Genomic DNA, 109860 nt, shown 5'->3' with positions numbered 1-109860 from the left:
CCTTCTCCAAGCTCAGATGAACTTCCATCCCAGACCCTTGCTTCTCAAAGGTTGGGGGTCCAGGGAGACCCATCAGATCCCTAGGCAGAGACAGTCACACTGTATACCACACTCCCGCCTACTGTAAGGCACACACCTGGAACCACTATCTGAGAAACCTTTTGAATAATTAGAAGTGGATCCCACATGTGTCCTCAATCTTTGAGTTGCTCAAGGAAAATCCTTCCTCCAGGTGGGCCACCTCTTTGATGTGAAGTAATTCTTCCATAAAGGAGAGTCATTATGGAAGAGGGAAATTTTCCTCAAATAAAATACGTGTCAGGATTTATCTTGGTTTTGATCCAGACTTCTGAACTCAATCTTCCTGGTCATTTGTGTCTTTAGTTTTTTTCCAGGCCAGTTACTGGGACTTCCCTGGTAGCTCAGTGGTAAAGAATCTGCCTGCAAAGCAGGAGACACAAGAGACATGGGTTCCATCCCTGGGTCAGAATGATCCCCTGGAGAAGGACATGGCACCCCACTCCAGTATTCTTGCCTGGGAAATCCCATGGACAGCAGAGCCTTGAAGGCTACAGTCCACAGGGTTGCAGAGTCAGAAACAACTGAGCACAGCACATGCCAATTTTAAAATTTAGATTTTTCTCTTATTTGACTTGGGAATTTTTTTCTATGTTCTTCATGGAGAAATGCAATGAAGAAAATGAGGAAGTGACACTTTTCCCCACTCCTTGCCTGAAAGAGATTAAAAATTCCTAAAGTATCACAGATTATAGATATATACAGTCAGCTGATTAACCCAGAATAGAAAGGACCTGTAAGGATCCATAATCACAGCAAAGGCTACTTTCTTAATCCCTGTTGGCCGTTATCTCAAACATAAGCCTCCAGTCTCAGTGTAACTGAGCGGGACTCTATGGGGGACCCCATGTCCTCTGCTTTAGCTCCTCTCGGAAGTACCTAGATAACATTATCTGATGCACATTTCCCGAGTTGTTTTACAGATGCTAAAGTGAAAGTGTTAATTGCTAAATTGTGTCTGACTCTTTGTGACCCCACAGACTGTAGCCTGCCCTGGAATTCTCCTGGCAGGAATATTGGAGTGGGTTGCTTTCCCTTCTTTGGGGGATCTTTCCAAGCCAGGGAAAATATACCACCAAATGGAAGAAATTACTTGATATGCAGGAGCACAGAGGCTCCGACCTACTGGAGCCTGAGGATTAACGATGTTAACCCTGTGACTCCACCCTATTACCTCACCATCAGCCAATCAGAGAATTGTCCATGAGCTGATTCCATGTCCTGAGATGCAAAATGCCTTGCTGAAATCCACTGGGGAGTTCAAGCTTTTTGAGCACTGAAGTGAAGTGAAGGTTGCTCAGCCGTGTCCAACTCTTATTACCCCATGGACTGCACCCTGCCAGACTCCTTGGCCCATGGGATTCTCCAGGCAAGAATACTGGAGTGGGTTGCCATTCTCGTCTACAAGGGATCTTCTCAAACCAGGGATCGAACCCGGATCTCCTGCATTGCAGGCAGATTCTTTACCTCCTGAGCCACCAAAGAGGTTTTGAGCACTAGCTGTCCCGAACTCCCTACTTGGCACCCTGCAACCAATGTTGCACTTTCTTTCACTACAACCTGGTGTCTGGAGACTGGCTTTACTGCCACAGGCAAGCAGACCCAAGCTTGGTTTGGTAACAGCAGAGAAGAGATAATATTTGGAGGCCCCACAACTACTAATTAATCTCCATAAACAGAAAAACCCATGTGGTGTTTCAATAATGGCATCTTCATATAATAAGAGAAAGCCAAGATGAGAGGTAAGAATCTGATGATCTTTGCCTTGGGAGAGAAACTGAAGTCCATCTGGTTAGTGACCAGCTATGGTCATGAAGCTCATTGTACTTTATGCCTCTGAGCTTTTCAGGGCTTTTTGTGGGTAAAATACCCTCCTGATGGCCATTCAGGGTAGCCCCCAGTCCTACCCTTGCCCAACAATGTCCACCACGACTGCTTCCATTGCCTGGGAAACTCCTATTCATTCAATTTCTCTCTGAAATCTGCTCTGCCCAGACAGTGGTACACCCTCTGTCTTCCTATAACTTTTCATCATACCACTACTAGAGCACTTAAACATGATATACTATTAATGGCTGTCTCTTTGCATTTCTCTTGTCAACCCCTGCTTACTAGACTGAAGTTCCTAAGTTTAGGGACTGTCTTAAAACAGCCCTGTCTGAGGCCTCTGCATTTTTTCTTGGGGAAACTTCAAAATTGCAAAGTAACCCAAATGATGTTTTAGACAGAATATAACTAGGAATACATGAGTTAAGATATAACTGAACAAGGCATATCCTTTTAAGTATTTAATCTCAGAAACCTCACAATTCTAGTGAGGGAGAGGAGACACATATCTAAGAAAATTTTTATCATTATACTATAATGATCAAATAGTACAGGGATACGTGAAAGGACGAATGTTGTTGAAACATCTTTTTCTAAATGAGTACGTACACAGTCTTCTTCTGAAAGTTATGATATTTGTTTCATGGAAGTCACATGTATGTGTGCAGGCAAGTGTGTGGATGCCCACATGGACTTGTCCAAGCTGTGCCCATGAGAGACAGGAGAAGGTCCAGACTAAGGCAGGAGGTCAGGTGGACCTGACTTTCTCTTCTTCGGTGGTTATGCCATGAAAGAAAATGAGACAAGCCTTGACATAGCCCGGCAGCACCTGGATTGGGTCTGCTTGGCCCTTCTAAAGGGCTCCTTACATTAGGAGAATGTATTCTTGGTCTATGAGGATTTTCAAGTACTGGGTGGCATGCTGAAATGTTAATATTTTGGATATATATTTGATTAAATTAAAATTTTATTTAAATTAAAAAAAAAAACAGTACTGGGTGCTGTATTACTCAGGAAAAGTTTTGAATAGGGAAAAGTTTTGAAATGGGTCGGGCAATAAAGGGTCATCTGTTGGATCCTTTTTGAACTAAGGGTAATAAATCAGTTAAGTTACTTGATTCCACAGAAAGAGTCCTAGACCTATAAAACTTGTGATGAGGGGGAAATAAGTTCATCAAACTACCAGTGGAAGTTTGCATCTGTAATTCTTCTTATAGGAAGTTGAAATATATTAGCAATTAATGTTCCCCAGTGGCAATCTTGAGGGCAAATCTTTCCCTTAAATTTCATTTAACTGTCTTTCAGTTATGTGACTCCTCCTTCATGAATATTGCAGAATAGAAATACCAACCCACAGCCACTTTTCAAAAATAGGTGAATTGATCATTTCTTTACTGTAAATAAGAGTCTCTGAATCAGTTTACAGTTCAGACTCTCACTCCTGATAACATGCAAAGAGGATTACTTATTTTTACAATGAAACAGCTGACAGTGTGTGTGTGTGTATGTGTGTAGCAGTGTCTGACTCTTTTGCGACCCCATGGACTGTGTGTGTGTGTCTGTGTAGCAGTGTCTGACTCTTGTGACCCCATGGACTGTGTGTATGTGTCTGTGTGTGTCTGTGTAGCAGTGTCTGACTCTTTGCGACCCCATGGACTGTGTGTATGTGTCTGTGTGTGTCTGTGTAGCAGTGTCTGACTCTTTGCGACCCCATGGACTGTAGTCTGCCAGGCTCCTCTGTCCATAGGATTTCCAGGCAAGAATACTGGAGTGGTTTGCCATTTCCTCCCCCAGGGGATCTTCCTGACCCAGGGACCAAACCCGCGTGTCCTGCATTGCAAAGTGTATTCTTTATCATTGAGCCATCAGAGAAGCTGTCAGAGATAGCTCTAAACTGATCCATACTATAGTTTGAAAACAAAACAACACAACACAATACCACTCTAAAATGCCTAGGGTTCTTTATTTGCTCCAACTATACTTAGGCAAACAATGGCCAGGGATTTCCAGACAGCACTAGTGGTAAAGAACCCGCCTGTCAATGCAGGAGATGCAAGAGACACTAGTTTGAACCCTGGGTCCCCTGGAGGAGGAAATGGCAATCCACTCCAGTATTCTTGCCTGTAAATTCCAGGGACAGAACAGCCTGGTGGGCTACAGTCCATGGGGTCGCAAAGAGTCGGACATGACTGAGCAACGGAGCACACATAATTGGGAAAAACAATGGCCAGAGTTAGCCTGGGATAGACAATATGGCCCTATGATAAATTCTTCAGGTATTTCTGAGTGATTTGATAAACTTGGTCACTCTGGGATTCATAGAAGCATGCAGATCAAAACCCTAGTGAGGCTCGTGCGATTCATGTGAAGGGTGCTCTGGGGCTTTAGGGGGAGATCAGAGACTCTTGGGGGAGAAAAGAAGAGCCACAATTTCCGTTCTCTGCTGTGTTACTAGTTGTTATATTTAAGCTGAGCCTCTTTGATGTGAGACACATTAACATTTCACACTCCCTCAAATCAATATTCTTTTTCATGTGGGGATTTTGAGTCATTTTTATACTTACTCTTTAAAGTCCCATAAACCATAATAGATAAGAATTCTGATTGCCTGCTCCTGGGGAGAGCAGACCTTTCGTGACCAGTGATAAAAATACTGTTCATTTCTACTGAATGTTGCCTGGGTCTTAGAATTGGATTGTGCAAACTTCCTTACCCCTTAAAGTTAGGGTTGTGGTGGTCCATCCCGAATACATAATGATCACAAAATATTTTGCCTCATTGAATAAAATATCTCTTGAAAGAAAGACTCATCCTTTTTCTTTTTACTGAAGTATAGTTGATTTGCCGTGTTGTATTAGTTTCAGGTGTATAGTCCAGTTATACATATATTTCTTTTTCATACTCTTCTCATATTATGAAATAGTGAATATAACTCCCTTGCTATACAGTAGGTCCTTGTTTATTTTCTTTATAGCAGTGTGCATTTCTTAATCCCAGATTCACAGTTTATCCCTCTCTCTACTTCCCCTTTGGAAACCATAAGCTGGTTTTCCATGTCATGATTCTACTTATGTTTTCTATGGTTTACTTGTATCATTTTTCACATTTCACATTTAAGTGGTATCATATCACACAGTTTGTCTTTCTCTGTTTGACTTTCTTCACTTAGTCAGATAATCTCTAGGTCCATCCATATTGCTGCAAAAGGCATTACTTCATTCTCTTTTAAGGCTAAATAATATTATACATATATGTATGTATATACAAATATACATATATATATAGTTGTTCAGTCAGTCAGTCATGTCTGATTCTTTGTGACTTCATAGACTACAGCACTCTAGGCTTTCCTGTCCTGGACTATTTATTGGAGTTTGCTCAAACTAGTCCATTGAGTTGGTGATGCTATCCAGTCAACTCATTCTCTATTGTCCCCTTCTATTCCTGCCCTCCTGCCCTATCCTTCTCAGCATCAGGGTCTTTTCTGATAAGCTGACTCTTCACATCAGGTGGCCAAAGTATCAGAGATTCAACTTCACCATCAGTCCTTCCAATGAATATTCAGGGTTGATTTCCTTTAGGATTGACTGGTTGGATCTCCTTGCAGTCCAAGTGACTCTCAAGTCTTCCCTGACACCGCAATTTGACAGCATCATCTCTTTGGTGCTCAGCCTTCTTTTTGGTTCAATTCTCACATCCATGCATGACTACTGGAAAAAATCATAGCTTTGACTAGACAGAACTTTGTTGAGCAAAATGATGCCTTCCTTGGCTTTTTAATATGCTGTCTAAGTTTAATATGCTGGGCTGGAGGAAGCACAAGCTGGAATCAAGATTGCTGGGAGAAATATCAATAAACTCAGATATGCAGATGACACCACCTTTATGGCAGAAAGTGAAGAGGAACTAAAGAGCCTCTTGATGAAAGTGAAAGAGCAGAGTGAAAAAGTTGGCTTAAAGCTCAACATTCAGAAAATGAAGACCATGGCATCTGGTCCCATCATTTCATGGGAAATAGATGGGGAAACAGTGGAAACAGTGGCTGACTTTATTTTTCTGGGCTGTAAAATGACTGCAGATGGTGATTGTAGCCATGAAATTAAAAGATGCTTACTCCTTGGAAGAAAGTTATGACAAACCTAGACAGCATATTAAATGTTGAGTTTTAAACCAACTTTTTCACTCTCCTCTTTCACCCTCATTACAGTACTCTTTAGTTTCTCTTTGCTTTCTGCCATAAGGGTGGTGTTATCTGCATATCTGAGGTTGTTGATATTTCTCCTGGCAATCCTGATTCCAGCTTGCATTTCTCCAGCTCAGCCTTTCACATGATGTACTCTGCATGTAAGTTAAATAAACAGGGTGACAATACACAGCCTTGATGTACTCTTTTCCCAATTTTGAACTAGTCTGTTGTTCCATGCCTGATTCTAACTGTTGCTTCTTAATCTGCATAAAGGTTTCTCAGGAGACAGGTAAGGTGGTCCAGTATTCCCATCTCTTGAAGAGTTTCCCAGTTTGTTGTGATCCACACAGTCAAAGGCTTTAGAGTAGTCAATGAAGCAGTGTATGTTTTTCTGACATTCCTTTGCTTCCTCTATGATCCAACCAATGCTGACACTTTGATCTCTGGTTTCTCTGCTTTTCTAAACCCAGTTTGTACATCTATCTGGAAGTTATCAGTTCATGTACTTTTGAAGCCTAGATTGAAGGATTTAGAGCATTACCATGCTAGTATAGGAAATCAGAGTAATTTTATGGTAGTTTGAACATTCTTTGGCATTGCCCTTCTTTGGGATTGGAATGAAAACTGACCTTTTCCAGTCCTGTGGCCACTGTTGTTTTCCAAATTTGCTGACAGATAGGAGTACAGCTCTTTAACAGCATCATCCTTTAGGATTTTAAATAACAGATAGAACTGAATCACCTCCATTAGCTTTGTTCATAGTAATGCTTCTTAAGGCCCACTTGACTTCACACTCCAGGATGTCTGACTCTAGGTGAGTGACCACATCATTTTGGTTATCTGGGTCGTTGTTTTTTTGTAGCTGTGTATTCTTGCTGCTACTTCTTAATCTCTTCTGTTTCTGTGAGGCCCTTACTGTTTCTGTCCTTTATTGTGCACATCCTTGCATGAAATGTTCCTTTGATATCTCCAATTTTCTTGAAGAGATCTCTGGTCTTTCCTGTTCTATTGTTTTCCTCTATTTCTTTACATTGTTCACTTAGAAAGGCTTTCTCTCTCCTTGCTATTCCCTGGGACTTTGCATTCAAATGGGTATATCTTTCCCCTTGCCTTTCACTTCTTTTCTCAGCTATTTGTAAAGCCTCCTCAGACAAACACTTTGCCTTCTTGCATTTCTTTCTCTCTGGGATGGTTTTGGTCACCACATCCTATAAGTTAGAAACCTCCATTCATAGTTCTTCAGGCACTCTATTCACCACCCCCACTGTATAATAAAGGATTTGATTTAGGTCATACTTGAATGGCCCAGAATTTTCCCTAGTTTCTTCAGTTTAAGCCTGAATTTTGCAATAAGCAGCTCATGATCTGAGCCACAGTCTGCTCCACAGGTCTTGTTCTTGCTTTTTTGCAGAGTGTACAGAGCTTCTCCATATTCTGTTGTAAAGAATATAATCAATCTGGTGTTGACCATGTTGTTATCCATGTGTAGCCTCTTGTGTTGTTGAAAGAGGGTGTTTGCTATGACCAGTGTGTTCTCCTGGCAAAACTGTGAGCCTTTGCCTTGCGTCATTTTGTACTCCAAGGCCAAACTTGTTCGTGTCCAACTCTTTGTGGCCTGCCAGGCTTCTCTGTCCATGGGAATTCCCAGGGAAGAATACTGAGGTGGATTTCCATTTCTTTCTCCAGGGGATCTTTCTGACCCAGTAATCGAACCCACATCTCTAGCACTGGTGGGCAGATTACCACTGTGCTACCAGGGAAGCCCCTATATATACAGTTCTGGCTCCTACAGAGTCACTGCTTTGCCCTGGGTCCCCGTGTGTGTGAAATCGTGTGTGCCCTCCAGGAGTGGAGTCTCTGTTTCCCCCAGTCCTGTGGAGCTCCTGCACTCAAGCCCCACTGGCCTGCAAAGCCGAGGCTCTGGGGGCTCCTCCTCCTGATGCCAGGCCCTCAGGCTAGGGTTACTTATATGGGGCTCAGATCTCACTCCTGGGGAGAACCTCTGTGATAAAATTACTTTCTAGTCTGTGAGTTGGTCAACTGCCAGGTATGGGATTTGATTTACACAGTGAAAGGGCCCCTCCTACCATCACATGGAGACCTCATCTTTGGATGTGAAGTATCTTTTTTGGTAGGTTCCAGTCTTTTTACCAACGGTCTTTAAGCAGTTATTTGTGATTTTGGTGTTTTTATGACAGGAGGTAAGTTCAAGTCCTACTCCTGCCACCTTGTCTGGAATTGAAGGACTGTTTTTAGTTTGGATGCTTGCTGCCTTTTTTGGCAGTGTGTGCCGGCTGCTATCGCCTTGGTATCTGGTGTGCAAGCACAACGCACACTCCCATGCACACTCCCAGTAAGCAGGCACCATGATCAGGACCGCCTCCCAGGGGCAGCAGTGGTCCATGATGTCCCGGGACAGCAGGGCTAGCAGTTGGCACTTGCTCCTGTGTCTCTCAGTAGCCCGTGACAGCCTGCCTACTCCCAAGGAGAGCAACTGGTGCCTGCTCATGGGTCCCTAGTTATGGGAGTGACCTGTGCCCATCTCTGGAGCCCATAACGGTGACAGCAGCTTGCACCTACCCCCAGAGCTCATGTTAGGTGGTGTCTTGTTGCCCGAGAGCCCAGGTTCAGGAAACAAAGCTCCTATGGTGGTCTTGCCCCTCTTCTAACGTCCCCCCCCATACCCAACAATGGTGTCTTGCCTCTGGCAGGCCCCCGCCTCTTCTGAGTGCACGCTTAGTTGCCACTCTCCAGCCTCTTCAGGCTGTCTCTACACCGCCAATCCCTCTCTGGGTCTGACTCTGAAGGCTGAGCTTTGGCACCTAGCCTCACCACACCAAGAGATGAGCATGTCAGCCAGGGTACACAGGGCAGAGGTATGAACCATCTGTGCGGGTCCTTCCACTATAACCAGTTGTTGCACTCTTCCTCCAAGGCTCTGAAGCTCCCCCTCCATCTAGGTTGATCTCCCTGCAGGTGAGGGGACTTCCCAGGGTGGGGAAACCTTTCTTCCACATCTCCCTCCCTGGGGTGCAAGTCCTGTCTCGATTCCTTTCTCCAAATATTGTTTGGAGAGTGTTAGTTTTTCCCCTCCCCTACAGCAAAGAGAACTTTCCTTTTAGTGAAAGAAAAGTGATTCGGGAATGGGATAAGAAATATCAGGGTGTAAAGGGAGCTTAAGAAAGCCATCATTATTGTATCGTTTGGAGGCATGTCTCATGCTTCTGTTGCATAGTTTTGTTCTATAAAATGGAGAATTAAAACAATTCCAAATGGACATGTTGCTTATTATTCTACGATTTTAAATTTGTTTGACTAGGGTAACAAATATACATTTATATCTACTTTATATTCATGCTGACAAGTTGACATATTCAAATTAGGGGCACATCAAAAACTGGCAAGTAAGTAAGTAGCAAAATAAGCACAGTGACTGGCGATGTAGTGCTGAAAACAGCTGCTGCTAGGGAGAAAGAAATGCTTGGCAAAGGTCAGGGTGCAACATGGGAGTGTTGGGGGGTGTAGTGGCAGAGAACAGAGAACTGCCACCTTTCTGTGCAAGGCTTACCTAATAGAATGATTTCATTCCTCAAATTTTATAACTCTATCTGAAAAACATCCAATTAAAAGGACTTCTTTATTTTGTATTCTTGCTCTTACAGATCCCTTGGTGTCTTCTTACTGTTTTAAAACTTTTCTTAATATCAGAAGAAATAAAATGAAGCTGATTACCAAGGAACATTGAAAGCCTATTTTATAGACACACACACACATATAATTTGCTTCTCACCAGGCACAAATCTATTATTGGCAAGACTTTTTGCTTTTATCCCTCAGGTAAGTATAATCTCAGAGAGGAAAAACAAACCCCAAATTGTAAAAATGTGCTATATTTATATATGTAAAAAATTTAAAAATTATTAGTTTTAGAGATGGCACCTAGTAAAGAAAGGCACATTATGTGTAATCCACTGAATATTTAAAACTCTCTTTCAGTGTTTGAAATGGTGAAATTCTGACTGTATTGGGAACAAAACATTTATGTGAAAGTTCAATCAGTTTGTAGTTGGCTGAATGTAACCAAGTATTTAACAAGATGCTGCTGTACTTATTTTTAAAAATTCATTTAAATTCATGTTCAGAGTATTAAGTTTGTAAGTTCTCCTTCAAAGAACAGAAGAGCCAGTAATTAATAAAGACAAGTGTTCAGATTTATTTGGAAATTCACAGTTTCTAATGGCACTACAGCTCCGTAGTTACATTATTAAAAGTCTTCTTTCCACAACCCTGGATGCTGCACACAGACGGTGTAACTCCCCGCTCTACCTCTGCTCTCATCTGGACCTTTTTTCAATGGGTTTCTATACAATCAGGCCCTCTTGCTCTGAATGGCTAATTGTACAGATTGGAAAAAAATGTAAATCATCTAAAACATACTGTTAACGTAAAGCAGCAACTTAAACAAACAAAAGAGGCTTTAAATAAGTCACATTACGAACAATACCCACATAAGGTATTAGACAAGTTTAAAACAGTTATTACTAAAAGTGCTCAATAACTTATAACTTAAATCTTACAACACAGAACAGTGAATTCTCTCCCTTTCAAAAAGAAACTTTCCACTTTTACTCCATTGCTGTATAAACACATACTTAGAAATCATTTGATTCAAAGTCACTGCCAATTATTTTTAAAGAAAAGAGACAAAATGAATACAAACACATTGACAACACACATGTATATCTGCACATTTGTAGCCAATACAAAGCAAACACCAAGGAGTAATAATCCCTTTAGACTTGACCAATTAGACAAGGCTTGACAAACTCACTAGCTTGTTCTGTGCATATGTATATAGGCAGTGATTATGAGGCCTGGACTCACTGGACAAACTTTCAAATTTTCCATTTGTAAGAGAAAACAACGATCTCAAAGTCACGAGGATTAGTGCTTATTGTGATTGTTTAAAATGTAACATAGCTAAAGGAAACCCTTAAAAGTGGCTAAATGTGTTTAACATGTGAATTTATTAAAAAAAAAATTTGCAAATACCAATCATTTGAAGAAAAAAATTATGTAGTTGCTTTTTCCTCTCACTGAATTAGCAACCAAAGGAAACTAGTGTGAATAAGTTAACTGAAAATAATATTAAAAGTATCACCGCTTACCTAAAAGAATAGACCTAAAAATTCCATCAAGTGTCTGTTTCAGGTGAGTTTGCTAAACAAAAGTCTACCTGGCCAAGTCTTTAGGATCTTTACACTCTCTTTACTGATCTTTACTGAACGCCAGGCGCAGATCACTTTAAAGCCTTGTAGTGTTTGCAGCTTCAAAAACTAACAAAGTTATAAAAGAAATCAAATGACAGAAAAAGTTCTCCCTCCTCTTCCAGTGGCATTATAAATAGACAAAGGCACATAAATATGGGAAGGTGCAAGAAATAGGAACAAAGCTAACGGAAGAGGTTTAGGCTTTCATTCCTATCCCACCCAAGGAACTGGGCTTCCAAATTACTTTTGTCCCAGTAATTAATTAATCTGTGAAAAAACATCTTTATAAAATGTCTATCATTGTCCTTGCAGTCTTATAAAACTGCAGCTCATTAACCAAGATTGACATAATCCCACCTACTTTTTAAAAAGGCAGAAACCATAATTTCTGAATACTTTTCCCATTTATATGTTCTCCCTCCCCATACCCTTCAAATACCACAGACTGTTCTTCAAAGAACAACAAAATGTCTCCAATATGAAAAGTTCGATTAATTTTAGATATGTCCCGAGACTGCTGTAACACCAAATGTTCCCACGGTGATCTCTTTGTTTCCTTTGATTATGTCATGCAGGCTCGGCAGTGATCCTGACTTAGTCTGTATCAAAGTTTTTATCAATTTTCCTTGGTCTTGGACTTTAGATCGCCTTCGTTTCAAAGCCCTCTTCTCAGTTTTTGTCTTTTGGGACTGTCCATTGCACAGACTTGTGCAAGCTGAAATGCCACAAAAATAAGACTCTTCTGACTGTGATGAAGTTTCTGAGCTTCCTTCAGATGGAGGACCCTTATAAGAAGAGTGATAAACTTCTCCCATATTAGAAAAATCTCTCTGGTTTGTAAAAGGTTTTCTTCCTTTTATGTCTCCATTGGCTACAGGGTGCAATGGATCAGCTGGCTTTATGGTCTCAATTTTTTCAGTTTTGTACTTGCAGCGTTTCTTCTTTAACACAAGTAAAAGAAAGGGTAGGAATTAGACCACTGATAGTTACGTAATCAAACATTCAGACAGCTGAGCTGCTGGAATAAAGTGCCACCTCCTGGTGGAAAGTGAAAGTATTATAGACAGCAAAACACACTGTTATGTTCTATACAGGTACTACCATAACTACCTTTCCACTTTGTAATACTACTCAACCAAATTCTTCATTTATCTGTCACCTCTGAATATAGATTAGGCATCTGAATGCTTATTATATGCCATATATTCTTCCAGTTGCTTTCATGTATATCTTACTAACCCTGAAAGGTGAGCATTTTGTCCTTGACTACCAAATGAGAAAACCAAGGTTCATAAGTTTGATTCCCTGTCCAAGTTACATGGCAGTAAGTGGCCAAGTTAGGATTGAATCCTAGGCTATTTGGTTTTAATGGTCAAGTTCTTTAGCCTAGAGACAAACGTTGTTTGCTTAGTTGCTAAGTTGTGCCCGACTCTTTTGTGACATCATGGACTCCTCACTCCATGAGATTTTCCAGGCAAGAATACTGTAGTGGGTGGCCATTTCCTTCTCCAAGGAATCTTCCAGACCTAGGGATAGAACCTGCGTCTCCTGCATTGGAAGGCAGATTCTTTACCACTGAGCTACCTGGACCTCTAGTAAATACAACTTACTTTCAGAGGTAAAATGAGAAAAGCCCACACTTTGTAACCAAAAAAGTCTAAGTATATTTTGATTTTTGCCACCTCTTTAATGGGTCATTTAAAGAAGATACAAATTCTGAGTTTCAGTTTTCTCACTTAAAAAATGGGGAAAGTATCATTTTTAGGTTGATAAGAGGATTACAGGAATAGGTATACACACTGCCTGACATGCACTGATAATAGGAATGAGTATCAACAAGGGGTCAGCAAGTTTTTTCTGTAAAACCCAGACAATAAGTATTTTAGGCTTTTCAGGTCACATACTCTCTCTCCTACATATTCACTTTTATTTTATAACCCTTTAAAAATGGTTCCAGGATCATAATAAAACAGGCCATATATGGCCTATGGGCCACAGTTTGCAGACCCTGTAAACAAATCATTATCATTACTGAAAATAATAAGTTTAAGGACCAGTAAAGGTAATAGTAAAACTTTCACCTATTTCTTCATCTACATCCACATAACACACCAATACACTTGAAAGGAAACAAAGGATTACCTTTTTTTCTGGAGAAAACTTGAGGGGTTCTACAATGTACAAATCACTTGGATCTACTGTAAGAGAAAAAAAAGGCAGATATAAAATGTAAAGTAGATTATACTATGATTAAATACTATCTTATTCATATATGATTATTTTCATAACAGAACCAATGAATTTATATTTGTAACAGACTAAAACATATATTTATGCATTTGAAATTAGTAAGCCTAAAGCAATAAGGTAGAAGAGGGCACCATTCTTATCCTGGGCTTGACTGGTCATCATGGAATACCTTAAGTTTTTAACTAACAGCTGGCTATCAGCCAACATAGTAAAGATCCTTGTTTGGACCAGCTCTACCCTCTTGTTTAGTCGCTAAATCGTGTCCGACTTTTTTGCAACCCCATGGACTATAGCTCACCAGGTTTCTCTGTCCATTGGACTTCCCAGGCAAGAATACTAGAGTGGATCTTCTATCTTGGGGACAGAATCAGTGTTTCCTGCATTTGTGGGTGGATTCTTTACCACTGAGCCACCTGGGAAGCCTCTACCCTCTGAACTTGATAAGAAAAATAACATTACCAGATAAGCTAATACCAAACTTACAGATCATATGAATATTTTTCTAAAAGACTAAACTCCACACTGTGTTGCAGTTATGGGTTAATTATGTGCAACAAGCACATAGTATGAAATTCAGTTCAAGGAACATACACACAAAAGAAGTTTAACAAGTGTTTCCTAATAGTTTATTACTATGATTTACTGTGATCAAAACTATGATTTATTGTGATCAATACCAGGACACTCTGGCACGATAAGAAAATCAGAAATACTAAGTTTCTAATGTTTCATTACTTTAAGCACATTCAAGACAGCTTTACTGACAAGATAAATGTACATACAAAAGAGGGGCTATGAGATTTTAATCCTATTCAACCCACTAAAAGTAAATGATTTATGGTTTGATGCAGGTGAAGTCTGTAAGTAACAAATGTATAATAAACTTCATGTGCCAGAAATTTACTAACAACATGATTCAATGAATTATCATTTTTCACATTATGTCTTAGAAACTTGTTGAGAAAGTCATCAAATAAACAAAAATATCCAATGATTCCTTTAAACAGTCATTTCTACTAGATTACTAATCTCATTCAAATTGTTTTTTTAAAAAAACACGATGTCTACTTCTAGGAATGATTGCTAATGGTTTTCAGATCAAATTTTCCACTAAAAGCAATTAAATATGAGTGTTTTTTGTAAGTCACTAACAGCACTTCCCACTCCAGTACTCCTGCCTGGAAAATCCCATGGACAGAGGAGCCTGGTAGGCTGCAGTCCATGGGGTCATGAAGAGTTGGACATGACTGAGCGACTTCACTTTCACTTTTATGCATTGGAGAAGGAAATGGCAACCCACTCCAGTGTTCTTGCCTGGAGAATCCCAGGGACAGGGGAGCCTGGTGGGCTGCCATCTATGGGGTCACACAGAGTCGGACATGACGGAAGCAACTTAGCAGCAGCATCAACAGCACTTAATTAGGCTGTCAAGACTAAGTAAGTAAGTAATCCCAGGCCACAACTGAAGGAAAAGCAGTAATCCAGACCCGTCAAGTGAAACACAAGTCATTTTTGCCCAGAGACCTTGCCACCACTGTCTAGAAACATGGACTCATACTGCATATTATTAGCCAGGGAGACACCAACAACCGAAGTACAGTTTCTACTGAATGCACGTTGTTTTCACATGATCATAAAGTTGAAAAATTAAGTCAAATCATCATAAATTAGAGCTGACCTGTACATTATATTCCTCTTTCAACAGAAAATTACAAGGCATTTAAAAAAGGGTAAACACAGCTTGAAAAGACTAAACAAGCATCAGAACCAGAGTTAGATAGAAATGTTGACATTATTATTAGATCAGGAATTTTTAAAAAATACATGACATTAAGGATGTAAATTGAAAAAAAGCAGACAACATACAAGAACAGATAGATAATATAAGCAGAAAAATTCTAAAAAGGAGTTTAAAAAATGCTAGATAGAGATCAAACACAGGAACAAAAGTGAAGAATGCCTCTGGGTTCATTAATAGACTGAGTAAAGAATCACTAAACTTGAGAATATGACAATAGAAATTTCCAAATCTAAAATACAAAGAGAAAAAAGACTTAAAAAAAAAAAAAAAGAACAGACTATTCAAAAACCATGGGACGACTACAAAAGGTGTAGCATACAAGTACTGAGAATACAGGAGGATAAGGACAGGAGAAAGGAATAGATGCAATATTTTCAGTAATAATGACAGAATCTTCTCACATTGACATCAGACAGAAACCACAGCTCTAGGAAACTGAGAACAACAAGCAGGAAAAATGCCCAAAATACTACAACCAGGCATATCATATACAAATTTCAAAAAAATCAAAGATATAAGCTAAAACTGAGGACCTAAAATTGCCAACAGACCTGCTTTACAAGTAATGTTAAAAAGCAGTTCTTTAGAAAGGAGGAAAATAAGGTAGGTCAGAAACCCAGCTCTGCATAAAGAAAGGAAAAGCACCAGAGAAGGAATAAAAGAAGGGACGATAAAAACTTTCGCTTTTCTTATTCTTAATCCATAACATAACAATTTGTTCACAAAAATAATGGCAACAAAGTAATTGAGTATGCTTATGTAAATAGACAAGATTAGGTAAAAATAAAAAGAATGACAGCACTGATACAAGAGATGGAAGGGAGGAATCAGAAATATTCTGTTATTATAAAATATATGTATGTACTACCTCTAGAGTAATATAGTACTATTTGAAAGTGGACTTGTATTAGCTGTAAATGTATACTGTAATCTCTGGGACCCTAAAAAAAAGTCATAATTTTTTAACATACGCTATGAAAGGAAAAAAATGAAACCATAAAACATGCTCAGTTAAAACCACAAAAGACAGAAAAAACGTGGAAGACAATAACAGGAATAAAGAATGAGAGCAACAAAGAGAAAACAGTAACAAATATAGCAAATATAGTTGGATAAATATCCAATCATTTTAAACTTTAATGGCCTAAATTCACCAATTTATAAGACTGTAAAAGTGGTCCAAACAAGATTCAACCATATGTTGCTCATAAGAAGTCCACTTTAAATATAAAGATACATATAGATTAAAGGTACAGGGATGAAAAAAGATATACCATGCTAACACAAATCAAAAGAAAGCAGGAATAGCATATTAATTTCAGAGAGAGCAAACTTCAGAGCAAGGAAATCTATTCAGGATAAAAAGGGATATTTCATGATGATAAAAGGGTCCATTATCCAAAAAGCATAACAATCTTTAATGCGCATGCATCTCACAGAATGGCAGAATACATGAGGCAAAACTGGTAGAACTACAAGGAGAAACAGATGAACCTACTATTATAGCTGGAGACTTTAACACTCCTCTATCTTAAGATCCAGCAAGCAGAGAATCAAAGAATATGGCAGATGTCAATAGCACCAAAATCCACTGCGTTTCTACATACCAGCAATAAACACAAACACACACAAAACGCAATTTTCAACAGCATCAAAAAATATTCTAGAAATAAAACTTTCAAAAGTTTGACTTTTTGAAGTATACAGAGATGCTATGTTCTTCCCAAATTGGTATGTAGAGTCAATGTAATCAACCAAAAGCCTAATAATTTTTCAATGAAATACTTAATAAATGATTCTAAATTTACATGGAAACAAAGACCCAGTAATGGCCGAGCAACCTAAAACAACTGAATTTCATACATATTTTATAATCAATTCCCTACCTAAAAACCACATACAAAAAAAAAAAAAAATCAATTCCAGGTATCTTAGAATCTAAAAATAAAAACCAAACACTAAAACTATAAGAGAATATCATCCATAAACAGTAAAAAAAAAAAAAAAAAAAAAATCTGTTTAAACAACACTGAAGAAGCACTAACCACACCAGGAAAAAAATTCCATAAGTCTGATTAAATTAAAATTAAGAGCTTCTTTTTCTTATTTAAAAAGACTCCATGTAAAAGAAAATAAATAGCCTCAAGAGTGAAATAAGATTATCTGCAACATTAACGAACTAACAATTAGGATACAAATTTTAAAAATAACTGTAAGCCAACAGGAAAGAGATAAATAACCACATAAAAGAACAGGCAAAAATTTCAATGTCCAGGAAAGTCAAATGATTAAAAGGCCTAAGTTAGCATGCTCAACTTCAATAGTAATCAGGTAAATGCAAATTATAACTTAAATGAGCTTAACAAACACTTTAAAACTTGACATTCTGACTGTGCGCTGGCAAAAGTGTAGAAAATGGAAATTCTCATGGTACTGGTGGAAGGATAAACTGATATGACCACTTTGGAAAAGTATACCATTATCTTGTAACTTATAGATTAGCATACAATCCAGCAATTTTACATCTAGGTAATATTCCTAGAGGGGGCTTCCCAGGTGGCTCAGCGGTAAAGAATAAGCCTGCCAAGCAGGCAGCTTCAACTCCTGGGGCAGAAAGATTCCATCCCCCACTCCCTCCCACCCAAGATGGAAATGGTAACCCACTCCAGTACTCTTGTCTGGGAAGTCCCATGGGCAGAGGAGACTGGTAGGCTTGCAAGAATCCATGGGCTTGCAAAAGTATAGGAAATGACTTAGCAACACAACAACAAAAATATTCCTAGAGAAACTTATGCAACTCTCTGCCTATATACAAACAAAGGGAATGTTTACACCAGCATTATATGTAATAGCCCCAAACTGTAAATAACACAGCAGAATGGATAACTTACATTGTAATTTAGTCAGTTACTGAAATACTATACAATATTGAAAATGAAGTACAATTATGTACATGAACCTTACAAATAGAATGCTGAAGGAAAGAAGGCAAAAAGAGTATATATGGTATAATTTCATTTATCAAAAGCTCAAAACCAGACAAAAATCCAATTATATTGCTGAGGAACACAAACACTGATGGTAAAACTTATGAAAATGAAGATGACAACTAATTAAAAAAATCAAGATAGTTACTTCTACAAAAAGCAATACCAAAAGTGCTGGTCTTGCTCTATTTCTTGATCTGGGTGTTAGCTACACAGGTGTTCACTTTATAATTACTCTGCATGTTGTACATTTCAGTTTTATGCACGTTTTGGTATTTCACATATTTCACAACAAAAATGTATTACAAAAATCAAAACAGTTTAGGTCTACTTGGATGGTCAACAAAAGTCAGAGATGCAAATCTAAGTATAATCGTAAAACACTGATGGAAGAAATTAAAGAAGGTACAAACAAGCTGAACAATATCTCATGTTCATGACTGGAAGACTTCATATTATCAAGATGTCCATATACTACCAAAACGATCTACAGATTAAGCATAAGCCCTATCAAAATTCCAATAGCTTTCTTTTTTTAATGAAATGCATCTTAAAATTCATATCAAATCCCAAGTACCTTAAACAGGCAAAGCAATTGTGAAAAAGAAAAAGTTATAGGACTCACACTGCCTGATTTCAAACACAGTAGTCAAAACAGTACTGGTATAAAGACAGATATACAGAACAACGGGGGTGGGGAGGGGGGGCGGGAAACAGCCCAGAAATAAACCTTCACACAAATGGTCAAATAACCTTCAACAAGGGTGCCTAGACCATTCAACGGGGAATGAACAGTCTCTTCAACAAACAGTGCTAGAAAGCTGGATAGCCACATGTGAAAGAATGAAGTTGAACCCTTATCGTACATCATATACAAAAATTAACTCAAAATAGATGCGGTCCTCTTTGTTTTCGCTTTTGTTGCTTGTACTTTAAATGTCACATCCAAGGCCACAGTGTTACAAAGTTTCTTTTTCCAAAAAGTTATAAAAACTTTATAACACTTGGCAATGATTTCTTGGATGTGTTAGTTAAAGTATAAGCAACAAAAGCAAAAACAGACAAAGAGGACTACATCAAACTTAAAAAGTTTTTGTCCATCATAGGACAAAATCATCTGAGTGAAAATGCAACCTACAAAATGGAAGAATGTATCTGTGAATCATATACTTGATGCAGGATTAATATCCAGAATATACAGAACTCCTACAATTAGGCCAAAAATAACCTGGTTTAAAAATGAGCAAAGGATTTGAATAGCCATTTCCTCAAAGATGATTTACAAATGGCCAACAAGCATATGAAAAGATGATCAACATCACTAATCGTCAGAGAAACACAAATCAAAAGCAAAACGAGGTATCACCACACCCATCAGGATGGCTACTATCAAAACAGAAAACAAGTATTGGTGAGGATGTGAAGAAATCTGGAACCACTATGCACTGTTGGTGGAATTGTAAAATGGTGCAAGCACTATGGAAAACACTGTAAAGGTACCTCAAAAAACAGAACTACCTTAAGATTCAGCAATCACGCTTGAGTACACAGCTGACCCTCTAACAACATGGGTTTGAAGTCTACTTATACATGGATATGTGAGTCTATTTATATGTGGGGTTTTTTTCAACAGTAAATACCACAGTACTACATAATATGTGGTTGGCTGACTCCAGGGATGCAGATCCTCGAAAATGGAGGAACCATGGCTATGGAGAGCTAACTATAAATTATACATGTATTTTCAACTGTACAGATTCGGTGGCCCTAACTCCAGCACTGTTCAAGGGTCAACTACATATCCAGAACTGAAAGCAAGGACTTAAAGACATATTTGCACACTCATGTTCACAGCAGCATTATTTCACAATAGCCAAGAGACAGAAGCAACCCAAGTGCCCATCAACAGATGAATAAACAAAGTATAGTATCTATCTGTACAACATAATATTATTCAGTCTTTAAACAGAAATCCTGTCACATGTTACAACATAGATGAAACTTGAGGACATTATGCTAAGTGAAATAAGTCAGTCAGAGAAAGATGAATAACATATGATCTCACTTATATAAGGTATCTGAAGTATTCAAATTCACAAGAACAGAAAACACACTGATGGTGACCAGAGGCTGGGAGGAAGGGGAAAAAAGGTAGTTGTTTAATATATAGTGTTCCAGATTTACAAAATGAAAAACTTCTGGAGACTTGTTTCACATCACTGTGAACATACTAAACATTACTAAAGTATATAATATATATAGTAATTAAATTTCTAAGAGAAACTTAAATTTCAAGATGGTAAATTTTATGTTGTATGTTTTTTTTTACTACAATAAGAAAACAAAATAAGAAATGGACCCTTCTTATAGATTTTGGAATTAAAAATAAGGCAAGTACAAAGATGGCTAAAGTCAAAGTAGACAATAGTAAATGTCATAAGAAGATATTTAATTCAAATTAGGAGAAGAAATAAATGAATTAATGAATAGCAGAATCAGAATTAGTTTCCTGACTATTGTACTCAACTTTTTAAATTATAAAGATGAACCAAGATGATACAGTTGTTTAAAATATAAGTAATATTACTATCAGGTACAAAAGAAGAGAAACAGTCAGGCTTTCAACTAATTCAGAATGGGATTAGAAATGCTGAGAAGGAAAAACACCTCAACATATTGGTATTTCATAATCACACAAATACAGCTAAAAGATCAACAATACTAAATGTTAAATCTTAATATGGCTGTGGAACAAATGGAACTCTAAAAAACAGCTGAATGATCACACAACATTCTTGGCAAACTGTGTGGTAGTATTTACTAAAGTGGAATAGACAGAATCTTATGATCCAGCAATTCCATTTCTGCTATATACCCAACAGATGTGTGTATGCAGGAAAATAATCCAATGGAAACGAATAATGAATAGTATGTTTGCATAAGGCAACACTAACTACAACTATACTCAACGACATGGTGGCTCTCACAATAGCAAAATATGCAGTGACTCTACTGAGAGGAAATGGGTAATGACTAAGGAGCACAAGGAAGTTTCTGGGGTGCTAGATAATGCTGTACTTCTTAATCTGGGGGATGGTCACACAGTTATGTGTGGTTTGTGAAAATCCACCAAACTTTATAAACGATTAAGTATAAAATCCTGTACAAATTATACTTCATTAAAAAAACTCAATTACAAAAAGACATATCAGCCAAAAGAAAAAAAAAAAAAAGAAAAGAGCAGGAAGTAGGAAGAAATTTACTAGTTTTAAGTAAACACACATGTAATAGATTAAGTCCACAAAGTTTCATGGTAACAGTAAACCAGAGCAGCACAGGAATGACTGCCTGAATGATTTAATCAATCAAAACACACTGCTCAGCTACTAAATCCTAAAGAAAGAGAATCCAATGATTATTAAGAAAGCATTAGCTGAAATATACAATTAATTTAGTTATTTTAATACTGCTATGAAGATATGTCTCAGTAAGCACTAATTATAGTACTAATTATTAAAAAGTATTGATACATGAAAGCCACTCAGTACACATTCATTCATTTATTAAATTTAAGTATTCATCAAGTATTAGACTATAGAATACTATAATAGACCTTGGACTGTAAAAAAGAAAAAGATTTATTTTTCATAAAGTGCCTCACACTCCTAGAGACAAAAGGGGTCCTACCTGTATAGGAAGAGGAGGCAGATAAGCACAGGATACTATGGAAGCATTCAGGTTTTCCATATCTGCTGAACTTTCTCAAACACCCCTTTCTAAAAAGAAATACTTCTAAACAGGAGCATGTGCAAACAGGCTATCAATGGCTAATTAATGGCTAATTAAACTAAGCCCCCCTCCGCTCCACCCTCTGGGCTTTTAGGAACAAAGATAAAGTGTGGAAATGGTAGTGGCTTCGACACTGCACAAACAAAGGCCACTCACACCCACTGTTCGGTTGCGGACGGTCTCCAACACAACATTGACATTATACTTGTTCTAGAAGGAAGCTAGATTCACTTTTCTATATACATGTTACATATGCACAAAAATCTACCTTCTTTCCCAGTTAACTGCAGAGACTTGGATCTGATGAGTGGAAATGAAGTTCTCCTTTTCAAACTCATATCATCATAGGAAGAAAAACACCTAACATTAAGAAAAATCAACATTGGGAATGATGAGTAAAATACATATAATTTACTCTGTATTTGGGGTTAGGTGAATGCTAGAAAACTGTACATGCCATATAGGACTTATCTCTAAGGTAACACTCCAGTTATAGATAACACATGTAAAAAAAATTCACCAATTATTCTCTAAAAGGTGCTATATTAAAATACCTATTCTCCTCCTCCCCCTTTGAATTCCACACTGAAGTATCTTTCACAACCATTACATGGGTTTTTTATGTACTTAGTGTTTTCTCTATGAGAGTCTACAGAACCTTCTAGGCATAGGACCCTCTCACTAGTTCCAAGTTTTTAACATTTTGGTTTCAAGATAATCATATGGGGAAAGAAATTATCTCAGCATCTTTCACTTGCTCAAGTTTCTCAAATAAGAGGAAAATTGTGAAATAATGCTGACTTACCTTTTAGGGCTTGGATACTGATTACTTTTAGGAAGTTTTGAAATATAATCTCCATCAAATTGAGAATTGTTTCGACAACGCTGCATACAAAGCATCAGTCCCAAGATAACACAGAGAACCAAAGATATGACAAGATAGCTCTGTCGATCTGAAACCTGAGATGAGAAGAGAGCTTAATAATAATTTGAAAATCTTATTAGGGAAAAACACAGAAATCTAAAGTTCAAAGGACAAACCATTTAAACATTTTTTTCAAAGTTCTTCAAAATCATAAATGCAAGGCAAGTCCTTTGAAAATGTACTACAAAGGCAACGTTTTCCTTTTTCTTCTTTCCCCCTCTCATTCTTTAAAAATTTTCAAACCCATGAAAGTTTTAAAAATAGTACGATGAACACACGTATGCCTTTCACCTATGTTCTCCAATCTTACATTCTGCCACATATATTTCATTTTTTATCATTTGTACTATCCTTTTGAGTGAGGAAAAAAAATGCTCCCACCTGTCTTTCTCATACAAAACTAAACCACCCATTACCCAGTGATTTAAGCCTAAGGATCACCCTTAATTCCTTATGACCTACATCCAAATTCCCAACAAGCTTGTCCTTCTCTCTCTTAAATATATTCTAAGTTTAGCAACTCCACACTATTCCCCACTCCTAAAATCCTAAACCAAGCCAACATCACCTCATTCAGGTTATTTCAATCACTTCCTTAATTGGTCTCCTCCCTACTTGTGGTCTAGATGGTCTCTAAGAAGCAATTTTCCACAGAACAACAAGCAGGGATTTCCCAAAGTGTTGTTGATGAAATGATCCATGTTACTTCTTTACTTAATACTTTCCAAAGACTTGCAATGATGAGAATAAAATTCAAACTCTAAGCTGCCTACAAAGGGCTACATGATCAGGTCTCTGCCAATTTCCTGAACTCATTTCTTACCCTCACCTCTCACATTAACTCTGGTCCAGCTACACCAGCTTTATTCTTCCTTTTTTTTTTTTGGTGAATTAAGATCTTGGTTGCAAAATTAATTATCAAGCAAAACATTAGAAACTATGCACTTGGCTACACGGGCTAAGTGCATAAACCCACAAGAATGCTAGGCCACAGTGCAAATTACAGAATCCGGGGATGAGGTAGCTCTCCATGAATGAACGTGGAATGGTGTCTGTCATGTATTGCACACCAGCCTTCTTTCCGACCCCAAAAACATCACACTGTTTTTAAGCACAGGCCCTTTGTCCTACTTCTGCTACTAACAGGCTTGTTCTGACCCCAAGCTCTGTGTGGATGCTAACTTCTCTTGAGCACTCAGTTCTAACACCACTTCCTCAGGCAAGCCTTCCAACACCACTTGAGCTAAAGCAGCAACTTAGAGTGCCACCAGTCCACACATAAACGTGTCATTCTCTACCAGGGGCTACTGACTGCTGTATGCCTAAACCAAGGGTTGGACAGTTCATGCCTGACACACACTTGTGTTGCAATAAATGCTTCCTAAATCAATGAAAAGTTTGTTTCATTAAGCAGCTTAATAGGGCTTCCCAGGTGGCTCAGTGGTAAATAAAAGAATCCACCTGCCAATGCAGGAAACGCAAGACACAGGTTCAATCCCTGGGTTGGGAAGATCCCCTGGAGGAGGATACGGCAACTCACTCCAGTCTAGTCTAGAAAATCCCATGGACAGAGGAGCCTAGTGGGCTCTAGTTCATGGAGTCGCAGAGCTGGACACAACTGAGCAGCAGCAAGCAATGTAATAATAAGCCTTTCTGAACTGAAAATGAAGTATATATTACAACTACCAATGGTTTTCAAAAGGCCTAATAGAATTGCTTTATAACTGTATTGTAGCTAAGACCTAAGCTATGAAAGCCATGTTTTCCAAAGTATTATAATAATTAATGTATTTCCATAACTTTAAACTACCATATTCTGGTTTTCTGAAAAAGTTCTCTACAAATGAGTTCTTAGCTATGAAGCCAACCTTTATGACCCTGTTTCCTACAGTACCATCAATAACAATTACCTCATGCTTTATTTTTTTTTTTTTTTTTTTACCTCATGCTTTAATTCTGCTACTGTTGTCGATAAATTTGAAACAAGCTGTGTCATGTTGGTCAGCTGTGCTTGCAGCAACTGGATGGCTTCAGTTTGCCGCTGATCCTGTAATAAAGGAAGAAATAAATATTTTCCTTTTTGTTTCATGTATACATTAGCTTCATTATAAATTCAAATAAAATAACCTAGAAAAACTGTAAATTCCTCAAGGCAGAGTGACATATTAATAGGTAGCTCTTAATGAATGAATATTATAAATCTGGACCAAAAATTTTAAAAACATCTAAAACCCTTAAGAATCTAATTAAGACTATTCAACCTTCCTCCTTGACCTGAGCAAACAAAAACACCTTTTGCCATTCACTACTACCATGTAGAATACTGCCTAGCAAATTCTAATAAACTACTTCTCAAGTTAATGTGGGCTCTATATGTGTAAAACAGTATATAACCAGCTATCTGCAAAATTGTCATTTTGTCAAGTGTGATTTTTCTAAACCAAAGCAGTCAATACAAAGACACATTGCAAATTTTTTCAAGAATGTTTCTGGATACAAAGCAGGCTCATATCAAGAAGGTTTTAAAACTCTATTTCAGAGCATGACAGGTTGAAACTCAGGAAGTCACACAGTCAAAAAACGACAATGGATCATCTAATCAAAGCTAGGTTATCACCAGTGAAAAGAAATTCATCAAGAACATCCATCTATCAGAATTTTAGAAACTTATAATGAACAAACATGTCTTTATTTAAAATATCACTTACATGCATATTATAGAAGCTTGCAATATGCTCATGGTCATGAACCTACACTAAGCATACTACTGAAAATGTGTACTTACTAGCAGATTTTGGAAGAAGGAAAAGAAGGCAGCAGGAAGTCAAGGAAATCTAACACTTTAATTTAGGATCTTACATGAAATATCTACATAGCCATTTATGATTCTCAAGTTAAATATTTCAACTTTACATTTAAATAAGTTTTAAGTCTCGACTATGTATGGGGGTGAGTGGGGGTGGAGAGGTAGGTGGATGTATAAAACTGTAACAAAACATTTCACTTACTTTCCTCCCTGTGATCCACTGTGGTACTTTCTATCCTATTTCATCTTTTTAAAATGCTGAATGTGAGTCATTAAACTATTTCTTTTGACTCACATTTGATAAACACTGATAAACTGTAGACAGTTTTAAAGGACAAATTATTAAATTTATGATACTGGTTAACACTTCTAATCAAGATTTACTTCCAATAGTGCTAATGGTAAACAAGATTATTTAAAAAGCACTTAAACAATCTTTCATAAAACATAGATTTACATAGAAAGCAAATAGCAAATATAGAGGGAAATATTAAAATTAATAAAGAACTAAATAAATACTGTGTTCATGGGACAGAGGACTTAAGACTATTAAAACGTCAACTCTCCAAACTGATCTATAAATTCAACATAATCCCAATCAATATCCAAACAGGTTTTTGTTTCTGGTAGCAACTGAAAAATTGATTCTAAAATCTGTGTTAGTCAAATCCAGATTAGCCAAAACAATTTTGGAAAGGAAGTACAAAGTTGGAGGATTCAAGCTATCTGGTTTCAAGAGTTCCTATATAGCTAGCCATCACAACAGTGTAGTTAGTATAACCAAAAAGATAGACAAGTAGATGAACAAAACAAAAGAGAAGCCCAGAAACACAGCCACGTGTATATGGCAAACTGACTTAAAATAAGTGCAAAGAAAATTCAGGGGAGAAAAGATAGTCTTCTCAACAAATGATGCTGGAAGAAAGGAATGAATATTCATGTTTCTCAATCCCCTAGCCCTCACGAAAAAGCACTTTAATCCATAATTTATAGCACTGCAACACATAGGATTTACAATAGATCATAAACCAAATGTAAAACTAAAAATATAGAAATTTCAAAAGAAAACATAGACAAACAATCTTTGTGACTCTGGGTTAGGCAAAGTTTCTGTAGCAAAGAAAAAACAGGTAAACAGGGCTTTAACAAATTCTGCTCTTTAAAAGGTATCTTTTTTAAGAGAATGAGAAAACAAGTAATGGATTGGGAGAAAATATTTGCAAAGCCTGTCTCTGATAAAGAACTTGTACTTAGAATACGCAAATAACTTTCAAACCTCAACTAACAAAAAAAAAAGGCAAGTTGGAAGAACTTTACTTGGAACCACAATTATGTGTCACAAATTCAGAGTCAGATGCAACTCTGCAACTTGAGACTTCTTTACCTCATTTCATCATCCTTTAGTCCCAAAATTTCTTTAGAAAAGTAAAAAATCTCATCATGGTAACAAACCATAAAAAAATTATTCATGAACGTCACACTTAATGATAAAATACAGAAATCAATCCCTTAAAATCAACAAGACAGGGAAACGGCTACTATCACCAGTCCTATTGCATCACTGTATAGCTCTAAATAAGAGATAAGAGAAAACAAGAAGAAAAAAGTACAAGGATTAAAATGAACTAGAGCTGTTTTCACTTACAAACAAAAATATTGTCTATATAGAAACCCACAATGATTTTAGAGTTTAACAAAATTTCAAAAAAGTCCACGACACTTCTACCCACATATATATACATACAAATCTTGAAATGTAACATGAATAATGCTCAAGAAAATTTTCTCTTAGGTTATATACTAAGGGCTAGAAAGCACTGTATTACAGAGTAATCATCAACTATCAGGGAAAAGGTGAACGAACATTACTGATCCTTCTAACCAGACAGAGCCTATAAAATTCAATGGAACTTTATGTAAAAAGTAAGCCATGAAGATGACCAACCTGCTCCTCCGCTATTCTTGAAGTATTCTGAAGTTTCACTATTGTTTTATTGAAAGCCTTTTGCATTTCTTCCATTTGTTTTCGGTACCTATGGAGTAAGAATTGATTTAAATTGGTTTTAATTTCTTATTTACTAATTTATTATCAGAAATATACTTCTGATTTCAACATATGAGATAAAGCCATATTTCTGAAAATGACTCTTACTGAATTCTGTGCAATAAAGGAAAACTTATAAAGGTAAAATAAACAGGTCCCTTGAGGTATTTGCTACCTCAACAACAATTCTATGCTCCTTGTTGCTACAGAAGATTTACTAGTCAAATACACAGTCAATTTATAACAAAAGGTCTATGAATACACAATGGGGAAAGGACAGTCACTTCAATAAATGGTGCTAGGAAAACCAAACACCCACAAGCAACAGAAATTGGACCCTTATCTTACACCATACACAAAAAACTCAAAATGTATATAAGACTTACACGTAAAAACTGAAACAACAGAACTCCTAGAAGAAAACAGGCAGTAAGTTCCTTGAATTCCGTCATAGAAATGTTTTTTGGATTTAACACCAAAAACAAAAACAGGTTGAACTATATCAAACTGAAAAGCTACACAGTAAAAGAAACCATCAACAAGATGAAAAGGCTACCTACCAAATGGGAGAAAATATATGCAAGCCATTAATTAATCTTATAAGGGGTTAATATCCAATATATTGAGTACATACAGAATTCATACAACCCAACAGCAAAAAAAAAAAACCATTTAAAAATTGACAGAGAATCTGAATATTTTCCCAAAGAAAACAAATAGATGGAAGAAGATGAAAAGACACTCAACATTATAAGGGACATGAAAATCAAAATTACAATGAGTTATCACCCCCCAACTATTAAAATAGCTATTATCAAAAAGACAAAAAATAACATGGTGGAGAGGATGTAGAGAAACAAGAACCCTTGTACAGTTGGTAGGAATGTAAACAGGTATAGACTCTACAGGAAACAGTATCGTGGTATCTCAAACAATTTAAAACAGGAACCATATGACTTAGCCATTCCACTTTAGAGCATTTATCTGAAGGAAACAAAAAACACTATCCTGCAAAGATACCTCCATCCCCATATTCAATGCAGCATTGTGTACAATAGCCCTGAAGTGGAAGCAAACTAATCAACAAAAGAATGGATAGAGAAACACGGTATGTGTATACCATGGAATATTATACAACCATAAAAAAGAAGGAAGTTTTGCCATTTGTGACGACACGGATGGACCTTGAGGGCATTATGCTACGTGAAACAAGTCAGAGATGGACAAATATCATATGATCTCACTTACATGTGGAATTAAAAATCTTAAACTCATAGATACAGAGAACAGACTGGTAATTGTCAACTGCAGAGGCAAGAGGTGGGCAAAGGGTACAACTTAAAATGATGAAGTAATAAGAATACATGAAAAAGCAAAAAGATGGGACACTGAATGATGAACTCCCCAGGCAGGTAGATGCCCAACATGCTACTGGAGATCAGTGGAGAAATAACTCCAGAAAGAATGAAGGGACAGAGTCAAAGCAAAAACAACACCCAGTTGTGGATGAGACTGGAGACAGAAGCAAGGTCCAATGCTGTAAAGAGCAATACTGCATAGGAACCTGGAATGTCAGGTCTATGAATCAAGGCAAATTGGAAGTAGTCAAACAGGAGACGCCAAGAGTGAACATCGACATACTAGGAATCAGTGAACTAAGATGGACTGGAATGGGTGAATTTAACTCAGATGACCATTATGTCTACTACTGTAGGCAAGAATCCCTTAGAAGAAATGGCGTAGTCATCATAGTCAACAAGAGAGTCCAGAATGCAGTACTTGGATGCAATCTCAAAAAGGACAGAATGATCTCTTTTCGATTCCAAGGCACACCATTCAATATCATGGTGATCCTCCAAGTCTATGCCCCAAACAGTAAAGCTGAAGAAGCTGAAGTTGAATGGTTCTATGAAGACCTACAAGACCTTATAGAACTAACATCCAAAAAAGATGTCCTTTTCATTATTGGGGAATGGAATACAACAGTAGAAAGTCAAGAAACACCCGGAGTAACAGGAAAATTTGGCCTTGGAGTACAGAATGAAGCAGGGCAAAGACTAATAGAGTTTTGCCAAGAGAATGCACTGGTCATAGCAAACACCCTCTTCCAACAACACAAGAGAAGACTCTACACATGGACATCACCAGATGGTCAACATTGAAATCAGATTGATTATATTCTTTACAGCCAAAGATGGAGAAATTCTATACAATCAACAAAAACAAGACCAGGAGCTGACTGTGGCTCAGATCATGAACTCCTTATTGCCAAATTCAGACTTAAATTGAAGAAAATGGGGAAAATCACTAGATCATTCAAGTATGACCTAAATCAAATCTCTCAAGATTATACAGTGGAAGTGAGAAATAGATTTAAGGGACTAGATCTGATAGATAGAGTGCCTGATGAACTATGGACGGAAGTTCGTGACACTGTACAGGAGACAGGGAACAAGACCACTCCTAAGAAAAAGAAATGCGAAAAAGCAAAATGGCTGTCTGGGGAGGCCTTACAAATAGCTGTGAAAAGAAGAGAAGTACAAAGCAAAGCAAAGGAGAAAAGGAAAGATACACCCATTTGAATGCAGAGTTCCAAAGAATAGCAAGACGAGATAAGAAAGCCTTCCTCAGTGATCAGTGTAAAGAAATAGAGGAAAATAATAGAATGGGAAAGACTAGAGATCTCTTCAAGAAAATTAGAGATCCAAGGGAACATTTCATGCAAAGATGGGCTTGATAAAGGACAGAAATGGTCTGGACCTAACAGAAGCAGAAGATATTAAGAAGAGGTGGCAAGAATACACAGAAAAACTGTACAAAAAAGATCTTCATGACCCAGATGATCACGATGGTGCGACTACTCACCTAGAACCAGACATCCTGGAATGTGAAGTCAAGTGGGCCTTAGAAAGCATCACTACAAATAAAGCTAGTGGAGGTGATGGAATTCCAGTTGAGCTATTTCAAATCCTAAAACATGATGCTGTGAAAGTGCTACACTCAATATGTCAGCAAATCTGGAAAACTCATCAGTGGCCACGGGACTGGAAAAGGGTCAGTTTTCATTCCAATCCCAAAGAAAGGCAATGCCAAAGAATGCTCAAACTACCACACAACTGCATTCATCTCACACGCTAGTAAAGTAATGCTCAAAATTCTCCAAGCCAGGCTTCAGCAATTCATGAACCATGAACTTACAGATGTTCAAGCTGGTTTTAGAAAAGGCAGAGGGACCAGAGATCAAATTGCCAACATTCACCGGATCACTGAAAAAGCAAGAGAGTTCCAGATCTGCTTTACTGACTATGCCAAAGCCTTTGACTGTGTGGATCACAATCAACTGTGGAAAATTCTGAAAGAGATGGGCATGCCAGACCACCTCACCTGCCTCTTGAGAAACCTATATGCAGTCAGGAAGCAACAGTTAGAACTGGACATGGTACAACAGACTGGTTCCAAATAGGAAAAGGAGTACGTCAAGGCTGTATACTGTCACTCTGCTTAGCCTCTTGATTCAAGTGAAAGAGGAGAGTGAAAAAGTTGGCTTAAAGCTCAACATTCAGAAAACTGAGATCATGGTATCCAGTCCCACCAGTTCAGTTCCTTTCAGTCGCTCAGTTGTGTCTGATTCCTTGGTACCCCGTGAACTGCAATATGCCAGGCCTTCCTGTCCATCACCAAATCCTGGAGTCCACCTAAACCCATGTCCATTGAGTCGATGATGCCATCCAACCACCTCATCGTCTTTCATCCCCTTCTCCTCCTGCTGTCAATCTTTCCCAGCGTCAGGGTCTTTTCAAAGAGTCAGCTCTTCGCCTCAGGTGGCCAAAGTACTGGAGTTTCAGCTTCAACATCAGTCCTTCCAATGAACACCGAGGACTGATCTCCTTCAAGATGGACTGGTTGGATCTCCCTGAAGTCCAAGGAACTCTCAAGAGTCTTCTCCAATGCCACAGTTCAAAAGCATCAATTCTTCAGTGCTCAGCTTTCTTCACAGTCCAACTCTCACATCCATACATGACCACTGGAAAAACCATAGCCTTGACTCGATGGATCTTTGTTGACAAAGTAATGTCTCTGCTTTTTAATATGCTGTCTAGGTTGGTCATAACTTTTCTTCCAAGGAGTAAGCATCTTTTAATTTCATGGCTGCTGGTCCTATCACTTCATGGCAATCAGATGGGGAAACATGGAAACAGTGGCTGACTTTATTTTTGGAGGCTCCAAAATCACTGCAGATGGTGACCGCAGCCATTAAATTAAACGACACTTGCTCCTTGGAAGGAAATTTATGACCAACCTAGACATCACATTAAAAAGCAGAGACATTACTTTGTCAACAAAGGTCCATCTAGTCAAGTCTATAGCTTCTCCAGTGGTCATGTATGGATGTGAGAGTTGGACTATAAAGAAAGCTGAGTGCCGAAGAACTGATGATTTTGAACTGCACTGCTGGAGGAGACTCTTGAGAGTCCCTTGGACTGCAAGGAGATCCAATCAGTTTATCCTAAAGGAGAACAGTCCTGGGTGTTCATTGGAAGGACTGATGTTGAAGCTGAAACTCCAATACTTTGGCTACCTGAGGCGAAGAGCTGACTCATTGGAAAAGACCCTGATGCTGGGAAAGATTGAGGGCAGGAGGAGAAGGGGACGACAGAGGATGAGACGGTTGGATGGCCTCACTGACTCAATGGACATGAGTTTGGGTAAGCTCCAGGAGTTGGTGATAGACAGGGAGGCTTGGCATGCTGCAGTCCACGGGGTCACAAAGAGTCGGACACAACTAAGCAACTGAACTGAACTGAATAAGAATATAATGTATAGCATGTTGACTACCATTGATAATACTGGATTGTCTATTTCAAAGTTGTTAATAGAGTAGATCATAAAACTTATCACTAGGAAAATAAACCTGTAACTACATGGTGATCATATTAACAGATTTACTGTGGTAATCATTTAGAATATATACAAATAGCAAATCATTGTTATACCTGAAATAATATAATGTTACACATCAATTACATCTCAATTAAAAAAACAGGTTTACCATGCATGATTTCAGTGGTTCCTGTAGTGGGGGCAAAAAGGGTGGGAGTGAGGAGAGGCCTGAGCAAGTATGATGCAAGCATGCGCACACACCCACATATAATTTGCCAATAAATTATATGTATGAATTAAGAAGTAATATCTTTTAGCATATAATAATGATTTTGAGGCTGAAACTCTAATACTTTGACCACCTGATGCGAAGAGCTGACTCATCTGAAAAGACCTTGATGCTGGGAAAGATTGAGGGCAGGAGGAGAAGCGGATGACAGAGGATGAGATGGTTGGATGACACATCATCGACTCAATGGACATGGGTTTGGGTGGACTCCGGAAATTGGTGATGGACAGGGAGGGTTGCCTGTTGCGGTTCATGGGGTGGCAAAGAGTCGGACACGACTGAGCGACTGAACTGAACTGAACTGAATGACTTTAGGGACATTTCATTAGTAGCATTTTAATTTAGGAGGATTAGGAAAAGGTAGTATTTCAGAAATTCTGGGCACTGAGCTCCTTGTGGTTACAAAATGTTGGAAAAGTCCTAAGGAACAATGACACTTAAGGAACAACAATAACAAAATTGGCTTAAAAAGTGGAGAACTATGCCAGGGGTCTCCATCACTGCATAAGCAAACTGACATTGCCTCTGGCATTTTATAAGCACAAGAAGATAAATTATTACAGCTAGGACTAGGATTCTGGATACTTGGTGAGAGTTCAAATGTTGCCTAATCATCTAGTTTAGTCTATTCCAGTATTCACTTATTTAAATTCTTAAATAATACCTAGTCAAGTTCCACAAAGAGCTTTAAGGTCTATGAACTTTAATTTTTCCATGACTGCTCTGGGAATCAAACAACAAAAGTAGCTAAAGTTAAGCAACAGGAAAAAGGAGAAACTAATATAGATAATTCAAATTCATTATGTCACTTAGTATTTCTAAAAATGGAAATTACTTCTTAAAATTACTGACATCCAAATAACTTTCTCTCTCCAGCTAAAATGCTGCTTATTACTATTGCATTCATTGTTTAGCCGCTAAGCTATGTCTGATCTCCGCGACCCCATGGACTATAGCCTGCCAGGCTCCTCTTTCCATGGGATTTCCCAGGCAAGAATACTGGAATGGGTTGCCATTTCCTTCTCCAGGGTATCTTCCTGACCCAGGGATTAAACCCATGTCTCCTGCATTGGAGGCAAGTTCTTAACCGTTGAGCCACCAAGGAATCATGAGATAATTAAATCCTCTCCTTTAGTCAGATTAGACTCTGCTACTTAACTCACTGTGCAAAGTGGATTGTGCTAATTCATAAGAAAGCTTACCTTTGACTAAGTTCCTCCAGGTAGCGACCACTGAGAGACATGTTAACTTCTAAGGCTTTAATACGGTTATTAAGTCTCATAAATACTGATTCCTTTTGGTTTGATCCATGTACAAGATTCCCATTAGCATATCCTAGATCTGAGGAGTTTTGCAATTCAGCATAAAAATCTGTAGCTGTCCTCTGTAACCCTCTTAAAAGGACATCTTCTGGAGACTGTTCATCTTCTTTTACTTCAGGTAATGAAGAAGAATCCACAACAGGAGTGGAAATTTGCTTTGGTGTGTCAGCTATATTCATTTTGGCTTCCCCATCTTCAATATCTGGCATAGCAGCTGTGTTTACAGGTGGCACTATTGTTTCAGATAGCTTTGTGGTAATTCGCATGGAGTTTATGTCTTCTTTTACAACATTATCCATTACTTTATCAAGTATTTTTGTTTCATAGATCACAGTTGGTTTCTCTATAGAACTAAAACTCTCAGATCTTTTTTCTGTTTCATTATCAACCTCAACAGAACTGTCTTGGGGAATCACTTGTGATGGTGAATGCCCTGCCTCATATTTAATAGGCTCAGATACTTCTATTTTAGTTAATGAGTTGATTTCTGGAGTAACATCTAAGAGAACAGACTGAGAAAGAGTTTGAGGATGGCTTGGTTCAAGTTCAATTGCATCTAAAGTGTGATTAATCAAATCTTCCTGAAGCACACCACTTAAATCATCTAGAACAATGGTTTCAGCTTCCTTTTCCTTATTCTTACTGTCTGGCTCTCCACCTGGAGGCTGCAATAATGAAACACCTACTGGTTCTTCAGGAAATACTCGTGGTGGTTCAGCTGACATAAGATACTCTTTTTCTTTACTCAGAGCAGTTCTGCTGAGTTGCCGATAACGAGCAACTCTAACTGAACACCATTTATATACATATTCCGAAAAACTAGAAATACAACAAATTGTGGTGAGTTCACTGCAAAATATTTGTGTCTCTGACTCAAACCAAGGTGATGTTTCATCCTCTTGTTCACCACTACCCAGAAGGGTCACTGTAGAAGGACCTGCCTCCTCTTCTTCTTCTTGAACTAGCTGTACAATGGGACTTTCTTTTGTAGTATCTGGTGACAATGACTCGGTGTCATGTACGTGTCCTTCAGTGGTTCCAAACCTAGAAATACATATCCATAATTATGCTTAAGGAAAATAAATGTATCACACATAAGATAAAAAGAAGGGGAAGTACAGAAAACACTCAAATTTACTTTGAATGAATTACTATCCTTCAAATCACTTTCATTATAAAAACAGTATTATTCAGGAATGGTAACAGAAAGATAACCTATCAAGTGACAAGCCAGATGATTCAAATCACCGTATTTACCAAATTAAGTTTTTCTTTAATCCCTATTTAAGAACAGTTTGTTACGTGAATATTTCCATTTACTGAACATAGTACCCTTACTGAATATTTCCACTTAGTGAATATAGTACCCTTCCTCCCATATTCACCAATATCACAAGCTTTATCACCCCTTATATCAGAAACTGAGCTACCCAAGGGCTATGAAAGTCCTAGTTAGAACAAGAAGCCAGGACTCTTACTACAAATGCACTTTGTGCCTGAGTATCCTACTTTCAAGAGTCATCGTACAGTTGACCCTTGAACTTTATGCAGCGAGTCAGAGTTACAGCCTGTTCTCCATATCCACAGTTCCTCTATACTTTAGTTCTGCATCCACAGATTCAACCAACGGAGATCATCTGTACTGCAGTATTTACTAATGAAAAAATCCACGTGTAAGTAGATCTGTACAGTTCAAACCCATTATTCAAGGGTCAACTGCAGATTTCTCAAAGATCATGTCTCTATGGAGATTTGAGGAATTTCAATGTGGCATTACACACACACACACACACACACACACACGATTATCTGCTCTAGAAAAAAGAAAATATCCCTACTCCCCCCAAATAATTTCAGTATCATCTAGGCTAATTTTCAGCTATTGAAGCTAAATACTTAACCACTGTAATAAAATCCTGGCTAATAATATACTACTAGTGTCACTAACTTAGTTTTATCTTTGGTCTCTGGAATATGTATGTCCAATAGGGAAGAGTGGAGAATTCAAGCTGGTGGGAACAGTGTTGAAAATTATAATATGTGGTCCCTTCCAACATAAAGGTAATGAATTTCCAGGTGCGGGCTTTGTAGCAACAAAGGTGTAATTTGAAAAAACAAAGTAATTTGAATACCAAAAAGAAATCTTCATATGCAAATTTTCCTACTGTGAAACACTACTAAAATTGCCAGGAAATGTCTTTAAATGAAGTCTAATATCACAACAGCAAAAGTAGGAATAAAAAAAAACCACCATCTAGGGACTTCCTTTGCAGTCCACTGACTGGAACTTTGCCTTACAATGCAGGGGGGTATGAGTGTAATTCCTGGTCAGGAGGCTAAGATAACAGATGCTCAGAGTCAAAAAACCAAAACATAAAACAGAAGTAATATCATGACAAATTCAATGAAGGCTTTAAAAATAGTCCACATTTTTTAAAAATATATATTTTTCTACAGAAATTTTTTTTTAAAGACAATATCTAAAAGCTGGACTTTCATTTTGTTGACAATAAAATAGTAAACAGACTAAATTAAAACATAATTAGGCTAAGCTTCCCTTAACAGATGATACAGATATAGACAGCTGTATATAGTCTCTACACAATATTTCTTACAACTAAATTGAATTAATTTGGTAAAAATTAAGTTATAGTCTTTGTGATGTGCTGTGCTTAGTCGCTCAGTGTTCTCTTTGCGACCCCATGGAATGTAGCCTGCCAGGCTCCTGTGTCCATGGGGATTCTCCAGGCAAGAATACTGGAATGGGTTGCCACGCCCTTCTCCAGGGAATCTTCCCAACCAGGGAAGATCAGGGATTGAATTCAGGTCTCCCACATTGAAGGCAGATTCTTTATCATCTGAGTCACCAGGGAAGCCCTATCAACTATGTATACACTCTAATCAGAGTTACACTTTAAGAAATTCAAACCTGGGAAAAGAAAGTAAGTCATCATTTCATAAAAACTTTTGAGTGATACCGCGTCATGGATTCTTTTATTTTTTTCAGAGAACTGCCATATAATCATCAAAAAGAATTTAAAACAAACATACTTGGAGAAACATTAAGAAAGTTATGTAAGAATATCTACTAAAAAACAAAACTCTAAAGCAGAAGAGTAAAAACTGCTACATTAGCCAGATGTAGTATCTTTCAATAAATATTTACACACACACACGAGGGGGTAAATATATATGTGTGTGTGTGTGTGTGTAAAATAAAATTAATTTCATTTTGAAAAATAAAGACATACTATGTGTTAGTCACTGAAGAACCTAGTTACAAAACCGAGACAGATACAGATAATTAGAAACGTCAAGAATTTCTATCCCAAAGAGATTTCTTAGGACCATCTAGGAATCAGTAACATATAATGTTATATTTCAGGAAAACACAAATTTGACACTGTGCCCTTCAAAGGACAAAATCTCATTTTTAAATTAACATAGTACCTTGAAATTACAGCTCAAAAGCATATTCACTGCAGGTTTCATTACTTATTATCTTGAACTGTTTTATGTAAATATCTTATCTCATTACGTAGAGTTCCTCTGAAAGAAATGTCTGTCAAAGTTTACAGGGAGTGTATCTAATGAAATATACATAGCTAAATTTATAATAACTATAACCAGATCATCCCAATAACCCGAATCATTAATGAACCTATCTATTTTAGATCAGAGGCTGAGGTACAAACCTTAATCACCTCTACCTCTGGTCTAGAAAAGATCAGAATTTGAGTAAGCTCCAAGTTGGTGATAGACAGGGAAGCCTGGTGTGCTGCAGTCCATGGGGTCACAAAGAGTCAGACACTACTGAACGACTGAACTCACTGACTGACTGATGCATGTATATCCCTGCCCAAAGTAACCACTGCAACCTGGGGAAAGACCTGTATCATTCAATTTCAGAAACTGAACACTCTAAGAGTAAGCTGTGTGACCAACACATCATTTAAAAACCACTGCTCTAAGTATTTCAGGTACCCTGTATAGCTTTCTGGGCATAGCACAGATACATAAATAATCAAGGCTTTTAAATCCGAACTTAATAAAAACAGGCCTTTAAAATTTGTCCTTAAACTTATACCTGCAGAGTTAATTATTTGCAATAAGGAAAAGATTAAGTACTGCAAATAATAAAAGTAACACTATATCAAAATAACGCACATTTGGTCTATCTACAGTGAACTGCCAGTATACAAAAAGCAACTCAAAGATGTTGAAAGTGGCTGTGGAATGTCTGTCCCATGATTCAGAGTTTTTCATTTTCCACAATCACAAGTACCTTTTTATGTACAAGTATATCTCCCTTTTAATAGAACTCTAATATCCCAATATAACTTACTCATGTGATGGAACAGGAGCTGAAACAGGAGCTGATTCAGGCATTTTGGGTGCAGCTGTGGCAGAAGCATTCTCAGATATAGTTTTATTTCCTATTTTAAGAAAGATGTCCATATTGAGTTTAGTTTTAAAAAGCTATACCATGAAAATATTTCACTATAACAAATAAGGAACTTTAGATTCTCAAGGGAGAAGAAAAAAGGCAAACAGGTTTTCTACTGCAGACTCTGCTTTTTTTTTTCATCAAGTTCTTTTAAAAAGAAATAATCACTGAAAGTCACAACTATAAGTAGTGCATATTCTTTCTCAACTTCTCAGAAAATTAAAGCAAGTAACTATGAGTTTTGTGTAATCTTACGTGATTAATAAGACACCAGAGTTACTAAAGAGAAGAAGAAGAAATAAATGGGACATTTTAAGTTTGTACTTAGAACTAAATTTTATTGAAGTATATTTGACATACAACACTATATTCATTTTCATGTGTATAACGTAGTGATTTGACATTTATAATGCACTACAAAATAATCACCACCATAAGTCTAGTTGCCATCTGCCACCACATTGCATTCCCCATGTTATATATTACAACCTTATGACAACTTATTTTATAAACAGAATGAAGTATTTCTGAAAACAATAAAAGGGCAAGATTGTTTCTCCTTGTTCATAATATTCATATTTCTATTACTTTCTAAATTGAATTGCTATTTGACAAATAAAAGCATACTTCAAGTAACCATTAGAGCATCAAAACCTCAGGAAAGAACTAGGGATAAAATCATTACTTCTACAGCAGGTTAAGAGTGAAAAATCAAATTAATGATTTTTATATAGACAAGATCCTATTTATTAAAGAGAACTTGTGAAATTCAAATAAACAATGAATAATAGAAGATTGGCAAGTTCCTTTCAATGGTTTCTGTATTTCTAAATAAAAAAATCAAACTGCTTGGCTTATTAATTAATTTAACTAACTAGGAAGACCCCTGGAGTATCATATATTTAAAAGACCCATAAAATGATTTAGGTACCTTCTGTCAGGTCTTCAGTTTTTGCTCCCAGAATATTAGCGGCAATATTCACCATATTTAGAATGGCATCTAAAACAAAATTCAATCAGAAAAAGATACTAATATACCTAAATATTTTCATATAACTGATATCAGATAGTAAAAAACCATTTGTAATGGTCTTTTGCATTTTTTGGCCTAATTACCTTTTCGCTCACCTTACTATTAGTCCAATACAGGATACAAATTTCAGGCAAAAAGTATTATATATAAATCTGAACTTTTATGTTTAGAAGGATTTTAAAATCTAATTATACTTTTTTTTACAAAACCTCCCCAAACCTTTCAGCAAATACTATCTTCAGCATATCACAAGATTCAAGTATAATTCAGCATATAGCCTGCACTGAGGAAAAAAATGTGACAACCAAAACCCATAATTTACAGAAAAGCCTTGTTTTTTTTTTTTTAAAAGAAAAGGTTCTACAGTTTAAACCAAAAACAAACAAAAAATCCTTTTCCTAAACATATGACTCTCATAGGTAAAAATAAATAAAATGGGAAGATTATTCTTCAAAGGACAGCAGAAAGACTGTTTTCAACTATGAATATAAAATATCTAAGTAATATGGTTAAATCCCAAATTGACACTGCATAGAATCATGCCTTTGATGACTTGTAACAATGTTTTATGGACAATAAATGACAAATTCTTTTGTGAACTGGGTGAATATGGGCATGGGAAGATGAATTAAAAGTCAAAGTTATAAAACTTAAGTGCTATAGGTAAAACAATCTGCATACTTTCTAATTCTTCCTCTCTTTCCAAAGTGGTTATCTCAATGATGAGTAAAGTGCTACAAACCTTAATATCTACATAAATGGCTGAAGATACATGAGGACCACGAAATATCGTAACTCCATAAAAAGCTGGCTTGGAACAGAAGACTTCTTTCTAGTAATTTAACCACGAAATATCATAACTCCATAAAAAGCTGGCTTGGAACAGAAGACTTCTTTCTAGTAATTTAATGTAATTTCACAGGATATTAAATTCTAACTCCAATCTAATCTCTGAAATTCTACTAGAAGGTTTTTCTACCATTAAAATACTAACATCTGGCAGGGGCTACATATTAAACCTCATCACTTTTTTCCATCTTGGTTTCCTTTCCTAAAACAGATCCGAGTTTTCATCACACTTTCATGAAAACCAGAGATGCGAGAAGTAGGAAAGGATCTAAAGAAGGAAAAGCTAGCATATCCAGAAGGTTGGGAACAAGCCGAGCACTGTCACCTGGTGCTGATACTGTAAACACATGATTTGTGACAGGTAAAATAGGAGATTTTAGACTTTTAAATGTGATAACTAGTAGTACATAATTATTACTTTTAAACTTTATATAACAATGATTCTATAATCTGAAAGACAAAAAGAACTGATACTTTGTTTCCAATCATTACTTTAACACACAAAAGCTTTATATTTGCTTTTGAAATATCTAGGATTATAGGTCAACCCTGTCCTTTCACCTGGGAAATGGTTAAAACAGTGAAGCAGTCTTAGATCTTAGGCTAAAGGACACCTCAGCATAAAAACAGGAAATGGAAACTCCATTCCCTTATAAACAAAACTAAAGAAGCAATAGAAACTCTGTATTTCCTCATAAATCAAATTTTAATGTCAACCAGTACTGCAAGGAGATCAAACCAGTCAATCCTAAAGGAAATCAGTCCTGAAGATTCAGTGGAAGGACTGATGCTGAAGCTCCAATACTTTGGCCACTTGATGTGAAGACCGACTGATTAGAAAAGACAGTGGTGCTGGGAAAGACTGAAGGCAGGAGGAGAAGGGGACAACAGAGGATGAGATGGCTGGATGGCTCTATGGACGTGAGTTTGAGCAAGCTCCTGGCGTTGGTAACGGCCAGGGAAGCTTGGCATGCCGCAGTCCATGGGGTCGCAAAGGGTCGGGACATGACTGAGAGACTGAACTGCACTGAATATTGCAACAGTAGTATCTGATCCTCTACTTAGCCTGACAGCTGAAGTTCAATCAATCAAAACTGGCTGCTCACAGAACCCAAATTCTGAAATTAAGTTTATGTTCTAAGTCCCTTGTGCTTGCTTCAAAGGGCAATCTTACTTCAGATTTCAAATTTTTGCATTTAAATTTTGGAGTATTATTATTAAAAGCTTTAAAAATCTGTATCTGTTAATCTGTGTAGAGAAAGAAGTTTTAGAGTATTACTTTTTAATGTAAATTTTTATACTGGTACCTAAAATAAGGAAGATTTATACATACTACTGATCATTTAAAAATATTGTTTATTATTTCAGAGGGCCATTTGGTAATAAAAGCAAAATCTGGCAGATTCTTCTTTCTCAGCCCACCTAACCTATAAGAAATAATCTTGCTATATTCACAGAATGCTGTCAAATACAGTTATTTTCTTTTGAGAGAAAGCAGCTTTGTGAATTTCTTACCAGTCTCACTGTGCATCTAAACACATGACTTCTCGTCGTGATCATAATCTAATCACTGAAAAGCCTTCAGAAAGGCTAAAGGGTAAAAGCAACAATTTGGCATATAGTGCCATACTAGACACCTGCTCTCAATTTCTCATGGATTTGCCAACTCCTTTCTCTTGAATTGGTTAACTTATTCATCCCATCCCATTACTTTAGGAATGAAACTCTCTCCTAGGGACCAGATATCAACATGTTATATACACCTAGTCCCTCCCAACACACCAGTGGCTCTTTTTGATATAGAAAACCAAATGCCTATGCTACAACACAAGAAGACAAACCAGTAAAAAAACTACTTCCTCCTATGTGTACTGAGCTACTAACTCTGCAACATGCCTACCTTCCTTCTCTGTTCCTTCTTCCAGGATCTTAAAATAAATACATTCAAAAAAAGTATTCTGACTTAAAACAAAAACTACAGTTCGTCTTAAACTTATACAGAAAGAGAAGCAGAAATCTGGCCCTTAGCAAATCTGATGACTCTAATAAAATACAGATCATATTTAGGAGTAAAGGCAGACTTGCAAGAATATCAAAGTAGAGAGTGGCCTGGAAGACCCACATGACCAAGCACAAGCAGAGCAGATTAATACAAAGAATTTCTGTTGATGTAAAGTATTTATATGCTCTGGTGTGCTGCGATTCATGGGGTCACAAAGACACGACTGAGCGACTGAACTGAACTGAACTGAATGTAAACAAAAGATTCAGGCAGAAGAGTCCCAGAACTGGCAAACATACAAAGCCAAGAATGCTGCTCTATAGTAGTCTCTCCCTTTCTGGAAGTTCAGTAAATTATATAATATCAAAAACATCTAAATAAGCAGCATGCATGCTCTTTGACAACCAAGTCCCATTAGAAGCAACATACTCTGGTAACATATATTTCCTATGACTACCAATTACTCAATAGCAAAAGAAAAAAGAGCTTCTCTTTTAAGTCAAAGGCACAGAATTCTGTTTTGGAGACATTATATAAATATTAAAGATAAATTAGGTGCAAAATTGGCCAATTTCAAGCTAATTTAGGAAGTGGTGATGATTATAGTCAAATTCAGACATTCCACTGCTAGAGACGAACTGTTTGGCCTGATTCCACCTTGTTATTTTTTCCTAACATTATATTACATTGGAGGAAGTAACTAGGTCAAGCTCAAAACCAGTCTAGACTATTCACAGAAAACTAGAAGGATATAGGTATCGAAGGCAGCAGTATTAGGTCATGCTTATTAACTTAATAACAGCAAAGTCTCATCACTCAGCTACTACTGCCTCTCTTGTTCTGAAACATCAAGAAATGGGTATCTTTTTAAGCCTCTCATACTTAGGCTCAGCTGATATCTTCCCATCCACCTTGTCTCACTACACTAAACTTTTCAACACCTAGGAACACTGGAACATAAATGGACTGCTCTTCCAGAAAGCCATAAAAACAAAAATGAACTGTGTTAACTGTCTTCAAGGAAAAAGATCCAGAAAATAGGGTCTAAAAAAATTCTATGTCTGATTAATTAAAATAATACATCAGTCAGAGCAGTGATTACGAATAGGGAAATGTCCTCTACTGAAAACATTTTAATGCTGTCTTGGAGTTAATCCCATAGGAAGATAGAGAAAGAAAGCAAAATATCAACAAAATTTTCCCTTATCTAAAACTATAGTAAATCATTACTTCTGGAAGGTGCCCCTTCGTTCCCAGTAACCACCAAAAACTAGAGAACTTTTAGTCTGGGGCTATTTTCTGACCCCATAAAATAACAATGCCACCTCACAGCTAAATCAGCATTACTGAATTATGAATGATGACTATTACATAATATAGTTTTTAAACTACAAATTTAAGGACACGAACAAACATATTAACATCCAATTAAATAAAACAGCATCACTGTCTCACTCCTAAAACACTATTCCATAGCAGTGAATGAGGCACCTGTTTTTAATGCTATCATCAGCAGAAATTGCAAAGGATACACTTGAAAGTGATCAATAATATCTAAAAAGTCAGTTGACCAGCAACAGAGTAAAAATATATTAAGCTAATCTATAACAAAGTTAAATATTACATAAAAGCATTCCCTTTATGCAGTTATTTTTTAACTTTCTTTTCCCTATTCCCTAAAATAGTCCACTGAAATCTACAGTCTTCTATGGAGAGGGAGAGGACAAGAAGGGAAGAAAGGGAAAAAGATAAAAGATGAAAAGAAAGACAAGTGACTCTTAATTCCATACAGTGCAGCCACCCAAATATCTACCTAGGTATAGGTACTACTGGTGAAAGTTAAGTTGCTCAGTCGTGTCCGACTCTTTGCGACCCCATGGACTACAGACTACCAGGCTTCTCTGTCCATGGAATTTTCCAGGCAAGAATACTGGAGTGGGTTGCCATTTCCTTCTCCAGGAGATCTTCCCGACCCAGGGATTGAACCCGGGTCTCCTGCATTGTAGGCAGATGCTTTACTGTCTGAGCCACCAGGGAAGTCCTAAGGTACTACTGGTTGAGTACCTTAAAAAGCTACAAGGACAATATACACAGTGAGACTGGGATTCAAACAACTCAAGAGTATAAGAAAAATGCACAAATCGTCTTCTATGTTACTAAGATTTACTTTCATTACATTCAATTATTAACCTCCAAATAAAAAGTTCTTATTTGGGGGACTAACCAAAACTAACAAATGTAAAATATACCTACCTGCATTCTAACAGTAAAAATAAAGTGTCAGTCAGTAAAGGTCTTTCCAGGAGTCTACTTGGCTAGCCTGTCTATAAGTTCAGATAATAGGTTGGCAAGACAAGCTAAACAACTAGTATCTTAGTCATTTTTTTTTTTCAGTTTACAAAGAGTGTATTATTATTACTATTATTGTTACTGCTTGGGAATCATCATTATCATGAATAAGAACAGCCTTTATTCTTTATCATTAATCAGGAAACTAACCATACCCATACATTAACAAATCCTCATTTGGTAGGATTTCACTGATGAGTACCAGTTGTAAAATAAACTCTTTTCCTACCAAGTATGATTACCTAGATGCTCTTATTTATATGGTCTAGGACCTCTTTAATCATTCTTTCCCCAAGTAAATTCATATCCCATTCTTCACTCTAAGGAACTTGCCTAAAAATATAACTACTTCATTTTTGTAAAAGAACTGACCTATGCTTGCATTTCACCTCTCTTCTTTGTTTACATATATTCTATTTTATTCCCATGAAAATACTTTTGAAAAGTATTCTTTGATTTCAACTCAAAGTTCAACACTAGGACAGAAGGAGCCCCCTAAACTTCAAAACAAAATGTTCACATATGCCAGGAAATACAAGTTAAGATATACTTAATAATAATAGCGACTAGAAACCCCGCCCCCTCCAAATACTCACTTGTAGCAGAACCAAGAAGGTTTTTTGAGGATTTATCCTCCCCAGTATTATAATCCAGTGGATAATCTGTTCAAAGAGAAAATGAAGGTTAATTATGCTGAGAACTATCTCAGATGATATGTTTAAAAGTACAAATTATATCCTGTCAAGTCAGTTGACAAAACAATTTTACAGTTTTCAGTATACATCCAAAGCACATTCACAACAAAGGAAATTCATAGCCATTTATTAAACATATAAAAGCCAAAGAATATTTCTACTGCTTACAAAAATTTTAATCACATTTATAAGACTTTTACTCAAGCTTTCAGTGTAGTTTACCAACCCCTAGTAAATGACTTCACTTCACTTATGGGAAAACTAGGGAATGCAAAAATTAGATTTTTCAGACTACAGTTTAAGACATCTTAAAACAAGAACTTAATAAAATAGAAATGGAAGGTGTCATAAAATGTTCTCTGACCTCTGCAGGCTCATGGGAATTTCAAAAACTCATGCCTCAATATGCTTGCTTGCTTGCTCTTAGGCTAAAGGCAAATCAAAGAAATTCATGCACAATTCTACTATGTCAGTTGCCTTTGAGTAATAGGCTTTGAGGCCTGGCATAGGGATATAACCATAATTTATTAGCACTGAGTTTCAAGTCACAAATAACTGATCGACAAGCAGAAAAATATTTTAGAAAATAGGTTTAGGAAAAAATTAGTTACTAGGGTTAAAAACAAGGAAAAAAACTAAAGACTAATCATCATGGCGATCTTTTTAAGTGACCTACATTTACCCATTTAAAAAACAAAAAAAAAATACATAAATACTTTTTTTAATACTTATTTATTTATTTGGCTGCGCTGGGTCTTTGTTCCAGCACACAGGATCTTTTAGCTGTGGCATGTGGGATCTAGTTCCCTGACCAGAGCTGGAACCTGGGGCCCCCTGCATTGAGAATGCAGAGTCTCAGCCACTGGACCACCTGGGAAGTCCCAAATAGTTACTTTTAAAAAATCACTCACCATAGTCCTCATCAAATAGTTCTTGACGTTCTGACTGATACTGGGAATCAGCAATCTCTTCATATTCTTCCACCATGCTAGTGCCAAATACCCTGTTAACAACAATTTCATTGAAGTTTTTCACTAATGTCGTGTTAAGACTCATCTCTTCATAATAAATGACAAACTATAATAATTTTGGTTGTTTTGAGCGTCATTAACTTCTGAACTCAAAAATAATGACTTTCTCAATCCACTGTTTTCATTAGAATGTTAATCTATTTACGGCATTTAAAAATATAATAATAGGCCAATGACTTATTGGCCTAAAATGTTTCCATTTATTATCATCATATCAAGCAAGCTAAATTGAACACATAAAATGAAGGTTCTTTTTTCCTAACAAAGGAAAAAAAAAATTTTTAGGATTCACAAATTGTGGTTTATTCAGATTGTGAAACTTACATAGCAGTTTAAAGAAATCAGAAATATACTATTATGGTCATTATCAAATCATATTGATAGATATAAAATGAAACTGCAAAATATATATAGTTTAGCATAAAAAATTTTAAATACTTTTTTCAAGGATATAATTATGAATATAAATTCTCAAAAAAATTAGAAATGATACATGCCAAATTCCTATCTAAATTTTTACACTTTTCTAAACCGTATACAAAAGGAAGAAAGGTTTAGCAGTATATTTTTTATGGTGTTATCTCATGTAATACCAAATTTTATTTTTCACTTTAAATATACTGGGATTTTTATGTTGCCTTTTTTTCTTTTTAAACCACTCAGTAAATTTTTTTGCTCTGTATTACCTTATAAGGCTTAATGGACAAAAGTGCTCTGATCCAAAATGTGATACCAACTCCACCTAAAGAACAAAAGCACACAAAATGACAAGCCAGCACAGTGTATGTGAAATTATCTAACAAAACATTGTTTTTTTCATTATAACATTTCTAAAAATAAAGTCCTAATTTTCCCCAAAACTAGTACTTGTAAAGTTTTGCTTTGCCATGCAATAATATGTCATGCCCTATTATTCAATATTGCAAAAGAGAAGGTTGCTAACCTTTATGTACTTGATGAACATCTGAAGCAAGAGAAAGGAAAAGAAAAAGAAATCAGTTGCAAAGTCTGAATAACATGCCATAAGCAACATTCAATATTTGTAAATTATATTGTATAATTAAAGTATAGAAAGCAATATACTGTGATGGATAACATTGTAGTACTCATTTCTTTGCAGAAACCAAAGCAATGATTTGCATTTATTTTTACCATCACAACTAGAAAATATAGTGCAACTGTAATGAAATAAATTAACTTTAACCTAAATCCACTGCTGCTGTTTTATTTATTCATTAGATCTGAAAGCATTCTAAAAGTAATTAAAGTATATCTAGAAATAACCTGTCATATATTACACTAAATATTATAAATTTTATCATGTATATACCTATATATTAATACATTGATACCTATATGTGGCTATACATATCTATGAACATACATATTGATTAAAAGATTAACATAATAAAAAATAATATTTATTCTTGCACAATACTGTATACAAACTATTTGGGAAAAACTTGGATTTCTGATATGCTGCTATTTTAAGTATAACTTATAGAACTAGAGGATATTTATCAATTCATTTTTAAAATATAAGCTATTAAAAAGCATTTTTTAAATATGGGTTTTAATTCTTTTGTGATGAGCAAAACTCAGGTAAACTTATAAAACATTTGTCAGTATAAAATAAGAATCAGAAGTAAATGTTTTTTGCTTTTAGGTTTAAATCTACCAAAAAGGGCTTTTAAGAAAACCAGGCATTAAAATGCTCTATAGTCTCCCATTATAAAGAGGGCAAAGTAGGGAGCTTTATATAGAATTTTTCTGTATCACCAATAAAATGCTCTGTTATTAACAAAGTAGACTCTATAAAAACTGATTCTTGGAACTATTTCATAACATGTGAGTTGTTTTAATTGCAAAATCAGGTACAATTGTATCATCTGCCAAAATATTTTATATATTTTTTTCGGCATCACAGTGTAGAAACAGCTACATAAAAAGGTCATTAAACTGGTTCGGAATTCACTTTAAAAAGAAACTGAAAATGTATCATCATTTTTCTGAACACTGTTGACTCATTAACTGAAAATATCAACTGTACTTTAAAAACAGCATTTTTATAAATATATTTTTATATGGAGAGTAGGAATACTACAAGTTTACCCATTTACAGAAGCCAATTTAAAACATGCTTACAAAAGACACAGAAAGTAAAATCCCAAGAGATGAGTAGGCAAGTATAAGTTTTCACATTTAAAGAAGAAATAATTAGGAAGAAAATTAGAGCCGCTGTCATTCCAAAAGGTCTTATTAACAACACAGTTGTACTTAAAGGTATGGCTATAGTATCATAAAGAAAAAGGAGGAAATAAAAAGGAGTAAGAAATTCCCATATTTTGTCTAAATTCAAGAGTGATACTAATTCTATTGTGAGTGATACTAATTCTATTGTGGTAGATAATTCCACCTCAAGACTGGTAAGGGAGGCAGTAGGAATTTATTTATGGCTTTTATTAGAGTGTAGTTGATTTACAATGTTGCGTTAGTTTCCGCTGTACAGCAAAATTTATCAGACACACACACACACTCTTTCGGATTCTTCACCCATATAGGTCATTACAGAGTACTGAGAAGAGTTCCCTGTGCTATACGGTAAGTTCTTACTGGTTACCTACTTTACGTATAGTAGTGTGCATTTGTCAGTACCAGTCTCCCAGTTTCTCTCTCCTCCTACCCTACCTTACCCTCTGGTGACCATAAGTTTACTTTCTACATCTGTAGTTCTATTTCTGCTTATAAGTAGTTCATTTGTGCCATTTTTTAGATTCTACATATAAGCAATATGACATATTTATCTTTCTCTGTCTTATTTCACTCAGTACAATTTCTAGGTCCATCCATGTCGCTGCAAATGGCATTATTTTGTTCTCTCTTATGGCTGAATAATATTCCCTCGTATATATGTACCATAGCTTTTTTATCCATTCTTCTGTCCAAGGACATTTAGGTTGCAGCAGGAATTTAAATGGTTAAGATTTTATTTGAAATTGTTCCTTAAACATATAATATTTCACCTGAATATACAAAAGACAAAAAGCTATAATGAAAAATAACTGGGCATTAAAATAGAAATCTCAGAATCAGATTCTAATAAGAAACCAGACCTGCTTTAAAGACAGCAGTGAGTAACTGATTCAGGTTTTAAAATATAAAGAAATATAATATTATAAAGATGACATTTTATATCAAGACTTCAAAAATATTAAGAGTTATAATTTGGAATTTCATCAAAGCCACAGATATCAAAAAACTAGCTTAGGTTTCCAGTTACATAAAAGGGAATGTATTAGTATTTGTCCCATAAAATAATATTTTCAAGAAAGAATTGTTTTATTAAAAGGAATACAGCAATATATCTCCTCTTAATTTTCCTTATTTCTAAAAGGAAATAAGGTACTTGGTACTTGGCGAGGTACCAAGTATGAATAACAGGTATGTTTAATTATAGAATATAGTTCTGTAAAGATAAACATTACCTTCACATATTTTGCATACATCTGTTCATCTAAAGGGAAACTCTGGACATTCCTCTCATCTCTACCATGGAAAGTACCCAGCTTAATCCATTTATTCGTGGGGTATCTAGACAATAAAAAAAAATTAACATTCCTTTTTAGAAAATCATAAATCACACATTGAGAGGTCCTATCATTTCCAAATGAGATCTTGTACTTTTTTTTCCCCTCTCCAGGTAACACATTCACTTAACATAGTTTAAATATGAGTTAAGCATCAAGGTCAATAAATACATTTTCTTTTCCAACTAAACTCTGACAGGTTTCTCCTTATGAAGAAAGACTATCTTGAAAAATCACACTATCAAATAGAAGATAAGAAGAAGACAAAAAGGACAAGGATTGCCTCTTGGAGTTTTAGAGGGCTTCCAAGTAAACTAGAGGCTTTAAAACAGAAAGTAGCCAAGAGAGTGTTTTGGAAGGATGAGGTACTACTCTTTATGTACAAGTAAGTATGTGATCAGACTGGTGCTTTTGAACTGTGGTGCTGGAGAAGACTCTCGAGAGTCCCTTGGACTGCAAGGAGATCCAACCAGTCCATCCTAAAGATTAGTCCTGGGTGTTCATTGGAAGGACTGATGTTGAAGCTGAAACTCCAATACTCTGGCCACCTGAGGTGAAGAGCTGATTCATCTGGAAAGACCCTGATGCTGGCAAAGATTGAGGGCAGGAGGAGAAGGGGAAGACAGAGGATGAGATGGCTGGATGGCATCACTGACTCAACGGACATGGGTCTGAGTGGACTCCGGGAGTTGGTGATGGACAGGGAAGCCTGTGTGCTGCGGTTCATGGGGTTGCAAAGAGTTGGACACGACTAAGTGACTGAACTGAAGTGTGCGATGATATAAAGCATAAGTACTAGTTGAAAGGGAAACAGAAAAAATCCTCTAATATCATATTTGAATTTCACAGCACTTACATAGCTTTTCTGATTTTAAAGGAAATCTAATGTAAAAGTCCCAAACTACTGTTTTTCTTTACTACAGCATTTAGAGAATCCCTCAAAGTAACGAGTATTCTCTTATCACATTAAAAAAAATACACTTTATTTGTCATAGCTGAACACGTTCATTTGACAGGTAAGAAAATTACAGCTTAGGGAAAAAGGAAATGACTTGAGCAAAGTTAGCTAAAGAAAAATGAGTAAGAGATCTTGAGAAACCATTTTGAAAACTGTATATAGGCAATGCTAAATGTAGGGTAGGGGAAGAAACACCACAGAAAATTCTTAACAGTCAATAATAAAAGAAGGATTAAATAACAGCATCCTACATGGTACATTGCGGGCACTCAAAAAGCATTTATGGAATGAACTAATACCTTCATCTGGAGGAAAATATCAAGTATTTATTAAAAATAATGTGTTTAAAACAAAAAAAAAGGATATTCTCAAGATGTAAGCATCGAAACTGATTTTTGATAGAACTATAAACATATAAGTGTGTATAAAAGACTGGAAGGGAACATATTAAAATGTTAACACAGGTATCTTTGGTTGATAGAACTGGGATTCTCTACCAAATTCCTTAGAATGTATGTTTCTCTTATAATCACACATATATACCAAAGTTTTTAAAATATACTTTAACAAAAACATATGCTATAAAATGATGTAAAATGAAATACTCATATATTTTTTTTTCTTTTTCTCATATATGTTCTTAATAACTTTGTAAAGAAATGTTTGGAAGCAACACAGCGTAATAATTCAAAGTAAGGACTTCAAAATCATAGAGATCTATGTTTGAATCTTGGTTGTCCAACTCACAAATCACGTGACGTAGATAGGCTATTTAATCTCTCTCTGTTTCGTCTCATAAGGGAATAATATCAGAGGGTTGTTATAAGCACTATATAAGCTAATGAATGTAAAATAACAAATGACTACCCTACAACAGTATTATTACTGTTCTTACAAATGGGTACAAGTTGATTAAAACAAAAAATAAAATAATTAAAGTTTTAAAACATGACCCATTTTAAAGTTTTTAATCTGAAAATCCAATATTAACTCTGCAGAAACCAGCTTTAGAATTTACCTGTCACTGATAGAAACCAGAAAGTCTTTAGGAGTAGAAGAAAATAATTCATAATTTGCAATATCAAACTGTTTTACTTGAATTGGTTCACAGAGTTCAATAACAAACCTTTAAAAAGAGCACAAGACAATTATTTAGATAAACCAACTAGAATAACAATTCATATTAAACATGACATTAACAACTTATATAAACTAGACCTCTATTAAGTTATTCATCAAAAAATGTAAGGAAGGAAGAGGATTTGAGAAAGAACACCTGTAAGTATTCCCCAAGCATAGCATTAGTAGGAAAAAAATACTGATTTTGTCCTACAGTATTTTTTTAATAAAGATTCTTTTCTAATAACAAAGTTCATTCCTGGAGGAATGATTTGACAAAGAACAACTAGTAAGAGTGTAACCTGACTAGCCTAGAGGGCAGTTTGGCCATATTATCTCAAAAGGTACCACAGCTGTTGATTCAGCAATATACTCTTAGAAATTTAATCTATGGACACACAGCTCCAAATCATCACCCTTGTATATGCATCTTAATAAATATATCAAAGCACAGTTTATAAAAGTGAGGGCTAGTGGGGAGGGAAGTCAATCTAAATGTTTAATATAGAGGATTGATTGACAAATTATGGCCCCATTCAGACAATGAAATACCAAACAGCTATTAAAAATGGTACTAGAAACTATAACAAACTATGGCCCCATTCAGAATGAAATACCAAAGAGCTATTAAAAATAATACTAGAAACTATATATTGCATTTATATAAAAACATAGAAAATACAGACTAATGTATAGTGACAGAAATTACAGATCTGTAATTGCTATGGGGGTAAGGGGCGGGAGGGAAAAATTATAAAGGAGCATGAAGAAAATTTTGGGGGAGACAGATTATTATCTTCACTGTGGTGATGGCTTCATAGATGAATAAATATCAAAACTTATCAAATTGTACACTTTAACATTTTACAATTTATTTTACATGTAGTTTTTTATACATCAGTCACGCTTCAATAAAACTGTTTTTAAAAATAACAATACACTAGTGAATAAAACAAAAAAGCAGCAGACTCACAAGTATAGAGAACAAACTGGCGGTTACCAGTGGGGAGGTGGAACAGGGGATGGCAAACAGGGGTAAGGAAAGAAAAGCAGGTATTATTATGGAACTATATGAAATCATGTGTGTGAAATTTTTGAAAAGAAAATGATATTTGAGATATGTATCATGGACCTGGAAAAGATGCCACAAAATACTGCTATTTAGGAAAACATTAACAGTATGTTTCTACATGTATAACATAAAACTACATCCAGCATGGCATTTGAGGAAAGAAATACTCATGATATCTAGGACTCTAATCAATACTTTAATAAACTAATTATTATATCAAATGAGATTATATACACTAACAAGTAAATGTTAAATCAAAAGCATTACAATTAATATATTGTGTTTGGGGAGCAACAGAACTGAATTCCAGAAGATGGTAAGAACAGCCACAATTCAGAGAACAGCTCCTGATAAAAAGTAAACAGTTGCTAAATGCTTAGTCTGTGTCAGATACCATTTTAGATGATTTATGTCCATGCTCTGATTTAATTCTTACAACCAAAATGCATAAGAGATTATCTCTATTTTACAGAATCATTCAATTGGTTACTTCACATTTTTCCTTTCTGCCTTTTTAAAACAGAACTTGCTCCCCTCTCCAAAGATGTAGCCAAGCATACAGTCATAATCAAAGACTGTTTTTCCCAGTCTTGGCAATGTTACTTAATTATAGTGATGGGATGTGGGTAGAAGTCTCCAGTGCAACTTTCAGGTTAAGCCTTCAAAAGGAAGCTGCTACCTCTACTTCTGCTTTCTCCCACCTGACAGGTCACAATGAGGATGTGATAGGAAGAAATCATCACAGCAATGCAGGCAGGGACAACATCTCGGGAGTGGTAGAGAAACATGACAGAAGGTAAATGTGTCCTTTAATTGTTTTCTATTATACCCCTGCCCCACATATCAACTTGAGGTTTTTGTGTCAGAGAAAATTAACTATCTTTTTCAAACCACAGTTCATTCATCTCTGTTAAAAAGGCAGAATCAAGAGCCCTAACTAAAGAGTTATTTAGCCAGTAAGTAACAAAGTTAAAAGTTAAAAGACACATCTATCTGGCTCCAAAGCCTAAACACTGTACTACTAACCCAGGGAGAGGAAACTAAAGAAAATCAGACTCAGATTTTGCTTTTTATTTACAAATCTAAAAGAGCACTAAGAAGAAAAGGCAAATTCTTTTCTACCTCTTTTGCATACAAAGTTCTCAATTTCTAAGAAGATATGAGCTATATTATTGATACTATTAAAATAAATTTTTAGACAAATGTATTACCAGGTGTACAGTCAATCCACCAAGAAGATTTAACATTTCTAAAACTTATATTAAAGTAGTAAACACTCATAATATATATAAAATTAATAGTACATATGTAATTGTGCCTCATAAAGGTTGATTTTAAAATGCTTTTTCATCTAAGCCTCATCTTTAGTAAAACCTACGTATAAAAGCTGACACATCTAATTTCAACATATTTCTCTTAATAGGTCAGAAATTTTAAAAGATCAGTAAAGTAGCAGACCCAAATGTAAGAGTACATTGATAAAATACCACGTGTCAAAATTTAGATGATATGAACATATTACACAAGGTAATCTGCAAATGCAATGCAATCCCTATCAAAATACCAATGACATTTTTACAAAACTAGAATGCATAACTCTAAAATTTATGTGGAAACACAAAATACCCCAAATAGCCAAAATAATCTTGAGAAAGAACAAAGCTGACCTTAGACTTATCTGCAAAGGTACAAAGAAAAGATTTTTTAACTGTGAGAGAATACCATAAACAACTTCATTACAAAAACCTTCAAAATGGATTAAAGATAAATTTCTAGAAAAATGTAATTAACCAAACTAATTTACTAAAACTAAGTTGAGAAGAAACAGAAAACCTATACAGTCTCATGTATGGGCTTCCCAGGTGGCGCTAGTGGTAAAGAACCCACCTACCAATGAAGGAGACTTAAGAGACAAGGGTTTGATCCCTGGGTCAGGAAGACCCCCTGGAGGAGGGCATGACAAACCACTCCAGTATTCTTGTCTAGAGAATCCCATGTACAGAGAAGCCTGGTGGGCTATACAGTCCATGGGGTTGCAAAAAGTCGGAGATGACTAAAGCAACTTAGCACGCAGTCTCATAATTACTTCTTTTAAATATGTTTTTTTCTTTTTTTCTAATATAATTAAACCTTGTCATCTATCACACAAGTATAAAACACGGCATGCACAAGCTTATTTATAATAACTGTCTGTTATGGCAAAAGATTACTATAAACAGCCCAAATACTATCAACATAAGACTAGTTAAATCTTGGTACAATCATATAATGGAATTTCACGAAGTTATCAAAAAAAAAAAAGAAAAAGTTTTATGTATGAATGAAATAGAAACATGACCAGAAACTTTTAAGTTAAAACTTAATTCAAGGTGATAAATATTATGTATAATATGCTGCTGTGAAAACAGAGAGATAAATAAAATCTGTTTCTGCATAAAGAAAATTAAAAGGTATCTAAAAATTTAACACTGAATAGGAAGACAGATGACAGATTGGAAGTATATTTCTCATTGTAGCTCCTCTACCTCTTTTAAACACCTTTTTGAGTTTGAGCCACATGAATGTGCTATTTTTGAAATCACATATTTAATTTAAAATTAACATCTTCCCTGAGGCATGGAAGGCTTTACAGTTGAGATTCAAACTTAGAATATCTTGAGAAAAAAGAAGCTTGAGATATCATGCTCCCTAACTGCAGATTATACAACAACCCTACAGTAATCACAACAGCATGGTAGATACAGAAACAGACACACAGATCAGCGGCTCAGGACAGAGAGCCCAGAAATGACCCCATGAACTTAGGGTCGATCCACCCATGACAAAGAAGACAAGAAGAAAACAAAACAAACTCGTGGCTAACAGGAGGCAGAGGGAAGGGGAAGGACAAGATAGGGGTACAGAATTAAGAGACACAAAATACTATACACAGACTAAATAAGCAACAACGATATATTGTACAGCATGGGAAAATATACTCATTATTTTGTAATTACTTTAAATAGAATATAATCAAGAAAAATACTGAAGCACTATTTTGTACACCTGAAACTAATATAATTTTGGAAATCAGCTCTGTGCTTTAAGTCGCTTCAGTCTTGTCTGACTCTTTGTGACGCTATGGGCTGTAGCCTGTCAGGCTCCTCTGTCCATGGGATTCTCTGGCCAAGAACACTGGAGTGGGTTGCCATACTCTTCTCCAGGGGATCTTCCCAACCCAGGGATTGCACCCGCATCTCTACATCTCCTGCACTCACAGATGGGTTTTTTTACCACTAGCATCACCTACACTTCAGTTAAAAAAAAAAAAAAAAAACACAAAACACATATCTTATAAGTATTAGGTTAGATGCACTGCCTTCAAAATAAGGAATAAGATGAAACTGCTTACTATCACTACATACAATTTTCTCAATGATCTAGCCAGCATGTGATGACAAAAAGAAAGTAAAATATAATAAAAAGGATTATAAAACTTTAAAAAGGAGAAAAATATGTAGGGAAGCTATAATTTTCTATACAGAAATCCTCAAAGATTCTACATATAAACTATTAAAATAAGAGACTATAAAAAAAGCTGGATCTAAGACTCATATATTAAAAATAACTGGATATCTAAACACAAAAAAACATCATTTTATTAATTTTTACTGTAGTTCAATGTTGTGTTAGTTTCCTGCTGATACCAACAAATGAATTTAAGAAAAGATACACAATACTTTCATGAAAAGTTAAAAAAAAATAATTAAAAGATATTAAAAACAATTCAAAGATATGCCCTATATAGGATAAGTAAACTCAATATCTAAAAGTCAGCAAAAGATGCAATGCAATCACAAACAAAATCCAATGGGACACCTGGGGAACTCAATATAATAAGTCTAAGATTTAACAGAAAAAAGAAAAAAAAGAAAGAAAGCAGCGGCAGAACAGCCCAGTCAGTCCTGAAGAATATGGTACAAAAACCTGCCCTACCAGGTATTAAGATTTATAAAGCTAAAGAGTGTGGTGTTTCTGCAGGTAATGATAAACTGACCAAAGGAACAGGACAAAGAGTATAGAAACAAATTCCCATATAGAAGAGAATTTTATGATAAATGTATTATTGTAAATCAGAGGGAAAAGTGTGAATAAACAATTATCTAAAAGAGGAAAACGGGCTTCCCAGGAGGCTCAGTGGTTAAGAATCCACCTGCCAAGGAGGAGATGCAGGTTCAATCTCTGGGTTGGGAAGATCCCCTGGAGAAGGAACCGGCAACCCACTCCAGTATTCTTGGCTGGGAAATCCCACGGACAGAGGAGCCTGGCAGGCTACAGTCCATGGGGTTGCAAAGAGCTGGACACGACTTAGTGACTACACTACATCATTAATCAGTCAGTAAAATGGTGGTGATTTACCTCAATTCTTTTTTAAAACAGCTGCTTTTGATCAACGAAATCAAGTAATCTAATAAAACTGTTGGCATATTAAACATTATTTTCCCCATATATCCCCCATAAGTTTCTTTGTCTATATTATTAGTTAATGGAAGAATTAGATTGAAGCAATGAAGCCAAAATCCAGGGAGATTTACCGGATGCCTCTGTCTTCTTCACATCCAATTTGTAAGCAAAAGCTGTCAATTTTAACTGTTATAACCATTTTTCAGATTTCCTCTCTCTTCTTTACCCAAATTGCCATGCCTTAATTAAAGCCCTTATTTTCCACATGAGCTATGACAGTAGGTTCCTAACTGGTTTCACTGCTTCTAACTGCATTATGCTGTAGGCCATCTTTTGAGGATAACCCTTTCCAAAATGCCAGTGAGGTCATATCATTTCCTTACTTAAAACAAACTTACTTAAAACTACCTTACTTAAAACTACCCTCCATGGTCTTTAAGATAAACCTCAGAAACTTTTAAGCTGTATTATACATAGGATGAATGGCCTAACTGCTGCTAAACTGAGTCTCCTGGCTCATGTTTCATGATTACTCTAGTTTTACCTCTATTCTTGTAATCACTAAAACAGCTTCTTCAGTTTGCTCCTACTTACAGCTGCCCAGAAGACATTCGCTCCTATTAGTGCTGGCCCCTTCTTCTTACAATTCCTGAATACCTCCGTCTCCCTTATCTGTGACTTACTTATGAATTCAAGGAATTAATTCTTCAAGATTCAGCTCATAAATCACCTCTTCTAGCAAGCTCATTCTCTTCTGCAGTTATATATCATCTCTCTTTCTATAGTATCTTTTCAGGCATACTTTTCATACTATTTGATAACTGTTGAACTAGATCTGTCAATTTTGAGTGACATCCTTAAAAGGAAAGACATTTTAGGTCCTTAGACCCCAGGACCTAAGGAAAGTATAGTACCAGCACCAATCATAAATGTTTATTAAGTGACATATAAATAAATCATAAATGCTTATTAAGTGACTATATGAACAAATCAATCTAACCCTAACATAAATGGTTTATATATATATAAAGCATACTTTATTAAATTTTATATTACTTACCAAATTTTAGTGCTGCAAGGATTCAACATATAAAGATCCATATTTTCTATAAGAATAGCAGATGTGCTCTATTTTCAAAAAGGGGGAAGGGAATAAATTACTTAAAGAAAAATACTTATTTCAACTCTCAAGTTTTCTAGGTTTTCTTTATTTTTAGATCTTAAAATATACCTAAGAGACTGAAATACCTGGGAAGAAAGCATAACAGCAGCTAAAATTTACAAGTTTTGTCTATACTATGCTAAGCAAGGCTTGTAATAAAACAACTAAAATTAAACATCTGTTGCTATAGAAGCAAAATGATTTTTCCTATTAGCTATTTCCTTTTAAAACACAGGTTTTAAAAGTTCAAAAACCAAGTATATGCCCTTCAGCAGGTGAATGGATAAACTATGGTACATCCAGACAATGGAGTATTATTCAATACTAAAAAGAAAGGAGCTATCAAGTCATGGAAAGACATGGATGAAACTTAAATGCATATTACTAAGTGAAAGAAGTCAGTCTGAAAAAGCTACATATGGTATGATTTCAACAATATGATATTCTGGAAAAGATAAAACTAGGGAGACAGTGAAAAGATTAGTGGCTGTCAAAAGTTGGAGGAAAGAAGTGAATAGGTAGAGCACAGAGGAGTTTTGGGACAGTAAAAATACTCTATATGATACTATAATGACAGATACATGTCATTATACATTTATCCAAACCCACAGAATGTGTAAGAGTGAGCTCTAACATAAACTATGGATTTCAGGGGATAAAAATCTGTCAATATAAATTCATCAACTATAACAAATGTACCACTCTGGTGGGAGATATTGGTAATGGAGCAGACTAACACATGTGGGGACAGTGGGTATATGGCAGATCTCTGGACCTTCTTCTCAATTTGGCTGGGAACTTATAATTACTCTTAAAAAAAAACAAATGGTGCAATGCATCAACCAATACACTAAGAATTCATGTAAGAAATTATGTCTTTTAAAGCATAATCTTGCACTTATTAGTGGATTAGGAAAATAGCTCATGTTAAAATACAGTTTCCAGGAAACCACTGCTTATATTTAATAAAATCTCTAGCTTCCTATATGTATAGAAGAATTTTACACTTAAGTACCTTGGCTTCTGGGTTAGCTGCCAAAATTTTGGCACCACATTCTACTGAAGCATAATTATTTCGATTTTTCTGGACCTTTTTTGTGGCATGTAGACCTCCATTAGAAGATGGATGCATTGACTGACCTGCAGACAAACCTTATTATGAACACATATCTATGATGATTATGATTGAAAATACCCACAGCAAACAATCTCAAGAACAACAGGCTGCCATCTAGAGTCCAAGTTTTAATAAAAACCCATATGAAATAGCTTTATATCCTTAGTAAACAAATTAACTACAAAAATCCACATTACTTGCCTTATGCTTAGTGTAATTCACAAAACGAAGTTTACTATGAGAATCAAAACTTTTGCATATACATTTTATTGTATTAAGGATAGAAGTTTATCCATCACTAACCCCAACAATAATTTTTAACTCTGAGACTTTTACAATGACAAAGAGAAAGTGTAATACTTTAGTCCAATTCTGTTTACAGTTTATGACTGAGAACTTTCCATGCTTCAACTTTCCTCCTATAAACTGAGATGGAAAATCACTGCTTTTGCCCACTTTATCTTATTTTAGCCTTGTTTAATAATTTACAATAATGGATTTTAATTAAGATTAATAAGACAGACACAGATAAATTCCATGTGGGTAACCAAAAGCATATTTGTTAAGTTTCACCTTTAAAAAGTTTTCAGAAGTTTTACTTTATTTTAACAATTAAGAAGAGAAACTGTGTATTTAAACCAATCCCTTAAAAAAAATTCCATTATAGTGCTTCCTTACTTTTTTCTTTTTCTACTTCCATAACTTTCTTCTTCCATTCATCAAATGTTGGTATATCCTCTGGGTCTTTGGAATTTGTAACAGGTGTAGGGTCAATTTCTCCTGGCTTTGTATAATCAGAACTCTGAAAGAAATGTCAAAAATAAATAGATTTCAGGTTTCGAAGAATACAGAGGAAATAGAATAAATTATAGTAGTAAATACAAATGTTTCTGTCAAATTAAACTAGAAGTCCAATTTTATAATGAATGATAGTATTCTGGAAAAAAACAAAAACATACAAAGGAAAGTTCTGGTTTAACTTAAAAGCTGAGTTTCTCTTTGAAGAATTAAAACCTTCTCTACCTGAGTATCACAGGATGAATCCCTTCATATGTTAGCAATATTAGCATGGGTTCTAAAAAACTCTATATAATTTCATAAGCCAACAATTACCCAAACAAAAACTGTACAGAGACTATAACTGTTGTGAACCCACCTTAAAATCTACATTAAAATAATATATATATTAAAGCAAGCTAATTTTAGATGTAGTACTGAGCAACTAAGCATGCATACTGTTTCTCCTAAATCTTTAATAACAAGTACCATTTATATAACTAATAAAGACCTACAGTATCGCACATGGAACACTGCAATAACCTATATGGAAAAAAATCTGACGAAAAAGTTGATATACATATATATACAACTGATTCACTTTTCTATACAACAGAAAGTAACACAACGTGCTCAACCACTTCAGTAGTGTCCAACTCTTATACAGCACTATCAATCAGCTATTGTTGCTGTTGTTATTTAGTCACTAAGTGGTATCCAACCCTTTGCAGTCCCATGGACTGTACCTGCCAGGCCCCTCTGTCTATGGGATTTCTCAGGCAAGAAAACTGGACTGGGTTGCCAGTTCCTTCTCCAAGGTATCTTCCGGACCCAGGGACTGAACATGCAACTCCTGCTTAGGCAGGTGGGTTCTTTACCGCTGAGCCACCAAAGATTTTAATAAAAAATTTAAAAATAAAAGTATCATTTATATAAAATTTTAAGGCAGCTGTAAAAACTTAAATGTGAAAAGCAAAGCTTTAAAGAAAGTATTGAAAAGATATCTTCATGATTCAGGCTATACCAGGATTCAGCAAGATGAAGGAAATCATTTTTTAAAAGGCTGATACATCTGGCTAGATTAAAATTTGAAAATTAAATATATCAAAAGACCATAAACCACACAGTTCAATAAGCCACAGACAGAAATATATGAAACACATTCAGACAACAAAGGATTGTTACTAACCATAAATACTGCCTACAAATCAATAATGGGGAAAAGTGGAAGAGGTACAGCCAACTGAGTAAAGAGAAAATACAAAAGGCTCACTCTCAGTAAAATCAGGGAATGCAAATGAAAACTAAAGATAATAAATTATACCAATCTGACGGAGGTTAAAATGTGATAGCCTGTTGAGCCATGGACATCTATGAGACTGCCAAAATGAGTGTGACATTTAGCAATATTAAAGATATGCATACTCTATGACCCAATAATTTAACTCCTAAGTATAATTATCAATGAAAACATACATATGTGCCTAAGAAAATATGCATAAAGACATTTATTACAGCACTATTCATAATGTCAAAAAAAATTGGAAATAATCTAAATATCTACGAATTGAAGAACAGGTAAATTGTGGTAGAATCAAATATAACAGTGAAAACAAAGAATAAATAAAACTCAAAAACAATGTTGAGTAAAATGATATTTAAAATGACATCATTTTATGTTTCAAAATTTGCCAAGTAATCGTATATATTGTTTATAGCAATGAATATTTGAATAAGCTTAAAAATATGCTCTAAAATGTAAAAAAAAAAAAACCAAATTCAAGATAGTGGTTAAATCTGAAGCGGAGAGAAGAAATGTAACTGGAGAGGGCATACAATTCAATCTGTCATTTTAGCCTTAATTGGAAGAATGTATGCAAGGATGTTCATTTCATTTTAACATTATTTCTGTCTCCCTAAAACAATACATAATGCATTTATTAATAGTGCCTTGAAAGTGAAAGTGAAGTAGCTCAGTCGTGTCCAACCCTGTGCAACCCCATGGACTGTACAGCTTTCCAGGCTCCCCCATCCATGGAGTTTTCCAGGCAAGAGTATTGGAGTGGTTTGCCATTTCCTTCTCCCAAGAGATCTTCCCCACTCAGGGATCGAACCTGGGTCTCCCACCTCACAGGCAGACAGACGCTTTACCGTCTGAGCCACCAGGAAAGCTAATAGTGCCTTGAGAAGTATACAAAATCTATTTAGACCATAAATCTTGGAGAAGGAAATGGCAACCCACTCCAGTCTTCTTGCCTGAAGAATTCCATGGACAGAGGAGCCTGGTGGGCTCCAGTCCATGGGGGTCGCAGAGTTGGACATGACTGACAGACTATCACTCATTCACTCACTCACTTCAGTAAATGGCACAAATCTCATATTAGGGTACATTTTTGAGTACTGATGCTAATTTGTATATTAGTATAACACACCAACACAAATTTCCATAATCTCGCTTTAGGAAGACAAACTAGCAAACTGGTTCCTCCACAACCTTCATGTTGGGAGTGTTTTGTAGAACACACAAGCTTATAAAAGTATGTAGCTATTTAAAAAATAATATACAGAAAATAAAACTAAAAAACCAACATTACACTAATTTAAAAATTAAACAAAAATTTAGTTTAAGTGAGAAAATAAACAAATATTTATAAAAATTAATCTAGTTGAGATGCTTGAGAGTAAAGCCCAAATACTAAAAGAAATACAATAAAAAGTAAGAATACACACACACACTCTTTGAGGGCCAGGCAGAGCAATCACTCTCACCTCTTAGCAACAAATATAAAAACTAAATAACACAATAAAATTATTTTGCAAAGCATTATAACAAGCAAAGGAATGGAATTTTGAATTAATTACTTCCTAAATTATTTAATACTCCAGAAAAACTATCAGAGAATGAATTTTATCACAAAGTGTCCAGTAGTTCTATACACTATCCAGTTCAGAATAGTTCTGCCCAATTAAGTCTGTGTGAGTGGAAGAGCTTATCCCTATTACCTCAAGGATCTGCAAGACACTGCTGTGAATGGTCAAGGCGAACAAGCAAATCTTGGACAAAACTAGCTGCCATGCTTGAATTCTACATTTGGTACTTAAATAGCTTAAAGAAGACATTTTTGTAATGTTTGTCTAATTTTATTTATGCCTGTGATATCTGACAACTGAACTGTAACACATACTTGACTTGGTTTCACTGGAAAATTGTTCCTACAAGATCTCAGACTATGAAATGTTGATTTCCTACATTTATACGCAGCATTGTAGAAACAGTTAGCCCAATGATAGTCAGGTCTCCAGAATGAAGTTTAGTTAGTGATGAATGCAGATTCACAGAAAATATGTAAAGGAAAAAGTGGAGAACAGAACAGTTGAATGAGAAACAAACAAATACAGACGTGGCACTCAGTATTTTGAACTCCAATTCCACGTTTTGTTTTTGTTAAGTTCATTGAGTGGCCTTTCTCTCTTTATTTAGTTATTTCTTAGATGAAGGGAATATACTTCTCTGCCAACATTCTTTCAGGAAATTCTATACTGGCCTGTGTATTGGCCTCTACATGAAGTCAAAGTAAAACTCAAAAGGAGAAAAGAAAATAAAGCTCTTATACAGGGATGAGCCTTGCCTTTAAGAATCATATTCGTTAATATAAGCTGGTCTAGTTGTATTTTGCATACAAATAACAAAGAGTAGAATGTCCCTTTAAAATAATTCTAGTTGAAGAGCCTAAATTTAATCCTGTATTACTGAATTATAGTCTGAAGATACTTAAAACAATCATAACTTCTATAAGGCTCTCTTTAAAAATTGCTTAAAAAAGGACTTTATGCATCTGGTACCAAACAGTCTATGGTGGCAGAAAACCATTTATATGTAAACATAACCAAAGAGAGGTCACACCTGGGACAACTTTATGTATGAACATTACATTGGCAATAGTTTCACGAAGTAACCACTTGCTCTCTGGGAGCACACTTCACCTCAGTTCCACACTGTGTGAGTGGAAGAGCTTATCCCTATTACCTCAAGGATCTGCAAGACACTGCTGTGAATGGTCAAGGCGAACAAGCAAATCTTGGACAAAACTAGCTGCCATGCTTGAATTCTACATTTGGTACTTAAATAGCTTAAAGAAGACATTTTTGTAATGTTTGTCTAATTTTATTTATGCCTGTGATATCTGACAACTGAACTGTAACACATACTTGACTTGGTTTCACTGGAAAATTGTTCCTACAAGATCTCAGACTATGAAATGTTGATTTCCTACATTTATACGCAGCATTGTAGAAACAGTTAGCCCAATGATAGTTAGGTCTCCAGAATGAAGTTTAGTTAGTGATGAATGCAGATTCACTGATCACTAACTATTGACCCCCTAACTTTATGGCAAATATGATTAACAAATTACAAGACTGGTTAAAAACAAAAATGAATTGTATAATGAATTGTAGGAGACAGTGCATGTTATTTACCTACCTCATTTTTTAAATTATCTGAAGAAGCATTCAATGCAGATTTTGGATCACTACCACCCTGATCACTTGATGAAACTTTTGATTCAAATTCTGACTTTGTTATCTTTCCTTTGCCGTGTGAAGATGACACATTTTCTATATGTTGGCCGACAAGGCTATTTGAAATCAAAAGGCATATTAAATCAATAAATTTCAGCTGAATAACAAGTACACACAAATCCAAACTATAAGAAGTATACATGAATAAAAAGTAAACCAAGAAAGGAGCACAAAGAAGTAAGTTTTCTCTCAATCATAAAATTGAATTAAGTATACACCAAAGTCTACTCAAAGGTGACACTGCCGTTTATCATAGAATCATATAAAGACAAACAACAGCTCACGCTCACCTTTCAGGGGAACTGACAAAGGAAGGTTGGTCAACTGGAGCATTTGCATCAAGGGCCTCACCAACATCACAATCATTTTCAGACTGCTCAGTTTCCCCTGGGTTGGCTATAGGGATAGTACCAGAGTCTTCTATTTCACTAAAACAGAAACAAAAAAGACGATCTGACAATTTAATGGACATAATGCAGCATAAGTTAAAAGTGATATTAGTGATTTCCAAAAAAATCCAAGCCAGGAAAAAATGCTTTATAGTTCTACGGAGAGTTTTCAAGAATTCACATACTGTAAGTTGTGGAAAGATTTAAAACATGTGAACTGTAGACCCCTGGTGTGCTGGTGCCCTTGCCTGGCCTCTAAATAGCTAAGTACCAAAATTTAAAACAAAATATTATAGGTTAATATTTAATATTGTCAAAAATAAGATCTTTAAATTATTTATTCTAAATGCATCTTCTCTCATGTTTCACTTCTATTAGTACATCCGACAGAATGTGGTCCACTGGAGAAGGGAATGGCAAACCACTTCAGTATTCTTGCCTTGAGAACCCCATGAACAGTAGGAAAAGGCAAAATGATAGGATACTGAAAGAGGAACTTCCCAGGTTGGTAGGTGCCCAATATGCTACTGGAAATCAGTGGAGAAATAACTCCAGAAAGAATGAAGGGATGGAGCCAAAGCAAAAACAACACCCAGCTGTGGATATAACTGGAGATAGAAGCAAGGTCTGATGCTGTAAAGAGCAATATTGCATAGGAACCTGGAATGTTAGGTCCATGAATCAAGGCAAACTGGAAGGGTCAAACAGGAGATGGCAAGAGTGAACGTCAACATTCTAGGAATCAGAGAACTAAAATGGACTGGAATGGGTGAATTTAACTCAGATGACCATTATATCTACTACTGTGGGCAGGAATCCCTTAGAAGAAATGGAGTAGCCATCATGGTCAACAAGAGAGTCTGAAATGCAGTACTGGGATGCAATCTCAAAAAGGACAGAATTATCTCAGTTCGTTTCCAAGGCTGCCGGGAGCCACCACGGGAGATCCCACCCATGACAAGGTCATGTGAAAGAGAACTGTTAAGCAAGGCTTCAGAACTCAACGGGCTCCCTAGGCTTTCTCGAACATCTACCCCAAAACCAGAATCTGTCTGTTTTACTATTTCATGACTTTCACCAACTCCTCCGACATTAACAGGGGGCTATTCCTGACCACCTTTCTCTGGAGAAAATCAGCTTAGGACTATAGCTAATAAGTCTCCGGGACATGAGAAGACTATTTCCAATCAAAACCCCTCTGTTAGCATTTTAGCTTGCTTGGCAGATATACCCAGACTCTTGCAGCTACACATGTGATTATTTACAGCCTCCCAACTGTGAGAGGCACGGAAAGCCTAAAACATAGAGCCTTTCATAGAGTTAAAAGTTATTAGAGTAGTGTAGGCATAGGATTTCATTATTTGGCCAATGCTTGTTGCTAAGTTCCCATATCTCTTATCCACTGTGCACCTGGGAGTGCATTAGTTAACACAGTTGGAAAGTAAAAACAACAAGTGTAGCCTTGAAATTAACCACATCAGACTTCTGAGCTAATTGATTCTTTCTTGTAACTCACTACCCTTTGCTTCCTGAGAATGTAACTCTGTTTAATACTTTTTGAGGCTGACATAGATTAGAAATATAAGAAAAAACATTTCAAGGGAAAATAAGTTTTCTGGTTGAGAAGCCTTTATCAAAAGAGGGTCATAAATTGTTCACAGACCACCAAGGCCAGAAGATAATGTACACAATATTGTTTATGGGAAAGGTTTGCAGAAAAATCCTGGTTTCGATAAAGCCAAAACAGATATAATGTTTGGGCTGACTCTGTATGACTTTGCATCTTTCATTTCCCTCTATGTACAAGTAAAGGTATAAAAGACCCTTTTAAAAATAGAAACAATGGGCCTCGCTTGAAGAAGCTTGGTCACCCCATGTTTTTCTTTTTTTTCTTTTTTTCTCTCTTTTTCAGGCTGATCCCTTGGAGCACAGAGGCTCCCTGCGTTCACTTATCTGCCCAGGTTTCTTAGACCTGAACGGGAAGACGCTCTGCGTCTTCACTCCCTCGGAAGACCGGGAAGGCACCTGTGGCCTCCATGAACAGGGCAAACTTCTTGTCTCGAAGTTTTATTGGCTTTCTATGTAAACCAAGGAATATCAGCCTCTTTCTCTCCTCTATTTTCTTATCTACAATATTCTTTCCTTATCTCTCTCTAAATCATCCGCCGATGCTGTTTTTCCTTCAGGTTCCCCTGGATCCTGCGGGGGCTGGACCCCAGCACAGGCACACCATTCAATATCACACCAAGTCTATGCCCCAACCAGCATCGCTGAAGAAGTTGAATGGTTTTATGAAGACCTACACAACCTTTTAGAACTAACACCCAAAAAAGATGTCCTTTTCATTATCGGGGACTGGAATGCAAATGTAGGAAGTCAAGAAACACCTGGAGTAACAGGCAAATTTGGCCTTGGAATACAGAATGAAGTGGGGCAAAGGCTAAGAGAGTTTTGCCAAGAGAACACACTGGTCATAGCAAACACCCTCTTCCAACAACATAAGAGAAGACTCTACACATGGACATCACCAGATGGTCAACACTGAAATCAGACTGATTATATTCTTTGCAGCCAAGGATGGAGAAGCTCTATACAGTCAGCAAAAACAAGACCGGGAGCTGACTATGGCTCAGATCATGAACTCCTTATTGCCAAATTCAGACTTAAATTGAAGAAAGTAGGGAAAATCACTAGACCATTGAGGTATGACCTAAATCAAATCCCTTATGATTATACAGTGGAAGTGAGAAATAGATTTAAGGGACTAGATCTGATAGATGGAGTGCCTGATGAACTATGGACGGAAGTTCGTGATATTGTACAGGAGACAGGGATCAAGACCATCCCCATGGAAAAGAAATGCAAAAAAGCAAAACTGCTGTCTGGGGAGGCCTTACAAATAGCTGTGAAAAGAAGAGAAGCGAAAAGAAAAGGAGAAAAGGAAAGATATAAGCATCGGAATGCAGAGTTCCAAAGAATAGCAAAAGGAGATAAGAAAGCCTTCTCCAGCGATCAATGCAAAGAAATAGAGGAAAACAACAGAATGGGAAAGACTAGAGATCTCTTCAAGAAACTGGGAGATACCAAGGGACTATTTCATGCAAAGATGGGCTCGATAAAGGACAGAAATGGTCTGGACCTAACAGAAGCAGAAGATATGAAGACGACGTGGCAAGAATACACAGAAGAACTGTATAAAAAAGATCTTCACGACCAAGATAATCACGATGGTGTGATCACTCACCTAGAGCCAGACATCCTGGAATGTGAAGTCAAGCGGGCCTTAGAAAGCATCACTACAAACAAAGCTAGTGGAGGTGATGGAATTCCAGTTGAGCTGTTTCAAGTCCTGAAAGATGATGCTGTGAAAGTGCTGCACTCAATATGCCAGCAAATTTGGAAAACTCAGCAGTGGCCACAGGACTGGAAAAGGTCAGTTTTCATTCCAATCCCAAAGAAAGGCAATGCCAAAGAATGCTCAAACGACCGCACAATTGCACTCATCTCACATGCTAGTAAAGTAACGCTCAAAATTCTCCAAGCCAGGCTTCAGCAATATGTGAACCGTGAACTCCCTGATGTTCAAGCTGGTTTTAGAAAAGGCAGAGGAACTAGAGATCAAATTGCCAACATCTGCTGGATCATAGAAAAAGCAAGAGAGTTCCGGAAAAACATCTGTTTTTGCTTTATTGACTATGCCAAAGCCTTTGACTGTGTGGATCACAATAAACTGTGGAAAATTCTGAAAGAGATGGGAATACCAGACCACCTGACCTGTCTCTTGAGAAACCTATATGCAGGTCAGGAAGCAACAGTTAGAACTGAACATGGAATAACAGACTGGTTCCAAATAGGAAAAGGAGTATGTCAAGGCTGTATACTGTCACCCTGCTTATTTAACTTCTATGCAGAGTACATCATGTGAAACACTGGGCTGGAAGAAACACAAGCTAGAATCAAGATTGCTGGGAAAAATATCAGTAACTTCAGATAGGCAGATGACACCACCCTTATGGCAGAAAGTGAAAAGGAACTAGAAAGCCTCTTGATGAAAGTGAAAGGGGAGAGTGAAAAAGTCGTTAAAGCTCAACATTCAGAAAACTAAGATCATGGCATCTGGTCCCATTAGTTCATGGGAAATAGATGGGGAAACAGTGGTAACAGTGGCTGACTTTATTGTTTTGGGGCTCCAAAATCACTGCAGATGGTGACTGCAGCCATGAAATTAAAAGATGCTTACTCCTTGGAAGAAATGTTATGACAAACCTAGATAGCATATTACAAAGCAGAGACATTACTTTGCCAACAAAGGTCCACCTAGTCAAGGCTATGGTTTTTCCAGTGGTCATATATGGATGTGAGAGTTGGACTATGAAGAAGGCTGAGCACCAAAGAATTGATACTTTCAAACTGTGGTGTTGGAGAAGACTCTTGAGAGTCCCTTGGACTGCAAGGAGATCCAACCAGTCCATTCTGAAGGAGATCAGTCCTAGGTGTTCTTTGGAAGGAATGATGCTAAAGCTGAAACTCCAGTACTTTGGCCACCTCATGTGAGGAGTTGACTCACTGGAAAAGACAGATGGTGGGAGGGACTGGGGGCAGGAGAAGGGGACAACAGAGGATGAGATGGCTGGATGGCATCACTGACTCGATGGACATGAGTTTGAGTGGACTCCAGGAGTTGGTGATGGACAGGGAGGCCTGGCGTGCTGCAATTCATGGGGTCACAAAGAGTCGGACACGACTGAGCAACTGAACTGAGCCAATATTAGAGTTATTGCCTACAGTATCAAGAAATCATCTATTATCTCAAAATGCTTCACTAAAGTTCCTAAAGCACTTTTATAATTTCATTTTAAAAATATATATCTTAGTATTTTTCCCTAACTTACTTTCATTTCACTAGACAATCATGTTCAATATAGTGAGAAAATGAGATGTACTGTTCAGATATATAGTATCTAGACTTAAATACTAAGTGTTTAATATTAAAAAAATTTAAAATCTGTCATTATTTCTAAGCATGTCTTCTGTTCCCTCGTCCCTTACCAGGGTGAACTCCTAAATGGTAACTGTACCATCTTTGTGTACAACTCCTTCAACCCAGTCCCTCATATTCTAGAAAAGAGCATATATCTAAAAAGTGCCTGAGGCAGAAAAATAGTAGTAATGATAAAAATTATACTAACTCATGCATATACTCTTACTCTATGCCAGATACTGTCCTATACATTTTATATAAGCTGACTCATTTGACAAAGGACATGTTTAATATACTATTAAAAGAAAGGGGTTTTGTTCTTTGTACTGTTGCTGAAGCTAGGCGTATAAAAGAGACTTTCTAAATTAAGGAAACTTTAAACATCACTAATCATCAGGGAAAAGGAAAATCAAGACCACAAAGAGATATCTGTCAGATGGCTATTATCGAAAAGTTTACAGGGATTTCTCTGGTGGTACAGTGGTTAAGAATCCACTTCCCAAAGGAGGGACCTGGGTTCAATCTCTTGCCTGGGAACTAAGATTCCCTATGCTGTGGGGCACCTAAGCCTGTGCACTGCTACTAGAGAATAATCCCCACTCGTCACAACTGAAAGAAAGCCCATGCATAGCAATGAAGATCCAGTGCAGCCAAAACTAAATAAATTCAAAAAAAAAAAAAAAAGGACTAAGTAACAAATGTTGGCCAAGGATGTGGAGAAAAGAGAACCCATGCACACTGTTGGTGGAGATGTGAATAGGTGCATCCACTGCAGAAAACAGTATGGAGGTTTCTCAAAAAAATTAAAACTATGACCCAGCAATTTCCCTTGGAGTATGTACTCGAAAAAAAACAGAACTCTAATTTGAAAAGATACATGTACTCAATGTTCACAACAGCATTATTTACAATTCCCAACTCATGGAAACAACCTAAGTGTTCACCAACAGATGAATGGATAAAGAAGCTGTCATATATATACCCACACGTGCAATGGAATACTACCCAGCAAAAAAAAAAGAATGAAATCTTGCCATTTGCAGCAACATGGATGGACTTGGAGGGCATTATGCTAAAAGTGAAATAAGTCAGAGAAAGATAAATACTGTATGAGATAGCTTATATGGGAAATCTAAAAACTACAACAAATTAGTGAACGTAACAAAAAAAAAAAGCAGACGCACAGATATAGAGACCAAACTAGTGGCTACCAATGGGGACGGTTCAGTTCAGTTCAGTCACTCAGTCGTGTCCAACTCTTTGTGACCCCACATACTGCAGCACACCAGGCTTCCCTATCCCACATCACCAACTCCTGAAGCCTACTCAAACCACGTCCATTGAGTCGGTGATGCCATCCAACCACCTTATCCTCTGTCGTCTCTTGCTCCTCCTGCCTTCAATCTTTCCCAGCATCAGCGTCTTTCCAAGAGTTGGTTCTTTGCATCAGGTGGCCAAAGAATTGGAGTTTCAGCCTCAGCATCAGTCCTTGCAATGAAGATTCAGGACCGATTTCCTTTAGGATTGACTGGTTGGACCTCCTTGCAGTCCAAGGGACTCTCAACAGTCTTCTCCAACCACTCAGTTCAAAAGCATCAATTCTTCAATGCTCACTTTTCTTTATAGTCCAACTCTCACATCCATACATGACTACTGGAAAAACCACAGCTTTGACTAGATAGACCTTTGTTGACAAAGTAATGTCTCTGCTTTTCAATATGCTGTCTAGGTTGGTCACAGCATTTCTTTCAAAGGGCAAGCATCTTTTATTTTCATGGTTGCAGTCACCATCACCAGTGATTTTGGAGCCCCCAAAACTAAAGTCTGTCACTGTTTCCACTGTTTCTCCATCTATTTGCCATGAAGTGATGGGACCACCTGCCATTATCTTAGTTTTCTGAATGTTGAACTTTAAGCCAACTTGTTCACTCTCCTCTTTCACTTTCATCAAGAGGCTCTTTAGTTCTTTCTCACTTTCTGCCATAGGGTGTATCATCTGCGTATCTGAGGTTCATGATATTTCTCCCAGCAATCTTGATTCCAGCTTGTGCTTCTTCCAGCCCAGCATTTCGCATGATGTACTCTGCATATAAGTTAAATAATCAGGGTGACAATATACAGCTTTGACGTACTCCTTTTCCTATTTGGAACCAGTCTGTTGTTCCATGTCTAGTTCTACCTGTTGCTTCCTGACTTGCATACACATTTCATAGAAGGCAGGTAAGGTGGTCTGGTATTCCCATCTCTTCAGAACTTTCCACAGTTTGTTGTGATCCACACAAAGGCTTTGGTGTAGTCAATAAAGCAAAAATAGACATTTCTCTGGAATTCTCTTGTGTTTTCAATGATCCAGCAGATGTTGGCAATTTAATCTCTGGTTCTTCTGCCTTTTCTAAATCCAGCTTGAACATCTGGAAGGTCACAGTTCATGTACAATTGAAGCCTGGCTTGGAGAATTTTGAACATTATTTTGCTAGCATGTGAGATGAGTGCAACTGTGCAATAGTTTGAACATTCTTTCACATTGCCTTTCTTTGGGATTGGAATGAAAACTGACACTTTCCAGTCTTGTGGCAACTGAGTTTTCCAAATTTGCTGGCATATTAAGTGCAGCAGTTACACAGCATTATCTTTTAGGATTTGAAATAGCTCAACTGGAATTCCATCACCTCCACTAGCTTTGTTCGTAGTGATGCCTCCTAAGGCCATTTGACTTCACACGCCAGGATGTCTGGTTCTAGGTGAGTGATCACACCATCATGATCATCTGGGTCATGAAGATCTTTTTCTGTACAGTTCTTCTATGTATTCTTGCCACCTCTTCTTCATATCTTCTGCTTCTGTTAGGTCCATACCATTTCTGTCCTTTATTGTGCTCATCTTTGCATGAAATGTTCCCTTGGTATCTCGAACTTTCTTGAAGAGATCTCTAGTTTTTCCCATTGTATTGTTTTCCTCTAATTCTTTGCACTGATTGCTAAGGAAGGCTTTTTTCTCTCTCTTTGCTATTCCTTGGAACTCTGCATTCAAATGGGTATATCTTTCCTTTTGTGTAGGAAGGAGCAATACAGGGGTGGGGAAGTGAGAGGCACAAAGTACTGGGTATAAGACAGGCTCAAGTATGTCGCATAAAACATGGAGAATAGAGTCAATACTTTGTAATAACTGAAAATGGAAAGTAGCCTTTAAAAATGGTGTAAAACATTTTTAAAAGAGAGAAAAAGAAACCAAAATATTCCAAATTTATCTAAATATGCTGAATATTTATTATCAAGCTTGAAAAAGTTAGCTATCATACAAAGACATATTATGAATGGAATGACATGGTAATACTTAATGGAGATGAACACTCTGACACTGGAATTTTTGATAATTATAGGAAAGATTATTCAGTTAAGTTTCATGTTTCTTAAACAAGAATCTCACTTTACCTATATTATGCAGATAATTCATGCCTGGGATACAATCAACTTCCCTGAGTTAGACAGAAGAATAAATACTCATTATGCCATAAGATCATTACATTTAAAAATAAAAAAATTAAAAACACAAAACAGGTGCATTATTATATAGGTCTACTATATAGACTAAAGGTCAAATTTAAGTATCAAAGAAATTTTTCTGTCATTATCTAATGATGTTCTTTTTTTCTTTGTAATGACTTACTCAAGTTTTGAGATTGGAGTGACCTCTGAGGTAGATGAACTGGAAATATTTTCATTATTTTCACTGTCCACAACTACACTGGAAGAATCTTCATGAAGATCAACTGTAGGGAGTGTTTCAGTCACAGATGGACTTAACTTTTTTGACTCCGCATCCTGTTTCTAAAAAAGTCAGTTATATTTAATGCTGGGATTAACAAATTCTCTATTTGAAGAGGATATTATAAAAAGTATGTCTCAAAAGTAACAATATAATGTTCACTAAAAATTACTTTTATAAAAGTCCCTTCTTCTAACATGACCATCCTAAGGAATACATCTCATATTACAATACAGGCTCTACAGATTTGTCATAGCATTTCATAAGCCAGGACAAAGCAGCTTGTCTTTCTTCTTTCCTATTTTGTATCAGGACCTACAAAATTTCTCTCTTACTATAATTACACCTTAATGTATCCTACAGCAACACCGAAATCCTATGTAAATACATGAAACAGTATCTATTAAATAGCATTACTATTTATTAGTATAAAACTATATACTAGTATTTAATATATAATAGTATAAATTAAAATAGTATAAAATAGTGTACCACATAGTTTTTTGTCCCTGAGTGGTTTAGAAGATAATGTGTATCAAGAAGTAACAATACAAGGCATGTATAAATAACATTACAAGGCAATACAAGGCTGCTCTTTTAAGGCCTGTATGCTGTTTCACTCTTCCAAAATATAATCTGAAATGTACTTAACACCTACTTATCTTTGAAAACCTCTTATAAGTACTTCCCTCCACCAACCAACTCCATATAGAATTAGCCATTCCCCTTCTTCTATGCCTCCACTGTTATCTGTATAGACTTTAATCACACCGTAATTGCCCTTATTTATTTCTCTTCTTCAATTCCATTATAATTGTCTTGAGTACAGACTATGTTTTTTTGATCTTCATGTTCTTAGTGCCTAGCAAGTACTAGTACCTAGCACACAGTAGACAATACTTACTAAGTGAGTATCAAATGAGAGAGAGGTACTCATGCTCAGTTCAAAGAAAAGAGAAACTAAGGACTACGATGAACTAGAAGAACTAGGACTTTGAAGAAAAGGACAAGCCAGTACAGCAACAGAAAGAAAATAAGAGGCAGAGTCAGAAGAATATAAAATAAGGACTGTGATATAAAATTAAAACATAAAAGAAAATAAATATAAAACAATATAAAAGAATATAAAATTAACAATGTGATATAAAACAAAAATTCTTTATAAAATAAGAAAATAAAATAAAATGTGATCATTTGAGGAATTTACACTGGAATGAAAAGTTGGCAAAGGAATACAAATAGTTTGCATAATTTATGACGGAGGCTTTGAGAAAAGAACCATCACATTATTATCAAATATTGCATTATCATTTGACATAAAAAATTAATAAGATATTTTACACTATTTTTTTTCTTTTATTAATACTAAAGTCTCCAAAATCGATGTGAATCTTATACTTAACAGCTAATCTCAACTAAGACTATCCACATTTCCAATGTGCAAGAGCCACAGGTAGCTAGTGGCTACTGTACTGAACAGCACAAGTCTCTAAAGATGCAGTAAGCACTTCAATGTACTTGAACAAGAGAATACCATGAGAAAAATTTAGGAAAATGAAAAATGGCAAGACTGGGATACTTGTATAACTGAAGGGCTACAGAGATCACTTTTCCCTTACTCTGATGCATAAATCTTTTCCAAATGTCCTCCAAAATTCATTAAAATGAAATGTACTATCTCTCCCTAGATAACCCAATTAAATCATAAAATAACTCCGGCTATGTTTCTTTAAAAAGCATTTCCCCTTCTTTAAAGCTGAAATTTATTTTTGTTAATATTTAAGAGATTTAGTTTTTCCTTAGTCCTTCTTCCTTCCAGATCAAATATCCCCAGTTTCTTCAGTTATTACTGATATTAAATGGTTTCCAGATACATCAGCATTCTGATCAACTTACACTCTGGTCTAGTTTTACATATTTCATAAAAGCTGGCATACAAAGTGAAAAATAACATTTAGGATATAATATGAGAGAAAAGGGGAAAAAACATAATCTATTAATGATTATTTATTAATATTCCACACTAAGTGATAAAATTTTGGTGTCAAAATACTCTGTATTCTACATACAAATACTTTAAGTCAGAAAAAATGTCCCGACATCTGAAAACCCGACAGAAGATAAGTAATTATACTGAGCCAAAATGGAACCTAAAAAGAAAGATTTACAACCAAACCTATACTACAAGGAAAATGGTCACATTTACTATTACATCAGTAATTTTGAATTTTCTCAAAAACAGTACCTAACAGGTGACTAGTATTAAAGCTAGTTGCACGGTATCACAAAAAGAAAGGGGAAAAAAAAATATACAATATGTTGACCAAATAAATGTATTCTATGTTGTGAAGTGGTTTGAAAAGCCGTATCATTAAAAAATCAAAGGAACAAATCTTACCTGTACATTCACATTGTAGTCATCTTTTAATTTGTTTTCTTCTGGAGGAACAGGTAAGCTTGAATCTACTTTTCCCGATAATTCAGCATTGACAGGTCCCCCTCTTTCATCCTATATTGCAACAAAGAAAAGGCCGACTGATAAAATTGCTTCACAAAACAGTCCTGAAGCAATATTAAGATTGTCTTTCCATTCAACCAAAACACTTTATTGTGATTTTAATAATTTTGTTTCCATGCTTATTGTCTACCTTCATGCATTACTCTCCTTACTGCTTCACTTCAAATGTATACTACATGTGTACACTAGCAGTACAGTAATGAGCATAGCTGCCTTCCAAATATACACTACATTTGATTTCTTAATAAGCACTTTAGTCCTACCACCCAGCACTATATGTTAGACACACAGGAAGATCAGTAAATATCTGGTAAATATATATGCTTATAGCTTTTTGTGTCATCTCTTTTGATACTGTTAAGTTAGAATTTCAGATATATTTTCTTTAAATGTATATTCTGGCATATAAGTTTCATAAAAGCAAAGTTCATATCCATCATATTCTAACCCTATAAAGAACATAATAGGTAACCAAATGTTTACTGAAATAATGTCTATTTCCCCTTCCTTAACACTTTGCTTAAATTCATTTTTAACAACATTTAAGTCTTATTTCTCATCAAAGAAGAGATTAGCTTTAAGTCTTACAGATTGTGCATAGAGGCATACAATTATACTTTTTTTGGAGAGGTATCCAGCAAGAGTCTTCAAAATTTTAACTGCTCTATCCTTGAAACCGATCCTGTATAACTCAGAAATTTAAATCCATTCTAAACATCATGCCAAAAAAAGAAAGCACCCAAGCATATAATTAAAAGTTTATGCATACACACACACACACAAATGCAGACACAAACACGCATGTATAAACACAGCTGAGAGCCTCTCAATCAAAAAAGTGCTTAGATAAATTTAACATATCCATACAATGGAATAAAAATGTAGCTATTCAAAACAACACAGTAACATACAAAGGTATCCACAAGATACTGCTGGGGAAGAGGGCAAGTCAACTTGTGCAATATTTATGGCATTTTACTAAAAATTAAAACATTAATTTGTGAGCTATGATGTATCTACACCCAAAGACAATGGTCTGAGTGTTTTAATAAGAAACAGCAAATTATGGTTCCTTTGGGGATGGGAAGGGGATACAAAGATGAATATCTTACAGTGTGTATAAATTATTCCTCTAAGTTAAAATAAGAATGTTGATTTTCGGGGGAGGGGGTGAGGGGGAGCCAAATCTAGCTGAAGTCAATAATCACCTTTTACGATTTAAAATGATAATAAACTATTTAGAGACCATCAGATTTTTTTGCCTCTGTCTATTCACTCTACCCAATTATATGAAACAAAGTACATAGCCAATCATTTCAGGTTCTCCCTACAATTCTCATTTCTAATAGTTCTTAATTTATAAGACTCAGGTTTCTTTAGAGACACTTTAAGTAGTTAAAGTATTAAAAAGAGAGTCCTAGTTTTCAGTTCTCTGAACAGGTACTATTTTTCTCCTTATAATATGAGCAGTAAGAATAAATAAATAAATATTTAGGTTAATTTCAGAATTACCTAAGTAACTCCTCAAAGTATAGCAAAGAAAATTACAAACCTCCATCAAAAATAATGTCACAGTATTTTTGAAATATTTTTACTCCAAATGTTTTGAGAAGACAGAAAGCTAATACACAAATTACAACTTCATCTTTATTTAAGGTACCTTTTTCTGGGATTGTACATCTTCATTTTCTAGTGCACAATTGTCATCTTGAGAGTAATACAATGAAGCTGAAGAACTCTCTTTACAACACACATGCCAACTTGGAAGCCTGTAAAACATCCACCGTCACCATCCAGAAAAAAAAAAAGGTAAGGTTGTTAAATCAACATATTCCATACCATGAACTAGAATTTGAGGCAAGAGACAAACAGATGGTTCTTATCCTAATGTTCTTGACAATTTGACCATTTAACAATGAAGACAAATGTACATAAGACAAAGGCTTTTTATTTAATACCCTAAGAAAAATATAAAGCGTTATCAGCACTCCAAGTAAGACATCATTAATCTCACAAAGGTAAAACAGGAAATACTTCACAATAATAAGAGTATCTATCTGACAATTATCACAGAAGGAACAGAGAAAGTTGACGAACAGCTAACCTCCTCAAAAGCACCAGATGCCACTGATATTCTAAATTCTACCAAATATTTAAGAACAAATAATGCTAAAGCTACCTGAACAATTTCAAAGTATAGAAGTAAAGCTTCCAAATTATTTTATAGGGAACAAAACAATGATATCAAAAATTAATGGAAACAGTACATATATATAAATACTATAGGTTAATAATACATATGAAATCAGACACAAAAGTTCTGAAGAAAATAAAAAAGAAAAAAATCTCCATTAACATACCCAAGATGCAACACACCACTGTTATGGTCAAGTAGAGTTTAGCTCTGATATTCCAAAATGGTTTAGAATATATTTACTTTGCTATGCAAAAATATCAAGGAAAAGAAATCTCATTATCATCACCAAAGGACATCTGATAAATTTATGCAGCCATCCAGATTTTAAAAGTCAATAAAATAGTAATACATAGATATTTAACATGAGAAATACATAGTACATGCATAACATATAAGCCTAAGAGTCACTATCATAATCAGTGAAGAAACCAAAATATCCCTATTTAGATCTGAAACAAGAATGTCCATTATCACTAGTATTACATAATATGAGGACAAAGGTAGCATAAAAACAGGAAAGGATACAGTAAAATTACCAACAATTGCAGATGAGTTTATATGGTTGGAAAGCTAAAAAGTGTTAAAAGAAGGCTTGGGTATAAAATAATATTCCTAACCCACTCCAGTACTCTTGCCTGGAAAATCCCACGAAGGAGGCTGGTAGGCTGCAGTTCATGGGGTCGCTAAGAGTCAAGACATGACTGAGCGACTTCACTTTTCACTTTCATGCACTGGAGAAGGAAATGGCAACCCACTCCAGTATTCTTGCCTGGAGAATCCCAGGGATGGGGAAGCCTGGTGGACAGCTGTCTATGGGGTCGCACAGAGTCGGACACGACTGAAGAGTTTGCCCTTTTTTTCCCCTGCCTCACTATCTGAGCTGTGGCATCTCATGTTCTCTAGCCTTTTTACTGGGATTATATCTTCTGCTTCACTGGTTAATAGGCGTTCAGACTTGATCTGAATTATACCACTGGGTTTCCTCAGTCTCCAGCTTTAAGACAGCAGAATTTCTCAGATTCCATAATCGTGTGACTCAACATCTCATTTTACATATAGTGGCTTCTATTTCTCTGAAGAACCCTAGTACACCTGACATTAGTATGTACTACATTATTAGCATATTTACCCTATTGATAAAGCTACCCTATAGCTTTATCAATAGTATCACTGTTTACCTCTAATATATCAGTCCCTATACAAAGACAGATGCTAATTAAAGACAGACCTGCAAAGATATCCTTAATTTTGTGTATAAGAAAAAAGCCTAAAATAGATAAAAATGATCACCAACTAGGAACTGTCAAGAAATTTTAAATCACCAAAGTAAAATGAAATAACACAAACCCACACCAACTACACTGAAGAAGAATGAATCTCTATAATACAGTCTTTACTGTCAACAAGTTCTCCCAGGTGAATTAGACATGCATGCCCCATCATTACGAATCACTGGGTCACATTAAAACAGCTGAGGGCACTTTGCTACATGACTAAATGGATCTGATTCCATACTACTGAAGCAACTTTCAAAAACTGTACTGTGAAAACCCCAAGCCTGATGAAATTACTTTCAAAATTTTTTAGAAATTCAGCACCAGAAATCACAACAAGCAAGATAAATGGAGCCCCTGACACTCTCCCCTCAGACTCTATTACTATTGATTAAATCGATTGTGAGCCAAGTATATCCTCTTACACTTAAACTCTTCGAGAATCAATTTCATATCCCTAACTACTTTAGCCCCTCCCCATATAGCCAAAACCTGCAAACATCAGGTGTTTAACAAATACTTACTAAAGAGGGTTCTTAGGGGAACTGTTTTGTAGCACACAGCAGAAACAAAATCCAATCACTTTTCATTCCTCTTCCCATCAGCCCCACCTCCTGCCTGGACCACTACCACCACCTCCCCAACTCAACCACCCATCCACCACCCCCTCACACAAACACAAAACATAGAATCTGGAAAATAAGAGGACACTTGTGTCTTGTTGTCACCCCTCTCCACTGCCACCCCGCTAATGTGGCATGGATTCACCATTCATATGGAAAGGTATCAACTTTTAGAGTAGATGTAATTAAAAGTCTTGTAAAATTTGCATTTGAGTGTCATTTAGGATACAAAAAGCTAACCATCTTCTAAAACCTGTAAACTAAGTTATAAAGCAGAATAATTTTTTTATTAAAGAGGAAAATATAGGGCACATTACAAAATATTAGAGCAGAAGACCACAGTCAAAACTGGTAGGTAGGATGCAGGTAAAACAGCAGCAGGAAAACTATCCTTCTGAGCCCATCTGGAGACAAATTGAATACAAAAGAGCCACTCTTTCAACTCAAGAAGATAAAGGACAGTTTAAATCTAAGGGAAAAAGGACTCTTAAGGACAGAAATCACTGAAAGAAAAACCAAACCAAAAGATTAAAACCAAAAGTTGGTTCTCCAAGGAAAATATTAAAAAGACAAACCTCTGGAAAAACTGGTAAAGGAGAGTTGGTGATATGAATTAACAAAATATGTTCTAAAAGCATGAAATAACCACAGGCAAGACATATTTTTTTAATTATAAAATATTAACAGCTATATATACTAATATATTTGAAAACTCAGAAGACATGGATGTTTCTAGAAAAATAACAAAATTGGGACAAAGTATACAAAAATTGGAATTCACTGACAATAATGTAAAAATTTTGAATGGATTAATCAACACCTTATCTAGAGAAAAGGAAATCCCAATCTTTTTTCCCCCTACTTTTTATTTGGAAATAATTTGAAGCTTTCAGAAGAAATGCCAACATAGTACAAAGAACAACTGCAAACCCTCTCTACCTGCTGTGAACCATTTGTCCCATCATTTGCCATTCTCACAGCAAGTTCATGGCCCTCTCTTTCCCCACTCCATGTAATCTATCTCAAAGTATCTCTGTACGTGTTTCCTCAGAAAAAAGGATATTTTCTTACACAACCACACTACAATTAACAATCTGAGTAAATGTTACATTGACACAATAATCTATGTCCCCAGAGGTGTCCTATCAGCATTCCCCCTCCCCTCCTCAACCCCAAGCACAGAATCAAGTCTAAGACCACGTCCTGTGTCTTTAGCCTCCTTTAACCTGGAACAGTTCTTGGCCTTTATCTTATATGGTACTGACACTTTTGAAGGACATAATCCTTTTATTTTTAAATACCATGGTCCTTTTTTTGAGGTTTGTCTTATGTTTCATCACGACCAGATTCAGGTTATATATTCCTAGCTGGAATCCTTCCTAAGAAATGTGTCTTTCTCAGGGTACCATCTCCAGAAGCATCGGATATCCATCTGTTTCAGTACTTGCAATTCCACTTTTACATACTTCTTAAGAGAAATGAAAACTATGTGTACAAAAATGCCCACAATAGCTTTTACTCCTAATAGCCAAAACCTGAAAGTTGTCCAGATGCTCAACAACAGGAGAATATAAATAAACTGTTGTATACTCATACAATGTGTTATACTAGTTCTCACAATCAAAAGGAATGAATTACAAATGAATGAAATAAGACGGATAAATGTTAGAAACATTACACTGAGTGAAAGAAGTCAGACACAAGAATAAATACTGTATTAATTCTATTTAAATAGGTTTCCAGAAGTAGCAAAACTAATCCATGGTGATAGAAATCAAATCTCCAGTTGCTTCAGGGAATTCTGTAGAATGTGACATGAGAAAACACTCTGGAGTGATAGAAATGCTCTACATCTTGATGGGTGTGAGTTACACAGATGTATGCATTTGTCAAAACTGATCCAACTATACAGCTGACAACATATGCACTTAGCTGTATGTAAACTATTTCAATTTAAAAAATAAGCAAAAAAGTCAATATTTTCCTCCCCAGCAATAACAAGATAGAAAATAAACCATTAGCAGTAACAATTTTTTAAAAAATTTAGAAATTAACCTTAAAAACTACACAACCATTTACAGAGGAAAAAATATTAACTCTAATAAAGACCATAAAATGAAGAGACAACTGAAGATCTAGTATGTTTATGGATGGAGTGCTGCTGACAGCAAAGTAAAGATAGCAGTTCTCCCCGAACTAATTCAGCACTCCAATATAATTCTTATCAAAATACCTGAAGGATCCTTACCATATAGCACAGGGAACTCTACTCAATACACTGTAATAATCTATGTGGGAAAAGAAAATGAGAAAGAACAGATATATGTATATATATAACAATCACTCTGCTGTATGCCTGCAACCGACACAACACTGTGAATTTACTATATACTCCAATATAAGCTAAAAAAATTTTTTAAAGAAAATCCTAGAGAAAAAAACCTAAAGGATGTTCTAAATATGGAAAAACTGATCTAAGAAAAACTATATTAACAAAAAAAGCAAAGGCAAGTGGTTCACCTTGCCAGATAATTAAGATTTATCGCAAAACCACTCTAATTAGCCTATAGTATTAGGACAGCAAAAGATAAGCAAATGGAACAGAATACTCTCAAATGCATTTGTTGGTATAAAGTCTCTCTTTAGAAGCAGCATACATGCAAAGGGCTCAATAAATACTCAGTGAATAAATGACAACAGCCCTTCCTGAGGCATCTGTCACACTACTCAGAATTCAAACAACGGTGATTCCAGTAACTAAAACAAGTTAGTGTTTTTGTTTTTTTTAAAGTGTTAGGTAGAAGGAAATAGGAAAAAGAATGAGATTAATAGCATTATACCATTTACGCAAATTTTAAAACATATAAACAAAACATTATTTTTGGAAGAAATCAGAAATCTAAGTAAATACATGAAGATTAACTGGAAAAACACATCAAATATACTCCAGGGTAAATGCCCAACATGGGGGAGATAGAAGCGAAAATGAAGATAGAATATAAAAGAGTAATGATGTAAAGTGGAGGGAAAAAGGGGGACCTATGCTGGGAGGGATTGGGGGCAGGAGGAAAAGGGGACAACAGAGGATGAGATGGCTGGATGGCATCACCGACTCAATGGACATGAGTTTGAGTGAACTCCGGGAGTTGGTGATGGACAGGGAGGCCGGGCGTGTTGTGATTCATGGGGGTCGCAAAGAGTCGGACACGACTGAGTGACTGAACTGATAAAGAATGTAGCATTAACTGAGTATGACCAATCTGATTCTAAGTATCTGATGTCTCTAGAAGAGAACACAGTCTCTCTTTAATGTGTCAAGCTGTTTACATTAAAATATTAATTTAACTTTTACAAATAAAGAAAATTACCCTCAGAAGTTAATTGGTCAAAAGTCACTCAACCAATCTAGATCTCTCCAAAGCCTATCATCTTTCTGTCCTGCTACATTTCCCATGGCATATTCTCTAGTCAACAGATAAATGAAAAGAAAGGTGAGAAAATAACATTCATCCATTCTCTTAAGAACTGATCATGTTATTAAGACTAGTTACTGCAGATACAAATATAAGAACTATCATAAAGGAGGGGCAATGTTTACCCCTTGATTTAGATGCCAGCCCCAAGAGACAAATTTTATAGTGTAGTGACTAGGGCATGGACTTCAGAGTCAAAACTTGTTGTTGTTCAGTCACTAAGGCCTGTCCAACTTTTTGCAACCCCATGGACTGCAGCACTCCAGGCTTCCCTGTCCTTTACTATTTACCAGAGTTTGTTCAAATTCATGCCCATTGAAATGGTGATGCTATCTAACCATCTCATCCTCTGCCACCCCCTTCATTTCCTTCAGTCTTTTCCAGCATCACGGTCTTTTCCAGAGTCAGTTCTTCGCATCAGGTAGCCAAGTATTGGAGCTTTAGCAATAGTCCTTCCAAGGCATATTCAGGGTTAATTTCCTTTAGGATTTACTGGCTTGATATCCTTGCAGTCCTGGGGACTCAAGAGCCTTCTCTAGCACCACAATTCAAAAGCATCGATTCTTTGGTGCTCAGCCTTCTTTATAAACCAACTCTTACATCCTGGGTTCCCCCTTTTATTATGTGCATTCTCTTGAACAAACTAATTACAAAAGCTGTAAGTCTCAACATAAACACTGTAAAACAGGAAAATGAAATAATGCACGTGCAATGCTTCAGTTCAGCTACTCAGCTGTGTCCGACTCTTTGCAACCTCATGGACTGTAGCACACCAGGCTTCCCAGTCCATCACCAACTCCCAGAGCTTACTCAAACTCACATCCACTGAGTTGGTCATGCCATCCAACCATCTCATCCTTTGTTGACCCTTCTCCTCCTCCCTTCAATCTTTCCCAGCATCAGGGTCTTTTCTAATGAGTCAGTTCTTCACACTAGGTGGCCAAAGTCCTAATGGAGCTTCAGCATCAGTCCTTCCAATGAATATTCAGGACTGATTCCCTTTGGGATTGACTGACTGGTTTGATCTTGCAGTCCAAGGGACTCTCAAGTCTTCTCCAACGCCACAATTCAAAAGCATCAATTCTTCAGCGCTCAGTTTTCTTCATAGTCCAACTCTCACAGGCATACACAACTAATGGAAAAACCATAGCTTTCATTAGATGAACTCTTGCCGACAAAGCAATGTCTCTGCTTTTTAATATGCTGTCTAGGTTTATAGCTTTTCTTCCAAGAAGCAAGTGTCTTTTAATTTCATGGCTACAGTCACCATTTGCAGTGATTTTTGGAGCCCGAGAAAATAAATTTGCCCATCTATTTGCCATTAAGTGATGGGACTGGATGCCATGATCTTCATTTTTTGAATGTTGAATTTATGCCAGCTTTTTCACTTTCCTCTTTCATTTTCATCAAGAGACTCTTCAGTTCCTCTTTGCTTTCTGCCATTAAGTGGTGTCATCTGCATATCTAAGGTTATTGATATTTCTCCTGGCAGTCTTGATTCCAGCCTGTGCTTCATCCAGCCCAGAATTTTACATGATGTCTTCTGCTTCCCTGGTGGCTCAGACAGTAAAGCATCTGCCTGCCGTGTGGGAGACCTGGGTTCGATCCCTGGGTTGGGAAGATCCCCTGGAGAAGGAAATGGCAACCCACTCCAGTACTCTTGCCTGGAAAATTCCATGGACTGAGGAGCCTGGTGGGTTACAGTCCATGGGGTCGCAAAGAGTCAGACACGACTGAGTGACTTCATTTTCACTTTCTATTCTGCATATAAGTTAAATAAGCAGGGTGACAATATACAGCCTTGATGTATACTCCTTTCCCAATCTGGAACCAGTCCATTGTTCCATATCCGGTTTTAACTGTTGCTTCTTGACCTCCATACAGATTTCTCAGGAGACAGCTAAGTTGGTCTGGAATTTCCACCTCTTGAAGAATTTTCCACAGTTTCTCATGATCCACAGTAAAAGGCTTTAGCGTAGTCAATGAAGCAGAAGTAGATGTTTTTCTGGAATTCTCTTGGTTTTTCTATGATCCAGCGGATGTTTGCAATTTGATCTCTGGTTCCTCTGCCTTTTCTAACATCTGAAAGTTCTCAGTTCACGTACTGTTGAAGCCTGGCTTTGAGAATTCTGAGCGTTGTTACTTTGCTAGCATGAGATGAGTGCAACTATGTAGTAGTTTGAACATTCTTTGGTATTGTCTTTCTTTGTGATTGGAATGAAAATTGACCTTTTCCAATCCTGTGGCCACTTCTGAGTTTTCCAGATTTGCTGGCATATTGAGCACAGCACTTTCACAGCAGCATCTTTTAGGATTTGAAATAGCTCAACTGGAATTCCATCACCTCCACTAGCTTTGTTCGTAGTGATGCTTCCCAAGGCTCACTTGACTTCGCACTCCAGGATGTCTGCCTCTAGGTGAGTGATCACACCATTGTGGTTATCTGGGTCATGAAGATCTTTTTTGTATAGTTCTGTGTATCCTTGCCACCTCTTCTTAATACCTTCTGCTTCTGTTAGATCCATACCATTTCTGTCCTTTATTGAGCCCATCTTTGCATGAAATGTTCCCTTGGTATCTCTGATTTTCTTGAAGAGATCTCTAGTCTTTACCATTCTATTGTTTTCCTCTATTTTTTGCATTGATTGCTGAGGAAGGCTTTCTTATCTCTCCTCACTATTCTTTGGAACTCTGCATTCAAATGGGTATATCTTTCTTTTTCTCCTTTGGCTTTCGCTTCTCTTTTCTCAGCTATTTGTAAGACCTCCTCAGACAACCATTTTGCCTTTTTGAATTTCTTTTTCTTGGGGATGGTCTTGATCACTGCCTCCTGTACAATGTCATGAACCTCCATCCACAGTTCTTCAGGCACTCTGTCTATCAAACCTCATCCCTTGAATCTATTTGTGCAATGCTTAGTCTGGCATAGAATATGCACTCAAATTGCAGCAGTTGCTATCAGCTGCTGTCCTTCTCACTGTCTTTGATTTATCGAATTCCAAAGTAGTGACAACAGTTGTTTCTAAGTATATTGGTTCTACAACCCTCTTTAGAAGCCAAAATCCATGGATGCTTACATCCCTTGCAGGAGGCCCTCAGCATCTTTGGATTCAATCAACCTCAGATGGAAATGGGTTGGATAATTTGAAGCATACAGGAGGCTACTCCAACCTCTTACATTCCTTCTGGCTGCCAAACAAATGTGTATGAACTCACACCTACCACTCTCCAAATATTTTCTATTTCCGCTCACAAAAGTTTATCAATCACCTCTCTTTTGAAAACAAGGTCCTTTTCTCAATTTTCAAGCTTCTCAGGCTATCTGAGACTTTTCTATTTCTGACCTCATTAAACTTCTTTCCCTAGTTTCTTCCTTCTCTTCAGAGCCTTAGTTTGCTTGTCACCTTTCTTTGTTCTAAGTATCTGTAGCAACTCCATGTTCAGTCAAAAGATTTTGTTTCCTAAATGATCCCCTCTACAAGAACAGCTCCAGCCAAAGTGTCATCTTTACTGAAGTCTGCATTTAAGTGCCTATATAAAATTTCCCTTGTAGCTTCCTTTGTGGCTCAGCTGGTAAAGAATCCGCCTGCACTGCAGGAGACCTGAGTTAGATCCCTGGGTTGGGAAGATCCCCTGGAGAAAGTAAAGACTACCCACTCTAGTATTCTGGCCTGGAGAATTCCATGGACTGTATCGTCCATGGGCCCACAAAGAGTCAGACACGACTGAGCAACTTTCACTCATACAACGTCTCCACCAAGATATTCTACTCAACTGAACCAAAAGCTCCTTCTCTTTTAACACTCTTTGCAACTCTTCTAATTCTTTTTTAACACCTCCAATTCCTCTAGTTGCCCAAGTTAAAAGAAAAAAGTTCACTCCTCTCTGAACTTTATTTCAGATTCCTAATTTTAGACCCTAGAATTTATTTTCTCAACCATCGTCAGCTCCAAGAAAGCAGCTACTTTGTTTTGTCCACCAGAATCCTGCATAGAACACAGCAAACAGAAGCCTCAGTAAACATCTTTAAACACTGAGATAGATGACAGAAAGGCAACGTCAAAGACCAAGAGCTGGTCAGAGGCAAACCAAAACCCAGTTCCTTTCAATCACAGCCCAGTGCTGTTTCTACTGCACTGCCAACCTGCCAACCTATCACCAAACCTATCATTGACTTGCTCAAAACCTCTGTTCAACACACCCTCTTCATTTCTGCTGCCAAGTAAAGTCCTTGTTAAGACAAACTTTAACTATTCCAATTGCTTTTCATTTAGTATTCATCCCTCCAGCCGTTCTTCTCTGAGAAATATCTAGTACAATGATGTCAAAATAATAGTCTCCAAACACCACTTCTCTTGCTGGATCTTGGCTGCCTAACTCCCTGGTTTAACATGCAAAACCCATCATAATCTCCAGAAAACATTTGGAGATGTTCCAAATCCATTTATACAGAGGGCAAAGTGACTATGCCATTTTACAAAGCAGACTTAAACATCGAGGTGGGGTGCTGGAAGCAATCCCCCACAAATACCAAGGAATGACTTTACTTCCTACTCAGATTTGTCTGCTTACTATCATTTCCACCCGTATCCAGTACACTGTCTCCTTTACCCGTAACTCTTTCTCATTTCTCCTGACAATTAAGTACTGTCTGCCCACTGCAGGCAGGCAAGCAGAAACACACACACATGCAAACTAGGGAAAGGCCACTACTCATATTAGCAGCACCAGTACATCTTCTTTCAGTCTGTGAAGCGCCTGTATTCCGCAGAAGCAAAGTTTTATGAACCACAGACATCATTTCTCTTACAACCAAGTCTTACCTGACAACTCCTGTCCAGTTTTTCTCTTCAAGCATCTTCTAAGCAACTCAGCCTTTTGTACTGTTCACTAATGCTCAAATCAGGTATCTTAGAATGTTAACAGTGCGAAAGAAAAATCTCAGAACTCATTTAATTTGGTAGTAACTACTGGAACACACAAAAAAATATTCCAAACTTAGCAAACCTACAAGGTAAGTGGCTTAGGCGGTTTTTTTTTAAGCTTCATGAATGAATAATTCCAATATTCATTCCTCATTGAGTCAATCCGGTCAACCTCATTTTCTAGATAAGAAAACTGACCAAGAAAAGGTAGAGAAACTTGCCTAAGGCCACCTATCAGCCTAAGGTAGCACAGGGTAGTGGTTAAGAGCACAGGCTCAGATTCAAAGGCTACTTGAATTCCAGTTCATTGCTTACTGATAATTTTGGCAAGTTGGTTAATTTTTCTGTGCCTTTCGTAGTCTCTTTAAAATGTGACTATCTCAAAAACAGTTTAATAAAGTCAAAATGAGTTAGTGTGTATAAAGCACTTAGAACAAAAATAAGTACCCAAAAGGTTCACTGTTAATACAGGAAAGAAAGGATTACAATCAAGTCTAACTTGGTTTCCTGCCATTTTCACTACACCAGTATCTTTGTATATTCTGACATCAACTTGTATACTCCTCAGGGCAGAGCTCAAGTCTCCTGCTTCTTCAGCAACCCCCACCACACCCAATATATTGTTGGCCACCAAATAATATTTAGAACAAACATATGGATTCCTGTTTCTGAACTCTGATACCTCAGCCTAGGATCCAACTTCTGCCCAAGTATCCAGACTGAGTGAATAATAAGAACTTACCTAACAGGGCTTACTAAGAGCAAAGCACTGTTTTAAGCACTTGACACATTTTCTCCTGTTACTGATTTCAGATACTCCATAATAAGAAATACAACATAAACTTAGTATTTATGAGCTATGTCAATGCTACAAAACATTTTCTAATGAAGTGTTACTTTTACGAAAAATATAAAATAATTTTTAACTGAGTCATTACAAAAACGAAGTCCTAAAAATAAAATCAAATTTTATTTCAAAAAACTCAGCATTTATAAAACAAATATATACCAAAGGACTGACACACTGCAAATACTTAAAAGCAATTTTCATTCCCTTGAGACATGTACAATTTTATTTTCTGAAACTACTTAAAATACAGCCTTGAAAACAAAACAGGTGAACATACACTTGGCACTGAAGTACCAGCTGCAACATGTACATGTTCCCAACAAAGAGTATTTAGTTTCTCACTAACGTATTTCAAATACACAAATGTTTCTACATAAAGATGACTTGAGAGAATAGCACTTAAACTTTCAGTAAACATCTCTTTCCTTTCATTAAAAAGCACTAGACTATTAGGTATACATGTAGATTCATTTCTCTATTCAGATTGTTGAGAAAAGTGAAAGAATACTTAAAGAGTTCATGAACAGTTGAAAAATGAAATAGCCAACATCCAAAGGTAAGTTTGGAGCTGACATCTCTTGTTTTTTTCAATGTCTGCCAAGACATTTCTTACTGTCTACTACTTGCATCTATTCCAATACATCCCCAAATGTTTAATAATCTAAAGAGGCTATTTTGAAATACATCCAGTTCTTTAAAAAATAATTCCAAAGGATATTATAAGTAAATTATTTATCATTTTTTACTGAAGACACGTGTTCAGCTTTTACACAAAGACATCATACACCTTCTCTCACAGACTTTTTCCTATTTAGGCAATCTGGTTTCATCTCATTTGTCTGAAGGATCTGACACTGTTTTTAACAATCCAAAACCTCTTTTAAGTACCAGACATTGTCTATGGAATGTATATCCCAGACTAAAAATAAACTTTCTTCCCAAACTCACATAAAGTTCCATAAGAAAGTGTTTAATTTTTTCTACTGAGATATAATTGATATATAACATTTTATTGGTTTCAGGTGTACAATATGATTCAATATTAGTATTTATTGCAATACGACTGCCACAAAAGTTTAGCTGACATCCACCATCACCAGTACAAATGCTTTTTCTTGTGATGAGAATTCTTAAGATCTACTCTCTTAGCAACTTTCAAACATACAATACACTATTGTTATGTACACTCGCCATGCTGAACATTACATTCCCATAACAACACAGACTTTTTTTTTAAGTCATCAAATGATTTGGAGAAAAAGGGTTATTTTATTATTTTACTTATTTTGAATATTATTTGATTCAGAAAAGAAGTAGATTTAGAGTCTTTAAAAAGTTATAGAAACAAAACATAGGGAAAAAAATCTCCAGATCAAAGATAGAGTTGAGATTTTTCAAGGAAAAATTTTTCCCCCAAGGAAATTTCTAATCATTATCTTTAAAAGGGGGGGCGGGGGGCGGGGGGAGGGAACTGCTTATAAAAATATAAGCAAAAAAAAAAAATCAAGTTTCTTATTTTTCTGCTCACTTAGGCATATTAACAAATGAGCAAGATACCAGCAAAACTGTCAGAGAAAACGCAAAATAAAGGGTACAGAGACAAAATTACAAACCAAGAAATAAACCTCTTAAATCAATGAAAACTAGGTGACATATCCTCAGAAAAATTACTATTAATACTAAGGCCAAAAAGGCCAACAAAACAGATTACCCTGAATTAGGTTATCTATCAAACTCTCCCCTAGTGTGACTGCCGCTTCACCATTCTCAAACCATTTTGTGGATGAGAACTGAAGCTCACAGAGGTAACTTGTCCCAGGACACACAGCTAGAGATAGACCATATCTATTATAGAATACAAAGTCTTCCCTTCGAGTTCCTAAAGACCTTTTAAACTATTTTTAGTAACTATCTCTCAAATGTATGAGAATCATTTAAATGTCAGGCTCCTCTCTCATTAGCTCTAAATATGAGCTCCTCTAAGATGATCCTTTTCGGTGCAAAAAAGAAAAAATAGACTTTTTTAGTCTTAAATAAACTAAACCACTCTGTGGGAGATGCTGATAATGGAAGAATTTTTGCATGTGGTGGAGGCAGAGATCAAGTATTGAAGGTAATCTCTGTACCTTCTGCTCAATCTTGCTATGAACCTAAAAATACTCTAAAAAAAAGTTAACTTTTCATTCATTTAGCTTTACCAAGATTAATATAAGGATTCACACTCCATCTAAAGGTCAGCCAGTCATAACAGCAGAGACTATACAGGCTGAAAGTCAAGGAAAGAATGAAAGTTCCATAAACAGTAAATCATAAAATATATTTTACTTCCAGCATATTGTGATACAATATCATTTACATGTGCCCAATGAAGCAGATTCAGGGATTAACTTATTTAGTTTTAACTAAACTGACTCTCACAACATGGAGAAGTGGCTCTGAAAAAATTCCCACAAAGATAACAATAAGGAAAGCTAAAGCCAACAATAAAATCGCAGGGCTAAGAACAAGCTATTATTCATCCCCATTATAATGTAAAATAATCTAGTCAATTACACACCTCTCACCAAATTATTACTTTTTAAATAAGAACAAAAAGTGTTAACAAAGTATTAGATTATTTTCTTTCTTACTTTTCTTAATTACCTAATTTGTGTCACTTATTATATACACTGTGATTAGTATATAAATACACCAATACCATATTTGCACATGTATAAATCTTATAAACAATTAAGTACATAATAAAGCTACATACACAATGTTTTTCTGATGAGCTCAGTTCAGATGCTCAGTTGTGTCCGACTCTTTCCTACCCCATCAATCGCAGCACACCAGGCCTTCCTGTCCATCACCAACTCCTGGAGTCCAGCCAAACCCATGTCCATTGACTCGGTGATGCCGTCCAACCATCTCATCCTCTGTCGTCCCCTTCTCCTCCTGCCCTCAATCTTTCCCAGCATCAGGGTCTTTTCCAATGAGTCAGCTCTTCGCATCAGGTGGCCAAAGTATGGGAGTTTCAGCTTCAACATCAATCCTTCCAAAGAAATCCCAGGACTGATCTCCTTTGACTGTCAAGAGTCTTTTCCAACACCACAGTTCAAAAGCATCAATTCTTCGGCGCTCAGCTTTCTTTATAGTCCAACTCTCACATCCATACATGACCACTGGAAAAACCATAGCCTTGACTAGACAGACCTTTGTTGACAAAGTAATGTCTCTGCTTTTTAATATGCTGTCTAGGTGGTCATCACTTTCCTTCCAAGGAGTAAGCATCTTTTAATTTCTGATGAGGGGAGGACACAAAAAAATCTGAATGTCTACTACTTAAGGCAAGTGGTTTTTGGTTTTTTTTTTTCCTTTTTTGAATGGCGATCAACAGAACGCAAGCAGCCCCAAGAAGCTGAAAAAGTCAAGAAGCAGATTCTTCCCCTTAGAGTCTCAAGGAACCAGGCCTGCTGACACCTTGACTTTAGCCCAGTTAAGACTTATTTTGGACTTTCGACCCACAAAACTGATAATAAATGTATGTTGTTTTAAGTCACTAAATTTTTGGTAACTTGTTACAGCAGCAATAGAAAACTAACAAAGAGGACTCCTGGGACTTGGGGCTTTTACTGCTAAAACCAGGATAAGTTGGTCACCCTATTTTCAGGTTTTCAATGACAGTAACAACATCTGGTACACAATGAGCATGCAAAAAACCTTTGTTGAATGAGTTTATGGTGAAATATATAGATAATGTACCCTTACTATGTTACAAAGATCTATCATATATATTCTCTCTTGTATTATCATCCTAAAACCCTGCGGGCTGTGAATGAATTAGTTTTCCCACTTTTAGGATATAAGAAATAAGATTCCAAGACACCACAAAACATGTCCAAGGACACAGATCTACTAAGTGATGGAGCCATAACTACAATATAGGCTTTCTGGCCCATAATCAAAAGGATTACAGCAATCAGGATCCTATGAATCAGGCAGCCTAGGTTCAAATCCAAGCTTCAGAGCTTAATAGCTGCTTTGCCTTAGCCAAGTTTCTTCTCTACTTCCTCAACTGTAAAATGTAAAATTAATTTATCATATGCACATAGTGTTGTTGTGAAGATTAAAGGTGCTGAAGATTAAAGGTGCTAAAATGTAAAAAGCACACACCACAGGTTTGGCAAAGATGTAGCTAACAATAAATAATAGCTATCATAATTATTCTTGCTGTTAGCTATAGTACATTTATGCCTAAAATACTATGCTACTTGATAATCACATAAAAGTATGAAAAAAGGAAAAAAATAGCAACCAGAATGAATAATAAAGATTGGATGGGTCTTCTGTGAAAGTAATCTAAGGTTAGGACTCCAGGCTGGAAAGACAAAAGGAGAGGGGAGACATAATCAAGATCTGTAAATATGTGACAATATAAATGAGGTGGTTACAAAATGCAGTAATATTGGTAGGATGAGGAGGCTGGAAATTTAGAAACTACAGTATTATAGTATAAACATATAGCACTCAAAAATCGACAAAATGATACAACTTAGAAATGAATCACAAAATCTTGGAACACCTTACGAATGACAAAGACAAAAATGACTCTTTTGCCAAACCTGCTGAACCCTAAAATGGCATTAGGCTAAGGGAGAACAGAGATGTTGAGAAATGACCTAACAGAGCAGACTGCAGCTCTGTTAGGACCAGATCGCCAGGTGAGTCAGTAACTTAATTTCATTATTCCAATTTCCCAAGGAAGAAGTGTCTCTTTACCAATCACACCATACACCACTCCTCTTCCTGATCTCATCATGACCCTTCCAAAATATTCTCAAGCCTTAATATTCTACTTTAATGCCTTCCCACTGCTTCAGTAGAGGGCAATTAAAATCTCTCTGAATTTGGCAGTGCAAACAAATCTCAAAACAAACTAACCCAACTGTTTCTTAAACAAAAACTTCTTAAATTTTGCATCTTTTCATTGTGAAAATCAACAAACTTTACAGAACTTTATGACTATTATTTTCAATAGGCCAACTGATTTCTTTTCCCCTAACAGGTCACGGCATCATCGACTCAATGGACTTGAATCTGAGGAAATTCCAGGAGACAGTGAAGCACAGAAGCCTGATGTGCTGGCAGTCCATGGGGTCACAAAGAATCAAACACAACTGAGCAACTGAACAACCAATTATGAGCTCATCACTATTTCTAATGAATCAAGTTGAGAAACCATTCTGAGATTAGCTTAAGCAAAAGACAGCCAGAAATTAAACAAAGTAATAGAAGCACAGTTAATTTAAATCCAGAAATGATTTTTAAAACTACACTGAAATGCTTGATTTCACTGCCACCAACCAATTAAATTTTTTTCAATTCCATTTAAGGGTAGAAACTTGGAACTGGTAGATAAGTTAGTCTTGAAGACCACTGTATAGTTAGTATAAACAACACTATTTTATGATAATTATAAACTTGCTGAGACTAGATCTTAACTATTACCAGCACAAGAAGGAATGGCTATGTAATATGATAGAGGTGCTTAACTACTCCAACAATGGTAATCATATTACAATATATAAATGTATTAAATCAATATGTTCTACAATTTACACAATATGTTCTGAAATTTACACAATGTTATATGTCAGACAGTTCAGTTCAGTCACTCAGTCATGTCCAACTCTTTGTGACCCCATGAATCACAGCATGCCAGGCCTCCCTGTCCATCACCAATTCACGGAGTTCACTCAAACTCACATCCATCGAGTCAGTGATGCCATCCAGCCATCTCATCCTCGGTTGTCCCCTTCTCCTCCTGCCCCCAATCCCTCCCAGCAACAGAGTCTTTCCCAATGAGTCAACTCTTCGCATCTGGTGGCCAAAGTACTGGAGTTTCAGCTTTAGCATCATTCCTTCCAAAGAAATCCCAGGGCTGATCTCCTTCAGAATGGGCTGGTTGGATCTCCTTGCAGTCCAAGGGACTCTCAAGAGTCTTCTCCAACCACTCAGTTCAAAAGCATCAATTCTTCAGCGCTCAGCCTTCTTCACAGTCCAACTCTCACATCCATACATGACCACTGGAAAAACCATAGCCTTGACTAGACGGACCTTTGTTGGCAAAGTAATGTCTCTGCTTTTGAATATGCTATCTAGGTTGGTCATAACTTTTCTTCCAAGGAGTAAGTGTCTTTCAATTTCATGGCTGCAGTCACCATCTACAGTGATTTTGGAGCCCAGAAAAATAAAGTCTGACACTGTTTTCACTGTTTCCCCATCTATTTCCCATGAAGTGATTGGACCGGATGCCATGATCTTCGTTTTCTGAATGTTGAGCTTTAAGCCAACTTTTTCACTCCTCTTTCACTTTCCTCAAGAGGCTTTTTAGTTCCTCTTCACTTGGGTATATTTCAACTTAAAAAAGAACAAAAATCAGAGATCCTGGTGTGTTTTAAATGTGAATGAAAAGTGTAACCTCTTTGCCTTAAACCATTTCAGACAGTAATGAATAATAATAACATGGTCTAAAGATGGGCAAGATCAGGGAGAAAGAGAAAAGATACATAACCTACAACTAAACAGCCAATAGAAAGAAATGGTTATGAATACAAGGTTTCCCTCTCTCACGTACAAATTTAAATTTAAAATGAGATGAGTGTACTCACTTCCTACAAGCACTTTTTGTACCCAACGTGATGCTGATAAGTATTAAGGTGAGGTAACACTGGTCTTACTAAAGGGTTGAGAGTAAATGTCAAAAAGGTCAAATTTCTTGTTCTCTAAAACGTCTACCAACCTACCACTCAAAATTCTTCAGCCAGGCAAGTGTCTTCTTATTTATCTATTATTTTCTGGTACAACTTCAGTGTCTTTGGAATCCGTCAGACACCCCACATTAATGAAAAAGAAAAATGTTGGTGTTTTGCAGAAATAAGCTAAACAAGAAACTTAGTTTACCTAGATTTTAATGTAACAGCAAATCACTTTGACCGAAGAAGCATCTGTTCAATCAGCAAACATCACACAGCTCTGAAGAAATCCCCTCGGAGTACAGAAGGGAATTTTCAAGTGCAATGGTAATGATCCTTTGATTGATAAGCTGGCTTTCTCTGTTCCTCCCCAAAAACCCAAATGTGCCAGGGATTAACAGAAGCTCCATACATAAACTTATAGACAAAGCACTCTTCCCGCCTTCAAAATGCAGGGCTTATCCTTCCATTACTAAGGGACATTATCCAAGGCACACTATCAGAAACCCCCGTGCACACTACACCTAAGACACACTCTACTGAACAGCTTATCATCTACCCCTTGAAAAAGGGCTACATAACGCCCCCCAAAGTTTCCAACAACAGCAACCCCAAGAGTATCCGAGGCAAAGACCAGGCGAGAAAAGGGCCAGAACTACTGTTTGTACATTTCACCTTCAGAAGTCACGTTTTTAAAATCGCCTGTCGGGAACACGCCACATCCGACAAGCTTTCTGCCCTTCGCACCAAGTGGCTGGTACTAAGCCCGAACAACTTAGCCAGTCTCTATCTGAACACTACCCAAACACCCCTCCATCGCCAAGGGCCAGGGTAACTGGGTACAAAGGCACCCGGGCGCTTCCTCTGCTACTTAAGACTGTAAATTCCAAAACGCACCATGAAAACCTCCATAGAGTGCTGCCAGGCCAGTCCGCCGGGAAGTCACGGAATAATGTGTTTGTTGCTTCACAGGCGCCTCGGAGACCCGCACCCCAAAAGCCAGGATAATTTGGGGGTGTGACCTGGGCCGCTCCCTGCCCCGTCTCCTCTTACGGGAAACTCCCGTATGGTCGCGGCTACTCACCAGACCAGGGAACATAGAGAGAGGCACGAGACCAGGGCCAAGGCCCGCCGGTACTTCTTCATCTTCTCCTCCTTCTTCCCCCTGCCAGAAGGCGGCACATCCTCCCTGCAGCTGCCACTGCCGAGGCCAAGATGGAGGAGCCGGAGCTGGAGAGTGAGGATGGGACCGAGAGTCCGAAGGGCTGCGGCGCTGGAGGACCGGCTCCTGAGCGGCTCGCGCGCTGGCTGCCCTCTCCCAGGGGCCCACGGCGGCGCCGACCCGAGCGCTTCACAGGACGACTCCGGGGAGCGCCGCTGCTGCCGCGGCCGCCGGCTCGTCCGCGCCCGCCTTCTCCAGCCGCCACCTCCGCTGCCGCCCCATATCCCCCCCGCCCGCCCCGGCTCTCGCTCCGTGCTGCCGGCGACCAACGGCCGCTGCGCACTCGCCTCTCAACAGCCAATCGCCAGCGGAGCCGCGACACCTCACACACCGCTGAGCTGGAAGAAGACGCGTCACCCACGTCCCGCGGCGTTCGCACCCCCACCAGCCTCCGCGCCAGCCACGCCCCCTCCGACGTCTCTGGCGGCTGGCGCCGAGGGAGGAGGACACAAAGCCGGAGAGCCGAGGTGGCCACCGCCCCGCCCACCTCAAGTCCCGCCCACTTCAGGAAGTCCTAGAGCAGCCTCGTGACCCTCAGCCTCCTTCCTACGCTGGCCCGCCCTCTTGCTCGGGGCGCGCGTAGTCCGCGCAAAGGCCCTTGGGAGTTGTAGTTTTCTCTCCAGAACCCTCGTTTCCCTGTCCCTGTCCCTCTTAGTATCACTGTTTTAAGAGATCTGTGGTTTCGCTTTTCACCGCAAGACTGACCAGCTTTGGAAGTATTACAGGCAGTTTTCCTTTTTTGACCGCAATTTGTGGAAAGGCCTAGAATGACGGTGGAGGGGTAGGGGGGAAGCTATACTAATAAAATTTAAAAGGAGTTTCCCTGTGTCAGTGGGCGGGCCCATCGAACTAGATGCTGATTGGCTGGCGGAAAGGGGTGTGTGTGTCAAGATTTCCTCTAACCTGATTGGTTGAAGTGGGACAACTTTCTCATCTTTTCCGCCTCAGGGAGAATTTCGCAGCCGGCTAGATTCCTCTGTTGGAATCGGCTCGATTCATCTCTATTCTTTTGGATTCATGCTTTGGTTCGCTATGGTGGGGCCAGAAAGGAAAACTGCGGCTCCTTCTGGGGGAGTTTCAAGTTCTGGGGTTCACCGAAAGCGGGGGAATTGGTCGTCTTCACACGTCTTTCGTTACCGTCTGAGACCAAAAAGTTACCCCTTCTCAATCTGTAAAACGAGCAATGTACCCACCCGAGATTTTTATGCCCCTGAGGCTTCTAAAGATCTCTCAGAAACTAGATTAGGGACCGTCTGCCTGAAAGTCCGCAATTCTTAACCACCCTGGAGAAGGCAATGGCACCCCACTCCAGTACTCTTGCCTGGAAAATCCCATGGACGGAGGAGCCTGGTAGGCGGCAGTCCATGGGGTCTCTAGGAGTCGGACATGACTGAGCGACTTCGCTTTCGCTTTTCACTTTCATGCATTGGAGAAGGAAATGGCAACCCACTCCAGTGTTCTTGCTTGTAGAGTCCCAGTGACGGCGGAGCCTGGTGGGCTGCTGTCTCTGGGGTCGCACAGAGTCGGACCCGACTGAAGCGACTTAGCAGCAGCAGCAGCTTCTTCCCAAGCGCCTCTTAACGTAGTTCTCTTCTTGTAGATTGTATAGGGGAAGAGGCATTAGCTTCTGATCTGGGAAGAAGACATCTGGTCTCTGGCCTAACGTGTTCCTTCTTCTATCCCTGGTGATACATTTGTTTCAGACTCGACACTACCAAGGAAGTTAGTCGCTACCGAGTCGCTTATTTTCTTTTATAAAATAAGAAATATAACTCAATGGTGTTTCCCTTTTTGTCTTGGCTATCAGAAACTCGAAACTACCTTCTCCAGAAAGCATCCAGACAAATGGGAGAAAGGAGACTCCAACTGTCCGATTTGTCCAATGGTCAAAGCAAGTGTTATTAAAGTATGAGGCACTTATTGCTTATGTGATTAAAGGAAAAAAGACTCCATAAAATGTCCATCTAATTTTGAGCCATGTAATTTCCTTGTAAACCTTCTAGGTTGAATTGTTTGTTAATTGTATTTCCAGGAAACTGAATGTTTTGACTCATTCTAAAAGTCTTGCTATAAGTCAACTGGATATTTAAAAAAATTCTGTAAAGCATGATTTGGTTTTAGAAGAATTCATCCTAAACTAATTTTTCTTGCAAAATCTAGAATGATCTGTTCATGGCCCTTTTGGCATATGACAACAAAGTCTCTTTATCTCTCTCACTGCAGTAGGCAAGCACTTAACTAGCCCAAGAGCAGTATCAAATGATTAATATGTAAATTTAAAGGAAGGTAGGGACAAAAGAAGTATGGGGATTATTTTACATTCTTTACCATGTTGGGCACCCTTTTCCTTTCACTCCAGGAACTAGGTTATTCAGGACGAAGAGCAGGTGTTCCTGAGCTGGTTCTCCATAGATCACAGCCAACAAAAAGTTGTTAGAATACATGCTCATCTCAAGCCTGACAAGTTATCAGGTGCCAGTCTTGTATCCTGTCCTTCTCACTCCAAACCCACAAGTCCACATACAACTAATAGATAGAATTTTTCATCCTTTTTTCCTCCCTCCCTACTTTCCTTTCTTTCTCCATTTTTCTTACAGTTGAGGCTTTAGGGTGCTGCTGTGGTAGGGTTGTCATTCCCTTATTATTAATGAATCACTGGCTGCTATTGTTTCAAGCAATAAATATCCTTTTCTCTTTTTGCTAGTTTCATGTCCATAGCTTCATGTTAAGGTTTAATCTTCAGTCCCTTTAGCTTTTCATTTTTCTCTAGGATTTTTCATAATTTCAGTTCTCAGCTATACAGTTGACTCCCAGGTCAGCTCTAGATCCCAGCCTCTCTTCGAATAGTGGCTGGACATAACACTTATTCTACCATCACTACATAAAATAAAACTTGCTTCTGCATAAATTCAATTTCCCCATAAATTAAGTTCTTCACTTGAGTTTTTATTTGCATTAATTCTTCTTTGTTTTAAGGCCTCAGATAGTGAGGATAAGAGGAGTTCCATGGAGCTAACCTTTGAAAAACTAGTAGATGTTTTTCTGCATGGCTGTTAAATATGAGAAAAAATAATGGAAGAAATTTTATTATAACACAATAAATGTGATAAAATAAGTAAGTATCATATAGAATAAATTGAGTATAGATAACTGCTTTCATACTCAACTATATACCATATGCCAGAAAATGGCAAGAAAACTGTGTATTTAATCTTAGTACAAGCTAACTAACCACCATCTACCACCTCTTAACTGTGCTACAGTGATTGTCAACCAGCAGCAATTGTTTCCCTTGAGGGTAAATTGGCAATGTCTAAAAACGTTTTTGGTCATCACAACTGAGGAAGTGCTATATCTAATAGGTAGAGACCAGGGATGCTACATCCTACAATGCAGAAGACAGCCTTACACAACAAAAAATGATTTGGCCTGAAAAGTCAAAAGTGCCCAGCTTGGGAAACCCTCCTATAACAGAATCACCCAATTCTATAAAATCTATAAAGCACAAACTACACACATATAACTTATGTGCCTTGCAGATCCTTGGTTATTTAGGAAGTCACCAAGGACAAGACACATGGTGAACAGGAGTTCTCCTGTTCTTAAAAGGTTTACCATGCTATAACATGGTTTCTCAACTGGGTACATTGGCTTTTCAATGTCTACTTTGAAAGTTCATGAGTTTAGCAGTAATGAAATCAGCCAGAGAAAGGATTACTCAGGAAGTGGGTGATGGAGAGGGAGAAATCTAAGAGGATTTCTGAGAAGGCATGTGGTCTTGACATGAATAGAAAAGTCAGGACGTGCAGGTTTATAGGGAAGATTAGTTTGATTTTAGAAGTGTAGTATTGAGCTTTAGGTTCTGGTGGAAGCATCTGGCAAGCATTTACAAACATATATTTCCCCAAAGGGAGAGAAACAGCAACTGATGATGACGTGTTAAGAGTTCTAACTGCTATGTCCTTCGGGGTGCTAGTAGTTTAGTTGTGTCCAATTCTATGCAACTCCATGGACTGTAGCCCACCAGTCTCCTCAGTCCATGGGATTCTTCAGGCAAGAATACTGGAGTGGGTTACCATTCCCTTCATCAGGAGATCTTCCCCACCCGGGGATCGAGCCCAGGTCTCCAGAATTGCAGGCAGATTCTTAACTATCTGAGCCACCAGGGAAGTCCATGTCCTAAACATGTCCTAAAATATTACCTCATTCACATCTTTTTTTTTTGGATGAAGTAGAAAAGGATAGCTTTATTGCTTTGCCAGGCAAAGGGGGCCACAACGGGCTCATGTCCTCAAAACCGTGGGTCCTAACTTATGGAAAAGAGTGAAAAGTTTTATATCAATTGTCCAAAGAGGGCAGGATCAGCTCGTGGACATTCTTCTGATGTGTTAGCAGTGACCTAATTGGAAACAGTGTCAGACTTTATTTTGGGGGCTCCAAAATCAATGCAGATGGTGATTGCAGCCATGAAATTGAAAGACGCTTACTCCCTGGAAGGAGAGTTATGACCAACCTAGAGAGCATATTCAAAAGCAGAGACATTACTTTGTCAACAAAGATCCGTCTAGTCAAGGCTATGGTTTTTCCAGTGGTCATGTATGGATGTGAGAGTTGGACTATGAAGAAAGCTGAGCACCAAAGAATTGATGCTTTTGAACTGAGTGGTTGGAGAAGACTCTTGAGAGTCCCTTGGACTGCAAGGAGATCCAACCAGTCCATTCTGAAGGAGCTCAGCCCTGGGTGTTCTTTGGAAGGAATGATGCTAAAGCTGAAACTCCAGTACTTGGGCCACCTCATGTGAAGAGTTGACTCATTGGAAAAGACTCATGCTGGGAGGGATTGGGGGCAAGAGGAGAAGGGGACGACGGAGGATGAGATGGCTGGATGGCATCACTGACTCGATGGACGTGAGTTTGAGTGAACTCCGGGAGTTGGTGATGGGGAGGCCTGGCATGCTGCAATTCATGGGGTCGCAAGGAGTCGGGCACAACTGAGTGACTGAACTGAACTGAACTGAAGTAGGAGTCAGCATCATTGACCTTCAGGTCCAACTGGTCTGGGGTCTACATGCTTGTGGGCAGCCTACCATCATTAATTGTTAACTTCTCCCATCTAGAAGGGGTTTCAGTATCTACAAAATAATTCAAAGATATTGTTGTGTGTATAACCTTTTATGGGGAAATAGGACCTTGCCCAACACTGCTCTTAACAGTTTGTTCTACCTGGTCTCTCTTCCGTAATTAACAACTACTTGTTTGCCTCTGCCCATTGGAATTCATGGAAGTTCATGGAGGTTGAATGAAGGCTATTTCCTATAATCAAAGAAATGGGGGACACAGAGAGGCCTTGTGCCCAGGAACCCCGCAGGGCCCTTCATGGTGGTATTACCATGTGCTGGGGCTGTGCTAAGTGTTTTCACATATTAATTAATTTAATCCTTGTAATGCTATGTGATAGGTACCAGCCTTGTCCCCATTGTACAGATAAAGAAACTGGGGCAGGAGCACACTAAATAACTTCTTCAAGGTCACCCAAGCATCAAAGTTCGGATGTGAACCTAGGATATAATGGGTCCTAATGGTGCCCACGTCCTATGGGAGGAACACACCACCTGCTTTCTCAAGACCTGTGGGTGGCAGTACTGGCAGCTACATGGGGGATGGTACTGTCCACGTGGCCACCTGCCACTGGCCAGGCACATCCGAGGCCCGGAGTGCCTGCCCTCAGGATGGCAAGGAACCTCCCATAGAGGAGAAGATGCCAGGAAGAAGATGCATAGACTGAGGGGTGTGGAGGGTGCTGATGGGTGGATGTCTTGGGTGGGCAAGGGTCAGGGCAGGTCTCCCCAGGGATTCAGGGAAGGAGAATTCCAGGCCAAGGAAAGAGCTCCTGCAAACACAAACATCTTTGCCCATCACATCCTTTCTTTGATGCAAAAAAAAAAGGAAAGAAAATCTCCAATAGCACTTAACTATTTGTTGAATAAAGTCCTGCTTTTAAAGCTTCTCAAGATCCAACTCAGCTGACAGTATAAGACATATCCTCCACTGTTTCCTTTCAGGACTCAACCTTCTCACAGACCATGCTGCTTGCCAAGTTCTGAAACTCCTGTGTTCTCAGTTCTTGTAATGTCTATCTCCCCAAGCAGTGTATCAATTCCTTATGCAAAGAGGTCATGTGTTATATATGCAAAACACAATGTGTTTTTTGTTACAGGAGCCAAAAAAATGATTTTTTACTTAGTTACGATTTCATTTGTCTAATCATACCAAATTACAAGCTGCCCAATATTTTCAATTCCCAGGAATAGCAAATCCCTAAATTTTAGCAACTGACTAGAGATACTAGGAGAAGGCAACGGCACCCCACTCCAGTACTCTTGCCTGGAAAATCCCATGGACGGAGGAGCCTGATAGGCTCCAGTCCATGGGGTCGCTAAGAGTCGGGCAAAACTGAGCGACTTCCCTTTCACTTCTCACTTTCATGCATTGGAGAAGGAAATGGCAACCCACTCCAGTGTTCTTGCCTGGAGAATCCCAGGGACAGAGGAGCCTAGTGGGCTGCCGTCTATGGGGTTGCACAGAGTCGGACACGACTGAAGCGACTTAGCAGCAGCAGAGATACTAGCCGACTATCTCTTCCACTACAAGTAGCCGAATTAGCTTTTTAGCATAACACTGTTTGACGTGTATGTGACCAAACTTTTCTGGGTTTAAATTATCCTTGAGTAATCTGGAGAAATAATGTGTTCAACAAATATTTATTGAGCTTTTTTTTATATGAAAGGTGCTGCAGTAGATTATTTGTCTCCAGGAAACTCAGTGTTGTAGTTTCTTAATCTTCTTCCAGACTGCACCCTTTTGGCAGGCTCATGATACACATGAGTCCCTTCTCAGAGTGTTTTCAGGCAGCTTCTTCACCATCTGAATCACCAGGGAAGCCCTCAGAGTATTTGTAAGGGAATAAAATAAAATAATAGATTACAAAGGATACCAATTAAACTGAAATACAGTTGTGAAAATATTTCAAAGCAAATTTGTGATTAGTAATTGAATCTACCTGCCAAGAAGGAGGCGCAGGAGGTGTGGGTTCTATCCTTGGATTAGGAAGATCCTTTGGAAAAGTAAACGGCAACCCATTCCAGTATTCCTGCCTGAAAACTCCCATGGACAGAGGAACCTGGTGGCTACCGTCCATGGGGTCGCAAGGGTTGGACATGACTTAGTGACTAAACCACCATGGCTAGTGGTGATTTTCAATCATCAAAAGAGTGATGAGTTTAAAATGTATTTTAAGATATCTACAATATGTATCATGTGACATGGAGCCTTCTATTAGTGACAAATTTCTGAGATAGTTACCTCTATTTGCAATAAGAGAGAATTCTAAATTTCAGTAAAAGGTTAGTGAAAATAAAGACATAATTATTTTTTGTCCAAGTTCATGGACCAGTGAATTTATATTTGGATTCTAAGTCAAGAATCCCTGCAGTTGGGCATTATTTTTTAAATTGTGAGTCACAACTCATTAGAGAGTCAAGTAATCAATTTTCAGGGACATCAGTAGAACTTTTTAAAAAGCAAAAAGTAATAATTTATAAAATAGCAGTGTCTCAGTAAGGGGTAATATCCCAGTTACTCCTGTTTCAGTGGTATAAATGTCGTATATATATGCACATGTGCATGTGTGTATATTTACGTGTGTTCTGTTATATATGTATATGCATATTGAGTTGCAATGTAAAACATATGTCTTAATGTGGGCTGCAGTAAAAGCCAAGTGAAAGCCGTTGCACTAGGGGAAATAAGGTACATAAAGTGAAAGTGAAGTCGCTCAGTCCTGTCTGACTCTTTGCGACCCTGTAGACTGGGGCCTACCAGGCTCCTCTGTCCGTGGGATTTTCCAGGCAAGAGTACTGGAGTGGATTGCCATTTCCTTCTCCAGGGGATCTTCCTGACCCAGGGATCGAACCTGGGTCCCCCACATTGTAGGCAGACGCTTTACCGTCTGAGCCACCAGGGAAGCCCTATGGAATAAATGCAATAAACAATACAAATCATATGTGTCACAGATTTTAGAAGATAAATTTTTTTCTTTCAAGGAAATCATCAGGGAAGACCTGAAAATGTAGTAGATTTAAGGTGAGCTTTGAAAGATGAGTAGTATTTGAATAGATAGAGATGTGAGGAGAACCTATTTCAGGTAGAGAGAACAGTAAACTCTATAATTTAATTAAAAACTACCTTAACAATTTTTACCATGTACCTTATAATTTTGGTTTGCCTGACATTTATTTGGTACTCTGTGTTTGACATAATCAGTGATAGTGAATTCTAAACAAAAAATAAAGAAACGGGTATTTGTTGAATATCTACATAAAATAATTCACGTTAGGTCATACAATAACTTTAAAGACTAAGTATTAGAGGTGCTATACCCTTTGATAGCCTTCAAGAACAAGAAACAAGACATTCAAGAACATTAAAATACCAAAAAGTGATGCCAAGTACAAAGTGATCACAGTGAGTTCAAGATCATTAAGCTGGGTGAAAATAATACAGTTGAACACACACAATTACCTTTACTCACAAAACTCCATAAAACAACAGGAAAGTTTTATTTGTTCTTTGTACATAAAGTCACAAGGATGGAGAGGTCAGGTGAGAGAATCAAAAGAACAAAACTTTGAAGCTGAAAATTATATTGGTAAGGAAACAACTTCCTAATTTGACCTTCCAAGGACAATTCTGGTTTACCCTTATTGATGGTCCTGGCATAATTAATAATAGTGGGAACTTTTACTTTCAAATATGTTCTGGTTTGAACAATAAATAATAATGTTCAACATAGCAGACATGAAAAAACTGAACCCTAATTTAGCAACAGGAAATAGCAAAAACTGACTCGATTTGTGACACAGAATCCCCAGAAAGCCCATTCAGGAAACAATACACGAACTACCATGGGAAGTAAGGTTAATAGTTTGTGTGTTTGGTAGTGTGGTAGTAGAAAGGGGTTGCAAATTAAAACATAGAGACTGCTCCACTGCTCTACATGGCTAGATGAGTGCCCTTCCCCTACCACCAGCAAGGAAGAAAAAAAACCCTATAGATTTATTATCAGGGGAAGATGAAGGTAAAGCTTGGATTTGGGAACATCCATCATAGTTTAAGCAAGCTCCAGGAGTTGGTAATGGACAGGGAAGCCTGGCATGCTACAGTACATGGGGTCACAGAGTCGGACACAACTGAGCAACTGAACTGAGCATAGTTTAAAGCAAAAATACCATGCAAACAATCAAAAAAAAGAGTATTTTTTGTGACAGTCAGTTGGGAAAACTTGAATGAGGACTGGTCATTAATTAATACATTATTTTTTCTTAGATATGATAATGCCATTATGTAGGAAATGTCCTCACATTAAGGAGACAGATGCTGAAATATTAAAGAGTGAAATGTCATAGTGACAGCACCTTACTTTTTATTTTTATTTTATTTATCTATTTTTTAATATGAATTTATTTATTTTAATTGGAGGCTAATTACAATATTGTATTGGTTTTGCCATACATCAACATGAATCCACCACAGGTGTACACGTGTTCCCCATCCTGAACCCCCCTCCCACCTCCCTCCCTGTTCCATCCCTCTGGATCATCCCAGGGCACCAGCCCCAAGCATCCTGCATCATGCATTGAACCTAGACTGGCAATTCATTTCACATATGATATTATACATGTTTCAATGCCATTCTCCCAAATCATCCCACCCTCGCCTTCTCCCAGAGTCCATAAGACTGTTCTATACATCTGTGTCTCTTTTGCTGTCTCACATACAGGGTTATCGTTACCATCTTTCTAAATTCCATATATATGCATTCAGGTCAGTTCAGTTCAGTTGCTCAGTCGTGTCCAACTCTTTGCAACCCCAAGAATTGCAGCACGCCAGGCCTCCCTATCCATCACCAACTCTCGGAGTTCACTCAGACTCACGTCCATCGAGTCGGTGATGCCATCCAGCCATCTCATCCTCTATCATCCCCTTCTCCTCCTGCCCCCAATTCCTCCCAGAATCGGAGTCTTTTCCAATGAGTCAACTCTTCGCATGAGGTGGCCAAAGTATTGGAGTTTCAGCTTCAGCATCATTCCTTCCAAAGAACACCCAGGACTGATCTCCTTTACAATGGACTGGTTGGATCTCCTTGCAGTCCAGGGGACTTTCAAGGGTCTTCTCCACCACAGTTTAAAAGCATCAATTCTTTGGTGCTGAGCCTTCTTCACAGTCCAACTCTTACATCCATACATGACCACAGGAAAAACCATAGCCTTGACTAGATGGACCTTTGTTGGCAAAGTAATGTCTCTGCTTTTGAATATGCTGTCTAGGTTGGTCATAACTTTTCTTCCAAGGAGTAAGCATCTTTTAACTTCATGGCTGCAATCACCATTTGCAGTGATTTTGGAGCCCCAAAAAATAAAGTCTGACACTGTTTTCACTGTTTCCCCATCTATTTCCCATGAAGTGATGGGACCAGATGCCATGATCTTCGTTTTCTGAATGTTGAGCTTTAAGCCAACTTTTTCACTCTCCTCTTTCACTTTCATCAAGAGGCTTTTTAGTTCCTCTTCACTTTCTGCCATAAGGGTGGTGTCATCTGCATATCTGAGGTTATTGATATTTCTCCCGGCAATCTTGATTCCAGCTTGTGTTTCTTCCAGCCCAGCATTTCTCATGATGTACTCTGCATATAAGTTAAATAAGCAGGGTGACAATATACAGCCTTGACGTACTCCTTTTCCTATTTGGAACCAGTCTGTTGTTCCATGTCCAGTTCAAACTGTTGCTTCCTGTCCTGCATATAGGTTTCTCAAGAGACAGGTCAAGTGGTCTGGTATTCCCATCTCTTTCAGAATTTTCCACAGTTGATTGTGATCCACACAGTCAAAGGCATTAGTATACTGTATTGGTGTTCTTCTTTCTGGCTTACTTCACTCTGTATATTAGGCTCCAGTTTCATCCACCTCATTAGAACTGATTCAAATGTATTCTTTTTAATGGTTGAATTATACTCCATTGTGTATATGTACACAGCTTTCTTATCCATTCGTCTGCTGATGGACATCTAGGTTGCTTCCGTGTCCTGGCTATTATAAACAGACGGCACCTTACTTTCAAAGATTCAGAGAGAGGGAGAACAAATAGGAGCAACTGTTAACTTGAAGTGAGAAGA

General features: G+C 37.2%; 1 protein-coding gene across 7 annotated transcripts; it reads right to left on the bottom strand.

Moving 5' to 3' along the window:
* Positions 1 to 10280: 10280 nt before the first annotated feature.
* On the bottom strand, positions 10281 to 99126 carry SUCO (SUN domain containing ossification factor). 7 transcript variants are annotated; one of them, XM_069545665.1, is made up of 24 exons: positions 98494 to 99126; positions 78991 to 79099; positions 77211 to 77321; positions 74714 to 74874; positions 65968 to 66105; positions 65580 to 65733; positions 60998 to 61121; positions 60218 to 60354; positions 59101 to 59168; positions 52425 to 52532; positions 50347 to 50452; positions 47805 to 47825; positions 47548 to 47603; positions 46742 to 46833; positions 45732 to 45797; positions 39834 to 39902; positions 38801 to 38891; positions 34336 to 35499; positions 27865 to 27952; positions 25056 to 25160; positions 22994 to 23148; positions 22457 to 22548; positions 13504 to 13559; positions 10281 to 12302 (listed from the first exon to the last, which is right to left on the bottom strand). In XM_069545665.1, exons 1-24 carry the CDS (start codon positions 98553 to 98555, stop codon positions 11859 to 11861), a joined length of 3777 nt encoding a protein of 1258 aa, XP_069401766.1. In that variant the 5' UTR covers positions 98556 to 99126; the 3' UTR covers positions 10281 to 11858. The 7 variants fall into 7 exon arrangements, with proteins under 7 accessions (XP_069401766.1, XP_069401767.1, XP_069401768.1 ...); XM_069545666.1 differs by having other exon boundaries at positions 10281 to 12299; XM_069545667.1 differs by having other exon boundaries at positions 60218 to 60342.
* Between the last annotated feature and the right edge of the window lie 10734 nt (positions 99127 to 109860).

Source organism: Ovis canadensis, chromosome 12 (assembly GCF_042477335.2).
Source record: "Ovis canadensis isolate MfBH-ARS-UI-01 breed Bighorn chromosome 12, ARS-UI_OviCan_v2, whole genome shotgun sequence".
In the NCBI taxonomy this organism is placed as follows: domain Eukaryota; kingdom Metazoa; phylum Chordata; class Mammalia; order Artiodactyla; family Bovidae; genus Ovis; species Ovis canadensis.
This window is presented reverse-complemented; position numbering and strand designations above follow the sequence as displayed.

Bases quoted from the DNA above. Each gene is read 5' to 3' on its own strand.
- SUCO (XM_069545665.1), bottom strand. From the start codon at position 98,555: ATGAAGAAGTACCGGCGGGCCTTGGCCCTGGTCTCGTGCCTCTCTCTA. The intron at 79,100-98,493 runs GTGAGTAGCCGC...GATGTTTTACAG, and splicing joins TCTCTATGTTCCCTGGTCTG to GCTTCCAAGTTGGCATGTGT. The intron at 47,604-47,804 runs GTTAGCAACCTT...TTTGTTCTTTAG, and splicing joins TGTTCATCAAGTACATAAAG to GTGGAGTTGGTATCACATTT.